The sequence below is a fragment of the Podarcis vaucheri genome (genome assembly GCF_965113315.1).
Source record: "Podarcis vaucheri genome assembly, chromosome: 14".
Taxonomy (NCBI): Eukaryota; Metazoa; Chordata; class Lepidosauria; order Squamata; family Lacertidae; genus Podarcis; species Podarcis vaucheri.
The window spans coordinates 8,487,394-8,630,919 of record NC_138752.1 but is presented as its reverse complement, the minus strand read 5'-3'; the positions used below and the strand labels follow the sequence as shown (position 1 = coordinate 8,630,919).

General features: G+C 44.3%; 4 protein-coding genes and 1 long non-coding RNA gene across 7 annotated transcripts in view; 3 read left to right on the top strand and 2 right to left on the bottom strand.

Moving 5' to 3' along the window:
- The window catches only part of LOC309518662, a 6,210-nt gene extending 733 nt beyond the window's left edge, over window positions 1-5,477 (top strand). The window contains exons 1-3 of the long non-coding RNA XR_014213580.1: window positions 1-643; window positions 2,410-2,473; window positions 2,505-5,477. The exon at window positions 1-643 is cut by the window's left edge and continues 733 nt beyond it. This is a non-coding gene — a long non-coding RNA (uncharacterized lncRNA). The remainder of the gene's footprint in view (window positions 644-2,409; window positions 2,474-2,504) is intronic.
- Window positions 1-16,348, top strand: part of ADPGK (ADP dependent glucokinase) — a 24,224-nt gene extending 7,876 nt beyond the window's left edge. The window contains exons 6-8 of one of the 2 annotated variants that reach the window (XM_082198623.1): window positions 9,273-9,469; window positions 9,843-9,941; window positions 11,356-16,348. In XM_082198623.1, the coding sequence (XP_082054749.1) occupies window positions 9,273-9,469; window positions 9,843-9,941; window positions 11,356-11,904 (845 nt within the window). In that variant the 3' untranslated portion in view covers window positions 11,905-16,348. Of the gene's footprint in view, window positions 1-9,272; window positions 9,470-9,842; window positions 9,942-11,352 lie in introns of both variants that reach the window. The other variant, XM_082198622.1, reaches the window with a different exon arrangement.
- A 986-nt stretch (window positions 16,349-17,334) lies between these two features.
- On the bottom strand, window positions 17,335-58,573 carry BBS4 (Bardet-Biedl syndrome 4). The gene is made up of 16 exons (XM_082198573.1): window positions 58,425-58,573; window positions 49,580-49,631; window positions 40,661-40,740; window positions 38,623-38,686; window positions 36,979-37,090; window positions 35,625-35,697; window positions 33,065-33,118; window positions 28,334-28,461; window positions 27,049-27,103; window positions 26,138-26,206; window positions 25,572-25,724; window positions 24,508-24,679; window positions 23,391-23,460; window positions 21,317-21,455; window positions 19,964-20,165; window positions 17,335-18,125 (listed from the first exon to the last, which is right to left on the bottom strand). Exons 1-16 carry the CDS (start codon window positions 58,446-58,448, stop codon window positions 18,013-18,015), a joined length of 1,560 nt encoding a protein of 519 aa, XP_082054699.1. The 5' UTR covers window positions 58,449-58,573; the 3' UTR covers window positions 17,335-18,012.
- A 4,992-nt stretch (window positions 58,574-63,565) lies between these two features.
- Window positions 63,566-112,071, bottom strand: ARIH1 (ariadne RBR E3 ubiquitin protein ligase 1). The gene is made up of 14 exons (XM_082198563.1): window positions 111,452-112,071; window positions 95,958-96,025; window positions 90,972-91,116; window positions 82,670-82,762; window positions 81,746-81,801; window positions 76,224-76,290; window positions 74,733-74,839; window positions 74,335-74,377; window positions 73,739-73,810; window positions 72,460-72,590; window positions 72,098-72,155; window positions 71,032-71,292; window positions 68,064-68,176; window positions 63,566-66,735 (listed from the first exon to the last, which is right to left on the bottom strand). Exons 1-14 carry the CDS (start codon window positions 111,833-111,835, stop codon window positions 66,651-66,653), a joined length of 1,683 nt encoding a protein of 560 aa, XP_082054689.1. The 5' UTR covers window positions 111,836-112,071; the 3' UTR covers window positions 63,566-66,650.
- A 7,161-nt stretch (window positions 112,072-119,232) lies between these two features.
- On the top strand, window positions 119,233-142,383 carry HEXA (hexosaminidase subunit alpha). 2 transcript variants are annotated; one of them, XM_082198572.1, is made up of 14 exons: window positions 119,233-119,479; window positions 122,262-122,357; window positions 123,453-123,518; window positions 123,802-123,848; window positions 124,480-124,590; window positions 127,673-127,774; window positions 130,254-130,386; window positions 131,170-131,350; window positions 132,445-132,531; window positions 133,915-133,987; window positions 137,321-137,501; window positions 138,332-138,422; window positions 139,471-139,575; window positions 142,121-142,383. In XM_082198572.1, the coding sequence occupies exons 1-14, from the start codon at window positions 119,248-119,250 to the stop codon at window positions 142,182-142,184; spliced, it is 1,569 nt and encodes a 522-aa protein (XP_082054698.1). In that variant the 5' UTR covers window positions 119,233-119,247; the 3' UTR covers window positions 142,185-142,383. The 2 variants fall into 2 exon arrangements, with proteins under 2 accessions (XP_082054698.1, XP_082054697.1); XM_082198571.1 differs by having other exon boundaries at window positions 131,170-131,354; window positions 132,449-132,531.
- The last annotated feature ends 1,143 nt before the right edge of the window (window positions 142,384-143,526 follow it).

The window sequence follows — 143,526 nt, the reverse complement described above, 5'->3', positions numbered from 1 at the left end:
CACAGTGCTTAAGAAGTGAGCTAGCTATCAGCTGGTAAGGCTGCTTCAGTTTTCAGCTGTGAACCCACTGGGTAACCAGGATCTCTCGGCCTCATCTTCCCATTTGTAATTTGAGTTTTATAATAGTGGCCTACCTTTTATATTGTGACCATAAGGATCACAGGTGTTTATGTATGTACATTGAGCACTGAAAGAAACTGCTATATTATATGATCAGTATTAGTTTGAAAATTGGTGCTAAATTAAAGAAGGCAATTGCTTAATGGTCTTCATGCAGTGTACGTTTATAGCTTTACATTTTTCTATGTTGAAGAATTGCTTGGAAAGCTGTTATCAAGTGTTGTGTGTTTGCTGTGAGCTGCTTTCCATATCAAAATTGTAATTAGCTTTGTAATATCATCTAGGAAATGCAATTCCTACTTCTCTTTTTAAATGTGCTTAGAAAAACGTGACAACCAAACCTTCTATGGAATCTAGAAATATAATTTGTATACTCCCAGTTGTGGTGTTCTTAGGAAGTGAGAGTATCTAATATAGAAGCCCTGATTACATTTTTGAAGACACTGCAAGTGCAGCATTGAGGTACTTTGATTCATTGATGAAGAATCCCTTGTTCTTCACAAAATACTTCCGCTTGTTAGTTGTAGCCCAATATAGAATGTGTTTTATAATCATATTTATTAAAATTTCCGATAATAACAGAATAGGAAAATAAGAAAGATAAAGAAAAGAAAGAAAAAGAGAAACTAATTTAGACCCTTCTTTTCATAATCTTCTTTCTGGGACTTCCTCCTTCCCCTCCCGATTGTATTCCCCTTTCTCTAAGTTGGTTCCACAAGTTCTCATCCCCCATTAAACCTAATATATTTTACTCATAAACCAATTTAAATTTACACAATCTTAACATCACTCCTCGTCTTGTAATAAAACAAAATTTTCCCCCCAAGATCCGCTCTCATTCCTTCCACGAGTTCCCCTTTTCTAAAAAAGGAAAAAACAAAAACATATAATATCAAAGTTATAAGGAATATAAGATAGAAAGTATAGAGAATTTCCAAAAGTTGGTTACAAAGCCTTTGGATTCTAAGGTTCCCCCTCCCTTCCCCGGTTTTGATTCCCCATGTCCATTTGTCTGTATGTTGTCGGCCTGGAGATCTTAAGTCCACAGCCAAATTTGTCTCAGTCCATCTTGCTGGTTTCTTCGGATTTGGTTGTTTTAATGATGTTTAACTTCAAAAATCCAATCTAATAGAGGCCTTTAATTTTCTTTTAATCTTTTGTTGCTCCTCCCATTGTTCTTTCCGTGTCGTATTCAGTCATTTGCTCTTTTATTTCTTGGTTTCTCAGGTTTCTGTCTTGTTCGGCTGTCAAAACATTCTTGTTCCAAAATTTAATGTCTCTACAGAGGTTTGTTATTCAGGGACAAAGACTTACGTCCAGTTCCTTTCTTGCTTCAATAGAAGATTCTATTGTATTATAGTCACCTCTGTAGACAAAATAATATTTCAGTTCTGCAGCTTTCCCAGGAGATAAGACCTTTGCACATCCCAGAGTAGTTTTCCACATACGACACTTGTAATGTCCCGAATCTCCTCTAGAGGGATTACAGTAACTTTGTATCCTCTAATCCAAAAGTCAATTTGTTGTTTCTTTTCCCCGACAGTTTATATCCATATTTATATCAAATTTGTAACAAAATTAACCAGCAAAGAACTTGTAGCACAGTCCTCTTTATATTTTCCAGTTTTGACAGCTCCTTTGACAGCTGTCAAAATCTCCATCTCTCTTCGCCAGGCTATCCGAATCGCCCCGGTTCCCAGGGGGGGGGTTGCTTTTTTTTCTCCTCACCCTCGACTCCTCTCCTCCAGCACAGTTCTTATAATTCACATCGTGGAGTTGGTAATTTTTGTCATCAATAAGCTTCTGAATCGATCTTGGTTTCTCAGTCCTTGTTTTAGCATGTTTACAATCAGGGAGGGGACTGACTTCCTTTTTTGGATCCCCTCCCGCTCGTACCAAATCCGGAAAAAAATTTCTTTTTTCCTCCTTTTATACCCGGTTGCCCAATTACTCACGGGTTGTTGATCAATTGTCCGAATTTCCTTTGGAAGAAGCCAGCGCTCTCCGCCGGATGGCATGCGGCTGCGCCCGGCAGGGGAAGCGGAGGACTCAAAGCACCACGCTACTCCCCGGCGCCCGATCCGTAGCCTTTAAAAAGGCTCCTTCACGAGCCGGGAGAGCGATAACGGTGCCAGCCGAGTCACCATGTCCACGGGATCCGTTCCCGTGGTTTCTAAGGGTCCCCGCGTCGCGGGCGCGGTAGGACCCAGCCCCTGCCGGGCCGACTCCCTCCGGAGCTCGGAGGGAGTCCGCCATTCGGCGATGGCGCTAACCCGGAAGTCCCTGTAGCCCAATATAGAATGTGGTTCAGTTATTTAAAGGTTTGGTTTGATTCATCTGAAATTGATCCAGGGTCTTTGCTGTCAGTTTTAAGCTTTTAGTAGCTTAAATTAAAATTGGACATGGGAGATTGCATTGTGAAGTAGGTGCATGAGTGAAGGGAGTTCTTGATAGAGTGATTCACTCTGGTAGAGAAAGTATGTGGCTACTGAGTAATTTGGTTCAACTGTCATGCTGTGGAGTGCGGGGTGTAGGGAGCAAGAGGTTTGGCTTTGTTTTGAGCAGTGAGGGTATCCATGTGACAGATAGGCAGTTTCCTACTGTGTGAGTCAGTGATGATCCTGGCACATGTTGGTGTCAAGCAGGAGGTTACACCCTGCCCCACATAGTTCCAGAGTCCAATGCCATATCAAAAAAACAACCAAGCAGCAAGAATGAGAGCTTGTTTCTAATACATTGGATTAATTAGATCAATCGTATTTCTTTTTCAGTTTCCTGAGAATTTACAAACACTATATCTTTTCTGCAAACAGTAGACTGAGTAAATGGAAAAGCCCCTGTGACATTTAACTAACTCATGGTGTCCCAGGAACACTCCACCCATGTTTACTTGTTATAAAATGTCACTCAGGTCCAAGATCAAACTGTGCAATAAGCCCTTTCAAATTCAGGATGAAACAGTAAGATGTGTTTTTCCTAAACGTGGGTACACAAAATATCCCCATTTTGGTCCAGCCTTCTTTCCAGGAGGTTTGGCCATCTTCTCAGGAAGTTGGGTTGCACCACTTTGGATCAGTCTCATTAATAGTTTCTTTTCCATTTGTGTTGTCTCAAATTATGAGCCTGAGGCTATGGATTTTCTGCTCATTTAGTATTTGTAAGCCTTCCTTAGAGAATTTTTTTGGCTGAAGGGCTGCATAAAAATGTCAACAACACCACATATTCACATAAATGTGGGTACTGGTACACTAGTGATCAACATATAGCTAAAAATGGCAAAATACAATTGTGAATATGACACATGCTTCTGAATGGCTGTTGACTTGCTGTTTGCGCAGAAGAAGCATTTTGGAAAGGATCCATGCTTATTAAAGGGGAGCATATGGGACCATTTAAACTTGAATTGTATCTGAGTTGAAATGTGAATTTCTAGAGATCTGAAAAAGTCTACTGAAGAAAGAAAAAACTGGCAGTGACAGCAATGCACCACACCCATTGTAATACAGCGCCAAGCAATCTGATGCAACCAGGATCTTTATTTCCTATAGTGAGTGTTGTGAATAGGTCTGCTTTTATAAATTGGTGGTTCTATTACAGGTTACTCAGTATGAAAGTAGAAAACAATAACTTCGTTTTCTTTCAGTGTGTGGGAATTGGCGAGGTGGTTTCTGAATTCATTTAGTTTCATTTAGTAGTTTGAGGAGAAGCCCAACATGAAAGTCGTGATGACTTATGGCAGTGAACATTGTGCTCCAGAAAAAGAATTCAGAGCATTAAGCAGTTACATATTTTTTTTACTTGAAATACAATGTGAAAATGACCCATTTCTGCAACAAGTTTTTGTAAAGCCCCTTGCAAGAAGACAATCTATATTAGATTGATATTTTATGATATTCTGTCTGAAAACTGTATCTTCCACTTTAAATGACAAAAATGCTGATTATCAGATATGGTAGCATGTAGGTGATGAGTCATTTTGCTGTTTCTAAACTTTGTAAGTGGGTGGAGGAGTAACCTAAAATTTATGTGTTACTGCTGCAAGTGTTTCTGTTGCAAGTGTTCTGGGTGGAGCTTTAGCTTCTTAGAAGTGACTCTTTTTTTAAGTGGTGTAGTTCCACGTGGTACTTCCCTTCTGAGTACCTTATTATCTTGGGAACAGTTCATTGAGTGTGCTGATTCTTCCTAGACGCTGTCAGGGTTAGAGAGTGAGGAAATCCTGTTCTTTGAGGTGTTTAGGTTAACTTACTGGGGAAGATGCATTTGTTTGGCAGAGTTCAATGATTTCAGATTTTTGTAAACGAGGTTTTTTTTAAAAGTTGCTTAGATGCCACAATGGTACTGATTATAACCCTAGTTTATTTTTGACTTTAATATTTACATCTCAAGTAAATTTCTTAGCAGTCAAGCATAATCTAAATTAGAGCTGCCAGTTTTGGAGTCTGGTACTCCTGCTGGATTTATGCAGCTTCCTAGGTTGCTGGGTGAAGAAGCAGCATAAACTGCAGCAAGCTGCTCTTTTCCATTTGAACTAGAGCTCCCAAAATGCTCTTCTTCCTCTATTCTCTACAGCATTGCTATACTCTTAGTTTTTAGTGTGCCTGCATGTTTCAAAGTGAAAAATCTAAATGATCTTTCTTTAAGTGGAGTTGGAATGAAACCTATAACCCAGAATTCACTTGATCTTATAAATTCCTGGCTTGGTTGGTGGTAATCGAGAACATTTCTTAGTTTCTTCCTATGGCATTGTGGATGAGTGATAACTGGCTTCTTCTTAGAGCAAATTGAATATATGCTTTGTGAGAATGAAATGCTGGGCATGATTGTGTCTCCAGTGCACATCTTATTTCAAGTCATCATTTCTATCATGCTTTTCTTTCTAAAAGATAATTCTAAAAGCATTCTTGTGCTCCCAATTTTGCTTGATACACAGAGAATAGGAGCATGACTGGTTCCCACATATTAAAAAATAAACTGACTCTGTGTTGAATTCCTAACTGCTAAAAATGTTAAGAGGAGCCTGCTGGACCAGGCCAGTGGCCCATTCACTCCAGCATCCTGTTCTCAACAATGACCAAAACGAAGCCTGTGGAAACTGTTATAAGAATTTTAAGGTTTTAGATTTATAATAAATGAACCAAGCAAACGTACATAAATATATAAACCACATGTCTGGAGCAGCACAGGAAGACAGTCCTGAAACCATGTTGACTTCCAAACTGACCAAATGTTTCTCTGCAAGGAGGGATGAGGTGAAAGAAACCTTCCCATTGTCTCAGGAAATAAGTAATTACCATCTCAAAGGAATGGCCAGACTACCAGGAAAGGCAATCAGATAAGGCATTATCAGATAACCTGGCTGTCAGAGCTGCCTCAGGTCCCAGCTCACAAAGGACCAACGCCAGTTTCTCTTTATATACAAAAGTCTTTATTGAAGTCCATTTGTGGTTTGACAGTACGGCGCGCAGCCCTACGTCTGTAACTCTTAGACCGTTGAAGCTCCCTCTGAGTCGGTCCCTCCCCGACACCAGTTTAAGATCGTTGCCTTGCTCCACCTCCTTCTTTGTTCCCTCTTCCGCTGGGTCCTCCTGCCTCCTGGGGTTTCGCCCTTTCTAGACTCTTCCGACGCTGATGATTCCCCGGATTGTTCCCCCTCCCTCCAGCGGGCTTTAGGACCTGGTTCCCAATCCGGGGGCTCTGCTGTCCCGCACGCCTGCACATTTGAACTTGGCGCGCGCGCCCAGCTCCCAACCTTCCTTCTGATCGTTACACTGCTCCTGTCACTGCTCTCCTCCTCTTCCGGGAGGATAGCCGGTTCCGACCTCCCCTCCATTCCTCCTTTCTCCGATGGAGGCGCGGCCAGCCCTGACTCATCTCCTCTCCCTGCTGGAGGAGACGCTGCCTCCGACACACAGGAACCTCCCCCCCCCTGCTATGCTCTGGTGGGGAAGCTGGTCCTGATCTCCAGCTGCCGCTTTGGGAACCCCCGCTGGCCCCTTGTTTCTGGTGCGTCCCCCCTGGGACCCCCCTAGTCCTGACCACCGGCGCCCCCTTCTGGGAATCCTCTGATTCGCTGGAGAGGCTCATGGAATCCCTCGGATCACTGTCATTCTCCTCCCCACTGTCCTCAGTTTCTTCCCATTCGCTCTCCATCTCCTGTCTCCGCTGTGCCTCTGTCCCTGAACCCCTGACACTGGCAGACAGGAAAAACAACAAAATTCAAATTTCTGTTGTAGACCGCCTTTTCTATAATGCAGGTATGATGTATCTGGGGGGTGGTCTTGGGCTACACCCCTTCTGTGATGTATGTATGATGTTTCTGGGGGTGGTCTTGGACTCCAGGGCAGGCAATTTAAAATGTCTATATCAGTGTTTCCCAACCGGTGTTCCGCGGCACACGAGTGTGCCGTGAGACATCGGCTGGTGTGCCGCGAGATACCTGGAGGGAGGCGGGCGAGTCGGGCGGCGAGAGGCGGGGCGGCGGCGGCGAGGAGAGGTCGCGCCTCCTGCTGCTGCCTGGCGCTCCTCCTCGCAGCCGGCAGCGCTGCCTGGGCGCCTCCGCGCGACTCTGCCTCGCTGGGTTTGGTCTCCCAGCAGAGACGGGTCACACGCGCCCCTCCCTCCCTCCCTCAGCCTGCGCGGAGGGAGAGCCAGAGAGAGGCATCGCTCCTGCGCTCCGAGGCGGATTGAGCGCAGCTGAGAGGAGCTGCCGAGGGAAAAAACTTTCACTTTTGTGCGTCCCTCCCGGCGTGACGCTGCGCGCTGACGTCACGGGGCGGGGCTTTAATGGTGGTGTGCCGCGAGATTTTTTTTCAGTAAACAGGTGTGCCGTTGCCCAAAAACGTTTGGGAAACACTGGTCTATATAACGGCAGGCACACCTTTGTTCTGGGTCCTTCTCTGCTCTCCTGTGTGTGAAGGGAGCACCCTGCTGCAACAGCATTAATAAAGATCAGGCTTACTAGCTGCTTTGCTTCTCAATATTCTTTGGTTGGCCTCTATTATTTTCTCCTACCGATGGAGAACCTACAAAGGACTCTATAAGGGCTCTTGTGTACCCCATAATGGAACAAGACCAGATTTTGTTTACAACAAAACCCACAAGCAGAACTCAAGCACAAGCGCACTTTCCCCTGTATATGGTGCCCAATCCTGTTAGTGGTGCACATTTATGCAAGTTGAGTATGAGCAGAGCTCTCATAGGTTTGGCACTTGGAATTTACAGGGGGAGCAGAGAGAGTTACAGAGATGAGCAGAAGGTGTGGGCGTCTTAACTACTGATTTTATAAAGCTATGGGTGGGGTATGATTTTGCTGTAATTTGTGGAATTCAGTAAGGGGCATCACCTCTTTCCCCAATATTCTAGCACTGGTCTGAAATGCCTGTAGATTGTCTGTTTGCTCCAGTATAGACAACTGTCTTAGTAGGCAGCCCTTGAAATTATGGCAACAACCAGATGATCACATTTCTTCCCTCTTGGCTAAAAACATTCATTGCAAGAGAATCAAAAGAGATATGTGTCCAGGGTTGCAGCTGCTACACAAACACAATTGCAAATCTGGGCTTTGGAAGAATCAAAGCTGCCAGTGTTTGGATTACTGTATCTGAGACAGAGAAAGGAGAGAGATTTCACTTCTTTAAAAAGGTCTCTTGAAAGAAAGAAAAATGTAGCCAATATTGCCATGTAATTATTAGGATAAACCCAGCTCCCAAACCCAGGATATTGTTCATTGATCCACATTAATTTATCTCACATTTTGTTGTTCAGCATAGAATTTTCCCTCATGCCCACTGAAGGCTGCAGCTGACTGTGGGATTCAAATCCGCTCAAGATTGTGAGGAATTCACGAGCTGTGGCTAAAGGGATAGCATTCTGCTTTCATGTTAAATTACTAATGCATGGCAGTTCAACTGGGCATGGCTTGCTTGCATATACTTAAGCAGCATCTCTTGGAAATGCCTTAGGCTTCAAACAATGTGGCTTCATTCAGCAAGGGTAGAGGTACTTAAGGATCAAATTGTTGAACTATTGAGACTTAGTGGGAGTCTCATGAAGGGGACAGAGCAACTCACCTATGAAGAAAGGTAGCAGCGTTTGGGAGTTATTAGTTTAGACAAAAGGCAAGTGAGAGGTGACATGATAGAAGTTTATATATGATGCATGGCATAAAGAAAGTGGATAGAGAAAGCCCCCTCATAACACTAGAACTTGTGTACATCCAAAGAAGCTGGATGTTGGATAATTCAGGACATATAAAAGAAAGTACTTCTCCATGCAGTGCATAGTTAAACATGAGAACTCACTCTCATACAAGTCAGTAATATTCTAACCTAGATGGTTTTAAAAGAGGATTAGACAAATTCCTGGAAAACTAGGCTATAGACAGCTACTAGCCATGATGGCTATGCTCTGCCTCCATAGTTGGAGGCAGCAGTGCTTCTGAATACCACTTCCTGGAAACCACAAGAGGGGAGAACGCTGTTGTACTCAAATCCTGTTTGTGGGTTTCTCAAAGGCATGTGGTTGGCCACTGTGAGAACAGAATGCTGGACTAAATAGTCCATTGGCCAGATCCATTAGGCTCTTTTTATGGTTAAACCACAGAGCCTAGGACTTGCCGATCAGAAGGTTAGCAGTTCGAATCCCCGTGACGGGGTGAGCTCCCGTTACTTGGTCCCTGCTCCTGCCAACCTAGCAGTTTGAAAGCACGCCAAAGTGCAAGTAGATAAATAGGTACCGCTCCGGTGGGAAGGTAAACGGCGTTTCCGTGCACTGCTCTGGTTCGCCAGAAGCAGCTTAGTCATGCTGGCCACATGACTCGGAAGCTATATGCCAGCTCCCTCGGCCATTAAAGCGAGATGAGTGCCGCAACCCCAGAGTCAGTCATGACTGGACCTAATGGTCAGGGGTCCCTTTACCTTTACCTTACTTCAGTTTGTAATAGTGCATTGAGTAATGTGTGGATATTTGTATCCTGCAGGAGGACGCAGGATAACACTGTGAAGCAGATGGGGAGAAATAAAACCCACCCTACTTGCTACTCTGATGAAAGATCAAAGTTCACTGCTAAAGAAAAGAAGCCATTAAAACTGTAATTCAGAGGCCTAGCTATATGGATCCCATATAATTGTGTGTCTTTTGGGGGTATTCCTTAGGTGAAGAGTGGGGGCAGCTGAAAGCCCCGAATGCCAACCGCTTTATCTTCTCTCATGATCTGTCTAATGGGGCCATGAACATGCTGGAGGTATTTGTGTCCAGTCTGGAGGAGTTCCAGCCTGACTTGGTGGTCCTCTCAGGTCTGCATATGATGGAGGGACAGACAAAGGAGATGCGTCAGAAGAGACTCCTAGAGGTAAGAGCACCTTGTTCCCTCAGACTCTAAAGCATTCTAAGATGCACTCTGTTGGTCCTTCTGTCACTGTGCAGGGCATTAGGTACAGTCATTACCCTACAAATGACTTGTTTTTAGTTTTGTAGCACTCTAAGATATGTGTGGGTCTCTGTCCACTAGCTCATTTACTGGGCAATCCTATACATGTCCACTGAGAAGTAAGCCCTCAGGGTTCAATTAGACTGTTGAATTCCATTAGACTACTTTTATGGGATTGCAGCTTTATAAATATGACAACATCTGCAGCATATATAATACTGTACTTTTTATCAAGGTCATTCTCTCTCCACTCCCTTTTTTCTTACTATTAAGTTTTTTCCTTTGTTTTCTGCAGGCTGTAGCTTCCATCTCTGACATTCCCATGGGTGTACCTGTACACCTGGAACTGGCCAGTATGACTGACCCAGAACTTATGAGCGCAATCATTCATCAGGTAACCTAAATGGCAGGGTATGACCCTGTACCTCAGACTTCTAGTCAATTAACTCCTTGTTCCCGCCCCCAAAAGTCTTGCCTCACTAATCTGTTAGTCATTTGAGTCAACAAGCAGACAGATAGAGGTGATCAATTGGAAACTGTGTATTTAGACTTTCAATAAGCTTTTGACAAACTTCCTTACTACTAAGCTTAGCAGTCAAAATACATAGTCCTTTGTGGATCAGTAGCTGGTTAAGAAACAAGAAATAGTAAGAATAAATGGACAGTTCTCCCAATGGAAGGGTATAACAAGTGGAGTATCCCAAGAATCCATATTGGGACCTATGCTTTTTAACTTTTGCATAAATGCTCTAGAGCTAGGGGTGGAAAAGAGGGAGCAAAGTTTGTTGTTGATAACAAATTGTTGGATTGTGGAGAACTTCAAAAAACACCTCCAAGCTGAGTGAATGGGTGGTAAAATGGCATATGCATTTCAAAATAAGCATGTATAAAATGATGTCCATTGCAGCAAAATTATATGAATAAATATCACATATGCATTCTTGAGATCTGAACTGGCCCTGACTGACCAGGAATGAGATCTTGGAGTTGTAGTGGATAGTTTGATGAAGGTAGCAGAACAGTGTATTGCACCTGCGAAAAAGGTGAATGCCATGTTAGGGATCATTAGCAAAGCAGTTGAAGATAACAGTATTATAATGCTGTTATAGAAATCTATGGTGTGGCCACATTTGGAATTCTGTGTAAAGTTCTGTTTGCCTCACCTCAAAAACATTGTAGAGCTAGAAAAGCTTCAGAGAAAGGCAACCTAAATGATCAAGGTGATGGAGCAACTCCACTATGAGGGAAGGTTACACTTGTAGCTTTTTATTAAGAGAAAAGGCAATAAGAGGGGACGTGATACAGGTATGTAAAATTATGCATGATGTGGAATATGGATATGAATATGAATATGGCCCAGTCAATGAAGTTGAATGTTGGAAGATCCAGGACAAAGTACATCCTCACACCTTATAATTAATTTATGCAATTTGTTGTATAAGAGGTAGCGATGGCCACTTACATGGGTGGCTTTAAAAGAGAATTAGACAAATTCATAGAAGATAAGGTTACGCTCTACCTCTTCTGCCAGAGGCTGTATGCCCCTGAATACCAGCTGTTGGGAATTGCAGATGGGGAGAGTACAGTAGCACACCAGTTCTACTTTTGGGTTTCCCATGGGCATCTGGTTGGTCACTGTGGGAACAGGATGCTGGATAGATGTGCCTTTGGTCTGATCCAGCAAGGTTCTTCCTACGTTCTTATGTTACGCTAGCTTTGCATGCACTGTTCCTATATGTTTGTCAAAGCCTAATCTAAAAATTGGACTCCCCTGAAGCCAATCTGTCACTTGCTCTGTTTGTTAGCAGGTCTTCCCTCTTGTGAACTCAGTTGGTTTGAATGAACAGGAGCTACTGTTCCTCACTCAAGCAGCCTCTGGACCACATGCCTCACTGGCTTCCTGGAATGGTGTCCCAGATGTGGGTGTTGTCAGTGACATTGTCTTCTGGATCTTGAAGGAACATGGAAGGACTCCTGGGAAGGCATCAGATCTTACTCGTATCCACTTTCACACTTTGGCCTATCACCTCCTAGTTACTGTGGATGGATATTGGGCCAACCAGGTGGCAGCTGTTGCTGCTGGTGCAAGAGTAGCAGGGACACAAGCTTGTGCCACCCAAACCATTGATGCCAGCAGAGTTTTCCTTAAAGCGCCACTGGAGTTTGCCACTTCTAAGATGGAGGAGGCCTCTACAGTCTCCTTAAATCCCCACGAGCCTGTGTCAGAATGGCACAGGGATGGGGTAACATTCCATTACACTCCTGTTCTGGTGTGCAAAGATCCCCTGCGGACCGTTGGCCTTGGTGATGCCATTTCTGCTGAAGGACTTCTTTATTCAGAAATCTACCCTCATTAACCTGTGGAATTAAGATACACTCCACACAAAAATTAAACCATGCAGGCATGGGCTGGAAGTTAGCATTTAGTAGAAAGCCAAAGAATAAAAGTTAGGCACAGCTCAGCTGCTGCGTGTTGCTACAGGGATGTCTACAATTAAATAGTGAGGTATGACTTGTTAAATATATGGGCTGCCTTTTGCCCAGAATGACAACTTAAACCAAAACAGCTTCCGCTTTAAGTAAGCCAGTCTTATTTGCAGTAACTTAAAAAGCTGGGAACTGAAAGAAATTTGATGTGACTAGCTATCACAGGAAGGCTATTTTGGTCTTTTACACCGTCATGTTTCTGGGAAGGCAAAGGTAAAAGATAATTGTGTTACCTCTTATCACATTCCGAACATGGCAAGAGCCATTGTTTTGTTTGGTAGTGGTGGAATGAAAAAGTATAGCACTTGGGCTGCACCATGCCAAAGGGAAGACTGTCCCAAGTGAATAGTACAAAAGCTTGTTCTGTAAGCTCTACAAATGGGAGGTAGGCAAGATGAAAGCATCATAAATTGTTCTGCGGCAAGGAAAGGATGCTGAATGGTACCTTTTTTCGACCTCATGAAGTGAACATCAAAATATTGAGAGTGTGGCATTTTGTCACGTGTTTCCTCAGCTAGTGTATGCTAATTTTGATCCTCTGTTTTGTTTTCTTGCTGTCAGGTTAATCTACTTTTAAGACAGTTGCATACCAAATGCTCATGCACACAATTATTTTACCTCTCAATAGCCTCTTAAGCAGTGACTTAGAGATCATTACTATGAGTGAGAGTATACAATACAATTGCTGGTCTGCTTAACAAGTGACAATTAGTCTGGGTCAAATTCCAAAGAAATGTAATGTACAAAACCTGAAATGACTCCTAACAAATGGCATAAACACATTTTTCAGTGGAGAAGAGGCTAGGGACCTGGCACATTCTACTATTCCACGGTTACTATATCATTCTGCAAGGTTATGTGGAGCTGTGATCACATGATCATTGTAAGTGTTGCTCATAGCACAGGAAATTCCATTGAGCTGGTTGTGTGTGTAAAATCCATATTCATTTCTGTGTACTTACACATAGCAATAGAACTATATAGAATCTGAGATACGAAATTTGACTTCTGGGTGAGGACAAAATCTGGCAGTGATGTACTACGTTAGCAGAGTGTTGGGTTTGGATGGGAGAATCCACGTGCAAATCTGTACCCAGACATGGCTCTCACAAGGCTTTTATCTTTGCCTAACCTACCTCATGGGCTTGTTGTGATGTTAAGAACTGTACTAAGCCTCAGAGTAAGGGTGGGCTACAGTAGTAACAAATGATGAAATTGAAAATTCCCAGAATGCCAGTAGATATGATTAAAACAGGTCAGGGTATGATTAATGCTGGTAGATCTGAACAGGGCTTAAGGTAGCTACCAATGCCTTTACAATTAAGGAACATAACAGGATCTGCAGGACTCCCATCTGATTAGCACAGATTTTCATTAGTTTTTTACAATGTGGTGCTAGCTGAGGTGAGCAGAAATTTTGCACTGTATACGTAATATCTTCCAGATTTTGTTGTCTCTTAAGGTCAAACTAGATGTTACTTCAAATGTTTTTAAACCTGTGCTAGGGGTTCTGTGTGTCTCTTCTACCAAAAGCAGTGGTGGGGCCTCTTGAGTGAGAATCAGGGAGGATGACTTCAATTCTTCAAACGCTCTGAGTGCCAGTCTTGCTGAAAGTTTCCCTTTGCTGCAGATAGTGGTCTGGAGACTGGGTGGGGGAGGTGGGGCATTCTATAGAAAAAACCATCAAAAGGACTTTATAATAAGGGCTGATAAGGTTTGGCTTCAGAATTAGAATTGACGTATAGGTCTTGAACCTGATCAAGGATGTGTTCTCACACTAAAAGTTTCAAAACAGTGGCTTAGGGCATGCTGACAAGTTTTACATCAAGGTATAATGCTTGTTGCTCAAATTGCTTTTTCTGTCAGCCCAGGGGTGGAGAACTGTGAAGGGTGGTCTCTTCTTTACTACTTCAGTGCTGCATTTAAAGGCAGTAGCAACAGATGATCCATGCAGTTAGCTGCTGAAGAGTTGTTAAAACAGAGGTGGGGTAGCAACTTCAGGTGGAGAAGTAGCAGTGTAATAACCATTCCTCTGCTTTCTGTTCTCTTCACTGCTTACCCCTGGCTATTTTCCTCTTAGCCAGGTTTATATCCAAATATTGAATCTTCATAAGAAAATAAGAGGAAGTGATGGAAAGCTGTGGGCAAAGGAAAAGTTCAGAACCTTTGCTCAGTGGTGGAGCACTCATTTTGCATGCAGAAGGTCCCGGGTTCAGGTCACTGGCATATTCAGATAAAAGGATTTAGTGGTAGATGACGAGAAATACTTTGATGCGTCTGAGACCCTGGAGAGCTACTGCCAGCCAGCATGGACAGTACTGGACTAGAGGGACCAACTAGTCAGACCTGGTTCAAGACAGCTTCCTATGTTCCATTTTCCTCTTCATCTGGAACTGACATCTCTTACCCTATTTATACCAGTATGGTAGGGAACTTTGATAATACAGATGTGCTACCATCTCAGCTAGTTTTGTCCTTAGTCAATTGGCTTCTCTTGGCTCTTTGCAGCAGAGTAGGCCTCACTTGAGTGAGCCCCACCTGCAGGCATTTTGTTACCCAGCTGCAGGCACTAAGATCCTAGCTGTGTCTATTTACAGGCATATGCTTGCTGGCATAAACCCAAGTACAGAACGTCAGTATAACACTCTTACCAAAACATCACCTTGCAAAAGTGTTGCTTCTGTGTGCATGAATAGCATTACCAAAAAGGACTCCAAAGGGTTGCAGTAGACCACGGGCTGTGCTTTGTTTAGATGAAGGTTTAAGAACAGGGAGCTTGACTGTACTACATAATCATGTTCTTGTTTCTGTGGGAAGGGCTTCTGACTTTAGACATCTCGAAACAGGTCACTAGGAAAGCATAATGTTAGCAATCCTGAGCTGTAAGACTGAAGTATTCTCTTTGCATTTGCTGCTTTTGTGAGACAAATCATAGTGGTTAAATATGCAGCTTTATTTTCCAGGTTTTGCTGTTGAGTTTAGGGTGTACTGTACAAAGCACTATTGTAGAATTTGTTTTCATTCCATAAACGAAGTAAATGAATGGCAGCTATACAGCAGTAGCGCTTCTTGGGTTTTTCTTAGTTCCTTTGCTCTTCGCAAAACTGTATCCTAATTAGATCCACATGTCGTTATTTATTATCACACATATTCCAGTGGTGACAGCCTCCATTTGTACATGTGTTTCTCTACTTGATATGCGAGGCCTTGGTAACTATCCCCGCCGCAACTCTTGTTAACACAGGTTTATTTTAGTTCAGTAATTCCTACCTGAATCAAGAGTGGCCCTGGGTAGAGGTGAGCCTACTTTTGTGCACTCTTGTATTTTAATCACCCTTTTCATTAGAAAGAGGGAAGGAACATGAACCCCAAAGTCCTCTCCTACCAGCTAGAAGCCGAAGCCTCAAGTTAATTGTGTCTAAGAGTACCTGTAAAAAAGATATTTGAATGCATTGGTTTTAGTACTTCTCCTGAACACCTGGACACTGCCTACCCCTTTCCTCTGCCTGTGGTGCTTTCCTGTATACAGAATCATAGAATTGTAGAGTTGGAAGGCACTCTGAGGGTCATCAGTTGCTATACTAATAAATTGTTTTATTCAGCCTACGGAATGAGCCTATCCACTTGGCCGCAAGCCAACCCAGCTTTAACGGCAATAACAATGTGAGTGTCCAGCGCCAGGGCCTCTTACCAATGGGTGATGTGAGACAAAGTCTTCCTTACAACTCTCCTTGCACTAGGAAAATATTCTGTGAAGCAGAATACTGAAGCAGGTTCATCCTCTCTATATTTGAAACCCTATGAATAGAAAGTAACGCTTTTGCTAAGAGTTCTAGCCTGTGCTTTACACCCAGTTGTTTCTTTAATGTGACAGCTAAAGTGAGCTTTTTGCTCTTCTGAATGGTATAGTTTCTTGCCCACATTGTCAAATTGGAACAGCTCTCTGTCCCACCAGAATTCTCAGGGAGTTGCTGAGCCCAGAATCTAACATGGGATCAGAGGCTTCAGAAACCAAGCGTCTGTCATCTTGGTCTCTGGCACTTGCTAATACAAAGGGTAGCGGAAGTCACCTGTGCTGTGCAAGCTACACTTCCTGTTTTCTTTTGTAAATAGGGATAGAATAGGTGTATTTTGCAAGAGCTAAAAAGCATCCTTGAAAGCAAGTTCTCAATAACTTCTGTTGCCAAATTGTTCTGCCTGTGCAATTCCTATGAAAAAAAGTATTTCTGGACATTGTGTTCTGTTTCAATGTATATGATTATTAAAACCTTAAGACTCTGGTGTTACCATAAAACATTCCTTTTGCATTTAGAATGTACTGTGTTCTCTCTTTTTTGGCAATTACTTGGTTTAAAGTTCCATGGCTTTGAGTGTGTGACTAATCTAGAAACATCAGAAGGTGCCTTATACAAAGATCATTGGTCCATAGAGCTCAGTATGTATGGCCTGCAATACTAGAATGCCTCTCCAGGGCTTTGTTCAGGTAACTTTCCCATTGTTATTCAGTTGTCTGAGATTGAACCTGTAGCTTTTGCAGTCAAGGTATGTTCTCTCCCACTGACCTATGGCCCTTTCAGCTTTTTTTATTGGAGGAAACTACTGCATAGTAAATCAGGGATTGTTAACCTTTCTACTGACATCATGTCAAAGGTACCATACAGCCTTGGCTTCAGGGCAGTGGTGCAATGCCTCTAATGCCTGAATGCTGCTTTCCAAAGTCCTACTGAGATGTGGCTCAGTGACAAAGCACTCTCTCAAACAAAACAGGAGACAATTCAAAATTGTCCACTGGCCACTACTGATCAGAAAACCACAATCAATATAAAATTTGAACAAAAGCTCTTTGAGAGGGTGGTATTCACAATAGGCTGTGAGTCCTTGAATGGTGTGGTCTGGCGAAGAATGAAGAAAAGTTGGTAGGGTGGAACTGTTGGCTAGTGAAGAGCCTATGATTGTTCTAGACATCCTACAAGAACAGTTTCACAACCGGGTCCCCCTTACTGAGTTTTGCTTCTAGATGCACAGCTAGTACTAGGGGCTGGGATTGCCTCTGTCAAACTGAAACAGAGAAGCTGGCTGAGCCCTTCCTTCATGACGTGCCCCTGCCCAGCTCTGATAACTTCATTTCTCAGGTATCTAATCCAGAACCTTAGGTAACATTGCTTTTATTTCATTTGCAACGGAGACTTGGCTTCTTGTATTTGTTTTCTAATACAAAGATATGTATGTGCCAGGTAAAAAGATAGCAAACATAATCCATCTTCAAAGTTAATAAGGAATCAAGTAACACATGGGGCAAGTTAAATAGAAGCGTTTCAATCCTTTTATTAAATATTTCTATTTACATCTTTTAAAAAGCTCCCCCTATATATAAAGTAATTCAGCCAAATTGGCTGTAGTGATAAATTCCACCTTTCAATGATAGGAGAAGAAAGATATCTGCTGACCATTGGTCTGCTTGATCTTTCTGGGATCCTAAAGCAATAGCTTAATCCATTCAAAATTTCACAACCTCAGAGAACTTAGTTTGAGAGTACAGTAGCAGATGCTTCAGGCTGCCCTTTAGCAGTTAACCACTGGCGACTATCAGTACAGATATGTTAGGAGAGGGCAAGACAAAAGCACAAGGAATGCTGCAGTCTCAATTTTTAGGGCACCTCTCTACAATTGTGTTCTTCTGTCAGTAACTTGAAGAATAACTGTAAAACCCAACTTCTCCTGCTGCAAAGAACTTAACTTTTTCCAGTACTACTACCAAATTTCGTTTGCTGCTATCTTGAGGGCATCTTTCATAATCCTTTTAATTTGGAATATTGAAGAAAGTAGATTTTAAACATTTCCCAAGCATCCTGCTGGCTCAAGTATGGAGAGAGAACCTCTTGCTGGAGCAAGGCTTGGGTGATACCAACTTTACACATCTTGCTCCTCTCGCTAGCAGGGCAGGTTCTGCAGCTCTACAAGCTGTCCTGGTAGTCTCTTCAAGTTTCCTTTTCTTGTTCCATAGGCGGCTCCTGCCCTTCAGCGGGTGCAGCTTTCTCTGGATCAGAGGCAGGCTTAGGCTCCACTGGCTTGGCCAGCTGAGTTCCAGTGCCTGAAAATGAAAGTGAGCGCAAATCAGAACTTGCTTTTCTCTTCTAACCGAGAGAGCGCTTTTGGTGGATGGTGAAATTCCTAGTGTTTCTATATTGCTTACCGTGCAGGTTAGCCCAATTCCATGAGCATCCTTGTGGCTCAGTTGGACCAAATCACATTGTAAGTAACCTGGAATTTTTTTGTCTGCCTAAAGTAACAAGCGTTTCTCTGGCCTTGATTGAGGAAGGAGACTTCTCCCATTCCAGTATCTTCTAGAACCGTGAATAAACTATTGCACATTGGGTTTTTTGGGGGGGCGGTGTGGGAAAATGGGTCAGCCTGAACAGCGAGCACACGTGCCCACAGAGGCTTTTTCTACTGCCCGCATGGTTTTATTACCCCTGCTAAAATTAGGCTTGACAGAAGAAGCATTATATCAAGAAATCTGCCGGGTGTCTGTGATGCCCACAGCAGTTTCTCTGGTTTGCAGATGTGCCCTCTGGCCCCAAAAGATGGGCAATATCTGTTAGTGGATAGAAACTGCTTAGAGGTTCTATTTGCAATCAAACAGTATACCGTATTTTTCGCCCTATAGGATGCATTTTTCCCCCTACAAAAATGAAGGGGAAATGTGTGTGCGTCCTATGGGGCGAATGCAGGCTTTCACTGAAACCTGGAGAGTGAGAGGGATCGGTGCGCACCGACCCCTCTTGCTCTCCAGGCTTCGCGCACCTCTCCGCAAGCAGCAGGAGCCAGCGCTGGGCTCCCGCTGCTTGCGGAGAGTTGCCTGCACGCTGAAGCCTGTGCGGCTGAGCTCAGCGCGTCCAGGCTTCGCGGACCTCTCCGCAAGCAGCGGGAGCCAGCACTGGGCTCCCGCTGCTTGCGGAGAGTTGCATGCACAGTGAAGCCTGTGCGCGCTGAGCTCAGCATGTCCAGGCTTCGCGGACCTCTCAGCAAGCAGCGGGAGCCAGCGCCGGGCTCCCACGGCTTGCAGAGAGCTTCCTGTTTGGGGGCTGGGGTCGGGGGAAGCTCGGGCTTCCCCCAGCCTGGGGGAAAAAAATTTTCCCCCTTTATTCCCCCCCCCACAAAAAAAACTAGGTGCGTCTTATGGGACGGTGCGTCCGATAGGGCAAAAAATATGGTGTACATTTTGTTAAATAAACAAATGCTCAATAATTGTGCTTAGATTTATCTGCAGCAGATAATGTCTTTTGAAAACTATCCTGAGGCCCCTGCCTTTTAAGAGCCAGAGTGATCAGTGGAGATCATGTACAAATTTGTGAGGATTCATTTTTCCCTCCTTTATTCCCTCTGCTCCTGCTCTACACTATCCTGCTACTATCACTTACTGAGTAAAAGGCAGAATATACATAAAACCAACACTCCTCACTGCTGAACCTAGACCTCCTGAGAACATTTTTGAGCACAGACTAAAACTAGGTATTATATGCATGGTCTCCAAGCTGCCTGGAGAAATCGCCTGCTATTTTTGCAAGTTATATGCTAGTAGTGGGCACAGAATCTGAATGAGGATCCACCCTTGCCGTTAAATTCAAACTTGTCCTTGCTGGAGCATAACTTGTGTCTGTATGAAAGTTGTTAACTCTTTCTTTTTGCAGAAGTATGCAGGAACTACTTCTAAAAGTTTTTCACAGTGAAGTCCACCTCTCCATTTAACCTGAGCACTTGCAACACTGGGTTTAACTGCTTGAAGGCTAATCTCCCTGTGAGGTTACAGATGACTAGTGAACACTTACAACTACTACTGTGTAGCTCCCGCTTGTCTATAGCATTCAGACAATGAAAAAGGGGAATTGATTCTGCCTATGCAAATAGACATGGTGCAGATAGGCATACCTGGAATCATGGTCTTGGCATACCCAGCTGCAGAAGACATAGCCTGTCCCAGGGCTTGGTTAGAGCCCAAAGGCTGTGCACTGGAGGATTTGCTAGATGCAGTTGCTCGCTGCTTTGATTTGGAGTCTTTAGCAGGTTTAGCCCAGACTGCAACCTCTCCCAGTTGCAAGGCAGCACCTAGTCTCTGAGCTACATCCACCATCTGCCCAAGTGTGAAGAGGGAAACGGGGGTGGGAAGAAATTGAAAATCTGGTCAGCCAATACCATTGCCATCAAATCTCATTCCAGTTCTGCTTCCATATAAAGCAGGGGCACTAACCTATAGCCCTTCAATGTTTCTGACAACTCCCATTAGCCCCAGCCAGCATGCCTAGTAGTCAGGGAAGATGGGAGTTGCAGCCCCGCAATATCGGGGGGGGGGGCAAAGGTTCTCCCTGATAAAAGGCAAAGGAGGAAGGAGAACTTGGGGAAAACGCACGTATAACCTCTTGCCACATGTTCCCCTGAAGTACATCATCCTACCCCGCCAAAGATCCTGAAGCAAAAGACAACTTGGACAGCCATGCTGGTATTTAGCAACCTGCCTTTCACAAAAAGCAGACCATTGGGTCCATCAAGCTCAGATTACACTGCCTGCCAGCAGCTTTCTGGGGCTTCCAAGAATCTTATATGGAGGGGCTGGGGATTAAACCTAGGACGTTTTGCATGGAGACCATGTGCTCCCCCCCCCCTTTTAAGGGCAAAATGTGAGGGGGAAGGGGTGCTCATCTTCCTGAACCTTAGCACCTCTTGCCCTTTTTCTGTGTGCCTGCCTCCCCATCCCCAGAGGTGCCCAAACTCCCTACCCCAAATTTCAGGGAATGCTATCTAGGTCCACTGACTGCTAAGAAGGCATCCCAACCATGTTAATATAGTTGGTACCTCAGTTTTTGAACATCTCATTTGACAAACATTTCAGTTTTTGAATGCCGTAAACCTGGAAGCAAATGCTTGTTTTCAAACATGCCTCGGAAGTCAAACATGCCACACGGCTTCCGAATTTGAGTTTTCTATTTTTAGGCTTCCATATTGAGTTTCGGTTTTTGAACATTTCAGAACTCCAACGGTCTTCCAGAACAGATTACATTCAAAAAACGAGGTACCACTGTATTGTTTCTGATTTTTTTTTAATGGATTTTGTTACATTCTCATTTTAAAGGGCTCTATTTGTGATGCATCTATCCTCTCTTCTCTCCCACCCCTACCCCTTAGTTGTCTCAGGAACCACACACACTGTTTGAAGTTCCGCTAACAAAACGACCCCTCGCTGCGTAGCTGTTTGGGAGCTGCAAGCAGTGGTTTAAACTAACATACCTCAGGGTCAAACTCTGGTGTGCTATCCACTAATGCTTGGACCTTTCTTTTCATCTCATGGTACTGAAGAACTGCCCCCTTCTTATCCCCCTGATTGTAGAGCAGGCTTGCATAGTTGAGATTTATCAGCGGGCTGAACCTGAAACCCAGGAGAGACAACATGGTGGTATAAATGGTACTGGTGCTAAAGGGAGGTAAACTGCACTGTTGTCAGCAAGTATTGCAGCCAGGACCAAGACCCATCTGTGAGATCTCTTAGGCCTTTTGCTTACTGAAATTATTAATTGGATGAATTAGCTTTCTTGCCCACCCTTTAGCATAAGGTCCCAGAGAGGGTTACAACAATAAAATACACAGTTATATATATAAAAAATTACAACCACAACACAAGGGAAGTGTCAGAACAGTTAAAAATAAGTTCATCTAGGAAAGCAAGTCCACATATAAAAACAAACAGTTGCAGTACAGATAAAATTAAGAGTTCTGTAACCTAGTAGGTCAAATTCTACTTTTTTCAGAAATGAGAAGAATAGATCATAAAAATGATGTAAGTGTCCAAAGGTAATTTTTATCTTACATATTAGATCTGATTAGCTGAACAAACAGAAAGAGAGTAATGAAAAACCGAGAGCCTGTACATGGACAAGGAGCTATACGAAAGTGTAGCCTCAGGCAAAGAGACCCTTGGGGCTTTTAACACATCCCTTTCAAGTGTTCTCTCCTAAACTATATGAATGAAGAAAAAAACCTGGGGGTTTTTAAAAATGGAAATGAAGGTTCCTAAGAGCATGTCTAATGATTGTGCTGAAAGCCAAATCTTGAAGTTTTTAAAGTGCATGGAAACATGCACTGAACTTGTGTCTTTGGAGTAATGGGCGTAGCCAGGATTTATTTTAGGGGGCAGCCTTTATGTGGGGGGGGACACCAAGTTATCTGCAATGCAATTGGTCAGTTAAGTATTTTTATTTACTAGATTTGGGGGGGGGGTAGCTGCCCCCTGCCCCCCTCTGGCTGTGCTCATGCTTGGAGTTCAGCAGCTTTTAAGTGTCAGGATTGGGCAGGATTTGGTGCAATGTGACCAAAATTAGCTCCATAGTTCTGAGGCAAGATAATAGTTGGTGCATAAACAATCCTAGATGCCACAGTTGTAATCCCCCAACTGCAAGAGATTTCCAACTGGCTTTGAAACTTGTTTCACTCATGTGAAGCACATGTTGAAACCTATCCCCAAAATACCTTGCAGTTATAGGGCAAAGCACCTTATCATAGTCCTGGAACTTGCAAGCTGGCAACTGTTTATTGATCCTATTCCAACAACATGGAGCAGATGGAGGTTAAATACTCTAATCCCAAGGGAAATAGTTTTTAAAAAACAGAAATGCCTCTCCCAGCTGGTCTCCAAAAGCCACCCCAAAAGCTGAGGCAGAAGATGGTTTTTATAATGTGGCTACCAAGAACACCTTCCCAGGTAGCACACACATTATCTTTGAGATCATGACAAGATACAGTGGAGGTGGTTTCTTACAAATGGTGAGCTGCGAGCACTAGAACTAATGTAGTCTTTGGCTCTGCTAAGGACCTCAGAAGTGATGCTGTTTGCTGCCCACTCTTGCAGATTTTCTAAGTTTTTGGGTCAGCAATGATGCAATTGCACTTGAAAGAAGCAAGTGAAGCTCAGCAAACACTGGAGGCCCAAGATTGTCTCCTTTACAGAGTACATTTCCAAATTAATCTGTGCAGGATAACACTTGCACACACCTATTGACTAGTGGAACTAGGTTCATATGGCAAGTTCCAGAGGGAGATTTAGTGTGGAAAACACTTTTCATGGACTAGAGCCCCCTTACAGAAACATGCATGCACAACCTCCTGATCCCACCACCACCTCCCATTAAAACAAAAGTTGAGTAAGTGTGGTCCTAAGAAACAAGAAAGCTCACAGATAGTGCCAGCCTTAAGGTACTGCTAGTGAGGAAATGGGAGAGGATATGTGCCCTATGGAGCCACTCTTGGGTAGGCGCAGAAAGAGCACTATTTAACAAGTAAACTGCCCCAAGTAAACTGAGAAACGTACGTGTCCAGTGCTGAAGCTTTTTGATAGGCGAGCTTGGCATTCTCTACATCTTCAAGATTTGTCAAAGCAACTGTATCAAGAAAGGGGAAATGGGGTAACTCTTGCTGGCAAAGTGAAGAAATTCTAAATTAATTCTGCACCTTTGGCCAGTGTCTTTATTCTCATATTGCAGCTGGGAAAGGGACTGAGAGAATGACTTGCCTTCCAGAAAGTTGATGGTGGAGTAGGGTTTGAATTTGATTCCCCGTCACCCTTGCAATGCTCTTAAGGATGGGTCACAACACATTAAGCTTACTGAGAGAACGCACAGCCTCTTCAAGAGAAGCGTTCAGGTTTGAGACAGGGAACAACAGTCTTCTTAGGAAAGCTGCAGGTAGAAAGGCCCTGCTCAGGTTTCCAGGTTCACTCCCTGCCAACTCCAGTTAAAGCAGAAATGGGGAACCTGTGGCCCTCTGGATGTTGTTGAACTGCGACTTCCATATGACCTACCCAGAATGGCAAAGGGCTGAGGGATAAGGGGAGTTGTAGTCCAACAATGTCTGATGGGTCAGAGGTTCTTCATCCCCAGCTAAAGATCTCAAGTATTGGGTGATGGGAAAGATCCATTGGCTGAGACACTGGAAAGCTACTACCAACGAGAAAAGGCAATACTGGGCTACATAGACCCATGGTCTAAGTATAAGCCTGCTTCATGCGTTCAGGATCAATGCTAACCAAGGATAGGAATCCTCCGTCTTCCTTACCCATGGATCTGGTACTTTTGCACCTGCATCGCAGCTGATTTTATTTCAAGCCAGAGTTTAGTTCACTGAACAGAAAGTTGGATGTGAACCTGGGAGATCTGGATTCGAACTGCCCATTTAGTCATGACTATAAGAGGTAGCCGTAGGCAAGTCAGTCTCTTGAACTAAGTTCCCAGTCTGTATAATAGGAATAATGTCTACTGGGATTATTAAGGGAAGAAATGATATCATCAGTATCAAATAAACCACGTGCTTAAAACACCACATAAATTTATACTAGTGATTTCAACCAGGGTAGCATCCCTTAACATCAATAAGAAACAGAATTTCCATTGTAGTAAGCAGGCAAGGGTGGCAGGTGTGTGTGGTGCTACCTGCTAACAACATGTAGAGTTCTGCCAGCTTTGGCTGGAGATGGATGGCAGCGCTGATGAAGTGGAACGCAGAGGCATACTGCTGCATTGTCAGATGGACGAGGCCAAGGTTGTACAGAATCTTCCAGTCAAAGGGAGCAAGGTAGTTTGCTCGTTTCAGGCAGCTAATGGCCTGCAGGGGGAAATGGCTCCGTTCAATAAGAGAGAAGGCAAAGGCATTATGAAATGGCTGCTTTAGGGATAGAGGCCAAGGGTGCAATTTTCTTGATCGTTCCAAATAATAACGTCTCTCGAAAAGAACTTCATTCATACATTTATTTTATTATTTATTAAATTTGTTTGCTGCCCTGTACCCGTAGATCTCAAAGAGGTCCAAAACACAAAAATATAAAATATACAAAGCACAGAATAGATAATAAAAACAAAAATAAAGACAACCCAATAATCCCCTCTTCCACAACACATTTAAAAGGGCATTAGATGCCAATCAGCCAAAGGCCTGATTAAAGAAGAATGTTTTCACCTGGTGCCTAAAGGTGTACAATGAAGGCACCAGGCGAACGTCCCTGGGGAGAGCATTCCACAGATGGGGAGCCACTGCAGAAAGGGGCCATTCTTGTGTACTTCTCGTGGAGACGCACGAAGAAGGGCCTCAGAAGATGATCTCAGGGTCTGGGTAGACTCATATGGAGAGAGACGGTCCTCGAGGTATTTGGGTCCTGAGCAGTTCAAGGCTTTATAGGTCAAAACCAGCATTGATGTTGCTCTCCAGTTGCCAACGCTAGCTAAGATGGAATTAACAAAACCCTGACTGCTTTTATCTTTTCCAAACATCAGTGCAAATAAGATAAAACCCTGCTTCTGTTTGTGCCAGAGGGCTCAAGGATTAGGTGGGCAATAGCCAGAGGAACACCAATGCTATTGAAAGAAATGCCTGCCTCCCCACTTCCAATTCTGCATGCCGGAGGATTGGGGAGAGGGGAAGGAGGGGGTAAAAGACAATCACAAATGGATGCAAATTCAGGAAGGTAATAGGGTAGGCAGATGACACAGAACACACCTACCGCCACATATTTCTTTTTGCCAAAGAAGCACATTCCAATGTTGTTCCAGAGTGGGGGGCTTTCAGGAACAGCACAAGCAACCACTCGGTACTTGGTGAGGGCTACGTCGAAGTCTCCATGTGTCTGCATCATGCTGCCAGCTGCCAAGATGGCCTTTTGAACAGAATAAAGTAAAAACCAAATCGTAGGGGGCTAACAAACTGGCTTTTCACCACTGTCGGTGAGTGAACGCGAAGGCATTATCAGAACAATGACTGGAGACAGGTTTTGCACATCAGGAATACACCCAAAGCCACACATACCTGGAACCTTGTGGGATAGGCAAGACCAAGGACTAAGAAAGATCAGCCTTCCTCAACATGGTTCCCAGCAGATGTTTTGGACTACAACTAGGGCTGACGAGAGTTGCAGTCCAAAACATGTGAAGAGCGCCAAGAAGGAAAAGGTGCTTCAGTGACTCTGACCAGCTCATCCAGCTGTTTACTTAGGTTACCATTTTGTGACATTCATATTGATTTTCTTCTGTTTCCGCCAACAATTCAATATATTCCCATCCCCTGAGTTACCTTATAGTTGCTGGGATCATACGTGAGTGCGTTCCCAAGATACTCAAAGGCTTTCTGATGAACCTCGAGCTAAGTAAAGGGGGAAAATATCAGTAGAATATTTAAACAACTGAATCACGATACATTGTTCATTGGTTTTTACTGCACGGTCGTAGTTACTTCCTACGCCACATGCAGGTTCTTTAGGAACTGCAACAAACAACCCTCTGAGGTTCATCAAATGCAACCAGGAAGCCACTGCGCTCTCTCTAAAGAGGACTTCTGTGCATCTTTGGCTGACATGCTCTAAATCTGGCTCTCCCATGAGAAAGGACTCAAAAGTCAACCAGCCCCAAATATCACACCCCAGAATTCAAAGCCCTATCATTTCCTCCTGGGAAATCAACACTAGAAACCTAATAATCTTGGGCCATTACTGAGGCTGCTAGGAAATGAAGAAAGCATTTAGATGAGGAAATCCTGCCCAGAGACAAAACGGAGGCCCAAGTTGCATAAACAAGAACCATTCTGGGAGTGAGCTAGGGATTTGGCAGAATTATGGTACAGAGAAAACTGTCGACTCACGAAACTGTGTGACATTGCTTATCCCCAGGAAACTTTAAAGCCATTTCTGAATTTGTATCCAATACACAGTCCTTTCCTATATAGAAAATGCACAAAGCTACTTTTTCCTTCTTCATATACTTGGACTAGCAGGTTATAGAAGCAAAGCCTATCTGCATTCTGCTTTGGCTCAACTGCGTAAGGTAGGTTCCTTCCTGTGAGGATCTAAAGCACATATTTAGAAGAGATAGTCTGGGGCTAACTTTTTGAGAAAAGTCTCAAAGCGGCAATGGGGTTGCCTCAACATGAATGCCATTAACAGCTGCTGGACCAAACCGAACAACTAACCAATTAGCAACCTCCCATACCTCCAGGTAGAGCAAGCCCAGAGTTGTAAGGAGCTCTGTGTTTTCCGGAGAGAACCTGAAACAAAGAAAAAGAGACCGTAGAGTTTTATGGCATCTGGTGCCCTCATTAATACATTGTTATGCAAGAGCATAAACGAGTTTCACGCAGAGATGGCCCATGACATTTCTGCACCAGAAGCAGAAGATACAAATGTTCCCCACTATGGTGATAAAAATAAACGGCAGTAAATATCGTACAAGTTGCTACCCTTTGATGGTGGTCCAAAATTTGCCACTTGACGTGATCTGCTTCCTGCGTAATAGGACTAGCCCCAATCTTGCATGTGAAGGAGACATTTTATCAGCTTTAAAGAAGGACTACCAAGCCCCCACTGTGTGGCTTGAGCAGAAGACTATGGCAAATGACATGCCGGGCAGAAATATTTTACTTGCTGAAAGCAAGGGGCTCACAGAAAGGCTTCAATACATTTGCCTCTGAAGTATTCCAGGGCTAACACACCCCTCCAGCTGCCATTGCTGCGTACTTTAATTGTCTGGGGCAGCAAATGCAAAGGAGGTTTCCCCACTCTACCAGAGGTGTTGTTTATATTTTGTTTTTGTTTTTCAATTTACATACTGCACCACAGCAAAGCGCTCTGATCAATTTACATTAAAAGGCCATACAGCTGTTCTTATCGTTCCTGTCGGCTTTGCAGTGCATGGCTGTTTTATGTGCTTTTATGCAATTTGTATTCTGCCCTGGGATCTATTGCGATGAAAGGCAGGTTCTAAATGCACTTATTAAATAATAAATAAATACAAACCGGGGAAGGAATAAAAGACAAATGATTCCTTTAAAAAAAACACACACCAAAAAATGAACAAACCTAATTCTATTAGAGGCTATTTGAACAGAACCCCTTTTGTTGGAAATGGGGCTGACATATGCTCCTTGGCTCATACTGTGAGAACGGCAGAAGCAGATTCGGTTTCCCCTCATGAGTGCTATGAAAATGCTCGTGTTAGCATCAGAACAGCCTTCAGAAATAGTTTGAAGAAGCTGATTTGCAGGCTGTCACACTGGCTTATAGCCTCGGGGTTGAAGACCTGTGTGAATTCATGCGCTTCAAAGGGACTTGAAAGGTGGGAGCAGTAATCCAAAACTGTGCCTAAGATGGCTGCCTGGGCCACGAGAGAAGACCTTTCTCAACGCTTTCTAGTTCTGTACAATGGGGTTAATTCCTGGTCACAAGACATCTTTCCTAACCTCCACCCCCCAACAGAACAAGAGAAGAAAGGCTCTTACTCCACTGCTTTCTTATAGACTTCAATGGCTTTGTCCGTCTGCCCCTCCAACAGGTGGATCTTGCCCAGCATCATGTAGGTCAGGTCATGTCGGTTGAGCTCCAGGGCATTATTCAGCTGATCTTTTGCCTGAGCAGAGCACAGAGTGTATTACTCAATTTCACATATTTATATGCCACTGTTCAGGTGGACTTCATGAAGTGGTTCACACTGAAATGGTAAACCTATATAATAAAACACCAAAGATGAGCGACAAAAAACCCCACCTTTTTGAAAGCTAGATCTCTCCTTAATGAAATTGGCAAAGAGCCAGCCTGAGCACTGGTTCATTTACACTAGGATAGCAAGAGAGAGAAGAGACAAGCGTCTTTCTGCAGCCAGTGGGCTAAAAAATACTTGTAGTCTTTGTGGCTGCAAAAGCCTGAAAGCAGAAAGGCAGTGATGGGTGGTCATGGTGGGTGACTCAATGACCCAGAAAAATAATGAGCAAATAAGTTTTGAGCTTATGCAATTGCATTGTATGAAGTCAGACCATCCATTGATCTAGCTCAATGGCAGTGGCTTTCCAGGGTTTCAGACAGGAGTTTCTACCACCCTCACCTGGAGATGCTGGAAACTGAAGCTGGGACATTCTACCACTGGGCTGCTGCCCTTCTCGGGCTGAGAAAGTCCAGCTATCTGTATCCCTTTGAACTGGAGATGTCAGGGATTGAACCTGGGACCTTTGGGATGCCAGGTATCTGGTCCCACCAATGACTAGTTACTCCCTTGCCACATATATGATGCAGCTGCACCCATAGGAGAAAGACAGAAAAGCAACCAAGCTAACACACTCGCCAATGATCTCCCCTTTGGACAACTGTGGATGCCTCACAATTTTAAAAACTCCCCTTGCTTGTTAATTCCTCACTCCCTTTTGCTGGTCCAACTTGAGCTCCTCTGGTGATACTTTTTCTTTCTTTCTTTCTTTCTTTCTTTCTTTCTTTCTTTCTTTCTTTCTTTCTTTCTTCTCTCTTATGGACGGAATATAATTTCTTGCATGAAGCTCTTGGGATAGGCCCTTTTTTCTAACTCTCTCCCTCCACTGCCAAAACAGGTCCTATATATAGTAGGCAAGCTAGGAGCAGAGTTCATCTCCTCCTTCCTTCCCTCTTGAATGCTCCAGCCAAGTGGGCAGTGGGCTCAGCCTCAAAGGTGGGGCTGCATTTGCTTTGCCCCTCCCCCTCCTGTCTTCCTGGGTGCTTTCCCAAGTTAAATAGGCCTAGAAGCACTAGGAAGCCAGAATCTGCGGACTGGCAGGATTGGATGTTACCGAGGCTTTTACAGCTCATCATTCCACAAAATGCTTATCCCAGCACTGAGCCAGGAGGGCTGCTGAACTGCACAAAGGAGTAGAACTGCTCCTCCTGGGCACATTGTTAATCCCCTCCAATGAGAGGCATCGATTGCAATGGCCTCTTTTCCTCCCCTGGGCCCAGCCGGTGGGACTGGAATGAAAGGTTGCAGGTTTTCTCCTCTCTTATTTTCCAGGCACATTAAAGGAGAGAGATGCTGACAAAGTAAAAAAGAATTATGCAGCCACGGGATATTCATTGCTAAAAAGCTAAAATGCCAGCACATTCTATAGGCTTCATTATATTTTATAGGCCCATGTGACTTGATGCAAGGAAGCAGCATGGTGTACGGTCGGGGCGCAGCAAAGGGGAAATGTGAGAAGGAGGAAATTTCTCATACTAATGGCCCATTAACACCTCAATGCAAACGTTTGTGTGCCCCAAACTGGAGAGAATGGACCATTTTCATGGCTTGCAAGAATCAAACTGGTACATCTTCCTAATTGGTGACAGTAAAGCAAGCTCTGACCTGAGGGCTACAGTATTCTCAGTAAAGACAGCATCGCTATCTTGGATACTTTCTGCAACTGGCTTCATCGCTCAAAAACCTTCCACCATCCCTGACCATTGTCCATGCAGACAAGGGCTGATGCAGACATCTGGAGGGCTACAGGTGCTAAAGATATGGTGGGAACCAATCAAACAACACATGGAGCCCAGGCATTTTCATGCGATCGTCCGAAAGTCTCCAGGCTACAGCTCAAGAAACAGGTGATGTGCTCGCCATGTCCGAGGCTCCCTTTTGTGGTACTTCTTACTTCGCCAAACCTTTATTAGGCATTACAAGTACAGGCCATCATAAAACATCCATATATAAAATTTTAAATATGTAAAAATAAACAGCCATGAAAAATATATAATGACGAGGATTCTTCTAAATCGCTGTCGTGCCGACGACACATGGAATATGGCCTTGCAGGTCATAGTCAGATATTGTCACTGGCTGATTGGATGTAGGAATGGTGAGAGGAACCAACTGGGAAAGCCCCAAGGGGAAAAGGCTCAGTGCCAGGGGACTGGTGGCGGGACGACAATGAGTGGTCAGAGGGAGAAGACTGGGGGGAGAAGGTGTCTGAAGCTGGAGAGGCAACAGGGCTCAATGAGTGGGGGTTGTCTGTGTCAGAGACAAGTCCAGAATCAGAGACAGAGGCTGAAGCAGGAAGAGGGAAGCCAAGAGAGAGAGGTGACTGAGGCTGCTTCTAGGGGGCAAGACCTGCCAGAGATGAGCTGCTGTACTCATTAGGCCTGAAGCTCCTGTGCAGATTCTGTTTTTGCTTTTAAACGGTTAACCCGTTTATAAGCAAAAACAGAATGCTCCTATACTCCTATTGATGCAGCATGATATAGCATCTAGATCAAGGGAAGTAATAGTGCCACTGTATTCTGCTCTGGTCAGACCTCACCTGGAGTACTGTGTCCAGTTCTGGGCACCACAGTTCAAGAAGGACACTGACAAACTGGAACGTGTCCAGAGGAGGGCAACCAAAATGGTCAAAGGCCTGGAAACGATGCCTTATGAGGAACGGCTAAGGGAGCTGGGCATGTTTAGCCTGGAGAAGAGGAGGTTAAGGGGTGATATGATAGCCATGTTCAAATATATAAAAGGATGTCACATAGAGGAGGGAGAAAGGTTGTTTTCTGCTGCTCCAGAGAAGCGGACTCGGAGCAATGGATCCAAACTACAAGAAAGAAGATTCCACCTAAACATTAGGAAGAACTTCCTGACAGTAAGAGCTGTTCGACAGTGGAATTTGCTGCCAAGGAGTGTGGTGGAGTCTCCTACTTTGGAGGTCTTTAAGCAGAGGCTTGACAACCATATGTCAGGAGTGCTCTGATGGTGTTTCCTGCTTGGCAGGGGGTTGGACTCGATGGCCCTTGTGGTCTCTTCCAACTCTATGATTCTATGATTCTAACTCCAACTTGCTTGGTGTGGTTTGCCGCTGGCTTGGTCCTGTCAGATATCAGGATTCTGGAACATTTCCAGCTAGATTCTTCTACTGTACAACTCCATGAGAGGCAGGTATCTCTGCTCTTCCAGCTTTCCACTCAAAACTCTGACGGCCAATAGGATTTGGTTTAACATGCAGAGGATTCTACATTTAGGGTCCCATTCAAACAGCAAGTTAATAGGCCTCACATTTTGCAGAGACTGAGGAGGTCTGGGCTGTTTCTGTCAAACACTCACTAACTATAGGAACATGGGCTAGGTACTCCAGGGGCCATACACGTACATGCTGCTCAGCCACATATAATTTCCTGTCTATTAACAGCAGTTCTGCGCACTTCAGTCCTACACCCAAGCCTTCTCCAGTCTAATGCCCTCCAGATGTTTTCGACTATAGTTCCCATCAGCCTCAAACAGCATGGTCAATGGTAAGGGATGATGGACGTTGTAGTGCAACGCATCTTGTGGGCACTAGTCTGGGCAAGGCTGTTATACCCCCATAGCTTCCCCCCAACCACTCCTCTATGTGTCAGTCCTTGATAGCCCACCCACCAAAAAGGCTGATTTCTGCAATTCAAACCCAAATCCTACCAGGTTGTACACAAAGTTGTACACAAAGTAATATTATGGGAAAGTTTCAGTTGTGCATAACTTATTTGATAATAATAACTTCTTATTTATACCCCACTCATCTGGCTGAGTTTTCCCAGCCACTCTGGGCGGCTCCCAACAGAATATTAAAAACACAATAAATCAAACATTAAAAACTTCCCTAAAGGGGGTTGCCTTCAACCCTTGTTGTGACCGTCGCAGCTGTTTTAGGAAAAAACAAATATTGTGGTTCTAACATGAAAATGAGAGGCATACTGGGGACCTGTCTGTCATGAAAAGAATCCTTTCCAATGAAAGAATCATTTCCTTAATAACAATTTCCTTAAAAACCAACTTAGACTGAGTTTCAGCATACATGAAAAACTTAAAACAAATCCTTATTTCCTGATTAATAGCCTTTGGACTATAATGTAACTTAAATAGAAAACTATCTTTAGAAAGATTTCTTCCTCCAAAAGCACTTTATTTTAAAAATCCAATTTAAATTTTTAAAAATCTGATTTAAATTTAAAAAATCCGACCACCCTGGTATAAAAATTCAAAAAAACAACAACATAATAACCAACAAAACAATACCCACCCCTACCCCCAGTTTAAAAGGCCATAGATTGTTTAATGAGCCAAAGGCCTGGGAGAAGAGAAATGTTTTCACCTGGTGCTTAAAGTTATGTAATGAAGGCACCAGGCAAGACTCCCTGGGGAAAGCATTCCACAAAAATGCCCATTCTCAGGCTGCCACCCTCCGGACCTTTCATGCTTGTCAGACAACTGCCCCCTTTACCTTGTTGAAATGCTTCAGGTGCATGTAGCAGACACCCAAGTTGTGGCAGATCTCCTAGATGTGAGGGGGAAAGGGACATGTGTAAATCCACATGTGATACATGAGGGGATAGAACCTCTTGTCATTATTGGTCTCAAGCTCACAAGTTGCAAAACCACAGGTTCAATGTGCTCAAAAAAACAGGAATGGCACAATCTATCGAAACATCTCATTTTCTCAGATTGGTAACAAATCATTTCCATTCAGTAGAATATTAACAGTACTAAATGCCCCAGATCAGAGCTTGACAAATCTCTTCATTTACAAATAGCCAAATTCTGGCCTTATTCACACATCACAGTAAACCATAGTTAATAGTTTACCATGAACATGCTGATCTGAGCAGCTTTGCTGATCCCCACTAGTTCATGGGAAGAACAAACCACAATCCCTACCACGGCATTATATCTGAACTGGGAATTATGATGGGTTTTACTTCAAACAAAGCATGATTTTTTGCTTTCTAGCTGACTGACTGGGTGGAACAAAACTACTATGATTTCCAATTTGGATGATGATGATGATGATGATGATGATGATGATGAAGAAGAAGAAGAGGCGGCGTTTGGATTTGATATCCTGCTTTATCACTACCCTACGGAGTCTCAAAGCGGCTGACATTCTCCTTTCCCTTCCTCCCCCACAACAAACACTCTGTGAGGTGAGTGAGGCTGAGAGACTTCAGAGAAGTGTGACTAGCCCAAGGTCACCCAGCAGCTGCATGTGGAGGAGCGAGGACGCAAACCTGGTTCACCAGATTATGAGACTACCGCTCTTATCCATTACACCACACTGGCTATAATGCTAAGCCAAGAAACATGGTTTGTTGCTGTGGTGTGTTAATGGGAAGCAGCAAAGTGGCCCAGATCTGCATGTTCATTGTTCACAGTAAACCATAAACTATGGTTTATCATGATGTGTGAACGGGGCCACTGTAACTTACTTGGTCTTCCAAAATCAGAAAGAAAAGTTCAATGGATCTGAGTTGTTAGCTTCAGCCCATTATGACCAAAGATGCTACAGAAATACAATTAAACTGAAAACCCAGCAAAGATATAGCCAGACACATTTGTTAATCTTTCTTTTAACAACTATCATTGGAATTCTGCATATAAACCTGATGGATGAGCTTATGCAAGCAGAAAATAAATACCGGGCCCAATATACATTTACATCATGTAATAAGGAAGATAAATTTAGTTATAAGGCTTGTCAGTGTGCCATTTCAACAACAGAGATGCTGTCAGGCTTCTGCAGAAGTACAAGCCATCTTGAGCACAATTTGGGTACAAAGATGTGATATACATTTAACAAATAAATGAACACTAGATTCACCTGGGCAGAGTTCAATGTCTTTTGTGTGCCTGGCAAGGGCATTTTTTTGTTTGCTCAAGCACTTTTCGAGTGTTTAGAGCCTCACATTTTAAGACCTCTGATTAAACATGCCTGGCACTGATATATTCTGGCTGCTTTATCCATGTTAATTGTACTTAGGCTTTTTGCTGCTTCTATATCTTTGTTAGCTACTCTGAGAGCTCTTGGCTGAAGAGCAGGGTAAGAAATGTGACAAATAAATGAATTGATATGCCTTGGCAGTGATCATTTTGGTGTCTGTTGTGGTAATCCAGCTTGGTACACAATGTTTTGCCTATGCTGATGCTCTGCTGTGGTGGACTCACCACCCAAGATGCAGCATTCGGTCCAAGAGTGAATATCAAGCCACGTTTTGTTTTCCTGCTGAATATTAAAGCAGGAAGCCATCTGTGTGCACATCTGGCAGAGACACTAACCAGCGCTTCCTCTGTTTTGATCAACTATGTGGGAAGGTTGTATATTCCTTCCTGTATCATGGAATTTATGAAACAGGCTTATGTCTTCAATGCAACTAGACTCCCAATGGGACTAAGAGCTGATCCACACAGTCACTTTCCCCTATAAAGGAACAGCCATAGCCATCCTTGGTCATGTGACTGCACATGATCACAATGGGAAACATATCCTACTGAGCAGTACAGTGGTACCTTGGGTTACATATGCTTCAGGTTACATATGCCTCAGGTTAGACTCCGCTAACCCAGAAATAGTACCTTGGGTTAAGAACTTTGCTTCAGGATGAGAACAGAAATCGTGCAGTGGCAGCACGGCAGCAGCAGGAGGCCCCATTAGCGCCCCAGTGGTGCTCCAGGTTAAGAACAGTTTCAGGTTAAGAACAGCCCTCCGGAACAAATTAAGTACTTAACCCGAGGTACCACTGTACATGCAATAGAGGCAGCAGCAATTCCTGCTGTTGCAGGAGCACCTTCTCCACTTGCCACAGGAATCATTAAGGCTGTGTCTGTGTAGACCCAGATTCATATTAACACCTCTCCTCATAAGCTGCATTCTGAGGACAGGCCGGTGCTGCTGTCCTCGCACAGAAGAAAGTGCTGAACAAAACTGACCCATAGGTCAGCCATCGATCCGCAAGTCTCAAATTCTACTCCATTATATTTACAAGTAGCAAAGAAAACCTTGGGCATACCCAGTCCTTCTCGTTGTATTGGGCCGCATCGTTGTACACTTCAATGGCTGCTTTGTGTTTTCCCAAAAGAAACCTGCAAGAAAATGTCAGATCTTATTTTTCTTACCCTTTCCTCCCAAGGTATCACTGGACCATCAATTGTGTGTCAGTCAGAGGATCAAAGGGAGCTCTAGGGAAGCCTATTGTGCTGTAGAGTCAAACAGAAGAATCCAATACTTGTCCACTATACTGGGGATTCATAACATGTCGCAACGCCTGTTAAAAGGACTTTATTAGAAGGCTGGATATTCCCTATTTCTTGCTTTCCTAATGCATGGACAGATAATGTCATGTCACATGATATGGATCGTATCTGCCCACTTGGTGCTACCATCTGAGTTTCACAGCTGTTCTTCTTTCTTTTTACAACTCTTTTTCATAGAATCATAGAGTTGGAAGAGACCAAAAGGGCCATCGAGTCCAACCCCCTGCCAAGCAGGAAACACCATCAGAGCACTCCTGACATATGGTTGTCAAGCCTCTGCTTAAAGACCTCCAAAGAAGAAGACTCCACCACACTCCTTGGCAGCAAATTCCACTGTCGAACAGCTCTTACTGTCAGGAAGTTCTTCCTAATGTTTAGGTGGAATCTTCTTTCTTGTAGTTTGGATCCATTGCTCCGTGTCCACTTCTCTGGAGCAGCAGAAAACAACCTTTCTCCCTCCTCTATGTGACATCCTTTTATATATTTGAACATGGCTATCATATCACCCCTTAACCTCCTCTTCTCCAGGCTAAAAATGCCCAGCTCCCTTAGCCGTTCCTCATAAGGCATCGTTTTGTTTTTAACTTTTAAAATGTTATCCACCCTAAGCTTGGGGGACTGGAGAGGTTTTTAAAAATAGTGACTCCTCTCTCTTTTAAGTGTGTGCTGTGCTAATAGTGCCGGATCAGATAGACATCATTTTTCCTCCGGTGGTGATGCCCACTAGGTTAGACAGCTTTAGCAGACAAATTCATGGGGGTTAATTAATTGACAGCTAGTAGTAGGAATGGTGGCTGCATGGAAACTCAGAGTTCAAAGGCAGTATGTCACTGAATACCAGTTTCCGGGAGACAAATAATGGAGGCAGGCTGCTGCTTTCATGTCCTAGAGGTGTCCAGTTGGCCACTTGGAAATAAGATGCTGAATTAGATGGTCTGAATTGGTCTGGTCCAGCAGGGCTTTTATGTTTGTAAGTGTGTGGACAAGGGAAGGTGTATGATTAAGTAGTTCCCCTATGCAAATATGAAGGCTAACGGGAGTAAAACAGCCTTTGGTAACCCCACTCCCTTTATGCAACACCCAAAATCTGAAGAATAAAATGGCACCTACAGCGATCGCGCCACCTGCTTGAGGTTGTCTGCACTCCGGGGCGTAAGAATAGCACAAGTTTGGAAAAGCTCAAGTGATTCGTGAATCTTCCCTTCCAAGCGAAATATCAAAGCTGGGAAACAACAATGCACAGCATGTTAATCGGGAGTCCTTTCGAGGAAGTAAGCTGCACCCTGGGCAATGCTGAAATGTATAGAAGTGCAGGAGGAGAACCGACCCCCACCAGCTTCCCAGCAGGCTTTTGAAGAAGGTAGGTCACAGCGGAGCAGAGCTAGCAGCTGGTGGGTTCTGTATCTGGAAACCATGGTGCCATCTGCACCACTGTTCCTTTGTGGTACGCGTAGCCCATGGGGTAGTTTAGCATTTCTCTGGCCCGCTTGTCCTAAAAGAGCCATAGGATCGCTTTTGTCTGTTATCACGGCACAAACTAGACACACCAGCAGTGGCATAATGTGTGCGGCCGCAGCAGACAAAGGCACTTTTGCAGTGGCAGCAAGGACCACAGTCGATGAAGAGTTCAAAGTTCCAATCCCCGATTCAACTTTCTGCCATGGATTTTAGCATCCGACACAGCAACTAGGAAACTATAGAAGCCGTCACATCTTTATCCTATAACGGTGAGTTCTGCCTTATGTCCCACACACGGACGGTTAAAAGGTAAAAAACAGCAAATGATGCATTTCTACTAGCTCCAGTAGGTATGACCCCATATAGCCTGGACAGAAGAACTGTACATAAGTTGCTCTAAGCTGCTCAGGGGAGAAGAATGGCCTATGGGTAAGATAATAATAAATTCATAATAAGAGTGCAATAAGTGTTGAATGTTTGTATTGCTGATTTATTGTAATTTTTTGTATCGTATGCCGTGTGCCATTTGGTAGAAAATGTAGCTAATGAACGACTAAAATAAATACCACCAGTTCTCAGAATCCTGCAGTAATCTTCAGCTAAATGTGTACTGAATATCAACTTTCTTGGTAGTTTGTAAGTACCTTAAATATTTTAGGGCACACTTTAGAGAGAGAGATGTACAACTGTCCTCTTTTTCAGACTTCTAGTAATCATGTCACAGTAAACTGTAGCTAGCAGTTTGCCATGAACGTGTCTCTCTGTGCTATTGTTCCCCTCCCTTTTTGCACCGGGAGGTAACAAAGCACGGTTCCTGGCCTAATATTACATCTGAACCAGAGGCCGTGGTTTGTTTTGTATGAAGTGAAAGGCTAAGTCAAGGATCATGGTTTGTCTCCTCCCAGTATAAGCAGATGAGCAAGGAAAAATGAAATAGGAGATATTTGCTTGTGCATGGTAAGCCACGCTTTTATGTTAATGTGACCTGTGTGTTTTGAGCTGTGTTTATCAGATTTATCTCTCTTGCTGGTGTGGAAATATTATAATATCATTCTGGGCTACATTTCATGTTCCCTCCCATCCCCCTAAGAGTGAGAGATTAGGCAAATGTCCCATTTTTTATAGTTTTCTAGTAACGAGGATTATGTGGACTATGGAAGCACCCTCGTATTTTTGGAACTCACTGAGGGAGTCAGTGAAAGAATTTTATTTTCAGCCCTAAAGAGAGGTTGCTCTTGGAAAATGTGTCAGACAAGGTAGAAGCATGTCAGCCATGGGAGGGTGCTTGTAGCTTACCTTGAACATAGACTGCATATTCACATATCCCACGGGTCTCTTGGAGTTGCTCTTTTATAAGAATCTGAACCACAAAGTAAAGAAGTTATGTTCCAATAAAAAGATTTTCCTTTTTTGGATAAGGGGCAGAATGTTGTCAACTCTACCCTTTAATAAGTTAGCCTCAACATTAAGCCAGTATTTATTAATAAAAGGTACCTAAAAGATCAGGGGTGAGGAACCTGTGGCCAGCCAACCTTGTCAAGGGTCAAGGAAGATGAAATTTGTAGCCTAGCAGTATCTGGAGGGCCACAAATTCCCAGTCTCTGTGCTAGAGGGGGGAAATGCCTAGAATTTTCTCCTTTTTTCAGAGCAAGGAAATGCCTGTTGAAACCACTACCTCTCGCGCTGGTAATTTGTCCTTCCTGGAAAAGAGCCTCCTGAAGTCAAATTATCCAAGAGCAGGAGCTTTTTGATGGCTTTGACATTGGCAAGGCTTTCAATTTCATTTAATGGCACTATAAAAAACCCTTTTGCATTAAAAAATGTTAACATTAAGGCAACGACCTCTGAATAGGTAACATTAGGACAAGTGAAACTCCTGCCACCCAAGTACTTGCGGAATAGATTGCTGTTATCCATCTATTGGAAAATTAAGTGCCTGCCTTGATGGTCCTTAGAAGTGCACACTCTCTTTGCACAGCACCAAGAGTAAATTATTTTTCAAAAATAGCCAGAGGTTCCCAAAGATTCCTGTATTCACTACAAAGAGAAAACTGCACCTCTAGGAGCCAGTGTGACATAATGGTTAGAGCAGGGCGGTCCAAATTTTCATACCAAGTGGGCCACAAGCAGTGGAGGGCAGGAGGGGCACAGATTTCTGAGAGTCCCCACAACAGGCTCCCTCATTGGGCTGAGCTCCTGCCACCTTCCAGAGCCTCAGGAAGGCAAGCCGTGCCCAGACTGGGCCTCCTTCTCCTTGTGGCCAGAGAAGGGACACCCATGGGTGCCCCACCCCTGGGCTGGCTGAGAGGCCGAGGTGCCAGCAAAAAGAGGAGTTGCAGCAGTATGCCCCCACCACAGCCACAACTGGGGGGGGGGTGGCATGGCCAGCAGGCAACAGCGGGTCATGCAAGAGCAGCCCTGAACTCTCCCAGCACAGGTGCCAGCCAGTGTGCTCCCCACTGCCCCCCAGCCTGGCCAGGAGAGGGACACCAAGCCATAAAGACAGTTGGCCACCAGCAGTGACAGCAACACCAGCCATGTGCCTCTCAGGCTCCATTCCTGGGGTCCCGCTGCAGCAGATGGGGCTCCCACTGCTCTGAACTCCAGAGTAAGCATGCATAGGATCACCAGCAGAGCCCCGATGACAGTGAGGAAGGACCGAGTGGGGAGATCTAGGAGGCTGAGATTTATTCAAAAGGAGAAAACGGCTAGCTGCATTCATGACTCTGACAAGTTTTGGTAAAGGGATAGCAGTTCCTAAGGATGGAACATGTTAACATGCTGCCATGCTCTCATTAGATTTTGAAGCAAGCAAGCAACCAACCAACAAAATGCAAAACAAAAATTCAGTTAATTCAGTTAACAGGAGGCTTTGGGGAACAGAAAGAATATTAACCCTTACTAGGATTATTCCAGACCTGGGGTATGCAAACCCACTTCAAATCATGGTTTGGAAGCAATCTTGATTAGTGTAAACCATAGTTATCTCTGATTCGGGTTTAATAAGAAACTCTGGCTATAATAAACCAGAGACGGGTGGAGGAACCTGTACAAGGAGCCCTTGGTATATTCCCTATCTTTAAATCTTGTTTTGGAAGTGTTCCAAGAAGAACCGAAGTCCTTCTCCAAAGCAAAAGCCTGGGTACTTCTCTGAAGTTATCCTTAAAAGGCACTGATGGCAAAGCTATAGCCCTACAGATGCCGGTTTGCAATTCTGATAATATCTGGTCATTGGCTGGGGCTGATGGAAAATGGTGCTCAGCAACTTCTAGAGATCCACAGGTTCCCCACCTCTGATTTAAAGTGCAAAATTCAGGGTATATCATATTCCTACCTTACACGAATCATAGTCTTTGCGAATGTAGTACAAGTGGATCAGCCAATTCCTACTCTCCAGACTGCGCAGTTCTGGCACTGTGCAAAAAGGCAGCAAAACAAACATTTAGAGATCTAGTAGATGATGCCTTTTGAGACCCAGTTTTTGTACTTCACCCAGAGAGAAGCTGAAGCTTGGACCAGACCTGCTACATGAGGTTCTTGGTTGTTCATGCTCCAATGAAGCAGAAAACAGCAGGAGGCAGCGACAAAGAAGTAAGCAGGGAAGGAAACATCATACTAAGCATTATTACTGCAGCAGAGCCATGAAAGGTGGACACAAGAATAAAGGATGGCTGATCATTACCCATTCACTAAATATTTATATCCTATGTTTCCATCTCATTTCCTAGTGGTACAAGACAGCTGACTATCACCTTGTGTTAAAAATAAAGGCAAGACCAGCAAGCAAGATCACCCTTAAATAAGCCACGAAACAACACTAAAAAACCCTGACAGGCCACCGGAAGAAAGACGTTTTCATTTGGTACTGGAAGTGAGCCTTGTGGATCTTCCAGGACAGGGATTTATGCAACCTGGATGCTGCCACAAAGCAGCAACTGCACCTCTGACAGTAGGTGATGGAGCAAGATTTCTCTGGTTGATCTGAGTGGATAAGCAAGATCATATGGAATTGTACTTTAAATATACATACTCGAAGTAAGAGCTTTAGAGGCAATAACCCAATGGAACCCAGAACTTGTTCTACTTGTGAGTAGACCTAGGGCAACTGCTTAGCTATTGCAAGATAGACTTTGGGACAGAGCTAGTATTGCAACTCTTATCCTCTCATTGCATAGTTACTGCAGAGAAATCAGTGTTTAAGCTCTAAAGAAGTACCGAGTCACAATGCAATCAATCGCAAGCATGGACACTGCTTTTCCTGATACTATTTAAAGTTTTCAGAACAAGCCGCTGTTCACATCAAATGGGCATGAGTTGCAGTTCATCAAATTCATTTCTGCATCTGAAATTATGGCAACCCAAAGGTAACCATAGCAACCAACAGGAAAATCCAATGTCTGCAAGCCAGTATCACGATGGAGAAGCATAGCAGGAAACAAAGACAAAAGACTGCCAGAGCAAGAGCGCCGAGTTGATGGTGAAGTAGGGAGTGAGAATTTGAGAGAAAGCACCTCAGAAGGGAATAGGTAAAGGTAAAGGGACCCCTGACCGTTAGGTCCAGTCGTGGATGACTCTGGGGTTGAGGCGCTCATCTCACTTTACTGGCCGAGGGAGCCGGCACACAGCTACCGGGTCATGTGGCCAGCATGACTAAGCCGCTTCTGGCAAACCAGAGCAGCGCACGGAAACGCCATTTATCTTCCCGCTGGAGTGATACCTATTTATCTACTTGCACTTCGTGCTTTCGAACTGCTAGGTTGGCAGGAGCAGGGACCAAGCAATGGGAGCTCACCCCGTCGCGGGGATTCGAACCGCCAACCCTCTGATCGGCAAGTCCTAGGCTCTGTGGTTTAACCCACAGCACCACCCACGTCCCCCCTTCTAATAATAAGGGCAAAGCCCTCTTTAAGTTTGCCCAACTCAGACTTAGGCTTATATCCTGTCTCTAGCATGCCCTCTCTTCAAGGTAAAGAGACTTTGGTTTGGGGAGATGGGAATCTTCATGGAAGACTGAATCAAGTTTTCTTTTCAGTGTTCCAACCAAACTGAAAAACACACCTTTCGTCAAGTGTTTGATTGAAACACATAAATAGCTCACTTTATTTTTAAAGCAGATAGGAGAGGCAAGTGCCCTTCTTTTGGTGAAGCGCTACAGGCAGCCTATGACATAGCATACTTACAGTCAGTCAGATATGTGGGCAGACATTTTTAATAACTTCACCACAGGGAGGGGACACCAGTGGAAGCCATGTGCAGTTACTGTGACATAAGCTACCTGAAGGGGAGTCAGTGCCAAAGCATCATCTCTCTGGACCCAAACTTGTTACCAGGCCCCGCTGATCCCTCTCCAGTTTTGAAATCCTGGAAGATAGATAGGCGTCCTTTAGATTATTCAAGTTCCTTTTGCTTAAGCTCACAGCATTTCTGGCTGTCTGATTTGGGTTTGCCAGTGTGACATGTATGTACATTCATTATATGAGTGCACAGGCTTTATAGACATTGTTCCGTATCCCTGAGATTCAGTGCCTGATCTTCTCTGCCCACTGGAAACTACGGGCCTCACTCGTTTGCTCACATCTGATCTAGGGCCTGTAAATCATATCAGCAGAGTTGGCTCCAGCTGTCCCGGAGAGCTCATTGTTCCTGGTTATGCTGGTGCTTGTCCTGTCCTCCTGTTGCCACACCCTGTTAGCTCTTCCTGCTTGTGCATGGAAAATACCTGCAGGAACTCCAGGACTTCTAATGATTGAGAGAGGATGTTGCACAGGCAGGTACACTTCTTTCCAGTTAAGAAATTACAAGTCCTACACTTTCCCATACAACAACACATTCTCTCTCTGAAGGTCCTAGCCACCAGATCATTGGTCAGAGTTTTGCTTTTTCTGTTCTAACGCTGTTTCCAGTTGGCTCCAGTAAACCGAACAGGATCTGGGCATGCTGTATGTAGTTCCTAGGAAATAAGTCTGTATAAACAGCCTCAAGAATGACAAAATAATCCCCCCTCCTATCATAATAGGCTTGCCGCTCTGCTGCCTCACATCCTGAACTTCAGTGACACATACCTGTTTCTGTCTCTCCCCCCCCCCCAATTCCTGGGCCGTGAGAAAATTCAAATTCACGCATGCATTGGATTATGTCAGGGATTGTTCTAAGCACAAAGTATTAACAACTAGCAGGGAGTGCCTGGCACTGCCCAAGAATTAAAAGAAACCAAAACATATTATGGTTTTTAAAGGTAGTGTAATTTTTGAGTTTCGACCTTTCATGCCAAGAATAAGTGAGGTCATGCCAAAGTCATGCTTTGGTCCACCACTTTGATTCAAAATAATGTCTGGTGTCCAAACAATGGCAAAGACTGCCAGTCTCCCATCTCGGGAACCTTTATGCCAAGTTTGGCAGCAATATCTCAGGAGGTGGCCAAACCTATACCAAAGAAGCAGGCAGGGTCATGCCAAAGTCACATTTTGGTCTGCCATCTTGATTCAAAATGGTGGCTGGTGTCCCAGCATCAAGAAGAACTGCTGCTCCCACCTTGGCCACCCTCCTGCTGAATTTGGCAATGATATCTCAAGAAGCATCCAAATCTATGGAGGACAGATAGACAAGCAGACAAACTACTTTCCAAAACAAATAGTAGATAACACTCAAAACCTCCATTTTTTAATAACAGTAATGTTTGCTTTCCCATTTCTGCTACTAGGAAAGTCAGTTCCAGATGTGGGGTTTGGTATTTGTGGGGCTTTATTTGTTTTGCCTCGTTTACTGCCAACCTGTGGGGAATAAATCTGTGACTGTTTCCATTTTTTGCAGCTTTAGAATTATCCAGGCCAGGGGATTTATAATTCCTCTTTAAAAGAAGCAAGGGAAACAGCGGTAACAAGGGCCTAAAGAAACAATGGCAACAGAAGAGCAAGGAGTAAGGATTCTGGCACAAAATGAAAGGCAGTATGCTAGCATGAATAAGTCTTACATCCAGTCGGCTGCCATCGCTTCCCTTTAGCAAGGATCAGAGAGGAGGATTAAAACGTATGCATGAGCCCTAGGAGACCTTCTAACATTTCTCTTTACAGGCCAGTGGTTTAAAATCCCTTAGCCACGAGGTGTAAGATGTCTTTTACAAGAGATTCTGTTTTCACCTAGGATTCCAGAGATGTGATCACACCCGCAACAGGAGAAGTGAAGGGTTTGCTTAAAGATGTTAAACAATAGAATAGTGGCCGGCATCTACAAATATACATGATCCCAAGGACTGAGAATAATCACAGATGAAGCATGACAAACTCATCTAACCACAAAGGTGTCTTACTACACTGCGCACACAGACTCAAAAGCACATGCAGGTGATAAGCCCATCTCCTGGCACACACACACAACAGAAAGCTTTGAAATCTCTCTACTCCCCAAGACACAGCTGTTGTCTCATTGCTTAGTACTTCTTTTCCCTTTGCTCACTTTTGCAAACAGCCACTGGAACCAACTTTAAATCAAACAATAAACCTGTATGGCTCACAGTTATTTACAGTCAACTGGGTTTAATAAAACCCATCATATACAATTCTGATGCTTGCAACAAAGCTATAATTCATCTCACTATTCTATATTAATAGTCCCCATACACACAAAAGGAAAAAATTGGATTGAAATTGAAAAAATAAGAACAGCGGTTTAAATATAGAACAGCCATTCCTGGCTCCAGATCTCCCCCTAGTGGAAAATGGACTATGTGACAAGTTTTTACCTCCCTTGTTTCTAGATTCCTTTAAAATAACCAAAAGGAAAAATGGGAAGCAAGATGCTATTATAATTAGCATGCCTAAAAACATGTTTGTCTGATGGCTGATCAGAACAGTGCAGGTTAACTGAGACTGAGCAAATCACAAGTCCTCACTGATGCCCAGTCTTGGCACGCTAGTCTGTAAGAATGATGAGGGTATTTGCTGGCAATATCAGGAAGCTTTTTTATAGTACTGCATTGTGGAGGCTGAGCTACACACCAGTTTACAGAGTTAGAGGTATCCTGTTTCCTTCAGAGACCCAGACAATGATCCATATATAAAAAAAAGTAGGCACAACAGGCAGTTTGTCTCATAGTGGCTTGGGAAAACCATGGAACTCTGTACAAAACCACCACCACCTTGATTTAGGAGAATGGGGCCAAGTGCTGGTCTTACTGGGTTTTCTGCTCCCTCCTCTATTTCTATGGGGAGATTGGGAGGGGGGCATCCTCCCATGCAGACAGAAGATTATCAGGACTGCAAGGGCTCCAACTAACAGTATTGAATGTGTAAGGAGAAGGGGGAGAGAGAGAGAGACCAGAGTCGATATGGAGTTGAGGAGGCCAAGCCCTAAACAGTGAACTTCTAATCCAGGTATCCCCAAACTCGGCCCTCTAGATGTTTTTGGACTACAACTCCCATCATCCCTAGCTAACAGGACCAGTGGTCAGGGATGATGGGAGCTGTAGTCCCAAAACATCTGGAGGGCCGAGTTTGGGGATGCCTGTATCTGTCTACTATTCTTTAACATTCATAAGTTGTTTCTTTTCAGTACTGTTGGAATCTTTTTAAACTTATTTTTTAAATTTAATATTGAACCAGCATGCCCCATCACTTCAAAAATATTTCCAGGTTCCCTGATAGTAGGGACAGGCCCTGTTTTCTGGTATTTGTCTCTGGCAAACCAGTATCCCTGTTATATCTTTGGGGAATGCTGTGTTAAAAAACAACTATAAGAGCCAGTTGCCAGTTGTCAGGATTCAGTTCACTTACCAGGGTTGCAAAAAGTTATGTGTCTGTGTGGATAAGGTACGGATCCAGCGTGCATAAACACATGAGGGTGGCCAGTTCACATACACCACAGCTGCCAAAGTATATTTCCAATGGCTGATAACTGACCATAGGGCAAGTGTGCTTTTCTAGGCTCTCTTTAATCAAAGAACAGTCACGTTCCAGCCTTCTGAATCCATGGGAGGCTATTTCGGACTAAATTGACAAAACATTCAACAGGTAGAATAGAATCATTGGCCATGTATAATTGCTTTAAAGCTCTAAATGGCCTCAGTCCAATATACCTGAAGAAGGTGGTGAAATGCGGTATTAATACTGCTGTATGGTGCCCAAATTATTTTATGTGACTGTGATATACACACATATATTTCATGTTATAGAAAGATGTTGGCTGTGGGAGCCACTGCTAAAAGCAACACTAGAAATGTATCTGTGCTCATAGCAAACAAAGTATTCCTCATGAAAAACATCTATCTGTTTCGTGCACATCCAGCAATAAATTCAATCTTTTCTTGGCCTTAGTCCATTTCCCACTATTTTGTGTCTATTTCACCACAAGAAAATCCAAATGACTTAATTCCATTTAGTGTCCTGCTCTCCACAATAAAATGCCTGTAATGAATCTGGCCCAAAACCTGGACTGAACACCAGAACAAATAATTCAGGAGATGTTTCTTCTATAAACTTAATGAACAGGGCCTAATGCAAAGAGCATTTCCTTACAAAGAAAGAAAATAAATTGGAGTCCTGCTCCACACGACCAGCAGTATACAAAGAGAGAAATGCCTTCCCCAGTATGATACTATCACTAACTACAAGATGATTTGATTGGAATGCTCAGGGAGAGGAAATGGGTATGACTGGAGCTAGACATTTTTAATTCAAAACCAGAAAAGCATTTTAGAAAATATCCAATTCATTTACAATGAAGTAGTAAGATTAATATCTTGACACAGCATGATTATTATTAACCCCATGCTGCTTCAAGAAGCAGAGCTCCTTTTATTCAAACACTGTTTGATTCTGGGTGGGGAGAAACTATTTTGAGTGTATTCTAGATTTTGAGGCACAAACAAAGGAAACTGGTTTTTCAGAGAAGGTCTACCCAGGAGGTAAAGTAAGTGTGTGGGGGTGCAGAGATGAAGGTTTCCCCTGTGAATGTGTTAGTCCCTGAATAATGCCTGGCATGCAGAAAAGCTCTGAAGGGTTTACTTCCTTCAAGGACTTTCACTCGGAAAGGACTTCAAGGTTCAAGATAATTTGTACAACATAAAATTATCTAATCATTTGTCAAGTGTTTTCTAGCTACACCATTAAGAGTATGTATTGTTGAAGAATCCTGTTGGAAATTAAATGGGAGCAGAAATTGCCCTAATCTGAATGTTCGTCTGCGATCCAGAATATGGGCAGTATTTGTTGTCAACCCTTTTAGTCCACAAATGGGGACATAAATAATTATACGATTTTCTGCATTGTTTTTGATCTTTCCCTTCCACTGAAATCAACTGCATATTTACGCAGATAGTGAGATGAATAACGTAGGTTTCACCAGAAGCCAAACTGTAGCGGATGGGATGGAACTTGCTATCTCCTTCTCATGACAAGCCTTATTCTCTCCATTCCGTTACCTTTTCCTCTTCTGCTTTTGGTGCCTTTGGCTATTATGTTTTTAATGGAAAGTAGTGTTTCACTGTTGTGTTCATCTACCATAGACACACTGCTAATTTCTTGGAAGGATGTCCAGGATGGCTCCCACACCAGAGCCCCTTAGCGCTATTGAGATATTACTTTTTCATATTTAGCTGGAAATGGAATTGAAATAGAGGCGCCAAACTTGAGCATGAGCTTTTCAACCTAGCTATGTCCTTTTCCAGAAGTGCCATATGGAATTTAATATACAGTAGTGCTATATTACCCAGCAGTGCCCTACCCCAAGGCATAGATCATTCTGTAATGTTTAGTCACAAAGGTCCTTTGCAACATTAATTAAAAGTTTCCTGTTTGCAGTTCTTCCTGTTTTATGCTTCTTATTGATTTCAGCTGTAATGATGAATTGCCTTTTGAATAGTCCCACTCTCAGTCCCAGTTTCTGTTCCTGCTGGCTAGTACATTTTTGTGACTTTATTTTGAAGGCTGCTGAACCGTATCAGTCACGCCATTTTCTGTTTCTGCAGCTATGCTGTACAGTTCTGCAAAAGCAGGGTCAGCCTTTCCACCCCATCTGGTTTAAATTATTTAAAAGTGAGGAAGTTTATTCTTAACTCTGACTTGCCTTTGCCTTTCCCTCAGAGGAAATTCCAGAAAGAGGGCTTAGCTTTGCTCCTCTTTGCCTGCTTAGGAATGAGAGGGAATAGTACACAAGTGAAATGCTATGCTTCAGAATAATGCTAAGGAAAAGGATGCAAGGACTTTAGTGGATATGGGGGGGGGGGTCAAGATGCACTCAAAAGTGGACTAGTAATATAAAGCTGATCCCAAGGACAAACATTAGGTACAAAATGCAGGATTCATATTCACGAGATAACTACAGTGGTGCCCCGCAAGACGAAATTAATTCGTTCCGCAATTTTTGCCGTCTAACGAATTTTTCTTCTTGCGAAGCACGGTTTAAACGGTTTAACAAAGTCGCAAGACGTTTTCGTCTTGCGAAGCAAGCGCATAGGGGAATTCGTCTTGCGAGGCAAATCGCGAATGAAAAAACCTTTCGTCTAGCGAGTTTTTTGTCTTGCGAGGCATTCGTCTTGCGGGGCACCACTGTAGTTGGATAGGACACTGCTTAGAAAAACAGACATTACAGTGAGTAACAAAAGAATTCTCCACTCCTCTACCCAGCTGAGATGCTAGGTACCATGCATAACACCACTGGCACATATCTGTAGTAATCCTCAGAGAGCCAATGCATACAGAACCTGGACACAGAGTAGTTACGTGAAAAATGTGGTTATGTGTCAGTTTCCTGTTATTTGTACTTATTGGTGCCCCACTGAGGAACAAATGGATGGGGGGAAGTGATGCAGGGGTGAGAATGTTCATCACCTCCCCACCCAGTTTTGCCTGCTTTAAGCCCCCCTCCCCCTGCTATACAGCGAGTGCAAGTGGCTGGGGAAACCCAGCCAGATGGGTGGGGTATAAATAATAATAATAATAATTATTATTATTAATGAGAAAGCAGACTGATTATGACACAAATCCGATGCTAGCATGATAGTTTGGCCCACAGGTATCCATTGGGCCTAAACTATTTGTCACTGCTAAGTGGTACCAATATCAAATGAAAGACTGATTATTTTCAAGATCACAATGATATATGGAAATGTCTCTCCACACCAACCTGTAAATCACAGGGTGTGTGTGTAGAATGGATCTGATTCACTAGGTTGGGTCAAAGCAATTCAGTAACTGCAAAAGGACAGCTCCGTTATTTCACAAAGCGTTTTACTCATAGAAATAGATAAGCTAGAACAAACCTCTTGCTGAGCGAGCTCTTGGAGGTTCTTTGGATGCTGGGAAGGATGCAGGCTGAAATAATACAAAAAAAGGCATTAAAACTGTGTCAAAATGAATAACACAGGACTATCCAGAGAGGATGCTAATAATTGTGGACTATGACAGGGATGGCTCTCCAGATCTTGTTGGATTCCAACTTCCATCAGCCCCAGTCCTTGTGGCCACTAGTACAGGTAAGATACATATACATTAATAAAGGAAATAGCACATTATCAAAGATCTTGTTCATACGGAGGTGATAAACTTGCAACATACAACTTCAGAATATACACATCACAACAAAAAAGCAAACCCTGTCACGGTTTCTACATGCAGGGGTTTTTATTTTTATTTTGCACTGGAGGAACTTTCAGTCATGTGAGCCCCCACTGCTCACAGCCTAGATACATATTCACCACCACAGTGAGAACAAGGCCTAAATCTATAAAGCATTACTTCTACATTTATTAGAACTGAGAAGCAAAATCTCCTCTCTAGAAAAGCCTAATTGCCAGGCTGACTGAAAAATTCAACCATGTGATCAATAAAACAGTTTTCTAGGGACAGAAGCAGATAGTCAAGCAAAGGGAAGGTTTCTTTGGGCTGCAGAAGTTAATGGGGAACTTTATTTAATAAAAGCTTTCAAATCTGTTTTTTTAAAGCCTGTAATATCATATCATAGTATCTTTTTAAAGAAGCATTTACTTAATGTAACTTTTCAAGAAGCTCATGCTTTGAAGAAATTTCTGCAGGGGTTGAACATCTTGTATATCAGGGTATGCCTTGTTTATGCTAGGTGTGTAGTAAAAGCTACAAAAATAATTTAGCCACAAGGGATGGAATGGCCAGAAATGGCCCCACTTTATCTTTTGCCACAGAAAATTAAGAGAAAACGCCAAATGTTTGAGACACAGCTGTCCCTTCTTCCCTCCCTCCCCCCCGATTTCCTTCCAAATCCTGTAATTTTCAATGTGAAAATACTGGGAGAGGGATCAAAAAAAATATAAGCCCCCAGTGACACAATGGGTCTGGTTGTTAACCAGAAGGTTGGTGGTTCAAGCCCACCCAGGGATGGCTGTGGGCAAGATTCCTGCACTGCAAAGGGTTGGACTAGATGACCCCCAAGGTCCCTTCCAACTTTACAATTCTATGATTTTGCTCCAGTCTTTCTGTAACACTCCACTTCTCATTTTCCCAATTTTATTTACAGTATCCTGCTTTTGGTACAATATTATTTAGTTCCAATAATAACCTAAATGGAAAAGAGCATGGGAGTGTTCTGGTAGGTCCATCCACTCCAACATCCTACAGTGGCCACACAGATGCTTCTGAAGAGCTTATCTATCTATCTATCTATCTATCTATCATTCATTCATTCATTCACTTACTTACTTACTTACTTACTACCTTACTTACTTACATAATCAATACAAACCAAAATGACCCTGCCCTCTGGCTTACAATCTAAAAAGACACAACACACAAAAAGAAAATACGATTCGGAGGGAGTAAGAAATTAAGAAACACAAGTACCGTATTTTTCGCTCGATAACACGCACCTGACCATAACACGCACATAGTTTTTAGAGGAGGAAAACAAGAAAAAAAAATTCTGAATGAAACAGTGGATGTATCATTTTTGTGCTTCATGCTGTGGCCACAGACATGTGATTTGACGGTGAGTTTGGGGTAGCCCGATGCAAAGATCCTGAGAATCCATGTGGATCTGTCCTTTGTAACCACGTTTTTGCACCATTGCAGCCCCAGGCAACAGTGGGTGCGTGATTTTTTTGGTGCAGGCTGTAGCCATGGGCATGCTATGTGATCTGATGGTGAATTTGGGCTAACCCAATGCAAAGATCCTGAGGATCCATGTGGATCTGTTCTTTGTAACCACGTTTTTGCACCATTGCAGCCCCAGGCAACAGTGGGTGCGTGATTTTTTTGGTGCAGGCTGTAGCCATGGATATGCTATGTGATCTGATGGTGAATTTGGGGTGACCCAATGCAAAGATCCTGAGGATCCATGTGGATCCGTGCTTTGTAACCACGTTTTAAGTGGGGAGGGAAGGAAAAACATAGAAGGGACAAGGAGCACCGAGAGGGGTGTGCGGAGAAGCAGCTGGCTAAGGATGCAGGAGAGGGGTTTTACCGGAGGGAGGAAAGGAAGGCAAAAGTTCCCCCCACGCACCCACCCAAGCCAGCCAGCTCTCTCTCTCTCCCCCACCTGCATGTTGCAGCACCGGAGCACGAGAGGAATTAGAAGGAAGGACGCTCTGCTTTCCCCTCTGCTTGCCTGGAGGGGAGGGGTTTTCTCTGCTCTTTGTTCCGTTTGAGCAAACACAGTAACAAACAGAAGCGGGTGGGTTCACGCCTGTCGGCTCCAGGGACCACACATTCGCTCAATAACACACACAGACATTTCCCCTTACTTTTTAGGAGAAAAAAATCTGCGTGTTATAGAGGGAAAAATACGGTACTTAATTCCAGAGCTAGCTCAAGACATTTTGGCAGCTGAGGCAAAAAACAAAATGATGCCCCCCTCTCTGCCAGGGAATAAGGGGTGAGCGCAGATCTATATCAGGAACAAGGGGGTGGAAATAAATATATACATTGAGATTTGCTGCCCCTGTGAATCTTTCTGCCCAAGGTGGACCCCTCACTTTGCTAAGTGGGCCAGTCCTGACTAGTTCTAAGATGCAGGTTGAGCAGCTGAGATGGAAACAGAAGAGCCAAACATTGCTGGTCTCTCAACTGCACCACCAATGGGGAGGGAGACTGCTTCCCTTTTCTTCCACTTCTGAGTCTGATGGAATGACTGCTGCCATGTTCGCACTTGATGGAGAGAGAAGTCTTGCTTCTCAGCAGAGCTGACAACAAAACAGCCACCCTCCTCACTCCAGCCTCCAATTTCCCCTAGCATCTAGTATTCTAATGTATACTGCTTCTGAACGTAAAGGTTCCATTTACCATCACAGTTAATAGCAGGTGGATTTGTCTACTCCCATTTTAAGCTATCTAAGCTGGCGCCCCCTCACCCCCATCTAATCTTGAAGCAGCAAGTTCCATACATTTATTATGCTCTGTATGCAATACTACCCCCTTATGACTGTTCTGAATTTTCACAGGTTGGTCCCCGAATAAAGGGGGGCATTCTCTCTATTCACATTAAGCACGTTTACTTTTCTCAATCTCTGACATGTCACCACTTTTTTTAAAAAAACTTTCTATAAAGCCCCAAATGGTTCAGTTTTTTCTTATAGACCTAACAGATGCAGCTTATGCTCTGTTATCAACAAAGGAGTCAGAAAGCCACCACAAAGCTGCTGACTGCATTATATCTATTATTAGTAACAGAATTGGATTAATTCCACTTACTTACACCTGCCATCCTGCTGCTGCTATTGATTATATAGATTCTGACAGTGTGCAGAACTTTTAAAGTTGTAACAGAGTTGCTGCCTATCTTGAGTGCTGAAATTTTGGCCTGAAGCTGGACTTGCACACAGAAAAAAACTGGATTTTTTTAAAAAAATCTATTGTCGAGAGCAGTGGCCATGCATGTTTGTGAGTATATATGTGAATCTCGTCACCACAACATGGTGATCCACTCCCTGCTTTGACAACTGTATCTGCTGCCTAGATTGGGTTTACTTTACACTAAAACCAGAAGAGGGGTAGCAGAGGAAGCTAACTATGGACTTATTTACATTTAGCTTTAAAACTAATCAGTTCCAGTTCCAGTAGGTGTCTGTGGCATTAGTACATGGTTACACCACAACTGGCATTTCATTTTTTAAAAAAATGATATTAAGAGCTTTAGAATTACAGAAAAAAACAAAAAAGAAAAGGAAAGAAAGAAAACAAAATAAAAACAAACCACAATCAAACAATACAAATTGATAAAAATCAAAATCAAAAAATAACACAACACAATCAAAGACAAAAATAAGCCACAAACATTTAAAAACAAATCCAATATTCTCAAATCCTTAACTGTCATCCTTCTTTCTTTGACCTCCTCACTCCTCCCTTTTTTTGTATCCTAGTTGTTAATTGTCACAGCAAATCCTTTCCATTTTTCATAATATTCTGTCATTACATTACCTTAGTCTATTTTAACCTTATCTTACTATAAAAGACCCTAAAACTTGAAACTTAAATCTTATTTATACCAATTTCTCATAACCATAATATTCTTACATAATTCTTTTTAACATTTTTGCTAAAGCCAAATGATTTCGTTCCAACATTTTTCTAACATTCATCAATTTTATAAAGCAATCCTAATTAAAAAAAAAAATTCTTCCAATCTTCAACCAGCGTCTCTTCCTCCTGGTCCTGGGTTTTGCCAGTCCTTTCTATCCCATCAATCTAGCGCATTAACCTGGTAATCTTATGTCCGAGGCCCTTAAGTCTCTTCCATGTCCCTTCCGCAGCTCTTCTTCATATTTATACCTGTACTTTACTTTATCTCCTGCTCCTTTCATTCGTGGGAACTCCAACTTGACAGTGTTTTTGACCCTTCTCGACAAATCAGTCCCTTTTCCATATTCCACACTAAACTCCATGTGGTATTTAAAAACATGTTTCAGAGTCCCTCCAGAATTAAGAGCCTCCACAAACCCAAACATCTCACGGCCCATTGCCAGACTTGAAAAGTCCAAACATCCCTGCATAGGGGGGTCTATCCAACCCCCCATTTCCAAACCAAACCAAACTTTATCTTTCCAAATCTGGCTTTTTCCAAGTTCATTTGTCAGATCCAAAAACTCATGTTCCTGCTGAGCCACAGCTCCCTCCATCTCTGGCGCCCGAGGTTCAGCAACATCCTCTTCCCTCATCTGATCTGTCAGAGCACACTCCTGATTTGGTTCCTGGGTGGGCTCTATATAGTTTCCCACTACCTGGCCAAAATTTCTAATCACAGCAGTCATCAAGTCCGTCTTCTCATGTAGCTGTTCCAGTAGGGCACTTGTTTTGCAGAAAGCACTCACCAGAGCTTCTGAATACATTGTTCTGCAAGGTCAGAAGTCTATTCCCACGGTCATAATCTGTTGCAGCTGCAGAGCTCCCCGATTCAGATTTAGTAACAGTTTCACAGGCTCCCTCTAGGGGAAGAACTTCTATTTGTTCTTTTCTTTTAAAGGCAGATCTAACAACAAAGTTTCCTTTTTCAGATATTTTGTCAATATTTGTTCCTTTAAAATGCGAAGGAGAACAATGGAATTACTATGTTTCTCTTCTTTTAACTATCTGTCAAAGACATTTGTCTCTGGTCAATGAGCTTCCCAAAGAACGTCAGTCCTGACACCCCGCTCCCATGATCAAGACGGTGGAAAATTACTTTGCTTTACACTCGCTTCTGCAGGTTTAAACAGTCCAGAAAAAATCCCCCCTCTTCTCCTGCTTCCGAAGGGGGTTCAACAGTTTTAAATGATGAAAGTTAATCCTTTACAGGCGATTTTCTGAACTCTAGTTTGCCATGTCTTTGCTTTAATCTATCTACAAGAAACGGAAGGCTGACTTCCTGTTTAGACCTTCCTGTTTCAGTGCCAAATTAAGATGAATTTCTTAGTCCAATTTTCCTTGCTGCTCGCAGGTCATTATTTAAAGTCCAATTGTCCAAAATTAAAGTAGTCACGGGTAGTTGTTTTAAATGCCAAATTGTCCCAGGAAAAAGGCAGCACTCTCCGGCAACGGCTGTGCGGCTTCGCTCCACGGAAGAAGCAGTTGACTCTCAGCACCGCGCCACTTCCCCCTCTTCGCTCCGGAGCCCGTAAATGGGTTCCTTTACGGGTTGGGGGGGCGCTAAAGGTGCCCGCCGAGTCCCATGGTCACAGGCTTCATCCGCCTGTGATTTTTTAAAGGGTCCCTGTTTCGCCGTAGCGGGAAAGACCCGTTTTCCGTGGAGCTGGTCCCTCTGGATCAAAGGGAATCCGCCATTACCGATGGCGCCACCCCGGAAGTCTCTGTCACAACTGGCATTTCAACTGCTATGCCTCTGCCAACTGAGGTTGGGGGAATTGAGTCATAGGAAAATGCAACTTCCTAGAAATTGAACCGTTGCTCATTTAGTACAAATGATCCATACATTTTCCTTCAGGGAAACAACTATACATTTGCTGTGCCATAAGCTACCCTTGGTTTGCACTTCCCAGAAAAACTACAGAAAGAACAAGCTGTAACCTGAGAACCTTCTCTCATGATTTTGGAGAACGAAGCTGGGGGTGGGGAACATTGTCAGAACAATTAGGTTCATAGGCTGGAATTCCTACTAGATCTATCTTTTATTTGGACATCCAAGTGGCTGGAGCAGCACAAACCATCTTACACTTGGAAGGTTGATGCATGGCCTCTCCTAGACAAAACAGGCGGCCACAGTTTTTTAATGTCCCAGCTGCATTAAAGTTTTATGCTGGGCTGCCTACATACAGTTTGGAAAAAATTACAGTTGGTAACCTAGCAGCTGTATTTTGTACTAACTGAGACAGATGTATGTTGCTAGTCTTAAAACAGTTTCACAGAGTAAACATCTGGGTTCTGTTCAAGATGCTAGCTGAACCTTTAAAACCATACATTGGTTAAGGCCAGGATACATTAAGGACCACCACCTGGACACATACATCTGCCTGATTTCTGGGATCTTCTTTGGACACCCTTCTTTGAGTCCCTCTGCTAGAGACCTGAGGCAAGTGGTGATCCACAAGAGGGTCATTTGAGCTGTGGCCCTCAGACCCCTGGAATGCACTGTCCAGGAAGACTCAGCTGGTGCCAATAATGATGTCTTTTTCGTGCCTAATGAAGAAAGATATTATTATTTCTCTATGCTTTTTAAGCTTTAATCTAGCCATCTGCTTTTAATTCCTCTGCTAATGTTTTATGACATTTTATATTGTTATTATGTACTTAAGTGTATTTTCTTAGCCACCCTGTGGATTTTACCTGAAGAGTAGCACAAAAATTCATTCAATAAAATTAATGTTGTAGCTTTCAGGCAAACTGCTGAGACACAGAGTACAGCTATGAAGACAAAGGAGGTTATTCATCATGATCCATGTACGTCTGCGCAGGAGGAAAGCTTTATGTCACATTATTTTATTCTTAGAATTGTTGCTTTTAAACACTACTGCCTGCAACAGTTAATGGAAAAACAAAAGTATTTACTTTAATAGCGACCTGGGGCTATGATGTAGCAGTGCTGGATAATGAAGGTACTTTGGTTAAAAAAAAAACCCCAATGTAAAAATCATTCTGCAACCAAGACATCAAAACTTTCTCACTGCACTACCAAATATAGTAAAATAGAGCAAGACAATCTTGCAGATCAAAATCCTTCTGTCTAACGTGAAATGCTGAGCTGAAACCACCATTAAAAGAGCAACTAAAATTCCTGGAATGTACCATAAAGAATCTTGGTTCTAACTATATTCTCCAGCTGTGACCACCAAAAAATTAACACCAGTGAATCATGTCCTTTGAAGTGATGTACTGGAGATTATTTTAACAAATCTAATGTTAGAGCACACTGCCATAAAAAGATACCTTTAAAATCATCGTTCTGTATTGTTTTTAGGGGTACAGTGGTACCTCGGGTTAAGAACTTAATTCGTTCCAGAGGTCCGTTCTTAACCTGAAACTGTTCTTAACCTGAGGTACCACTTTAGCTAATGGGGCCTCACACTGCCGCTGCTCAATTTCTGTTCTCATCCTGAAGCAAAGTTCTTAACCCAAGGTACTATTTCTGCGTTAGCGGAGTCTGTAACCTGAAGCGTCTATAACCTGAGGTACCATTGTATTTTATCTCTTTTAAAAATCTTCTTGTACCCTAGGATTTTGTTAAGAGGTGCATACTACACATACTTTAATAAATAAATTGCAGCTACTGCTGAGATTCCTCACCCCCTCAATTACTCTCTATACAAGGGGAAGGTAGCCTGGTGCATTCCAGATGTTCTGGACTACAACTCCCATAACCCCTGGCCATTGGCCATGCAGGCTGAAGCTGATGGGAACTGTATGTGATGAAAACGGAGACTGATGTAAGGATTAAAACATTCAGCATAAGCACGGAAGACTTGGTTGTTCAAATCCCTGCAAAGCTTAGAGGATTACCTTGGGCCACTCACTCTCTTTTTCCTCTTTCCCCCACCACCGACAATATGGAGATGATGCCGAGTTTGAAGGGCTATTATAAAGATATATTAGAAGCAGGCCAGATAATAAATAATAATTGAAGGTTTTATTTTGTTTTTTATCTTCTATTTTGGAAACGTACATCCATATTTTATTTCCTTTTAATTTTTTTGGGGTCCCCAAGACCGGAGGATCCTAAGCTAATGGCTTGTTGAGCTTATACGTAAATCCGGCACTGATTCTTGACGCTCGGAGCAAATCGCACAAGCTTGCAGCCTAGCCCTTATTATCCCTGCGCCAAAGCGCCACCGGCAGTGCTATATCAGTAAGGATTATAACATCCTGGAGCCGGAAGGGAACCCCCAAGGGTCATCTAGTCCAACCCCGTGCCATGAAGGAATTCCCGTGAAGGAATCTGGGGGTGCGAAGGCCGGGTAGGCAAGCAAGCAGGGAGCCCCCTCGGTGCTAAAGACCCCCCCTCACCGACCCCAATATCTACACGTGATGGGGAGGAAGAGGGGCAGCGGCGCCTGCTCAACCTGCGTGTTTCCAATCCAGGCTTTCTGGTAGCAACCAGGCCGCGCGGGCTCTGAGGGAAGGAGCCCGACCGCTTCCCAAGGGGAACGTGAGGGGAACGGGGAGTGGAGGCAAAGGTGGCAAGAGACGAGAATACAGGACCCCCTCGCTCACCGGTCGTGCGGCCACCTCCGCCATGGCGCCTCAGTTTCTCAACCAGGCCCGGCAAGCCGCTTGTTGCTATGGTTACCAGACGACGCGAAAGGTTCCCCCGCGCCGCGCGAGGAACCCGGATGCTGTTGCCGCGGTAACCATGGCTCTCCTCGATCCCGCCCCCCGACGAAACGGGATTTTACGTCAGCGGGAGAGGGGAAGTGAGGATGCGGCCGCCGCGAGGCCTGTCGGGAAGAGGGAGGGGAGGCGCGGCCGCGACATAAGATGCTCCTCCCACCCTCCCAGTTTTGGCAAATGGACCTTTCCCAGCGAAGCCTTGTAGAACGCGCAGCGGTAAAATGGACTGTACCACTTCGGAGTGGGTGGGAATCACATTTTGTATTTTTAATAAAATAATTAATACCCCACCACATCCCTGCAGCTAGAAAACTAGTGCACGTGGGGAAAGCGCTGGTAATTTTCTATTTACAGTGCTAACTATTGGAGGGTTTTTTAGGACTATTAAAAAAAAACAAAAAACCAACACTGGGATATTTTATAAAGGAAACAGTACGCAGCCTGTTTTAACTCATAAGGGGGAAAAGCAATGTCTTTATTGGCGCAACCATAATTTCAATATAGTGAGCTAGCTTTCGAGTTTCCCACCAGGCTGGATGGTAAACAGAGCAGGCGAGGAAGCGTGTGTAAAAGGCTCGATGAGCATTAAAACCATGAAAAAATATGCACTGATAACCAGTCTTGACAGGGAGTCGTAGGAAAGCTATTCCTTGCCTAAGCTATTCTACGATCTTATTCTGCTTCACTTTAGAGAACGGTATAAGGCTTTTGGGGCTTCACTTTGCTCTCCTCACCACCCACTGCCTCATCGCAGGCATCCGTCAGTGTGATTTCTAGCCTACAACAGCATATGCCGTGAACCGTACTATAGTCTTTGAGGCGTTTCTTACACTTTTTCAGCTAGAGCAGGGGTCTGCAACCCATGGCTCCGGAGCCGCATGTGGCTCTTTTACACCTTTGCCGTGGCTCCGGGGCGGATACTAGCAAGGGGAGGAGGCGCATTGTGCGCCCGACACTCCCCACTGTGGCGGGCGCTGTACTGGCTGTGATGTCACGTGGGGGCGGTGCGTGCATTAGTCACACACTGTCCTGACGTCACCTTCCCGCCCGCTGTCAGATCGCGGCTCCGGAGATATATTTGTTTTAAATGTCGCAATGGTTTTGCGGCTCCCAGGTTTTTTTTCCTTCGGAAACGGGTCCAAGTGGCTCTTTTTGTCTTAAAGGTTGCAGACCCCTGAGCTAGAGAGAACAAAGACAGAGCAGTCAGGTTGCTGGTTCCCTGAAATGAAGTGTAGTTGTGAGCTTGCAGGTTTGCGTATCAAGCTTTAACTGTACATGCAGGAAAAAAATTATGAAATGCTACATTTGTCCCATGAAAAACATGTGCATGCACACAGGCAAAGGGTGGGCATTCATGCATAATAATACACACAATATATTTCTGGTAGATTTAAGCAGTGTTTTTTTTCTGGGGGGGACGCAGGGGTACACTTACCCCTAAGCATTTTGTGAATCTAAGTTTGGCCTCCTTGAGGGGCAGTATTTCAATACGAGTAGGAAAATGAGAGTACCCCTAAACATTTTCTTTTAGGGAAAAAAGCGTTGAATTAAAGTACTGTATCTGGGTAAGATTTTTAACACAAAGAGATGCATGTTTCATTTAAGTCGGTATTGTTTTAGAGCAGGCAAGAGCCACCTGCAGCCCTTCAAATGTTAAGACTCCAGCTCCTATCACCCCAAAGCCATCATGGCCAAAAGTGAGAGATGATAGGTGCTCTAGCTCAACATCTGGAGGCTCACAGCTTCCCCACCCATTGGGTACTGAGTTGTACTGAGATCTGCTGGTACTGCTAAATTGAATTATTGGTGCTTGTCAGTATTTGTAATTGAGTATGTAGTTTTGAATGGAGCAAATGAACAGTTTAAAACACTTATGGAATAACCTAATAGAAAAGGGGCACACATTTTATATTGCAAATATAACATGGAAGAATCAGCAGTGAAGTAAAATTTTATTCCGTTTGGCTACACCCACTTTGTACTGCAGCAACTGTATGGGTTGGATCATGCCCATCATAACACTCACAGAACTGGAGCACTGGTAATTCTTGTGTTCATACATTAATGTAAGCTAGGAACTTTAAAAATGAGATTGATACCTAATTTTGCACATCTACAATTCTTCAGTTGTATTCTTCAGACTTAAAAGGGTGAAGTAATGATTTTAAATCTATATAAAATACTGCCTTTTAAAAACACTAAATTCCATAAATTAGTAAGCACATCTGGGATTCCACTAAGACTTAAAGCCTTTTGTGGAAATTGCTTTTAATGAAATGCTTTTCAGTGGCTGCATTGCAAATACTCTTAAACCACACTAATAAAAGTTAGATTTTGCTCTTGTTTAACAATAGTGGCAAGAGGCAGGATGCAACACCTTTGCACCTAAAGTCAGTTTCAGAACTGCGGGTGCAACAAGTGACTAAAAGCTCGTGATAAAAGGTGGATGAAAAACAGCTATGCTTCTACCCTTATGAGAAGCAAGATGGATTGCAGAAGGGTTCTGTTTCTATGGAAACAGTCCCCAACTGTGTTGAGCACACTGTCATAGTTAAATTGCTAGTTGCCTAGAAAAAGGCGGACACAGATGTCATTCTTCTAAGGCTTCATAGTTAGTATACAGCCTCTCCTCAAAATGCATTACAAAACACCATGGCAAGCATCTTTTCATTTGAGCAGTTTCTGTAATCGGTGGGAAAGGTTTCAGAGCGGGGGGGGGGGGGGCTCCAGATAAAGTTTTCAGAGGGAAGCTACTATGAAAACATATTTTATGTACGCCTGTTGCACAGACCTCACATTTCTGCCACATTTCTCCTCCTTCCCGGTTTCAATCCTAGTGTCCCCTCTTACCCACTTCCCTCCTCCTCCTCCTCCTCAAATTGCCACTCCCTCATGATCCTAGTGCTTTACTGTTATTGTCAAAGTATATGTAATTTAAATAACTGCATATTCTTCCCTTCCTCACCCATCTCTTCTTTCCTCGTTTCTTTCCCTGTATCTACTCCAAGTCTCTTTGGTAAGGATCTGTTATACCACTTGTATGTCATGTAGTTGGATATTGCTATATAAAATAGAAGGGGCAAAGGTACTACATTATAATAGCTGAATACTCAAATGTGCCTCACTGCCCAATGCTGGTTCTAGATGTTCAGCCATTTTACAACAGCTTCTGCTTGCAAGTTCATTGGACAACCTTGAGCAAGACACTGTCAGGGACGATGGAAGTTGTCGTCCAGCAACATCTAGAAGACCACAGGTTTTCCACCACTGAGCTACAGGGAAGGGATCCAGTGTGTTATCTGAGCTCTTTGGAAGAAGGGCTAGATAAAAATCATATGGGTTAAGCAGTAGAGTCATGCACAGACAAGGAAGTGGAGCTGCAGACATGTGGAGTGTTGGTACATCTATGTATGTGAGGGGATATGTTGAGATTTGCATATGGGCGACAAACCCACATCAACAGTGGCTTCATCCCACCAGGAACACACACAAATCCAAACTACCATGTGGCTCATTCTCTAGCTGTTCACTGAAACATATTCGAAGCTGGGACATTTTCCTAACTTGTTATCACACACTTGTGTCTGCCCCCGCCCCTTAAAATGGTCCATAGATGTCTCACTGTGGAGTCAGACAAATGTGTTAAGCGTCTAGAGGAGCTGGGAGCACTGTTATACAGCGGTTCCGCTCCTTCCTCCGGGGCCGTGTCCAGAAAGTGGTGGGGGGATGGGTGTTCAGACCCTTGGGCCCTCACTTGTGGGGTGCCTTGGGGTTCTGTCCTCTCCCCCATGCTTTTTAACATCTACATGCAGCCACTGGGAGAGATCATCAGGGGATTTGGGCTGGGTGTCCATTAATATGCGGATGATACCCAGCTCTATCTCTCTTTTAAATCGGAACAAGTGAAGGCAGTGAAGGTCCTGTGTGAGTGCCTGGAGGCGGTTGGAGGATGGATCGCGGCTAATGGATTGAGGTTGAATCCTGACAAGACACAAGTACTGTTCTTGGGGGACAGTGGGTGGGCTGGTGTGGAGGACTCCCTGGTCCTGAATAGGGTAACTGTGCCCCTGAAGGACCTGGTGCACAGCCTGGGAGTCATTTTGAATTCACAGCTGCCCATGGAGGAGCAGGTCAATTCTGTATCCAGGGCAGCTGTCTACCAGCTCCATCTGGTACGCAGGCTGAGACCCTATCTGCCTGCGGACTGCCTCGCCAGAGTGGTGCATGCTCTAGTTAACTCTCACTTGGACTACTGCAACGTGTTCTAAGTGGGGCTACCTTTGAAGGTGACCCGGAAACTACAACTAATCCAGAATGCAGCAGCTACACTGGTGTCTGAGAGTGGCCGCCGGGACCACATAACACCGGTCCTGAAAGATCTACGTTGGCTCCCAGTACGTTTCCGAGCACAATTCAAAGTGTTGGTGCTGACCTTTAAAACCATAAACGGCCGTGGCCCTGTATACACGAAGGAGCGTCTCCATCCCCATCGTTCTGCCCAGGCACTGAGGTCCAGCGCAGAGGGCCTTCTGGTGGTTCCCTCACTGCGAGAGGCAAAGCTACAGGGAACCAGGCAGACGGCTTTCTTGGTAGTGGCGCCCGCCCTGTGGAACGCCCTCCCAGCAGATGTCAAAGAGATAAACAACTACCTGACATTTAGAAGACATCTGAAGGCAGCCCTGTTCAGGGAAGTTTTAATGTGTGACATTTTAATGTATTTTTAACCTTTGTTGGAAGCCACCCAGGGTGGTTGGGGAACAAATTATTATTATTATTATTATTATTATTATTATTGCTATTATTATTATTATTATTATTGTTGTTGTTGTTGTTGTTGTTGTTGTTGTTATTATTATTATTATTATTATTATTATTATTATTATTATTATTATCTAGAGTTGTCAGCACCCAACCCAGCAAGCTCTTTAAAAAAACAACAACCAGGCAGTTACAGGAGATGCCTGCTCCAATTTAGAAGCAGAGGACAAAATTACTGCAAGCAAACACAAAAAAAACTAATGAAATAACAAAATAAAAGTTTATTAGAATTAGGAACACTTTCTCTCCCTCTGTTTAGCCTTAACACGGAACAGTCCAGCAGTTACAATGAAGTCTAATAACAGTTATTTCCACAGCATGAGGTGCTCTCTAGATGGAAAAATTAGAAGATTACAAGTCTTCAGTCCTTCACAGCCCAGTCCGATTGTCATACCAACCCCCAAGTGCTGAATAACAAAATCCTCCTGTCCGTGGAAAGGTTCTCCAAAGAGCACTGCTCTTGTCTCACGCAATAACTGATTTTTAACACAGCAGTTGTACTAAAACATTTCAGGGTTAAATGGTTTTGAAAATTAAGACTGTCTGATACATACACTACCAAAAAAAAAAAAACCCCAAACAGCTGCAGTGAATTAGGTGGAACAGAAAAGAGGGTGGGTGCTAAATACAGACCATGCTCTGCTCTCCTGTTGTGTGTGGCTAGAGGCCCTCATTCAATTAGCCCATGATAAAGTCAACACAAACCATTATTTAAGCATATTGCACCAACCAAAGCTTGAGTAGCATCTTCATTGCCAAGTATTTGCTTTTTAAGGAAAGAAGAGACTGCTTAAAGGAGAGGAGGAGGAGGAAAACTGTCTAGGGTTGATGAGCAAGCCTTTACAAGAGCTTCTGTTCAAGTGATCTCACTCCAAAGTCCACAGAGTTTTAGAAAGTTTTCCAAAATTAAGTGTACGATCCTCAGGAGCAGAAGATACAGCAGATTTATATACAGTTTTGGATTTTTTTTAAAAAAAAATGGACGGGGGGAGGGTATGGCAAGAGCAAGGTGTTTAGAAATGAGAAAAATCTGGGGGAAATGCTGAAAGTATGGAACACATTCATCCAATTTACACACCCACACAGCAGGGCCACCTGTTCCAATCAGCCCAGTTCTAGGCAAAGATGCTAAAAGAACATGGAAAAGAAATCTTAACTAGACTGGAAGTTCAGTCTGAGCAGCAGTGTGCAAAAGCATAGTAAAAGACATGACAGAAAGCCTTAGAAGGAGAAGTATCCAAGCAACAGTTGCACCACACTCAGTTTAATGGAGTGGAATTCTTTGAATAAATATTCACACCCCACTGAAGGTGAGAACTCATCTTCCACTGCAATGTTACCAAGTCAAAGCTGAGGTTCCTCTTCCCTCTATAGCTTCTGTCCGATTCAGCTTTTGGAACATTGCAGATGGGTAGCAAGCAACTAAATAAGCCCTGCCAGACAAGTTACGTGTGAACAGATGCAAAGCTCGGCTTCTTACTGCACCGCTCAACAAACAAGCTAGGCAGCATTAGATTAACCCAAGAGCTCAGCAAAATCTTATTACGCTTTTTCAAGAGCAGGCGCTCAGAAATATTTCACATGCTTGCTGCAGTTCCTTTTCTTTTCAGAAGTCTGCCAGCTGACATAGGAGGCTGCTGTTCTGGAAACACAAGCCAAACCATCACTGGGGACTCATGGAACTAGCTGAGCAGATCTTTGGATCCGGGCCACAATCTCTACTTGAACGAGCAGCAGAAACTGGCTTTAAATACCGCTTTAGCAGATCTACTTTTTCTCTCTTTCAACTTGAAAGTGTAAAACACTGCCATCGTGGAAAAGTACCCACACAACGCAGGAGCAGATTTTAAACAAATTGCTTCCAAGTGGTGCTTTATCATAGCTTTTATTACAAAAAAGGACTGTGTAGATGAAGCTCACTCACTCTTCCCTCTCACTGGGGTGGGGTGGGGTGGGGTGGGGAGAGAGGGGAAATACCCCAATGACTTCAGAGACTGCAGATCCTTGCAACTAGATGAGTGTTTGCTGTATCAGGCACTTTTTCCAACAACCAAGCCGCAAAAACGTGACCCAGAGGAGCTCCGTCTCCCTTTTCTCGGTGTTTCACAACTGACAAGACAAAGCAACAAGGAATGTTCCATTTGAGCACTTCAATCCACAGAGGAAAATTCCTAACACTTCCTATGTATGACGATGATCCAGGTGTAAGGTGAATGTTGGACATGCATGGAAATGGACAAGAGGGATGGCTATTCTGAGCAAAAAGACAAAGCAGCCAGAATCACTACACTTTCATTTCCAAACGTTAAAAACACACACCAAGGTAAACCAGTTTGCATCAGAAGCTGAAGTGCAAATGGGACGGTGTCCGTTGCCAGCAATGAACACACCCAAAGCATGGAATAGTTGCAAAGGAGCTGCAGGAGGAGGAAGAAGGAAATCAAAATCTCTCAAAGAGAGAGAGAGAAAGAGAGAGAGAGAGAGAGAGAGAGAGAGAGAGAGAGAAGGAAAGGGAAAGATTTGTTACAGCAGCACACACTGTCCTCCATCCCAATCTCAGGTAAAAAGCAAAATGAAAGAAAAATGCACAGCAAATAGACATCATCTTGAAGATTTTTAAAGAATAAATATTTTTGTAATTAAACATTATGCAAACACGTGCCACGCTTGCTCTTTGTCCATGCATATGCGCTATATACAATTTTGAAAAATACTGTGTTGTCCTCTTTGTTTTTTTAAAAGTCATATACAAAGTTTTTCCTTGCTGTGTGCCCCGCCTCCCCCCGCCCCAAATCCTCTTTACAATAAGCCAAACAACAGTCACCCATGAACTGGTGCATGTGGGGGGAGGAGGGGAGAGTAGAGAAGGGGAGAGGGAGGGGGAAATCTCATACCAAAGTACATCAAAATGGCTGGTTGGACATGAAAAGCAGTGTCAAGAAACTGTTTTAAGTTTTATCTGCAATACGCATAGGAGAAAGAAGGAGGGGGGGGAGTCAGCTTGGAGAATGAAGCTACATTAAAAGTTAAAGTTGGAGGGTTGTTTTGTTTTTCTTAGTGCGTCTGTCACACTTACTGGCCACCTAGAATACTGTTGTACAATGGTTTATCTACCTTTTTTATTACAATATAATTTACTTAAATTTTTTTCCATTAACAAAAACAGAATTCCGGTACTACAGACCAGCGGTGTAATAGGCGTAGTGCCCCTTTTTGTGTGTGTTTTGCTTTAATTGCATGAGCACTCTAGATGGTAAAAGGTTTTCAGAGTTCGTTTTATGCAGGCCAGTCTCAGTCCTCAATATACTCCCACAGATCCTTCTCGTAGCCTTCATGCACATGCTGCAACAAAACCCTTCGCCGGCTCTCGCAGTATCTGCAAGGGGAAGGGCGCACAGTTACAGTTAAGAAAACAAAGGCTGAATATTTCGCACACAATGCATTTCAAGGCAGCATGGAAATAGTTTAGTCAACAGCGGCTCACAGTGGGAATGTCTACCTTTACCTTGCTCAGAATGGAAACAAAGACAAAGGGCCTCCCATCTGGATAATTTCACAGGTGGGAGAGATTATGCGCTGAAGCAGAGAAGGCAGGACCTATTACCATATAATCACTATGCTTATTAATGCTAAGACAGTTGAACTCAAGCTGTATTTGCTAAGCATGGGTTTTGGCCCAATTTGTTAAAAGAGGAGCCTATTAACTGTGAGGGCGGCACAATATTTACAACCTGGAATTTTGTAGGCTGAGACAGTGCTCCTCCCATGTGACACAAACTAAACTAAACCCATCATCTGCAAAAATGTTATCCCAAGGAAATCCCAAGGAACCATGCCTTGTAGGTGTAAAAACTACCTTTTGTGACCCCTTTAAGGCGGGACGCAGGTGGCGCTGTGGGTTAAACCACAGAGCCTAGGACTTGCTGATCAGAAGGTCGCGGTTCAAACCCGCGACAGGGTGAGCTCCCGTTGCTCGGTCCCTGCTCCTGCCAACCTAGCAGTTCGAAAGCACGTCAAAGTGCAAGTAGATAAATAGTACTGCTCTGGTGGGAAGGTAAATGGCGTTTCCGTGCGCTGCTCTGGTTCGCCAGAAACGGCTTACTCATGCTGGCCACATGACCCGGAAGCTGTACGCTGGCTCCCTCGACCAATGAAGTAAGATGAGCACCGCAACCCCAGAGTCGTCCGCGATGGGACCTAATGGTCAGGGGTCCCTTTACCTTTAACGTTAAGGCACAGCTGTGTCACAAAACCAGTCCCATGTGTCAATTTCTCATTCACTCATAAAGGCAAGATCATGTCCTTTAAAGTAACAGAAAACCATATTGCATGCAACCTGAGGTCAGTGGCCTCCTTCAGCTCAAGAGCCAGCAAAAAAATAAAGGATTTGCTTGCTAGGTAACAATTCAAAATGTTAACAGCCAAGAAGCCCCTGTAAACAGGGCATGCTAACTTGATTTTCCCATGTGCTGCAACTTGCTGCTGTCTCCAGCTGCTTGATTCAAGAGCAGCAGTCGATGAGGAAACCTGGTTGAAGGCCAACACAGAAAGTTAGCTGGCTGGCCTCCCTCCACCACAGATTATATTGGGAGTAAGCAGCAGAATCTCTCTCAGCCATTTCCTGTAAGTCAAGCCCCTTTAATGCCTAAGAGACTGGCACATGAAATGAATTAACAATCCATCAGTTTTGAACAAGGAACATACCTGTACTTATCTTGCACTTTCTGCTTTATGTCTTGCAGTGAATCTTGAGATATATCTCGCTCCAGATACCCAGAAAGGACCTCGGTAGCATTTTCCAAATCTGCTTGATTATTCTAGGCAGGCAAAATACAAGGCACACTTTTAATAAACTTAAGCAGTTCCTTGAATTGAGAATCACCACATGAATGGAATTTATCCCTTTTGCTAGCAAATACTCATTGAAGCCTACTTTGAATATTTTTCTAGTCTTACTGCGGTTCTCTCATTTGGTTGTATGAATAGCAGGCAGGAAAACACACTAACGTACTGGAAAACTTACCATCACCTTCTATAGTACTACTGGCAGACAAAACCATCTTGTGGTTGCAAACCAAGTAGACGTTATTCTGGGCAATCATGACTTCTGACCAACAGCCATTACTCTTTCCCATTAAGAAATCACAATTCTTAAGGGCATTTATCTATGTGACCAATTCACTGCTCCTGTCTTGGAAGTCAGGTGGAAGCTATATTATAATTGGCTCCAGCAGTTAATTATTTTGCATTTTATAAGCTAAGAAAAAACCTATTTACCAACCAGGCCTTTCTATCTGGCTCTCAAAATTATCACCAGCTCATGCCTCTCACTGATCTTGCTTTACAGCATCACTGAGTGTTTTCATCTGACTCAAATGTGTCCTTGAGTTCTGATAATGCCTCTCGCTCATATGGATGGAGGCATAGTGGGTGGGTATGTAAAAACTAACACTGTAATAAGGTAAAATTTATATTAGTTACTCCACACACATTTGTCTCTGACTCCACTCACCATTTGTGGCATTTGTTAAGTTTCCTAGAAGTGGGCTCCACCCCTACACTTGTTAATTGGTGAGGTAGCAAGGACAACACTGTTGACATTTTTTGGGCTGCTCCTGTTCTGATATCCCACAGGAAATGAAATCTAATATTAAAGATTGCCTTTGTGGCAAGGCTGAAGGAATGAGAGGCAATTTTTACTTGTTAAATTGTGAATTTGCTTACACTTCCTTTTATAACTCCGAAACGTACCTATATTGCACTTTTGGTAATACAGCAAGTTGAAATTTATTTATTTGCATGTGTTTGGAAAGTTGTTTGTCTATTCACTATGTATTTGGACACCTCTTAAGATACCGTGAACAAATTTTGCACAATGGTTCCTAAGATCAAGAAGCAACTTTTTGTTTATGCTGGGATACAATGGGATCTCGGGTTGACTCAATATGGCAGACAATATAAACATAAGTTTATGTTGCTAGAGTGCCTAACAAAGTAATAAGGTATTAAAATACAATAAAAAAGAAAATAAGCTGTAGAGACACCAACTAAAACAGCAAGTTTATCGGAGTAGAAAGTAAAAATCAAAACTGCTACAAATTAACAAAAGAGCTAAATTTGGTAGTTGTTTTTCATTGCTGTCACTTTGCTTAGTTCCTAAATGATAGCAATGAGGGTACCAAGCAGGCCTACCTAGAGAAGGCATTCAAAAGGCAAGGAGACTCTACAGACAAGTTATGTATCTCTAAAACAAACTTTGATTCCCACCATTCTGAAGAAACTCCACAACTTCTGACTTTTGAATAGTTATGGGTATATTCCTGGCTAACTTTAAAAAAAAACAACACACAAACAAACACCCCTTTCCCATGTTTATTGGAATTCTTCAACAGGACACTTTGCAAGGTGGCTTACAACAATGTGAAATTAAAGTGCATAAAAACAAAGAACAAACTAGAAACAGCTGTCTTTTTGTGTTCCTCCCCTCTCTGAATTGCCTCCTGCAGTGACCCTCCACCTGGTCATTATATAATTTCATTACATGAGTTTTGTGAGAGCTGAATTTGCATTTACTTCTTACTTCTGTCTCTAGTCAGGGCAGGCCAGAAAGCAGACAAATCAGGTTCTATCAGTAGAATGCTGGTGATTTGCAGATTGTCAAGGAGTCCTGGAACACCTGCTCCCTGCCTTGGAGGCCTTTCTCACCTGGCCTGGGAGGGTGGGGCCCAGACTGACTCCAGCTAAAAAACGTTGAGGCTGCTGAAGGGACTCTTGGGCAGGAGAACTGTTCGTGGGGTTTTGCTGTGAATTTCCCCCCTGTTGTTGATGTGTGGCTTTTTTTGTTTGTTTTTGTATATTTATTTTAAATCTTATTGTTAATGTGAAAATTGTTCAGTTTGGTTGTGCATTTTTAATGTTTTATTTATTGTTTATGGCTACTTTTATATTTTAGTTAAGTATTTTTTCCTGTTGTCAGCAGCCTTGAGCAGGGTCTGATCCGTGGAAAGGCAGCGTACAAATAAAATTATGCCTGTATGTATGTATGTACGTTAACACCTGACCCACTGTTTTGCATCATGTATGCCCACCCCCATCTTAAGTTTGCAAAGAAGTGAGCCATTGTATTAAGTTGTAAATCACTGGCAGATGCTTTTGCTGAAAAGTGGGATGTGGTAAATAATCAACGAAGTTAATAAGCCTGTTGCCGATCACCCCAGGCACTTGCATGAAATTGTTTTTGTTTAACTAAGGAACACATACAGAGTTCGTGGCGAACAGGACTACACAACTCTGGAGCCATCACAGAAAAGGCCTTCAGAACAAAGCCGCTGGAAAAAAATCACATAGTTGTTACAGAAAGTCCAATTTAGGGGCTGCACAAGTCACTCATCCAATGGACCATAATTATACAGCTGAGCTACTCATCAACAGCTACTATAACTAGCTTCAGAATCTGAGGCAATAAGACTCTGGATTGCTGGTTACTAAGAAAAAGGATTGGAAGAGGACTATTGAGCTCATTTTCTATGTGTGGGATTCCCTTAGGCATCTGGTTGGCCACTGTGGGAACAGAATATTGGACTAAATAAGCCTTGATCTGATCCTACAGGACTCTTACGCTATGCTAGGACCAAACAGCTGGGTTAAAAAATGTCTGGTAAACTCTCCTTACCTCAAAGATAATGGACTGATTATTCTTTTTGAGGTAGAAGGCAAAGACGTATGTGTACATGAGTGTGGCACGACACTGGCAGAGGACATCGACTGCTTTCTTCAGGAACTGGACCTCGATCCATGACATGTTGTGCTGCTGCATCTCCTCCATTTTCTGCTTGACTTGGGCATAGAGTTTGTGCTCAAAGCGCAGGCTCTGCATATGGTTCATGTAACGGTTGCAGTAGAAGAGGTACCTCTGCAGGGCTGCTCTGGATCGCTGTGTTAATTCCCATTAGGGAAAAAGAAAATCAATAGTTAAAACAGAGTAATAGCAGATTGACTTGCCCTATAAATGAGGGGCCTCAAGGCAAATGTGGCCACAACAGGGCAATGTTCTTATCTCAAAGTCCCACAGTATTCCTTTTGCTTTGAGTCTGATCTTGTTGGCACTATGTGACACAGAAGAGAGTTTTAAGCAGGTAGAAAAGAAAACAAAGAGTCCCTTGCAATCCCCAAACAGTGCTACAGGATCATGAGCCCTGAACAGGGACTTAGGATATACTTCATTTTGTTGCAATTCTCTACTTGCCACATTTGTGGACCTGATAAGCTGCATATACCCGGTCATGAGATGAACGAACATTTTTATTTTTCCATATAAATACATAGCAGAAAGATCTGATTGGCAGAGGGTTTTGTGGCAAAACTGCCCAAGTACAACATGGTGAAATAAACTGCCTAGATAGAAATGATATCCATACATAAATTAATCTGGTAGAAAACCTCTTTCAGCAATAAGCAACTGCCAAGAAGGGTTTGGCTGGTAGGATATGGGGTTGGGCATATTCATACTGAGATTACTGCTTCCAGTGCTCAAGTTGGATAGTTTTACAAGTTGGCCAGGACAACATCAGGAACCAGTAACAAAATGGGTGGGCCTCTTGTGTCAAAGTCTAACAGTTTTGTGGAGTTCAGCTTGAAAGCTAGCAGTGCTCAATTGGAAAATGAAAGCACAGTGAAAAGCTAGGCCAAACCATCTTACTGAAGCTGATAATATTGGTCACCAAGAGTTATGGACTCACCTCTTGGGCATCTCTTGCCGCCTTTGCATCATCCTCATTATAGCGATTACAGTTGTACCTGAAAAAAGATTTTTATGAGCATAGTGGTTTCCAGAACTTCTTTTGTTTTTGCCGCTCTGAGGCTCCAAGTATTCTTTGGTCAGTACATAACTGTAAACATAATAAGCCTCTCTGATACCTTGAGCAGAGGCTCAACAAGAAACAGCCCAGACCTTTCTCACCCTAAGAAGTATAGACATATGCAGCAGCTACTGCTCTGTGTTTTTCTCCCACAGAAATTATTTTTGCAGGGTACAGAAACAAAACATGGCAGTACAATTAGACACATAAAGAAAGCTTGGGAGGAATTCATTTAAACTTACCAGGCGGACCCATGAGGTTCCCAGGGGCCAAGACACACCCAGCAGAACTCTGCTTTACAATTCTGGTTCCGACAGACCATGTGATTGCAGCCTCCATCCTTTTCTATGGTCACATGGCATTTAGGGCATTCCTGTGACGGGTATGAAGAGTGGTGGAAAGAAATAAAAGTGGGTGTCTTCCAACTTTAAAAAAATGGGGAGGGATGCAGACAGTGCTTTGTGATGTTACAAAGAATTTGCAATAGTGGCTCTTCTGGTTACACATTCAGCTGTCAGCTGGCTTCCCATTGCTGCCTTAGCAATGTAGTGAAAAGGTAGTCTTATAGCAATATAATAGCAGAAAATAACAGATCAATGCCAGGAAAAGTTGCACTTCTTCCAGTTCATGGGATAGCTTAGATAGGAAGCCATTTGCAAGTAGTGGGACATTTTCGTGTGTGTGTGTGTGAGAGAGAGAGAGAGAGACACTCAGCTTTGACACTTGATATTAAACACATTCTAGATCTACTGATTTAAGTCCAGTGAGACTGGGTTCCACATGCACTGAATGAACATACTAAAGGGATGGGTCGTTGTGAAGTGAAATAGCACATGTTTTGCAAACCAAAGGTAATAGGTCTAACCCTTCACATTGCCACATAAAGGCTGGGAATGGCCAAACTCTGAAATCCTGGACAGCCACAGTCAGTCTCCATAGGCAATACTGAGCTAGGTAGGACCAATGGTCTGATTTGGCCTAAAGCAATTTTCTGTATTCCTGTACTCAGCAAACCACATGTAAGTACTTCTCAATCTATAAAGTACTGAGATGTTTGCCAATTTGGCGCCTCCCTTCAATTTAGCTCTAAAAGCCTCATTTTAAGTAGAGCTAGACAGAAGCCTGTTGTACCTTTTGGTGGTAATGTTTGGCTTCACTGTGAATTTTGAAGTGGGGGGGGGGATAGGAAAACACAGCCCATTATTTACATGGAGTTACCCCTCACTACTCACAATGGAAGTTCAGGATTTGACAGTTATGTCTTTGTAAGGGAAAAGCAGCTCTGCAAGTGTGAAATTTTGAGCATCTAACATATTGGCCCAAATATAAGCCTTTTCCCCCCAAATTCCGATTGTGAAAAGTTAAAGTGCAGCTTATATTCGCTGGCAAAGGCCCCCCCCCCGGAGCACAGGGCAAAGGTGCGCAGCCCATCCGCAGCTCCCAAGCCTCCGAATTTTAAAGGTGCAGCTTATATTCGGGCCAATATGGCATGTTTTAAAGAGAAATGTGATGCTACCAAACCTTTGTGTTTGCTGCAATCCAGTTTGAAGTTTCACTGTCATCATCACACTTCTTAATCCATTTCTTTAACCACTGTCAGGAGAGAGAAAAAAGAATTGTAAAACAAGAGAAGAAGTGAAAAAGGCCACAGAGAAATGTGCATCTGCACCTCATGACTCACAGGCTCCTCTGAACTGGACACATCATATCCTGTTAAGCAAGGTTTGCCCATTCAGATCCAACACTCCAAGATAACACATCAGGATTCCAGCATAAACCTTTGAATAATTATGTATCGTGGATATGTCTTACAACTATGATTTTCTTCATGTTTGTGTCAAATACCCTCTAGGTGGAAATAAAAGATCTGAACTAAGGGGAGGAGTGCTTATTTTGTTGTTACAGTCAAGATGGACTATTCTTTCATACACATGTTACCCAGAGTCAAATAGTTCAGGGTGAATTACACACAACTTAAGGGAAACTAAACAGGTAACCATGGCAAAGATGTCTGAATAGCTTGCTAAGTATCATCAAAGTATTTTACAACACTACAACTGTGATATTTAAGCAGAAAGGCTAGTTTACTTTTCCAGCACTCTGCCATAGACACTCACCTTGCATTTAACAGGATCATGCCAGTTTTCACCACAGTTAAAGCTGTAAAAATAAAAAGATTTATACATATTACACAGTCTATGGTTATGCAACACTAAAATTTAGAGGTTTGCTCTAATTCAAGCAACTGTAACTGTTACCTACTAAGCCAAACATTATACCAGCAAGGTAATGTGGCTTGACGGGTACTTGAGAACCTCAATTTTTCAATCCCAGTCAGGAAGCAAAAACTCTCAAGTTTATCAGATCCCAAACGGTCAGTGTTTGGCTTGCTGGTAGTCAGCACGGATAGGCCTACCAAGGCAACTTGTCATTTCAAGAGAAACAGGAACCACCTTCCGCTTAGTGGTAAGTAATCCAAAATCATTACAACCCAACACAAGAAATGTTTGCTTACCAAAACTGACGGCCACATTTACAGCGAACAGGCTTAGCATCAGGATACTGAACTTTAACAACATGGTGGCAATCTGGAGCAGGACACCATTTTAACAGCCGATTGCACTGCAAAAATAAAAAGCTACCAGATCTTACTTGGAAATTGACCAGAATTAAAGATATCAAAGTGTGGTATTTCCCTTCCATTTCCCCAGAAGTCTCCTTTTAGCCAAAGCTCTGTTTCATCTTGGCAGGAAAATGCCACAATTCTCATTTTGGTATAGACCTTGTCCCTCCACACCAACAGCCAAGCAGAATACGCCAAGCCAATTTCACAGAATCAGTTATAAAATGAGATGGGGGCCCCCAATGTTGCCCAGGATGACCTTCTAAATAGAACCAACTCCAGATAATCAATTTAGTCCCCCACCAACCTTCCCAACTGTCACCAAGACTACAAATGCAACCTATAAGAAAATCCATTCTGATGACAAAAGCAAATTAAGATACTCTAAAGGTAATAATCTAAGCCTAAAAGACAGCCACCCATCCATCCTAAGGTACTTTGTTCCCTTTGGCAAAGCTTTAAGAATCTTACTTTCAGCTCAAAAATAAGCTAGGTAGCTTGACAAGGTAGTTTTAGAAATGGCTCATCTTTCATGTTAAGTGGTTTAATTTTTAGGGGGCCAAAGGTCCGTGATGTTCACATATGGACCGCTCCCATGTGTCGTCTGCTCAGGAGAACCTGGCAGTTTTGTGGCTTAGCGTCACACCAGTGCAGGCACATTAACAAAGATTGAATTGAGGGTCACATGTGGCTTATTGTGATTCTTCAGTCCTCTTCAGCTTAGGCTTCACCGGCATTCCACAAATTGAATTCAAAAATCCTTTTATTACAAAAGAGGGGACAACAAGCAAGGCTTTTTTGTGTTTCCTCAAAGGTTCACCAATTCTAAAGTTGTAACAGATCTGCTTAAGTAGCACCCTACAGTAATACTGGATTCAGTTCAGAAGTACCTGCTCTAGGTTCTGATGAAGACACAAAAAGTTTGTGCCTAGTTGTTCTCAAAGGACTATAAATCGAGTGCTTGAAATACCTGGCACATAATCAGCAATGTGCCTTTAACAACTATTACCTTCTCTAATCTCCTGAACAGCTGTCTATAGCCATTACATTAGGCACTGGGATTTCAAATTTCTGCTGCAGAATGCTGTGCTATAAAGCAACGTTCCAGCTTAAAGTGTTTTCGTATTTAAAGCAGCATTCTAGCTAAAATCATACCACCTATTAACAAAAAGCTTAACACTCTCTATCAGTATGAGCCTATGTAAGATCAACCCTGTTAATTGGGGCGGGGGAAGCAACCTCTGCCAACAAATGAACAAAATCTGACTGACACACACCCCAATGAAAACTACATATAAATGCCTGCTGTGTAAGACAAGAGATGGGCGAAAGCCCTCAAATCACAGCCTGTCTCTTCAGCATAGTTTGAAACATAACACTCACCTCTACAAAACTATTAGTTATTAAATGCTGGTACTTTAATTTAACCTTTGAATCTGTGATGAGGCGCCTAAGAAGAGAAGGGAGAAAAAACATTTCATTGAGAACATTCATTTTTTGGCAGTCCAGAAATTGTTTGCTACATCAGCTTTATTGCTTGGCAGAAGCCGTGAGCAAGGAGACTCATTTTCGCAGATTGCGTAATTCCCCACCCCCACAATTTTAAGGCATGCTATATTTTTACTTGGCAAACACACATTTTAAAATCAGAATTAATGCCCTGCTTTCAAAAAAAAACAACCCAAAACCACCACTGTTTTGTGACCAGATTTTATTCACTCTCTTGTTCCCCAGATAATATGTTTTGCTTATTTCTACTCAGTTGTTGGCATGCCTGCAACCATTTCCTTCACAGAGCCCAGAACACAAAGGCAATGTTTAATCTTGATTTCCATCCCAATGTAAATTAGTGAATGGACATACAACACTGTACTTGCAAAGTCATAAGCAAAATGAAAAACGGACGCTAACTAGAGCAACATGCACTAGTTGAAAAACGGACGCTAACTAGTGCAACATGCATACCATACAGAACCTATCATCAAAAGTAAAAACAGACACCTGTAGATTTCTGGTGACACCAATCAAATATTTAAGAGACTTTTTTTGTAAATAATCATATACTGCAAAACAATAATGTTTTAATGTAGGTTTCATGCATTATTGAAGGCAATAATCCAAAGTAGTACACCGTGTGATAAATGAAGAGCCATAACAAAGATCAAACTTTAATTTAGTATTTAGTAACAGTCTCCGTCAGTGATGTTTAACATATGCTTTGCAGCTTTATTTAGATAATTCTGCTCTAAAACAAGTATACTAGGCAAAAAAACTTCTGTCTGAAAGTAGAAGCCTGTGACAAAGGGGTTTCCTTCAAGGAATGTAATGGTTGTCCAACATTAATTTTTAGAATCCTGACTAATGGCTATATGCAACCTCTAGGTTCAGGAGGAATTTGCCACTAAATACCAGCAACTAGGAGCAACTTTGGGAGAAGACCATCAGCTTTATTTCCTCTTTCTGGGGTTCCAGCAAAATGCTAAACTATTTGGATTTTTGGTCTGATCAAGCAGAGCTCCCAATATCTGCGCTATTTATTCCATCAACTAGGTAAAATTTTTACTGTGGAGATTAACTCAAGCAGCTTTGCAAATGGGCATCTTGTGGCATATGGCCTGCGATACTTTTGTTGCTTTAAAGGACAAGTACATGGAAATATACATGCCATTTCTGCCTGCAGCAGGGCTTCCCTGCACATGCCATACTGAAGCCCTTGGTGGTTCTGAAAGATGTACACTTAGTGTTTTTTATGTTGTCCTGGGTTAGGTCCTAGGTATCAGCCAAATAAACATTTTTAGTTGTCAGGCTAAGCCTTCTTTATCTATCTATCTATCTATCTATCTATCTATCTATCTATCTATCTATCTATCTATCTGAATTCGCATACCACTTAATTGTAAATAAAACCTCTAAGGAGTTTACATGCATGACAATACCTAGCTAGTGGCACGAGAATAAAACCGCTAGCACATTTGCAAAGCTAAGCAGGGTCTCTTATGGTTTCAAATTGGATGGGAGACGGCGTGTTGAGATCTACATTGCAAAGGTTTGGACATGACCCTTGGGGTCCCTTCCAACTCTACAGTTCTATGAGTTATGGAAGGAATTACAAGGCAGGGATGCCATCACAAAAAGCTACACTTTGGTCCCGACTAACCTAACAGGCAGATATTGAAGGCAGTCTGGGCCTCCTGGGAAGACACTGAAAAAAGCAAGCTGGGGTTCATATGAGCACAGGCACTTAAGAAGATAGACTGGGGCCAAGCTGCACAATTGCTATATAAACAATAATAAACGTAGCCCAGAAGATAACAGGGTGCTTGTGCAAACCTTGGAACACTTGTGTCACATGCTGCCTCCTGCTAGCGTTCAACAAAAGGCAAAGCAGCTGAAAGACAATCCCTGCCTTAAAGTTAACCATTTGACACAACACAGAAGTGTGGGGGAAAGGTATAGTGAGGGAAGAACAAGAAAATTCAAACACCACTAGGTAAAGTTAAATATAGCTGAGTGAGAGGAGCAGCCAAACTGAGCTAGTCTTCCATCAGAGCTGACAAAGGGTATCAGCAATACTAAAAAAACAACAACCCCCAAACAATACATTTTTCAAAGCACAGGGAAGGCAATCCGCTTTTTAAAAATGTGTGTTAGAACACACTAGCAGGCATGCATTTAACAGAATTCCTTTTCCATTAACAGACAGCTATTCAAAGTTAAAATCATGTTCTGTGGTTGAGGAACTGCATTTCTGATACTGATAAGCCTCCTCACGCTTACAAGTGTCCACACACAAAAATAATCTGGTAGGTACAAAAGATGGTGGTGATTATTTTTTGCCTGCCTGACCCCTAATCTTCACTGCAGAAGTTAAGTCCAGAAACCCTCAATATAGCATTTCATTGCTTTGGTGTATTACTTTATGTTTATTCTGCTGTTCTGCCAAAAAAGGTCCCAGAGGATCTTACTAATGACTACAAACAGGAACTGTCCCTGCCCTCAGGCTTACAGTCTAAAAAGGCATAATATAAAAGTCAAATGGACTGGGAAGGAAGAATAAATAAGCAAATTCATGTACAGGTTCTTGATTACAAGTTCTTCTAATGATGAGCTGGAGTAGAAACAGATTAAGCAGAGGTGGCGCCAGATGTTGCCAGTCTCTCAGCTACACTAATGCGAGTGGCTCGGTATCCCTTCTCATCCCCTCCTCTGCTGCAGCCTGATATAATGGCTGGTGCCTGGTGATAAGAGGGAGGAGCCTTGCAGATATATCCGGAAAGATTTCATCTGAAGCATTACTTCTGCAACATTTAATGGGTTGCAGATGCCAGCTCTATTGAAACTCTTTAAAATGAGCACTGCTTCAGTGTGTTATTGTTATGTTACCTAGCCTCATATGGGCTGCTTAAAGAAACTAAAACTTCCATGGCCCACGAAGGAGCTTTATGTGTACAAACCAAGAGTACACTTTCATTCTTTTAATATTACACTGTTCGTTACTGAGTAAAGATTTGTCCCATTTCAAGCTTTCTACCTACAGGAAATACTTTCCATGTTGAGAAATCCAGCTTAACTGAAGAGGATTTGGGGGACATGTTCAGGGGTGCACAAAGTTTTTGGAGAGGTCTACTGGGCCTCAATCCTGTCCCATATGAACGGAGTGTAACAGAGAGAGGGGGAAAAACACACACATTGAGACACAAATCCCTTCCTGCAGCCACATTGCAGGGGAATTTTGGTAACTGTGCGCAAGCAGCCTTTCTGGGTAGTTTATCCTGCATTACTCATCTTCTCAATTAGATACACCCAATACATTTCTGAAGAAACATGGGTATCCCCATAAAATTCAAGTTTCAAAACCACTGCATTAAGGTGACCTTAGAGTTACTGTCTCCTTCCTCTCCCCTCCCTGTGCTCCTTGTCTGAAGAACAAGGAGGCAAGCCAGCTAAACCACACATGCTAAGGCATATTCCAGAGCACTGGCACACTAAAACCCACAATACTAATTTCCAACTTTTGTACACTAGACTAGATGCTCTTCCAAATTAAATTATATGTAACAAATTATATGTAACAATTGTCTAAAAAGACATAGGACAAGAAACATTTGAGAGACGACGTCCCTTCATACAGATGGCCATGAATAGAGAGATGTGCACCATAAACTAGGGATTTCCATTAGCATATTAAACACTCAATCAGTGAACTCTAAGGAAAACAAATGTATTAGCTGGTCACATACAATCTCTTTTTTTGGGGGGGGGGTCAAGGAAAGCTGCAGAAGGCCACTATGTACCTGGGGCATATGGTGTCCACTGTTTACCCTCTTGTTTATTCATTGGCTGGCAATGGATATAAATTGTTGGCTGCTAGGCAGCATAACAAATGATTCAACCTGTACTTGGGGAAGCACACATTTTTAAAGGGTACAGATCAGCCTTTGCTAACCTGGTGCCTTCCAGATGGTTTGGAATATGCATGGTATTCAATTAAGTTTCACCACTGAAATTAATGAATTCAACTTAGTCATATTATTAATTTCAATGAGTCTGTTCTGAGTAAAGCTGAACACCACCCTATAACTCCATTGTTCTCATCATGAGAAGCACACTGATTTGATGCCTTGAAGATTTTAAAGCAATCTCCCTCTGTCAAAGTGTGCCATACCTGAAGCATCATCCACCAGTTGCTTCTAATGTGTTTTGTAAAGATGAGTTTTTTTGTCTGAACCTATGAGATTGAACCCTATTAACTGAATTTCTGTTTTTATTGCTTCTATATTGTATTTCTGTATAACACTTAGGGCTTTTCTTTCCTTTTAAAAAAGCGATTTAGAAATGCTTTTAAATAAATAACAAACATAAAAACAAATTACAACTACAAGAGATTGGGGGTATAATTCTCTGTGAACCAAAACAAACCTAGGTCTGACAGGTACCTTACCTGGAGACCACCTGTGAGCCTCTGAGAGGATTGGACAATGAATGGAACACAACATTTAAAACTATGGGGATGTCAGACAGAGAAAAAGATTCAATACACAATGACCTAACAGATAATGACATTTACTGCTGACACAGTATTCCTCTCTGAACAGTTCTCATTAAAAATATGATACGTAATTGGTGTATGTGAAAGAAAAGGTAGGATACCTAAAAACATGTGCCTTTTTGTTTTATGCTTTTTGAGGACAGTCTCAAAAGTACTCCCTTGCAACTGATGTTGTATTACAAGATAAAACTAGTTTAATAATAAGATAAAAGGATATGTTTTAGTCAGATTATTTTAGACTCAATAAAAACAAACAGAACCTTTTACATGGGCTTCATATGATGAAATCAGTACAGTTATACCTACTTTCCATATTTATACAAGTCCCAACTTAAAATGGAAACAGTAGAAAAAGGACCACAACACTAATTTAACACTAAAAGCAATGAGGGGTGAATAAGGCCAAACTGGGGATTTTATTCCTGGAAAGGATTACACAAGGTTGACTAAACCATCTAATGTAAGGCTGTGAGATCATGAACTTAAATTTATTAGATGACCTAACTGCAGTTCAGAGGTCTCTTGCTTTAAGTCTGCGAAATCAGCCAATGGAAAACGTCAGCAACAGTCATTTTATGACTTTGTCAAAAAGCTCCTGCAAGCAAAACATACTGCAAGCAAAAAGGTGAAGTTGATGGCAAAGCAGAAGCATTCTTTGGTTTCCATTATGGAGACTACAGAGGAGGCTCACTTCTCCCAAGGCATCCAAAGATGTCCATGGATGATCATATAAGACTGACCCATTATATTTTGATAAAACACAGCTTTGGGCCTGTCAATCCTGAACCGATCTGTTTTAGCGCTCAACACAGGAAGGGAGGTATTACTGAAGTCATGTATCAACTATAATACTTACATAACTGTATTGTCATCAACCAAGATATCACAGCCATGAGCAGGGCATGAAATTGTCTGGTGAGGGGGGGAAACAGGAGTCAGAAAGAACATCTGATTTAGTTTGAATGGCAGTGAAGAATCTCTAAGAACTGTGTACACTCAGCAGCACTTCTAAAACACAACACAGGTTACAAGAGGTTGGGCCAACCAAGGGCTTAAGCTCTAAGTTTAACTGTTTCCCCTGAACGCTCATCAGCTGTAATATAAAATAAACCTCCCAAGTGATTGTTCTAAACACCCTCCCAAGGCAAAACCTAAAAAGTCCACAAATTCTGGTTGTCAAGCAGGTTTGTGGTTGCCAAGAGACTGGTTTTTGACTGGGGAGATTTGAAAAGGCAGGTGGGTGTCTTATCCATGAACTTGCACCGAATCTCCAAAATCCAGCACAGAGTGAGGGACAATTCCTTGCTCCAAGCTTAGAGCTGGGAAGGCAGGTGAAGGATCATTTTTGGATTTGCACTGCATGGAAGCATAGCTTGATAACAAGATCCAGTTTCCCTCTTCGGTTTACAGCTGGAGCCAGGGCTCCGAGGTGCTTCTGATGCAATAGAATGCCTTGAAAGAAGAAAGTCAAGCCAGCAAGCTCTCAGCCCTTCAGCACAGAGCTGGAGTGAGTGTTGGGAGTTTGTCATTTAAGCACTGCGCTTCTGAAGCACTACAATCCTCAGGCTTCCTCTCAACCTGTGAGCAGGGGAGGTGGGGCAGGAAGGAAACTGGCCAAGTGCAATATAACTAGAGGGGCAAGCCCACCTCCAGCTTCATGGTTGGGGCAAACCCTAAGGCTCTCCACACCTCCTAGACACTTGAAATGGTGAGCAAAGTTGCGGGCCCTGATCAAACAATTCTTTCTCTGACATCAAAACATAATGGAAAAAAGTTTTACCTGTCCCATGCCTTCCTCCATTATTTTGGTAGTTAAATATTCACTCCAGCACTGCATACAAAACTTATGTCCACACTCCAAACCGGTGAAGTACTGCAAAGAGAGAGAATGTTATGTGTACTGTGTACTCTTTTCCCACTGCTGCAAGATTAGCTGTACACAGTTTTTCCTGAAAGAATCACCACCTTGCAAAATGTCAACATCTTCCCCCTAGAGCAGCCCTTCCCAACCTGGTGTCCTCTAGATTGTGTTGGACTACAACTTTCATCAACCTAGAGACTGAGGCTGATAGGAGTTGTAGTCCTGAATAATCTGAGGGGCACTGGGTTGGGGAAGGCTGTTAGCTATCATTACTGCTATAGCAGTTACTTTAGAGCTTCTTTCAAGTATTAACTGACCTAACCGCACTCACTTGCTTTAACCAGAAAATCTTATGGTGCGCTTAGTCCCTTTGTTTCAGAGTTCAAATAGCACATAAAAAGTAAATATCCCCACTTTCATTCTCATAATGTAATAAATAAATAAATCACAAATCAGAAGCCCAAGAGAAAGAAAACCAGAATACATGATCATAAACATGTTACAGTAATTGTTTTTGATGTTATCCGTCTGTCTTGAGACAATGGAATGCTCCTCCTCTCTGAGGCACAAACTTAGGCAGTGTGCATCGAAATCCTGGGCTGCCCAGACGACAAGACCATGCTCTCAGCCTCACTGTGGTCCATAGGAAAGCAGAGCAATACATTTGGCACCAACTTAGCTGCAGAAGCTGTCAGAAGGAGGCGTACTAGGTGCTATCCAACTATCTTAGGGACTACATTCCAGATGTGTGTAGGGTTTACTCCATAGCCTTTTCTTCTGAAGATGTCCCGCAAGGCAGCAGGTATGGAGTTTTACTCAGGGCTTACTCCCAAAGCATTTCTTATAATAATTCCAGATATCAAAATAGTACTCTGTGCACTATGGAGTTCTCTGCCCAAGGCATCATCGGAATCAGCACTAGGTAACCGTTTTTAGGCAGTGGGTTCTATTTTTTTCTGAGCAACCGGGGGGGGGGGGAGGTGTCACATGACAGCAATGGATGTGGCCAGAGGCAAAACTGAGCAGAGCAATCAATCCTATTGTTACCTTTGCATAGAAATTAGCTTAGTGTTCACATTCACAAACCCGTCTATCCTCCATCAAGAGAAGCAAGGGGAATTCTCGGAGTTCAAGGACACAATCCAGGCAGGCAAAGTCTCTCAAGGAGGATGTGAAGCAGGGACAGTAAGGGGGTGTGGCCTGGGGAGAGTTCAGAGAGGCATGGAGGGCCATTTCTATGTGATATATCAAAGATAAAGGTGGACGCAGAAAGTTGTGACAATGAGATTTGTAACATGAGAAGAGCTAGAAGCAACATTGGCCTCCTGTGCATCATTTAATGCACTACTGAATGATTATTTTCATCACACTGGTTCTCAAAACCTCCAACTTGACTTAAATCTTCACAGATTAACCTCTACACATATAGTTTTTGTGCTGGGGTGGCTATGACTACTGCCCCCTTCCGTATCACATGCCCTGCCAAGCCCAACCATGGCAATTTCTGCATTCCATGCAGAGGTCCTGGATCATGCGGAACATGTACACTTCACACATTTTCCACTCAATGCATAGACACAGAGGAAATACATAATCAGAGGGGCATGGTCAAAAGCACAAGCCTGCTCCCATCCACATGCAGAGTTTATGAATGGCAGTTAACCTGTGAAAGTTATAATCACTGCCTTCTCTACTCTACTGCCCCCTCCCCTCTGCTGTTCCCATGTCTCAACTAATTTCTGCACATCCCAGTGCTTCCAGTCCCCACACCAACACACAGAGAGAGAGAGAGAGAGAGAGAGGAGAAGAGGAGGAGGAGGAGGAGGAGGAGGAGGAGGAGGAGGAGGAGAAGAAGAAGAAGAAGAAGAAGAAGAAGAAGAAGAAGAAGAATTCAGCCCAGTTTTCTAGGTATAGTAGCCCCAAGGGTTGAAAGCTGAAAGATGTGAATGCAGGCTTGTTGACAGCATTTCATTAATCATTTTCAATGAATTCTCTACACTTGCAAAAAGACATTCCTTACGTGTAATAAATGTAGTCTACCAGGGTAGGGAAACGCTATGAGCCTGAGTTGAATTAGAACTTACCTAACCTTTAGCGGGCATACACAAAAAGCTTCCCCCAAAAAGGAAAAAAAAAACATGTGCCTTTATTTCCCCACCCTTGGCACAAGCACACATCTCTCTCTCTCTCTCTCTCTCTCTCACACACACACACACACACACACACACATATACACACTCAGCCTCACAAATCAGGTAGGCACAAACACAGTCAGAATTTGTAACCTTCTCCACTCCAGCACTGAGGTATGGGTGGCTGGACAGATCCCCGCCCACTCCTTAAACAGCTGCATTTGTACCCATCTGCATCCCAGCACTGGAGTGGGGGTAGGGAAGATTTTCCCTTTTACTGTCCAGGACGAAGCAGGAAGCTAAAGTATACAATGCAGCTATTAAACATGCATACTATTTGTGACAAGAAGTGATGGTTCCCAGCACCACCAACAACCCCAGGGCTTTTTTCAAGTCTAGCTTCACATGAAATTTAGGCTACTTTACTGCAAAAGTTTCAAATCTGAGGACAACAACTGGCAATGCAAATATATCTCGTAAATTCCCTTTATCTAAATGTGCTAAGCCAAGGGATATTAAATGCATGGTGTTAAACCTCCACTGTTGCCTTCTCTTCAGGGCTTCCTCTTAACTTGTTGAACTTAAATCACGTTTATGGACTAGTCAACAGACTTAAAGGAAAGGAAACGGCAAGAAAGCCTGGTCTAGCAACTAGCTGCTGACAAAAGCAATGGCATGAGAAGCTCCCCCACTCAGAAATATTTGTTGCCAGCTATTTATATAGCATCTCTCCTATTTTGTTCACCCTCACCAGGAGATCTGAGAGGCGCGTGTTTAATGCAGTGCAGCAAGTGGGCAGTTAAGAGCGAAGGCTCAACCAAACCCAGTAAAATCTGCAAGAGCTCTGGTATCTCACCCCAGGCTTATTCGTCTGTGTTGTTTTTGAGTTCAAGTTTTGTGCTGCCTTCTGCTGTGGAATGAAGTTCATAAGTATTTCTATAGCCAAGTTTAAAGTTCTGCTTCCTGGACTCTGCACATTCAGACTCGGTATATGAGAGCACATGCTTGCCCTCCCTGGTAGCAACATAAAAGTTCCAATCAGAGCTGCCGCTGGGCTACTACCACCCAGTCCCAGCGACATGCAGCCCTGCAGTCAGTGTTCCTGCCCAGTGGAGCCAACTGTCACTCTGGGTCATACGTGTCAACTCTGGTTGTTGTAGTTGTTGGCACCCGTCTGTCTCAAGAGACAATGGAGTGCGCCTCCTCTCTGGGGCACAAGCCTATAAGGAGGTCCTGCGCTACCCAGACAACAAGATTATTCTCTCAAGCCTCAGGGGTTGCTGGAAGTACCTCCATATTAATTATACCAGTTCTGCCTCAATGTATGTATGTCAAGGGTGGGGATAACATAATTCACATGGTGGGGTTGAAAAATATCAGGACATGGCCCAGGGCCTGATCAATGCCACCACACACACAGGCCCTGTCAGCTGCTGCCATGAGAAGGCAGTCCCCGTAAAGACACACTATGCTATGTAAAAGGTAAAGGTAAAGGGACCCCTGACCGTTATGTCCAGTCGCAGACGACTCTGGGGTTGCAGCACTCATCTCGCTTTACTGGCCGAGGGAGCCGGCGCACAGCTTCCCGGTCACGACTAAGCCGCTTCTGGCATACCAGAGGAGTGCACGGAAACGCCGTTTACCTTCCCGCCAGAGCGGTACCTATTTATCTACTTGCACTGCATGCTTTCGAACTGCTAGGTTGGCAGGAGCAGGGATCGAGCAACGGGAGCTCACCTCATAGCAGGGATTCGAACTGCTGGCTTTCTGATCAGCAAGCCCTAGGCTCTGTGGTTTAACCCACAGCACCACACTACGCTATGTGCCTGCCTCTAAAGACCTAGCCTTTGTTTGAAACAGAACACTGAACTAGATGGGCTTTGGGCTGATTCAGGAAGGCCATTTTTTTATTGCTATAGTCACTAGTCATTCTCAATTACCTGTGGGAAACACCTGCTCTGCTTCTTTATAAGCCCCAAACTTTGACTCTAGCATCAGTATTCTTCCATCTATTTTTGCTGTTTCACAAGCAGAGATCTGCGCTCACAGCAATATTCATAAAGCTGCATCATCCTATGCAAACAGCTCCACTGAACTCTTTCTAACCCCTGCATATATAGCATTACTCAGAGGTCTCTGTGCACCAACGGCCTGGTCACAAGACACTGGGGAGTGAGCAAAGACAGACAAGGGAAAATTCAATTTGGAATTAATGAGAGGAAAAACAGAATCTCTAATGTTTAATTATACATTTTCATCTACTTCAAGAGAAGGATATGCATTTTGGTATTACCACTAGCAAAACCCCAACATCACCTCACATTTTCTTCAAGATTAATTCATTATTCTACACTTTTTAAAAACATTGCTAACGAAAGGTAGCTAATCAGTGATAAGGATTAAAATCCCACAAAGATTAGTTGGGCCTAAATCCATTTTTCATCCATCTGCCAACCTTAACTGTGCTTAACTCCTCTTGGGACATTAAGAATATCAGGTTATTTTTTAAAAAAAAAAGATGACAAACTATTATAAAAAACACGTGCTAGTGAAGGATAACGGATATTTGGAAGTGCTATACAACAGGATTATGCACCATGGACCAAAACAGATTGGAACAAAAAAATTTAAGGATCCCTTTGTACAATAGTTTACTAAATATACAAAGGGAAATAATTTTAGAAAGAAATTAATTTTGAGGCTACTTTGGTTTACAGGCAGCCCCCTACTTAATACGTGTTCATAAAAACATCACTGAACCATCACTAAAAAAGCAGAAAGGGGGTGGGGTGTTTTGCAGGGTTTTTCACTGGGTTTCAGTTATACACATAATTCCACAAATGGGGAACCACTGCAGAAAATGCCTGTTCTTGTGTTGCCACACTACAAACCTCTCATGGAGGAGGCACACAAAGAAAGGCCTCAGATGATGATCTCAGGGTCCAGGGTAGGCTCATATGGGGAGAGGTGGTCCTTGTGCAGTCCTAAGCCGTTTAAGGCTTTATAGGTCAAAATAAGCACTTTGAATTGTGCCTGGAAACTAATTGGCAGCCAGTGCAGTCGGACCAGGATCGGTGTAATATGCTCAAGCAGTCTTGTCCCAGTGAGCAACCTGGCTGCTGAATGCTTCACCAGCTGAAGTTTCTGAACCATCTTCAGAGGCAGCCCTATGTATAACACATTGCTGTAAAGATACTAGAACATAGAGAGGCTCTAGGCTGGCTCTGTCCAGATAGAGGTATATGGGGGCCACCACCCCAAGCTGATGGAAGGCACTCCATGCCACTGAGGCCACCTGAGCCTCAAGCGACAGCCAAGGATCCAAGCTGCATACCCAACTCCTTCATAGGAAGTGTAACCTCGTGTAGAACAGGCAGTCACCCGGTCTAAGGAACCATGCACTACCAATACCTCAATCTTATCTGGATTGAGCTCGTTTGTTGGCTCTCACCCACTCTACTACCGAAGCAAGACAACAGTCCAAAACAAGCACTGCCTCACCTGCAGATACAGAGAAGTAGAATTGTGTGCCATCAGCATATTGCCGACAACATACTCCAAACCTCTGGATAACCCCTTTCAGTGGTTTAATGTAGATGTTAAACAGCATAGGGCACTGGTTTTTAACCAGTGTGCTGAGGCACCCTGGGGTGGCTTGAGGAACATTCAGGGGAGCCTTGGGGGGCATCCTTTAATTAACTTGCAGCCCATATCTTCCTGCATATTCTCTCTCTCTTTTTCTCCCTGAGGAACATTCGGGGAACTGGCAACTTTAACCTGCAGCCCATTATCTTCCCGAAATAAAACAGTGGCAAAAAAGTGGGAAAACACTTTTGCATGACTTAAATCTCCCCCCCCAAAAAAAAAAAATTCTCCCCAGCTTCAGTAACTAACATTTCCTTAGTTTTACACTTGAGAAATGTAAGAAAACAGCAAAGTAGCTCAATGGTGTGTGGTGTGTGTGTGTCCTATAAGGAGGGATTTAAACATAACCCTGAAAGTGAGGAGTGTCTTCTGTGTTTCTCTCTCCTTCTACCCTCAACATTCCTCCTCATTCTTCTTCTCTACCTCTCCCTGCAGGCAACCCACTCCTCCTTAACAGTCACCAAGCTTTATGGGGACAGGGAGAATGTTGCAGGAAAGAGCCATGTATGCATGTACGTCCTGTGTTTCTCGGTTTCCTTCCCCACAATAAGTAAATACTTCTGATCTTAATATTGTTTTGCGCTCTCCCCAACCCAATGTACACTCTAATTTCAGGAAAGGCAAGCTAGGGTTGCCACGTGGAGTGGGTCAGCTTGGCCCTGCAAAGCAGCGGCATTGCTTGGGTTCCCGCCGACACGTGCTCCCACTTACAGACGTGCCAAAAATGGTGCCAAAAAGAGGGAGGGCAGAATGGAAGGAAATCCCACTTATGTGTATCCTGTAACAGAACCCCAGTGTAAGTGGCTGGTGGACTCAAAGGGAGCCATGGACTCAAAAAGGTTGAAAACCACTGACATAGGGGGTAAAATTGAACCTTGCAGAACCCTACATTGAAGGCTCCATGGGGAACACCCTTTAAGCAACACCCATCCAGGTAGGATCCAAATGCTTTGGAACATTGTGATGCACTGTATGCCAGCTGAAGGAGTAACTCAGTATCAACTGGCAAGTATAAAAGCATTTGAGAATTTGCCTTGAAGTTGGACAGCATTCATATATACAATTATGGTTTAACTTGTGCACAATGATCCAAACAAATGATATAAGAACCAAAAGGATACACAATAAAAAAATGAATGCAAGACAGCACATGAAGATATTGCATTTTACTTAGGAAACTCAATTTTTATTACTTGCTGACTGGCATTAGAACGTGTTATAAAATTAAATTACATGAAGTCAGAAGTACTTGGATAGAAATCCCATAAAACAGAAGCAAAGTTAAATGACTGCATGAAATTCTTAGAAGAACAATGTTATCAATACGTTATTGAGATGAAAAAAGAAGCAGATAATCTCACAAAACAGCATTTTCCAAATGTTTGAGAAACCCTGGGATTCCCTAGTAAGATCAAATAATATGTCCCTACAAAGGCAGGTTGCATGTCACTGTTAATCTTCAATATGGAGTATACTGGAAATGTTGGTCACATTGGAAGTCACAGAGAATGCAAATGGAGTAACACCGAGATTCAAAAAGGTTTGCAGGGGTCCAATGTGAATTGAGTATGTGTCCTACAACATTCCCCCAAATCTTCTGCGTAAGAGGGAGGCTGTGCCTTGGCAAGCAAGTCAATGAGAGTAACACTTGAAAGCTATACAATTTGAAGAACAATGTCAAAGATCCATATTCAATTAGAAATATGAGCCTTAATCAAGTTAAATTATTGGTTAATAGCTATACCTTTTGATTATTCTTGAATCATTAGAAATACACATTACTCACTAGTGTCATATTTATTACTTGCACCAAAACAAACAGCAAAACCTCTGGCAAACTTCAAATCTTTTAACCATGAAATAAGAGTTAAATAAAGTGTGCTACACAGCTCAAACAATGAAACAGTAATGCTTAAAGAAGAGACTGTATAAAAACTTCAAGGAAAATTTAGCAATCATTTATTGCATTCCAAAAATTACAATATTGATACAAGTGCATTATGATAAGCTTATTAGTTTTGAAATACATGTGTTATTTTCCTGTTCCCTATTTGTATAAAAGAATAAGTTTTATTATTAGCTTAATATATAGCTTTACTGAAATATTTATATTAAAAGAAAAAGAAGCCTAGTTCTCAAACAACAAATAAGGAAAACCTGTTTCCACCATGTACCACTTCAGCCTGTAGGAAGAGGTTACATTAAATGTTCCTCTAGTCTATACAAAAGAACTCCCTGTGCAGGGAAAACACATGTGTCAGAGAGAAGATAGCTAGATGAAGGCCAAGACAGATATAGGAAAGACTACTGGCTATTATCTTCCATAACAACCCATATACAAATTGGCTAAATTGCAGTCATCCAAAATAAAGAGTTTAGAAGTCAAATGAGACAATGTTTTAAAGATTTAAATGCTTTAAATGCCTTTTTTTAAAGTTACTCACAGAGTTAGGATAGTTCAAATAGCAGATCTGGCAAGGCATGTCCTGTGCAGATGACCTTGTGCTCATCTGACGTGTTCGAGACTTTTTACTAGGATTAATTACATGACATTCTGCAAAGAGCTTCTCCAGGTTGCCATCAAAGTACCTGCATGAACAGAAAAGGGAAGTGAAGCCAAATGTTTAAAAACAACAAAATAAAACTGTTCTTCACTTGAGAATAGTAGTTAGAGATTGAGTAAGTAAGGAGGAGCTTTTCAGTCCTTATTTAAAATGGGAAGGGTACCTATTCTTTCTCCACCACCTGTGCCTCACCTTGCCATTTGTACTGGCCCTGTAAAACTGTGAAGATAAGGCAACTCAAATAGCCCTGCAATGTTTGCAGCTAGGAAAACACCAACAGTCAAAGGCTACAAAGTTCAGGGCAGGCGCATCTAGGCTGCCTTGCTTCAAGAACTTCCTGCATCAAAGGAGTAGTTCAGGTCCATGCCCTTCCTAGTATATGTGCAGTGTTTTGGATCACCAACCTTAGATCTGTAGGTAGCCAAGACATTTTTAAAAACAACTATAAAACAGTTGTTGTTTGGATTGTCAAGATGGCAACTTATCAAAGCATCTTCAAATTTAGCCTTTTGGAGTGTAAATTAGGACTTGCGCAGACAGCAGGTCTGCTATGCAACAATTGCTCACAGGGGGGGGGATCTTTCTGGTTTCTTCCGAAGTTACCTGTGAAAACTTTGGACAAATTCTTCCGTTTAGCAACTCTAGTTTCCAAAATACATAACATTGCTGCACTCTGTTATGCTGCCTAGGGCATACTTCATAATAAATTCATCCCCACCCAATTCCCAGTGCTGTCTTAGTGCACTTTTTAAAAACCTCGATTAACACAACAACAACAAACAACAACAAGAAGAAGCAGCAAGCAAGTCCATCTACCTGTGCAGATTAATACCTCAAGAACCTTCTCTAACAATCCATGCTTTCAATTCCTACAGCAATGTCCTGCCACTTCCGAGTTTCTGCAACAGATCTTCCTGCCTCTATTATGTTTAAACAGGAGTTGCATTAAGATAGGAGAAACTATGCTGCTTCAGCTAATGGTTTTAGTTCAAGTAGCAGACGAGATGTTTACAAGCAGAAGCTGCCAGGTTCAGTTCTCATCCTCTCCAAATTGCATTCAGAAAGACCCCATCTAAAGCCCTAGAAAACTGTTGTCAGAACTAAATGTTGAGCTAAATGGACCAATGGTCTCATTTGTTGTAAAGCAGCTTCCTATGGTTCTAATCCTTGCAATTTCTGCAGCTGCTGCTCTCATTGCTTAGAATAACCAACTGCCTGATCTTGAGCCATCCCACTGGAAATTTCAAAAGCAGCAGCCATCTTTATTTATTGGGTGACATAATAAATGGGCAGTGTCTGAGTCAGGTCTGTGATAGCCTGGTATTTAAGGCCACTCAAAGAATGAATGGAAACCATTGAATACTCTGGAGGAGAGGTGGGGGAGGAAAGAGCTTACCCAGTTGGGGCAGCTGTTGGAAACTTGCCCTCTCACAGGTCTTGCTAAACTCCTTACAGGTTTAAAGAAATTTTAAATTATGCCAAGATGGGCATTTCCCATTATCTAACACAACTAACACAGTGTAACATAAAATATTAACAAGAGTGTTTCAGCACATTTTTGTACAGGCATCAGATTAATCTGTTGCTTAGAAGAGCGTGTCGATAGTAGAATGGCAGACATTTGCCACTTACCGTATTTTTCCATGTATAAGATGAGGTTTTCTGCTTTAAAAAAAATAGTAAAAAATTGGGGGTTGTCTTGTACACGGAACATGGGCATCTAGGGGAATTTTAAAATATTTAAGCATATGTCCGGGATTTTGGCTTCGCCAGGCCCTCCTGTTGCCATCCCCCCTTTCTCTCCCCCCCCCCGGGCTACATGCTAGCAATTGGCTCACCTCCTGAAGCCCCCGCTGGCTTGACCACCGGATCGAGCTGCCGCCTCTGAGAGCTGCCTCAGCTACCTCTCCTTGCCCTTCTTTCCTCTTTTTCCTCTTCCCCTCTCAAACTCCCACCTTGCCCCCAAGCCCACTCACCACCTTCCTCAGCCTAGTTTGCTTGACGGCATGGCCCGACGCAGAGCGGCCGCTGCCTTCCTCCGGCTCTTCCTTGGCATCCTGCTTAGGAGCCTGCTTCCCTGCAGCAGCAGCTGCCACCGAGGGGAAGTGTGTGGTGCTTCAGTGGCTGCCTTTGCTTCTGCACAACGGTGCACTGCATGCACCTCTTGCGGGACACTTTGAGGGTGATCACCCCAAAAAAGATCAACAACTTGCCACCGCCCATCACCCAGATTTTCACTTCTATTGTAGGGTTTTGTTTTCTTAATTTTGGGTTCAAAAAAATAGGGGTTGTCTTATACATGGGGGCGTCTTATACATTGAAAAATACGGTATTTATTTCAACGATCTGCATTCCACCTAACACCACTGCTTATGAGTACAGTGGGTTTACAAACAATACAAAACATAAATTCAGTTAACTAAGAAGTCAGAAAAGCTTAATCAAAATGCCTGAAGTTCAACAGGTCCAGGAGAAAGTTACACAGAATTGGGCTGATATGGAACACACGGTTTCTAGTGAAAGGATGCAAGCCATGTGGCTATACCTCCAGTATCAGAAACAACATGTCTTGTGATTCTCAGCAGCTGGTATTAACAGAGGAAGAGTTCTATTACACTCATTTTCTTCTTGTGGGCTTCATATATGCATCTGGCTGGACATGGTGAGATCAGAATGCTGCACTAGTGGGGTCTTGGGTCTAGTCAAATTTAACATGACTCGGAAGCTGTACGCCGGCTCCCTCGGCCAATAAAGTGAGATGAGCGCTGCAATCCCAGAGTCGTCCGCGACTGAACCTAATGGTCAGGGTCCAGTCAGGACCCTAATGGTCAGGGTCCTTTACCTTTAAGGACAAATATTGCTTTGCCATTGTATAACAAGCTTAAATTCAAGTTTAAATTCCTAATCAATGCTGAATCAAGCAACCTAGCTATAATAAGCGGAAACTGCTTCCTAGAATTACTATACAATATCATGTGTAATTGGAAATGAGACACGAGAAGAAGAAAAAAGTGGGAAATCCAAAGGATTTGGAATCAAAGATATTCTGGAAGCATACTTCTATCATTTCAGAACAAGGGATTTTCCTAATAGTTTGCCCAAGAGGATTTTAAAGCTAAATAGCAGATTACATCAGTTTACACATGGAAGAGCATCCTTTAATAGATTCACAAGCATTACTGGAATGAAAAGCTATACCACAAATGGAATCTGTTCCTAAATAAACGTAATCAAGTTACCAATAATATTCCTTGGGACACCTGGAATAAGTGCCAGACAACTAATGTATATTTTTCCTACTGGGTAGTGTTTGCTATGTCACCTGAAAGCTATGCTCTTTAAAACAAAATAACAAAGCACGCAAACAGCCAGTGTCATGCTTTATTCTTGGTGAAAACATGGACCACCAGTAGTTATGTGATTTTCTAGCATGAAAAAAAAAGCTTATTGAATCCATTTACAACTTTTCGACTTACTAGCAATTTTTCTGAAGTGTAAGACACCATTACTCAACCTCATTTCCCTACTCAGTTGTCTGCTGTTCCAAACAAGAGAAAAATAGGCAGTTCAGATATGACTTTACCATTCTCTTAACTAAGGTCCCCATCTTAAACAAGCTGTCAAACCAAATGTTAATATGCAAGAAATATAAACTAACCTTCTCTTTTACACCAACAGCTGGATCAAGCTTTTTCTAAATAGATTTAAACCACATTTCTCATTTACAATCTTTTCTTGGTGATTTAAATTCCTCTATCTTGAAAGCAGCTGGAGCACAATGAAGAAGGCCAGATTTTAACTTGGTTGAGGAATCAGCAAAGCACCAGATTCTTCAAATTTATCTTTGCAACTATGAAGGGTAGATTGTTAATCTCAGACACTATGGTTGGGGATGAAAGTACCTGCAGACTAGCAACTTCTGACAAGCCACAGACTCCCTACCTCCATCACTTTTTCCTCTTGTATCATATTTCTCATGCTACTCTTTGAGCTGGGACTTTAAAAAGATTTTTTAGACAGTCTGTTGGACATTTAGTGCAACAACAATGAATGCTGAAAGTGCCTCATGCCAAGGCGTACCATTTCCATGAGTCCAACTCTGTGAACTCATGGGAGTTAGAGAAGGAACTCTTTTGATTTGAGAATATTTGGCTTCCTTGCAGTTGCTTAACCTCCACATTTCCATGTTGGCATAGTTCAAATACAACTTGCAAAAAAGAAACAAGATCTGCATTTCCTGAAAATAGCATTTTATTATAGCAACACTCAAGCTACAAATTAAACGCAGCAAGACACAAGTCAGTTAGCTCTGCCCACATTATATGGTTGTTCAATATATGTCAACAGCAATGTAGCCTGAAATTAATACAATGAGTATTGTCAGGTACAAGCAAGGGCCAGGATAACTAAAATCACCCAGATTTGAAAACTCTTTCCAGTTACCACCCAGGACCATGTTTACGCTTGCACTGAGGGTTATGAAACCCTAGGGAGAACAAATTGTAAAAGACGGGCATATTCAATATAAAAAGGCAGTACCCTGCATATATCTCTTGGGAACAGGAGGCTTCTCCCTGACCCCACCCTTGTCCCCTCCACTCTGCCACCACAACCTTAAAACACAGCAAGTCTCGCATTCAGCCATCTGATTGCCTCTAACATAGGCAACTGGTGACTGTCTAGATAGAATGAAGCACTTACATACTCAGGGTGGCTTGAACACCATTTTCTTCACTAAGAACTTGCTCTCACAAAAATCTGAAAATCATTGTGAATGCTAATCTGCAGCCAAGTTTAGATAACTGAAATACTAAACCTACCAGGTTACGAGAACACTTTCCAGAAGGAGAAAAGCAGTTTGCTTACCTTTCCATCAGCTTTTCTTTATCCCAGTTGAAATGACTAAGGAGTATCCTGGTGATAGTTGCTGGATTCTAGAAAAAGGGGGGGAAATGTCATGGTAGAAGTTAATGAGCAGCAAAACAGAGGCATGCCCATGAAGAACTGGAAGTTTAACATGCGTAGGCATCAAAGCTCCAATACACATTTACATCCCCCTTCCTCCATCTGAAGACAACTACAGATCCTTCACTATCCCCAGACTTCTCTGCAGCTGAATTTCCTCTACCATATTTTGCTAGCTACACCTACCTGCTTCGTAAAAACAACACAACTTGCCAGTGTTCAAAAATCAGATATATAATCTAATTGCCAAATGGTACCTTAAACCTAGATGATAGTCTCCACAATGTAATGTCTAGGTGCCATCCCTGCCCTCCCGGTGGAATTTGTTATTGTTACCATCATCATAATTTCTACACTGCTTTATATTTTAAAGAACAAATCTCAAAGCAGTTTACAACGCATTAAAACATCAAATAAAACAACCCAGAACAAAACAAATTCAAGCTTCAAAGAAAATATTTCAGACCCTTCTCTAAATGACATTTTGCTTTCCCCAGTTGCCAATCTGGCATCCGAAGATCTCCATGTCATCACAACTGGACCCACACTAGTCGCAAAACGTGCCTGGTACCTTTCTAACACTACAACTTACACTCAGCAACAGGAATCTGTTAAGTGAGAGGACTTCATAAGGCCAGGAAGACTTACAAACGGGAAGTGCCTGAGAACTGTGGGTTGCCAGGCCCCAGCACTACTGCTGCTAGAAGGTAAGGTTTGGGGAGGGAGAATGACACAGGGCAGGGAGCCTTGAAAATGGCATTTGTTTATTTATGAGCCCAGCTGAAATACAAATAGTATTTTGACTCATGTAATAAAAGCTTATTTTATTTCTAAGCCCTACTCCATCCCAGTTGCAAAGCTAAGCAACATCACTGGTTCTAGCACCCATGGACAGGAATTCAGAAATGGCTCCAACAAGACATTACTTTACACAATGACCAATATTATAATTATCCAGCACTACTTCAGACTCATAGCACATGCTACCTCAAGTACCCCAAGTATCAAAGGCCAGACATGTGGGATTTTTTTAGTAAGCTGCTATCTGGAACAAGAGTTACACTACCCAATTCTGAGTGTTGCGATTTTGACAACAGTTTTTAAGATGACAATATAAAGCAATTCAATACCTCACCCGCCAAATTCATAACCTATTTCTAAAGTTTCTCAACGTTGCCAGAAGCCTACAGTAACAATTTGTTACTTCAGAAGACTAGTGCTAGTAAAATGAATGTGCAGCACTACATATAAACCAAATCACAAAATCTGCCACTGTAGGTGGGTAGAAAACCTGTGGCACACATACACACACAGCCTGATATTATTGGACTCCAACTCCAATCAGCTCCTCCCCCCCAAACAATCAATGATCAGGGACGAATTGATGGGAGTTTCAGGTTTCACAACATAGTATTTAAATATCAAGTTGCTTTGATCACTTCATTTCTATTATAGTACTATGCTACAGTTGTAAGAGATTATGGGTTTGCTACCTCAGAGGAAACTGTCAATCCTAGGACCCTGTAGAATTTGTATCCACACAAATAATCTACTAGAATGAAACAGTTTCACTGAAAAGCAACTTTGTTATGCTTGTTTATAATAGAAACACCTTCAACATTCTCTTAGACCCAGAAACCACCTTTAATCCCAACACGCAACACAGGATCCACACTGGGAGGGAGGGAGATGCAAAAAAAATCCTCAGATAATCCATTTATGAGTCCCACAGCACCAGTTGAAGACCAATATCTAACTGATCTCCAATTGCAAGAAAGTCAAGAGTATGCCCACAGCACAAAACACATTTGAAATTGCAACTCAACTAGCATGGATTCTTTTTTACAGCATCTAATGGGAGTTCCCACGTCACCTTCATTCATACCCTACTCTTCAGCTACTAACGTAATACTGGAGGCAGTGGGATGAGGGAGGGGGAGATGTGTCCCGCCAAACAGTGTTGGGTTCCAACTCCCATCCGTGTCTGCCAGTATGGCCAGTGCTCAGAGGGGAAGGTATCTGTGGTCCTACAAAGTGCTGACTGCCCTGGGCTTGTTACAAAACTCTTGCCCACAGTATCTGGAGTGGGGAGGGAGAAAATAACAGCATTAGGTCCAAGCTCTGTACAGTCATACCTCGGGTTACAGACACTTCAGGTTGCGTTTTTTCGGGTTGCGTACTGCCGAAACCCAGAAGTACCGGAACAGGTTACTTCCGGGTTTCGGCGGTCGCGCATGCACAGAAGCGCTAAATCGCGCTTTGCACAGAAGCTCCGAATTGCAACCCGCACGTGCGCAGACACGCCACTGCGGATTGCAAACGTGCATCCTGCACGGATCACGTTCCCAACCCGAGCATCCACTGTAATTACCTAGCCGCACTAATGCAAGCAAGATTTTGTCGGTTTTGGGTATGAATTCTAAACGTTAATTAAAAAGTACTTAATCATGAACTGTGTTCATGGCTACACACCCTAGGGTTGTTCAATACAAGGGAAATGGAAGACACTTGGAAGGCAAGGAGAGAGCAAGAGAGAAACTGACTAGATATTCAGCAATATTAACCTGCCTACAGGATAAGACTAGCAAAAATTCACTATTAATTTGGGGAAGGAGCCTCCTTGCATCCCAAGCAGTGGATAGGCACAGTGGTAGTTCAATGTGGAAAGAGTGCTGAACTCTTGGCTCTCCCTATGGCAGTCATAGTTCAAATGTAAAAAAGCACTGCCTAGTCAATTCATCCATTTGTTTTGAACGCATGTACACACACAACATTTTAGTTAATGAAGAAGCATTTCATTCAGCATTTCTAAAACACAACTCAAAATTACCAAAACATTCCGGCCTACCGTTCCATGTCAAACAGTTCCTGGCTAAATTTAAAAATCATTTCTACCTAATTAGACACACGCTTGACTCACAAAATTTCAGATGGCATCAGCTCTCTTACAGGCCAAGGCTTATGGTAGGGGTTCCACTTCTGTACATGTACCACTTCTACTGACTTCATTACATGCATAGCCAGCAAGTGTCTCCTACCCTTTCCCACTGAAATCCTCAGAAACCGTTCAACTGCACAAAACTAGTCACCTGAAAGTGCGTGGTATCAAGGAGCAAATGATGAAGCTTAAAATGGAAGCTAGTTTTGGTACTTAGAAGCCCGGACTCATCATTTCTCACATTACTGTTCCACTTTCCTCCAGGAAGCTCAGGGTGGCATACATCAATAGGCTTGTCACATTTTATGCACTGGCTGCCCCAATGTCACTCAGTGAGTTTTGTGGCTTGTGGGTATTCAAACTAGAGCTCCTTGAATCTAAGCTCAAAAAACTAACCAGGATTTCACATTAGCTCTCAATGAAGGGAAAGACACTAGCACCAGAAAACTAAGGAAAGGGAAAAGGTAGTTTTTTCAATCAGCTCCAGTGAAAAGCTTTACACTAGAAATTTGAGACAATGGGTTTACAATCTCCTACGCTTGGTTTTATTGTATAATGATGTACAACCCACTACAGTGGTGCCTCGCAAGACGAAATTAATTCGTTCCGCAAGTTTTTTCTTCTTGCGAGTTTTTCGTCTTGCGAAGCACGGTTTCCCATAGGAATGCACTGAAAATCAATTAATGCGTTCCTAGGGAAACCGCCTTCAGACCAGGTCTGGGGACAGTCTGTCCCCCGACCTCTTCTGAAGGCTGGGGGGGGGGACAAGGGCTTTTCTTCCCACTGCCAGCCTTCAGAAGGCTGTTCTGAAGGCTGGCGGTGGGAAGAAAAGCCCTTCTTCCCACCTCCCGCCCCGCAAGCTCCGGGGACAGGAGGGCTTTGCTGCCGACCGCCAGCATTTTAAAAGCCCCTGCTGTCCCGGGGAGATTTTAAAATGCTGGGGGTCGGCAGCGAACGCTTCACTCCCACCCGCCAGCATTTTAAGATCGCCCGGGACAGCAGAGAAGTCTCCGCTGTCCCGGGAAGGCAGGCGGGGGGGGGAGCAAAGACTTTTGCCCCCCGCCGGCCTTCAGCGAAAGTCTTTGCTCCCGACCGCCAGCAATTTAAAACAGGTCCCCGGAGATTTCCCTATGGGCTTTCGTCTTGCGAAGCAAGCCCATAGGGAAATTCGTCTTGCGAAGCGCCTCCAAAACAGAAAACCCTTTTGTCTTGTGGGTTTTCCGTCTTGCGAGGCATTCGTCTTGCGGGGTACCACTGTATATTACTACAAAATTACTTTACCTGTATCCACTTCAGGAACTGACAGTGCAAAGTGGGAAGCCCTAGAAATATTATTGCTTCAGAAAAGAGCAGCCCAGTTAATAAATTTCCATCTTTACTCATGAATGAACTATGGGTTTCCATATGGTTCCACCCAAAGCTTCATTCTACCAGAAAAGTTAAGTATTTTTTCAGGGTGGAGGTGAGTTTCGGCAATCTGTTTGGGAAGAAGGAAGAGAGTGGGATGATGAAATATTGCTTTTAACGAAAGTGTTACATTTCATTGCATGCTGACCTGACATGGTGTACAGTACTTGTCCACATATATAATTCCCTATTTTTGCATTTAAAATAAATGTGAGCAGTGAATGGGAAAAGGTCGGACCTCTGTTTGCATATATTTTAGTGACACGCTTTACATCTGTGTCATTTCATACAAAACAGAGTATACAGGCATATTAAAATTTGCCTAAGTGAAAGCTATCATGTAGGAAGGGTCTCTTAAGATATATGGCAAAAGAAAATGTGAGTGAAAAGGAAAAACATTTGAAAAAGTGGAAAAGATAAATCAAGGATATTAATGTCTTGTATTAGGCATCTGCCAGTATATTTTGAAGGAGACAGCAGAAACACTGTGATGACCAGATATTTGAGTTTCAAGCTAAAATTTCAGACATTTTCCAAAAAATAAGCTTCTAAACAGTTAGATGTCCTTAAGGGAAGGGCTGTAGTCCAATGGTAGAGAACATGTTTTGTATGCAGAGGTTCCCAGGTTCAATCTCTGGCATATTGAAAACTGAGAAAGACTGGCGTTAGTACAGGCAATAGTAACTACATGCTGGTCCAGGAGTCTGACTTGTATAAGGTGATTTTCCTATGTTAAATATTCAATATGGAACAATCCACAGCAGCACGATATGCATTTGATTAAACAGTACTGCTAAAAGGATTAATTAATACATTATTCTGGGAAAAACTAGCTTTTACCGGGGCTTGTTGTTTAAAAAAAAAACTTTTCGTATGCTAGTAAAGGCCATGTCAAGTCTCTTGGGCATTTTCTGCAAATGTCAAATTTACATAGTACCCATGTGTAAGTGCACCTACACTTACTGTGGTAGTGTAACATGTCCTCACAGAAATTATGATTTGACAGATGTTAAATGCCCATACAATACAACTGAACAATTTAGACAGCACTGTAATCAAGATTTTATAGGAATAGATTAGTATCAAGTGGTCACTAAGTGCAACATGCAACCCTTTTAAGAGGGAGTCTTCTCAATTGGGTTTATGTTATACAATTTTCACTGCAGAAGGTCTACTGAATTTCTACCAAATAAATCTAGAGGAAAGTCAGAATAAATATCACAGGTATTCTCAAAACACAGCAATATGATCTGTTGGCCCCCAAGAGTTATTCAGGTTACGCATGTTTTAAAAAATATTTGCAGCCTACAAAAAAACAACAACCACATAACTCAAGCCAGCTTATTCTAAACCCTCGGAGAGCAACATGTTACATAACACCCCCTTTCTACTTAGGTCTGGGCTAGGGTGATTACATGTGTGCTCTTGTTGCCCGAAGACTGCTAGTGGCAAAATAAACAGCTGTCCTATTCCAGTAGGCAACCCTCCTGAAGTTAAAAATATATCAAGGATCTGCAAGTCACTTAAGCATTGAAAGTGACAGCTTCAAGTAATGGTCTTCATTTCTGGAATGGCTGCCACAATTAGCACAGAGCTGAAATATCAGCAATATTTCAAACAAATCTATTTTACAGCCACAGAGACTCAGAAACATTTCAAAATACTCCAAGTATGAAATTACTTTGCCAGGTTTCAAACAGAGACTATAAAAGCCTCACATTTCTTCAGTACCAATGGTTTCAGTGTGCATCATTTTAAATGACAGACAGCCTAGGCCTTTTTTTTTTTGTACATCAGTGATAATATATGAAGTTTTGCAAACAAAATTAATGCTAGATGCAATTACAGAGCTGGAGATTGCTCCGCTATTATATTATAATCCTTCCCTTTCTCTGAAGAGCTCAGAGCATAATACACCCCCCTCTCTTTATCCTCAAAGCCATCCTGTGAGGTAGATTCAGCTGAGACCAGCTCAAGGCTCCTCAGGAGGCTTTGTGGCCAAGCAGGAATTTAAGGCAGGGTCTCTCCAACAAATCCAGCTACAGTACTACATTACACGAGCACAGTCCACCAAACCCAGAATCAAAAGGCTTGTTTTTCCTACCACTGTCACAAGTGGTAGCTATTCATCTGCTTTCGAAAAACAGAGAAGTAAAAGAGTCAAATTCTGGTTGGCCAATGAGGGCCTGCAGTGCTGCTATTTCCACAACTGCCTCCATTAGCCAGTGGCAAAAAGAATATAAACCAGGCTTCCTCAACCTCAGTCCTCCAGATGTTTTTTTGGCCTACAACTCCCATGATCCCTAGCTAGCTGGACCAGTGGTCAGGGATGATGGGGATTGTAGTCTCAAAGCATCTAGAGGGCAGAGGTTGAGGAAGCCTGATATAAACCTTTCTATTTATTGTTAATATTAAAGAGTTGCTTCTCTGTTAAAAGCACTTATTTTTGCTTTTTGATTTTGATGTATTGTGTGTTTTGTTTTTGACTTTGGTTTTTATTGATTTGTATTGTTTAATTGTTACTTTTATCTACTTTTTCTTTCCTTTTTTCCTCTTGGTTTTTCCTTCTTATTTCTTTGTAACCTTAAAATTCTCAATAAATATCATTTAAAAAAAACAAAAACAAAGCACCGCTACAATAAAATCAACAAATGCATGAAAATAGAATGTCAAAGCTTGCTTACAAGCCAATGGCAAGTGATCCCAAAACATCCCTGTTTTGGGGTCCCTGGGCATCTTTTCCATGCTATATTATTATCATCATCACTACTAGGGAGTCCTTTCAACCTAAATTTCTTTATTAAAATTTTGTGCTATTGCTTCTTACCTTAGAAACAAAAAGCATTACACCTGATCATGATCCTTCAATAAAACAGTTTCACATATATGAACACTTGCCAATCCACTCTTATTCTTCAAACTCATGTGCTTTCACGTTGGGTAAAGGCAATGCCCAACTTTTAAACCAATTCAATTTTCCTCCAATTCTTCAAACTCATGTGCTTTCACGTTGGGTAAAGGCAACGCCCAACTTTTAAACCAATTCAATTTTCCTCCAATTCTGCTTCCATCAACAACCACTAGGGCAGTGTGGACACATCCAACAAGCTTCATCTTCCAGTATGACACACCTGTAAGTATTTTTGGACCACTCCCTGGAAATCCAAATAAAGTCCAAGGAACAATGAAATTTGAGCTCAATTTCAGTCCAATCCATTTTCAAGAGCTTACCAAAGGTAAGAATTAGAACTAAAATAATTTATAACACATATCCAATTTGTGTTATCCCCCAGCTTGTACAGAAAAGGATATGGATTCAGAATTTTATAGACCTGTGGGGAAAGGGAGTTTTCACAATTGCTGGGGAGACACAAAGAACACCTCTACGTTCTGTTCCTTGGAATTGGAATCAAGAGTCATTTCCCATCAGATGTAAATCAACAAGATTAGCAGATGTCATCAATAGGACCACAGGCACACAGAAAGGTGAAAACAGGTTGAAGCAGGAAAATTAAGGGCTGTTGACAACAGGAATAGTAAAATAGTAAATTTGGCACTGATCATTTGTATTTTTCTTTTGTTTTGATCTTGAGGTGAGAAGTGGGATGATATAACTTTAGGCTTTTCTTTCATATCATGGGTGCATATGCGGATTTTGTATGGTGCAGCTTTTCGTTTGGTCCATTCTTGGCACTTTTCAGCCTTTGTTGATCTTAAAGTGAACAGTATTCCTCAAAGTATGCATATGAATCACATGGTGGTTTAAGCAACAAGACTAGTAAGCTTCCTGTCAAGGAAGCTGGATGACTTTGCTGCAGCTGAACTCTCTAGTAGTTTTTAAAGATGTTTTGGAAAAAGACTTACAAAGAAGCTTTTTAAATATGTTGAGAACCACCTGAGGAAATGTTACCAGCTAAAGAAATATTACACTGTTTGGGGCTTTTTAACTGGGGAAAAGGTGAATAATGAGACACAACAGAGTTGTATGAAATATTGGATGGTGCAAGAAAAGTGCACAGATAGGTTTGCCTCCCTCTCTCGTAACACTAGAACCTGAGTCACTTCATCCAATGAAGCTGCATGTTGGAAGATGCAGGACAGGGAAAAAAGGAAGTATTCATTCACACACAGCATAAATTATGGAATTTGTCCCCTCAAAAAGCAGTGATGGCCACCAGTTTGGACAGGCTTTAAAAGAGGAATAGACAAATTCAAGGAGCATGGGGCTGTCAGGGACTCCTAACCATGTGGTTATATGCTCTAACTCGACCGTTGGAGGCCATATGCTCCTGAATACCATCTGCTGGGCATTATAAGTGGGACCAGCACCGCTGCACTCCTCAAGTCCTGCGTTCAGTCTTGTTGTGAACCGCCCTGAGACCTCCGGGTATAGAGCGGTGTATAAATTGTAATAATAATAATGATGATGGTGATGTAAGACACATCAGGTTGTCAACTGTGAGAACAAGTTATAAATTGTAGTAATAATAATGATAATGATGATGATGTAAGACACATCAGGTTGTCAACTGTGAGAACAAATTGCTGGACATGACTGGTTTTTGGCTTGATCCAGCAGTACATGGGCTGAGTGCATGCTGGGGGTCACATCAATGAATGTTCCTCCATATCAAATAAAAATTCCTTCCCCATAGAAAAATAGAAGTCAGGGCCCTTTCTGATATAGCATGCTGTGTGTAGGATCACAAGAACATCATTTTGCACTCCGGTGTGGTACATCCAGATAGGCTAACTACTGGTTAAGCTGTATGTGAGAACTAGGCCTCCCATTTATCTTTTTTCTGAGCTAATTCCGATTTTACCTTCATGCTGACTTTCCTTGGGTCTTAAGAATCATATTTATCACATGATGTAATAACAGTTCCAAAGCATGCTAGCATGTCATAACCCAGAGGTTTTCAATCTTTTTGGGTCGACAACTCCCTTGACCAACTACAGTGGTACCTCTACTTACGAATGTGATCCGTTTCGGGGTGTCGCTTGCAGCCCGAAAAGTCCGTAAGTAGAGTGGCGCTACTGCGCGTGCGCTTCTGCACATGTGCAAAGTGCGCAGATCGCTTCTGCGCGTGCGTAAAAACCTGGAAGTATACATTTCCGGGTTTGCCGCGTTCGCAACCCGAAAATCCGCAACATGAAGCAAACGCAACCAGAGGGATGACTGTACATTCTTTCTGCAGCACTCCTGTGGGGATCAGGAGCCCAGTTATGTCACCCCCTGCCTGCAGAGCCGGTAACTCCTCATGCTCCCTTAAGGAGTGTTCCCTCAGCCTCCTCTCCTCTCTCCATGGGAGTCCTCTGGGCAGCCACTGTTGCTGCCCCTGGTCTCTGAGCTGCCCCCCTGCCCCAAAGAGAGGTGCCTCCTCACACTGTTCCACAGGAACCTGGAAAGTAACCACTGGCCAGCCCCAGAAGCACCATTCGCTTGGGGAGCTAGTAGCCAGGGCTGCTGCATCAAACAGTTGCACAAACCTTTGGGAGGTAGAGATGCAAGAGGGCATCAGGGGAGGAAGGGAAGGCGAGCGAGAAGGTCAGAGGCACCCATGACCGTAATTCAAGGCACCCCAGGGTGCCATGGCACACTGGTTGAAAACCACTGCCATAACCCATTGGTTCCAGATACAATATGAGAAGATAGCTAAACACATGGATTCTGTTACTTCAATTTGTGGCACAAGCCCACTGGACAAGAATGGAGTCTAAAGTGAGAGAAGAGGTGAAGGAAATTTGGGGAGAAGAGAAATCAGAAAAGAAACAAGCAGCAGTGTTGTTACAAAGGCCATGGGTAGCTGTGTCTTCCTAGCAGCTGACCTCAGGACAAAAGGAACAAAATATTCCTCAAGCCAGGGGCCACAAATACAGTTTCCTCACAAGTAAGGAGGCAGAGAACACAACAGAATCTGGACTCTGTTTGCAGGGCTGCCCATAAAAGGGAGAAAACAAGGAGATGTTGGTGAAGCAGCAGCTCCAGAACTGTTCTTGGACCAAGTCTGGGTGTTTGTCAATCCTCTTCCCTCCCTTCTGGAGTAAGCCAGAGCATGTGTCCAACAGGTATCTGTGTGAGTTCTCACTAATGCAAACACGTATCTATGTGCAAAAACTCCTATCCTACTACACATATTGAGGCATAACACTCAAAAGCTTAAGAAGTTTCAATAGTATTCTCTTCTTCCATGCAAAGTCCCATATGGAAAAAGTGAAGAAAAACAATCCAATGAGAATGAACAGAGAAACAGTACTGGCTACTTTATAGGGAAGTATTGCAAGCAAGTTGCAAGCCTGAATGTCAACATAACAATTTTATACAACATCACTAGTCCCAAAGTAAAAGCAAAATAGATCAAATCTTTCTATTAGAAGAGCTTGTGTGCATTTCTTATCACTAGGCAAGAAGCTATTCAGAAGCCTACTTGTATTCATTCATTTGAGTTGTCTCTAAAAAAATGAATTTATTTCTTCATGGTCATGGGGATATGCTTAGTTACTTTAGACTGTAGCAACTTGTAGTTCCATCTCTCGTATCAAAAATATACCTGATTATTGTCAGAATCAAAATGTGTTATTTTTATTATTTCACAATGTACCAAGTAGCATTTTATGTGGTAACTGGTAAGTCATTTAATGCATTTAATGTTCAGCTTCCCCTCTCTTCTCTAACCCTCTGCTCAAAGCCTAAGGGAAATAATGTTTAATGGCTTCAATTTTCAAGGAATGTTAGGTCTGTGCACTTAACCTTTAAAATACAAGCAATCAACAATTAGGAAAGGATTAGTTTTCACTTGCGTAAGAACAAATACCAACACATGCATTTACTTCTGTCTGACACTAGCTTGGTATTCTGTATTCTGGTATGTTTTCCAAAAACTAAAATATCTTGCATTAAGTGGACTCAGGCACTTCAGATTCAGAAACACAAGTAGTAATGCAATAGTGTTCTGATAATTTCCAAAGCCCATTTCAGGACTTTTCAATAAATAACTCACATTTGAGAACCATGGTGCCTGGATAAGAATTCAGCAAAATAACTAATGATAACTTAGCATTCTGCATGCTTGCAAAAGTAGTATGTAAACATGAACATGTGATGTTATATAAGTTAGCTGAACTGCTCCCTCCTGCTCATTATAGACTTTTGATGCAGATTTTAAGACTGAGTAAGTAACCCCACCTCATTCCATCATTACAGAGTGGTAAGTCATTCCTGTGTCTGTCACACACACAAAACCAACAACCCAGAAGGCATTCATTCTAAAGTTTCTGTTTGCTGGGTAATATATTGAAGACAACTTCAATATATCACAAGGTAGAAGTGGTTAAGCAAGTAAAAAGCATGTACTAGCTCAGCCTCACAAAAACTGAAGACCTGAGGAGCAAGAGCTGGGAAGCTGATCATATAACCCAACAGCAGCAGGCTGGGACTGGAGATCCAGTTGACCAAGCACATTTGCTCCCTGAATAAAACTCCAATCTTATGTTTGACCTTGAAGTGTCAGACACAAATATACCAAGATACACACTTCTTACATATCTCACACTACAGATTAAGAAGAGATAAGCTTAAGATCAGGGTCTACTTGAACAGAATTGAAGCAGAATTGCTCACTCTGCAATAACAACCACCCAACCCTTGCAATTTGAAATCAAACTGCAGCCATTTTTCATCTTGCCTAAAAAAAATTCACCAAAGGACTAAACCTTAAGGCTGAAGGTTCCCCAAAAGCAAGAGTTTCACTACTAATGTGAAGTAGCCAACATGACTTTGAATGACAAAAGTACACAAACTGTGCTACAAGTTACTTCACAAGTATTTTCCTACTTGCTGTGAAGTCAGAATCTATTGCAGCCCTCCCTGTTATGCAAAGCTTTGTTGTATTTAAAGTGCAAACTGTCAGGCTGCAAACAGGGTGGGTAAGAAGAACAGATGACACAGCAGCTGCAATCTACAGGGCAAAGTACACTACCTCTCACATTCTTCTCACCACATCAGTGAAGGCCCTTAAAAAAGTTTGGGTTCAGTTTGCTTTCAGTTTAACTCTATAGATTTAGGGCTGGAAGCTGAGAGTTTTACGCCCAATACAAAACTGACATGCAGGTCTTCTGTTGGAAATAGGAGAGCAATCTCTGGCCACAATGACCCCCTCTAGGACCCCAAATAGGTTCATGGTTACCCCTTCTCAATGCTTTTTTCCTTTAAAAAAAATGCTTAGGAGTACTCTCATTTTCCTACTCATACTGAAATACTGCCCTTCAATGAGGCCAAACTTAGATTAATAAAATGTTTAGGGGTATGCGTACCCCTGCATCCTCCCCAGGAAAAAAAGCACTGCCCCTTCTCTTTAGTCATGTTTAGGGCCAAATCACTGTGATACCTAAATGTAGAAGAATGGCAGTAAGAGCCTCTCTGCATCATCTGAATGCATTTTCCAATCCTAGCTTCTCTCCTGTCTCATCACAGTTAAAATAAATGTTAGAATGCTGCCTCCCTCTCCTACTGCTTTTTCCACCTGACAGATATACCAGTACTACATCTCTTTTCCGCTCAAAGGACAGGAGGGAGATTTTGATTTGGCAAAGTATTTGCTAGAAAATGGTTACAACACACACATGCAGTAAAACAAAGGTCCCATCTGCACTATACATGTAAGGTACTCTTTAAGGTATATCACGTTAAAGAGTAATGGATTCACACAAAGAATGCTGGGAAATGCCATTTGTTAAAGTGCTGAGAAGCTGTTGGGAGACCAACATTCACCTCACAGAGCTACCTGGGAAGAGGGACTGATGTTTGCTGGACGACAGCTCGCATCATCTATGACTATATCCAAGTTCGGCAACCATGTGAACACCATGCAAAGTAAGGATGCCTGTACTTTTATCATCAAAGTAACTTCCTCTCCTAGTTGATCCAAACAAAGGAGCTGCTTAAGGAAGAAGTTTTCAAAGAGTTTTATGTAAGCCACTGATTGCCTACCCCCTGCTATGGCAACTAACCTGTGAGACAAGGGAGGACAATTATTCCTACCAACCAGAAGTAACATGGTTGCCAAACAAGAAAAGCAACTTGAACCAAACAAAATTAGAATCAAAGCCTCCATAGCTTAACACCTTCTTTAGTACCTAAGACAGAGTGCTCCTGAATCATATGAATCTGTTATTAACTTTCCTGAATAAGTCAAATGATATTTTGCAGGAATCAATGACTTTTCAGCAAGATCAGTATGTGTAGGGGAGCACTTATGTTTTATTCTGGTGTATTATCTAAAGGCAAACCATTAAATATGGTTGTAAGTTCATGATGGTGAAGATGCTAACAGAATACTGCCTGCCTGCCTGCCTACCTTAATAGTTATTGTCTGTGTAAGGGGGGCGGGGTCACACACCCTAGGCAATTGTATGTCATCTTGAGGACTGAAAGGCACAGTAAAATACTCAGATAAAAGCATGAGATTTTCCTAGTTCTACCAGAAGAACCAGCAATCTTCAAGATAGTAACATGTAAGGATGCCTAATATGAATGATTGGTTAGAACTAAAAAGATTTAATCACCATCTAGCTTCATCACCATTATTAGGAATAAAATTGTTCACAAAAATCAATACACAATTTATTTTGCACGAAGTGGAATTTTAACACACACCACCCTAAAATATTATAACGGCATCTCCATGTCCCCAAACTCATATTTTACTGTAGCCAAAAAGCATTATGTCAGACAGATGAGACCCCTTGGCATTTGGAAGGCTCATCCCCCTTCTAGCAGACCTGGCAACTATTCAGCACAAACCCACTGAAATTAATGTACTGAAGCTAGTTGTGCCCATCAATTTCAATGGAACTACTTGAAGTATGATTACCCCTAGTTCTGATAAAGTTCTAGTATCTGTGGAACCTGCAAAAAGTGCAACATGAACGAGTGTTTCTAAACATGTGGGTGCAGACTAAAGAATATCGACACTATACAGCTCACAAGGCCACGACACTACCTAAAACTCCAGACCCACACCACTCCACACACACATTTTTGAGCCCTGCCTTTTATTGCTTTTATTTTGTTGCTTTTATTTTGCAATACTGAAAAGCTGCACAGCACAATCCAGAAGGCACACTCTATAAAGGATTGTTGGGGCTCAATTCTTGGGCCTGGGTGCAATCCCTAAGTTCACAGTCCAGAAGCTTTTTAAAAGATGGCTAGGGATCATAGGGGTACAACCTTCTGGACAATGGTTTCCTGGCTGACTACAGGCTACAGTTCTTTAAAAAGTCTAAGATAACTGTGTTAACATCGATTATTTCTGATGATAATAGGGATGGCATATACACATTTAACGTCCACAGAGAATTGTCACAGGCTATGCATACACATGCATTTCATGGCTATTAGTCACCCTCCACTGCTTACAAGTAAGAGTGTGTGTATATATCCGCCTCTCTTTCTTCCAACTGGGAACAATGCTTTATGCACCAGGGAACTCCAGCTCGTATAAGCGTAGGCTATTTTGTTTGTTGGTTTAAAGTTCCACAAAGCCGCTGTTTCTAACGCAGCAAGGCCCATTCGGCTGCCAGGCCGGGTTCACTGAAAACCCTGAGCGCACACACGCTAACACAGCCGGCAACACCCGCTTGAGCACATTCCCCCTTCCTCCCCCCCCCATCGCAACAAGACAACGGCACCCCGAGCCATTGCTCCTCATTCATCCTGCTCCCCCCTCCGCATCGCCCCTGCCAAGAGGCAGAAATAAGAGCTTAGAGAGGGAGGACGGGGGAGGAAAAGCAAGGGCCTCCCAAGCAGCTCGCTGGCTGGGCGAAGCGCTTGTGCGAAGGCGTGGCTGGAGCAGGCCGCGGCCGATCCTCCTGGCCCTCCACGGCCCGCATTCCTGCACGAGCAGCGCCCACCCCTTCCCTCGCCCCCGCCTCCTCCCCCCCCCCGAGCTTCCTCCAGCCGCGGCTGCTCCGCTCCTCTCCTCCTCCGCCACCCGCCGCGTGCAAGCCAAGCCGGGGGCCCCCTCGAGCCGGCCGGGCCCCGCGCGCGCACCTGGATGACCTCGTTGACCTCTCGGATGCACTCCACCATGTGCTGCAGGATCTGCTCGGCCGTCAGGACCTCGTAGCGGTAATCCTCCTCCTGCTCGTGGCCCAGCCCTCCGCCGGGGCCCGGCCCGCCCAGGCCGCTGCTGCCCAGGCCTCCGCCGCTCCCGCCGCCGGGGCCCAGGCCTCCCGTCTCGCCGCACAGCAGCCCGTCGCGCTCGCCGCCCACGCCCAGCCCGGGCTCCACCAGCTCCACCTCGCCCAGGTCCAGGTTGTCGTCGTCGGGCTCGTCCTCGTCGTCGGGCTCGTCCTCATCCTCCTCGGCGCCGCTGTCCTCGCTGCACTCCTCGTCCTCGTCGAACTCGTAGTTGTAGCCTTCGTCCGAGTCCATGGCGGCGGCTGAGGCGGCGGCGGCGGCTGGAGCGGCGGGGAGAGACGGCGCGGAGCGGGGCCGGCCCCAGCGGGCCGCCGGGGGGGGGACGGGCGGACTCGAAGTCTCCGGCCTGGCCGCCTCCCTTCGGCGGACCGATAACAAACACCCGCCGCTGCTGCTGCCTCTGCCCGCTGCTGCTTCTCCTCACAGGCGCCGCTGAGCCAACAAAGGGACGCGTCCGGCCCGCTCCGTCACCTCGACGCACGCACGCACGCAGCCAGCGGCGGGGCGCAACCCCGCGTCGCCTGACGTCGCCGGCGTCGCGGGCCGGGCCAGAAAGAGCGGGGTGGGGAAGAGCGGCGACAAGCCCCGCCCCTCTTTTCTCTCCCCCCCCCTTTTTTTAAAGGCCGGCGCGCTGACGCTTTTCTGAGGAGAGAAGAGGCTGGTGGTGACGGCCATATTGAGTGTGGCCGCGCGCGTGAACAATAAAAGGGAGTCTCCAGTGCGGCGGCCATTTTCTGAGCGGGAGAGGTTTCCTTCCTCGCTCTGCTCCCCTTCAGAAAGGGAGTGGTTGGGCGCCTCCATCTTGGGTGTGGCAAAAGGGGTTTGGGGGCAAGTGGCGCGCGGTTTGTGGCAAGAGTTTGCTAGAGAAGAATAACAATTAATTTCTCTTACCCCGCGCATCCGACTAGTTTGCCCCAGCTTCTTTGGGCGGCTTCCAACAAAATACGGCATCAAACAGTGCCAGCTTCCCCAAACAGGGCTGCCTTCAGACATTGGCGAAAAATTGTGTAGTTGTTTTAACTCTTGGGCATCTTGCAGGGAAGTCACAGTACAAGGTGTGGCCACCGAAAAAGGCCTTCTGCCTGGTTCACTGTAATTTCATTCTGGAAAATGTATGCCATACTATCTCCTCAGCATCTTGTTGATTTGTGTTAAATGCCACATGAGAATTGCTCCCCATAAAGCACCTGACATCCATTTCAGTAAAAGAAAACCACACCGACAATAAACATATATTGGATGTATTGCTCCACAATAACATTCACAGGCAGGCTGCTATGGGCACCTGCATCTTCTATGGATTTGTCTAAATCAGTGATGGCCAAACTTGGCCCTCCAGCTGCTTTGGGACTACAATTCCCATCATCCCTGACCACTGGTCCTGTTAGCTAGGAATGATGGGAGTTGTAGTCCCAAAACAGCTGGAGGACCAAGTTTGGCCATCAGTGGTCTAAATCTACAGAAGTGGGCAACCGTCACGCCACGCCACGGGGTGTGTTTTTTCGAGGGGAGGTTAGTCTGTATGAGTCCCTTCTAATCCCTGGGGTCCTGGATCTAGCAATGGTTGCTCTATGCTAGAAGGCAAATGGATGGGGCAAAGACAAAATCGAGAGATGTGTGTGAGAACTGGGCTGGAAGCAGGTAGAAGTCAGAGTGGGAGAGCCATGCTTGACTTCTGCTTGAATCCAGCATCCTGTCAGGGGCCTGACTCCACCTTCCCAAAGCCCAGGAAGCTTCTGCCTGGTTTAGGGAGGGAGGCACAATACTTACCTGTGGGATGTTGTGACACCCCACCCACAAACCACCGGACTGTTAAGTTGTGGGCGAACATAGCAGATGACACAGTGATTTCTCCAGAAGAGCTCTTTATTGTAAGCTGAACAGAACTGAACAGCAAACATCTCAGCCGGCCTGCTTTTATAGGCAGCCGGCTATCAACATTGTAGCAACAACAACCCAGGGTTTCCCGCCTAAAATAACTGACGTGGACCTGAGTGAAAACTATCTACACTATCCCCCTGCTGGCCCAGGGTGAGAACTTTAGTTACACCCCTCCCCACCGAGATAAGGCGTCAGTTACAATCGTAATGGTTTCCTTATATACAGCACTACACGTAATGGTTCAATTAGGCACAAAAGCATATCGGTTACATTTCCCATACTTAGACCAACAGTGATACATGTCCGACAACATAGTCCTTTAAATAAGTTGGGCGCTTGGAAACTCTGCCAGACCTCCGGGGACTGGTAGCCAAGTCCGGGGGGCCACACAATTCTTGCTGAGGCTGTGGTGCAACCCTAGGTGGCGTTGAAACCAAATCCCCTGGATCCGCTGCTGTGGGTGGAGCCTCCGCAAGTGGAGTGGTCTGAGTCTGTGGTAAGTCTGGCAGACCCTATGAAGTGGCTTGGTTCGGCTCCACGCTGGCAGTTTGCGAGGGAGGTGTAGGTGGAGCCTCGCCATCTGTAAGTGTCTCTTCTGGAGCCACAAGCGCAGTTGGGGGCACCACAATAGTGTCCAAGTCCCCAACCCTGCGCCTAAGCTGGTCTATGTGCCGGCGCCACAAGCGTCCGTCTTCGAGTGCCACCTGGTACGAGCGAGGTCCAGTGACTCCCACTACTGTGGCTGGCACCCAAGGAATGTCCCCCACATAGTTCCGGGCAAAGACCTGGTTTCCTGGAACAAATGACTGTGGCGCGTTGGCACAGCCTGGGGGTTCGGCCACGGCAAAGTCTGGGTGCAGCCGGTCGAGCGGTGACCTGAGGCGGCGGCCCAGAAGCAGTTCAGCAGGAATCCGCCCTGTGGCCGCATGAGGAGTGATGTGTTGCACGAACAAGTATTCAGCGACTCACTCATGCCAGTCTCCCCGGTCCAGGCATGCCAGTGCCTCTTTTGCCGAGCACACCATTCTCTCCGCTTGCCCGTTGCTGGATGGATGAAAGGGTGCCGTTAGGGCATGGCGGATGCCCAGTCCCAAAAGATACCGCTCAAAAGTGCCTGACGTGAACTGCGGTCCGTTGTCGGAGACAAGGACATCAGGACACCCATGTGTCGCAAACAGGCCGCGCAGCACCCGGATGACAGCCTCGGTAGTGGTGGAGGGCATCAGGGCCACCTCCATCCATTTGGAATAGGTGTCCACCACTGCCATAAAGATCTGGCCGTGAAAGGGACTGGCCAGATCGATGTGCACCCTCGACCAGGGTGTCTTTGGCGTCTCCCAGGTGTGTCCCTTAGCTGCCGGTGGTGCAGGCCTCGATTCTTGGCACGCTTGACAGGCGGACACCCAGGCAGTGATGGCATCGTCCATGTTAGGCCACCAGACGTAACACCGAGCCAACGCCTTCATTTTGACAATTCCCGGGTGGCCAACGTGCAGAGCCTCCAGGACGCATTGACGGAGTCTTTGGGGAATCACAACGCGGTCTCCCCACAGCAGACAGCCGCGATGAGCCGAGAGTTCATGTTGTCTGGTTGCAAAGGGCTGGAACTCCGATGTGAAAGGCCCTTGTGGCCACCCCCTCCACACCCAGTTGAGCACACGGCTGATGGTGCGATCCTGGGCAGATGCGGAGGCCACAGTGGCAGCCGATACAGGCGCTGCCGGAAGATCCTCAATCAGGAGGAGTGATGAAGCTGGAGCCGGGTCTTCCACAAACGCTGGAAGAGGGCAACGGCATGGCCCATCAATTTCCCCGGGTGATTGACGAGCCGGTCGACTGGTAGGCAGCCAGGAAAACAGTCCATTGCAGCATGAGCGGTGAGAGGACCGGTGGAGTTGGACGATCACCGGCGAGGAGGCCCAGGAGCGGCTTGTGGTCAGTGATGAGGTCAAAAGTCCTGCCATAGAGGTATTCATGGAACCTCTTCACTCCAGCCCCAAGTGCCAGTGCCTCCTTGTCGAGCTGGCTGTAATTCCGTTCCGTTGGAGATATCGTCCTGGAAAAGTAGGCGAGCGGTGCTTCTCTTCCGTCGGAAAACGGTGACTAAGGACAGCGCCGATGCCAAAAGGTGAGGCGTCACAGGCAAGGACCAGCGGCCTGGCTTCACTGTACCGTACCAGCACACTGTCCGATGAAAGGAGAGCCTTGACCGCGTGAAGGCCACCGTCTCCCGATGACCCCAGGACCAAGGCATCTTTGTGCTGAGGAGTCGGTGAAGAGGCTCAGCCACCGTGGCTTTGTGGGGCAGGAACATGTTATAAAAGTTCAGTAGCCCCAGGAACACCTGCAACTCCGTCTTGTTCTTTGGGATGGGGGCCTGCTGGATAGCGCGAATCTTGGATGTGGTCGGGTGAAGGCCGGAGGCGTCGATAAGATAGCCCAGGAACTCTACCTGTGGAACAGCGATCTGGCACTTCTCCCTCTTTACCTTGAGCCCGGCCTCTTGGAACCTGGTCAGCACGGCACAGAGGCGCTTGAACAGCTGCTGGTGTGAGTCTGCAGACACCAAGACGGCATCAAAATATGGTACCACGCCCGGAAGCCCTTGCAGGAGATGCTCCATAAGGCTTTGGAAGATACCAGGAGCCACACTCACCCCGAACTGCAACCGGCGGCAACGGAATGCCCCTCGGTGGGTGACAATCGTCTGGGTTTCAGCAGTGGCATCATCGACGGGCAGTTGTTGATAGGCTTGGGCAAGGTCCAGCTTAGCAAAGACCTTACCCTCACCCAGGGAATGCAGCAGGTGTTGGACAACAGGAACTGGATAAGCGTGCTGCTGAAGTGCCTTGTTGATCGTGCACTTGTAGTCAGCACAGATTCTCACCGACCCGTCTGGCTTGACAGGCGTGACGATGGGGGTTTCCCACTTGGCATGGTCAACCGGCTCCAAAACTCCTTGGGCGATCAGCTTGTCCAGTTGTTCATCCACCTTAGCCTTGAGAGCAAAGGGAACCTGGTGTGGCTTTAGCTTGATGGATCAAGGCTAAAGGAGATGGGCGTACCTGTATATTGCCCCAAAGTGCCATCAAAAACCTTGGCAAAGTCTTTGACCAGACCCTCAGTCTCTGCGTTAGAGATGCAGTTGATGCCGGTGACTTCCAGGCTGAGGGCATCAAACCAGTCTAGCCCTAGAAGGCTTGGCCGCTGACCTTCTACCACCACCAGTCGGAGCAGGCCCGAAAAATCCTTGAAGGCGATTCGGAACCGGCCAACGCCTACCACGGGAATGTCGTTTCCCTGGTAGTCTCTCAGGTGTACGCGGTGAGAGTCGAGTTGCCTTTTGGACACTCTGGGTACCAGTCTTTTGATGGTGCTCCAAGACACGATGGACAGGGCAGACCCAGTGTCGATCTCCATGTCACATGGAGCTCCTTCAATGAGCACCGTGACGTTCAGCTTGCGTCGCGTAGGCGAGTCTGTTTGGCAAATCATGGTTCCAGACGGGCAGCGGCAGTTGGTGAGAGCGAAACAGCTTTCCTTGGCAGACTGGAGTGAAGACTTGGACTTGCAAGTCGGTGAAGGGTGTGTGTCAGACGGAGCCGATCGGCAGACCTTAGCGATGTGGCTCCTTCTGGAACACTTCCTACAGGTGGCGTCTCTGAATTGACACTTGGCACGGGAATGGTTGCCTCTGCAGCCGGCACATTCTGGTTGGCTCTTGGACTTCTGTTGGAACTTCCTGCGCTCCCGCTTTGTCTGGTGCACGTCATCGTCTTCACTGGAGGATGCCTCACCACTGCTGGCCTCTTCATGATGCACTGGAACTGGCTTCCTAGCAAAACGCGAGCTGCTGGACTTGCAGATCTCCTGGGCGTCTTCTGAGGCCACAGCCTCCTCAATGGCTTTCTGTAGCGTGAGGTCTGGCTTGGCGAGGAGACGCCGTTGCAGATGAATGTCCCGGACCCCGCAGACGATTCGATCCATCAGGGCATCGTCTAAGTCTCGGAACTCGCAGTGCATTGCAGCCTGTCGCAGGGCGGTGGTGTAGTTGTTGATTGACTCCCCCTCTGCCTGGTTCCGGTGGTAGAATGCATGGCAGGCAGCAATCTTGGACAGCTTTGGTATGTAGTGGTTGCGGAGCTTCTCTTGGATCGTGTCCCACGGTGTTGCCTGGACTGCTGCAGGCGCAACCAATGCTCGGGCCGTCTCAAACACCTCAGGCCCACAGAGGCTGAGGAATAGGCCCCGCTTACGCTCCTGTGATACTTGTGTCAGCTCGTTGGCTTAGAGGTAGCAGTCGAACCGAGCGAGGTAGGAGTCCCATGATTCAGAGGCTGGCGCAAACGGCGGTAGAGGCACAAGTGAAGCCATGATTCCGATGCTGGAGAGAAGGGCGATGGATGGACACCATGCTCTAGCCAGAACAGTCAGCTCTGAATTGGTTCTGCTCAGTGATTCAGCTCAGTGATTCAGCTCTGCTCAGAGGGTGGCTGCATCTGGCTGTGCTCTGATGTCCATCAATCCCATCCTCGTCGCCAGTGCTAAGTTGTGGGCGAACATAGCAGATGACACAGTGATTTCTCCAGAGGAGCTCTTTATTGTAAGCTGGACAGAACTGACCAGCAAACAGCTCAGCCGGCCTGCTTTTATAGGCAGCCAGCTATCAACGTTGTAGCAACAACAACCCAGGGTTTCCTGCCTAAAATAACTGACGTGGACCTGAGTGAAAACTATCTACACTATCCCCCTGCTGGCTCAGGGTGAAACTTTAGTACATAACAGGACTATATTTTGAAAAGGAAAAAAAAATGAACAAATTCCTATGCCCCACAAATAACCCAGAGATACATTTTAAATAAAAGTACACATTCGATAGAAGAATGGCAGATGAAGATGATGGATTTTTTGGAGCTAGCCGACCTAACCGGAAGAGTCTGCGACCAGAAGGAGGAGATCAGGAAGATTGGATCAAATTTAATGATTACTTAGTTAAACATGTTAAGTTAAACTAACTGAAAACAGCTTGCAGATACTTAATTGGCTTAGGATTTTATTTAAGGTAAATGATGAATTAATATGTTTAATTTCATCATGTGAAGATCTAAGGATGTTAATGTTTAAGTTAAATTATTTTAAGAACTATGATTTGGAAAACCGTTAAAAGGACATGCAATGAAATTCAACCAAGGGGAAGTTTTATGTGTTTATTTGTTTATAATGTTGTGAAAACCAATAAAAGAAATGGGGGAAAAAATTAAACAAAAGCACACATTCTACTCATGTAAAAACACAGATTCCCGGACCTACCGCAGGCCGGATTTAGAAGGCGATGGGGCCGGATCCGGCCCTTAGTTTGCCTACCCCTGACTTACATCATAGGAGCCTACACAACACAAAACACTGTTGCTGTATGTAGGTTTTATTTTATTTGGTTCTTATAATTTGGAAATGTACATCCAGTTTGTTTTTTCCTTTAATTTTTGGGCAGGCTCTCATGAGAGTGGGGCCCTAAGCTATAGCTTGTTTAGTTTTATACGTAAATCCGGCGCTGGTGGCAGGCGGAGAGGGTTGCTGCAAACCCCTCGCCCTCTCCCCCCCCAGGCCCGTTTGCACGGGCGGCTCCCCGACTCCGCCTTATCCCCGGGGCACCACCCGCTTCCCCTCCGACCGGTTTTTTTGCACGGTCACATGACCCGCCCACCCCTCCCGCTGCGCCGCATCCTCCGCTCGGCGGCGTTTCTCCACGCGCTCGGCTGGCGACCATGGCGGGGCTCCGTTGCGCGCTGCTCTCCCTGCTCGCCGCCGCCGCCGCTGCCGTGTGGCCGCAGCCGCAGTCGCTGCTCCAGGCTGCCCAGGGCGGCTGCCGCCTCCGAGCCCGGAGCTTCCGCTTCGGCTATGCCGACTCGTCGGCCGTGGGGCCCGGCTGCTCGGTGCTGGACGAGGCGTTCCGACGTTACTGGGCGCTGCTTTTCCTTCCCGGACTCGAAGACGCAGGTCAGGCGGGGTTGAGGGGCTAAGGGTGATTTTCAAGGAGAAGCACCGCTCTTCTTTCATATCTGCACGCTTTGCCTTCCCGGACGGGGCTTGCGGGATTTGATTGCCGAGGGGAACTCTGTGCATGCCCAGAGACACGCCGCTTCCTCCCTTCCAAGCTGGGGAACTGAAAGCTCCGAGCGTGGCCGAGTCTGACCCCTGTTTGTAGAAAGCATTGCATCCAGCACAGTTTTATTTCAGTTTTAAAACTGTGAAAAATATGCAGAGGATTTCTTTTGTACTCATTCTGATAAACTAAATATTATGGTACGAGGTGCTGCTGCTGTTTGGGATGTGTGTATGTGTAGGGAGGAAAAGAGTATCAACACAGTCATATGCATTATTTTAAAATGTACCACTACACTAATAATGCTGTTGTCCAAAATAATGCAAGTCATGTTTATTTAGTTGCATTTCTAAGACTTTTTATCTGGCCCCCCAGGACCCTCTGTAGGCGACACCCCTTCACAGTCCCTGCTTTGCACCCTCCTTGCATTGCTGTTGCTGTTGTCTGACTCAAATGAGTCCTTGAACTCTGGTTGTACCTCTTGCAATAAATTGGGTGTATGTGTGTAGCAACTAGCCTGGTATACAAAGGTCAGTTTTATATTTCTTGCTCTTCCCGCATTAGCCTCTGGCCCAGCTAGAACGTGGTTCATTATTTGCCTTCTGAACAACAACTTCAGGGCAATGTACCCTAAAGATAATGCAAAACAGTTAAAAGCACAAAAACAGCAAAGGTGTTTCAAATAGAAGTAGACCCATACAAAGCAGACATTCAGGGTAAAGACCCATGTATGAATTTTAAAAAAAACTTTTTTATTGATTTTACAAATTTTTTATAAACATTACAAACAAATAAAAAGACAAAACAAACATGTATAGTTTCGTATCCTTTTTTCATAAACCTCACTTCTCTGACTCCCCCAAACCTCCCCTTTCTACATCCCAATTTCCAAAATTATTTCAGCAAGTCCTAAAATTAATTTTGTCAAATTTATTCCCTATTTGTTCTTTTCTTTTACTTAATCCTTTGTCGCTGTAATCTCCTTTTCTTACTAAGAACCTCAACATTTTAACATTCATTAATTTTATAGTATTTCTTAAGATACGTTTTAAATTTCTTCCAATCTTCATCCGCCGTCTCTTTCCCCTGTTCACGAATTCTGTCAGTCATTTCGGCCAGTGTCATATAGTCTATCACCTTCATCTGCCATTCTTCCAGAGTGGGTAGATCTTGAGTCTTCCAATGCTTTGCGATAAGGATCCTTGCTGCTGTAGTAGCGTACATAAAAAAATTCCTGTCTTTCTTCGACACCAATTGGTTAGCAATGCCCAAGAGAAAGGCCTCTGGTTTCTTAGGGAAAGTACATTTTAGTACCTTTTCCATTTCATTATATATCATTTCCCAGAAAGCCTTAATCTTCGGGCACGTCCACCAAAGGTGATAGAAAGTACCTTCAGTTTCTTTACACTTCCAACACTTATTGTCAGGCAAATGATAGATTTTTGCTAGCTTGACTGGGGTCATGTACCACCTATAGATCATTTTCATAATATTTTCCTTTAAGGCATTACATGCCGTAAATTTTATACCGGTGTTCCACAACCATTCCCAGTCAGCAGACATAATGTTATGACCAATGTCCTGTGCCCACTTAATCATAGCTGATTTAACTGTTTCGTCTTGTGTATTCCACTTCAGCAACAAGTTATACATTCTTGACAAATTCTTAACATTGGGTTCTAACAGTTCTGTTTCTAGTTTAGATTTTTCCACCTGGAAGCCAATTTTCCTGTCTTGTTTATATACCTCCATTATTTGAAAATAATGGAGCCAATCTCATACTTTTGTTTTTAATTTCTCATGACTCTGTAGTTTCAGTTTATCTCCATCCTGTTCCAGAATTTCCCAATACTTTGGCCATTTGGCCTCCATATTGAGTTTTTTCACCGCTTTAGCCTCCAAGGGTGACAACCATCTAGGGGTTTTGTTTTCCAGCAAATCCTTATATCTAATCCAAACATCATGTAATGCTTTTCTAACAATATGATTTTTAAAGGCCCTATGCACTTTAACTTTGTCATACTACAGATATGCATGCCATCCAAATGCATTATTAAAACCTTCTAAATCCAAGATATCTGTATTCTCGAGGAGCATCCACTCTTTCATCCAGCAGAACGCTGCTGCTTCGTAGTACAGTTTTAAGTCCGGCAGGGCAAATCCCCCTCTTGTCGGACTTAAAACTGTACTAAAGACCCATGTATGCAGTGGGGGAAACTTGTTGGAACAAAAATACCTCCAGTTGTTTCTGGAATGTATGTAGGTAGTAGTGGACACCTGTCATATCATTTGACAATGACACCTGCCAGAAGATCTCAGGATGTTTCAACAAGCAGCATCAAACACCACGGACAGGAGGTTTCTTTTATTTCAGATAATAAATTGCGTGGACAAGCAAAAGAAAAATGTGAATTAAAAACTCACAAATCTATGCCTAAGACACATACTCTTTACTATTGCAATTCAATTATATATTGTATCATCATCAATACAATTTTGATACAATGATCACCATATTCTCAGCCCTAACAATAATTTTCATAATATTATAGGGGGGGGGATAAGTGTAATCGTTGCCCAAATTCATTGACAGGTGTTTCCTGTGCTAGCAGAGACAATGATTTATCTGTGATCTTTCATTTGTTCTTTCTTGCTTGCTTCAATTGTGTTTCGCAGGGAACGCCCACTCTGAGGACCCCTGTAATGAGCTTCTTGTGAGTGTCACTGAGCCAGGGTGTGATGGCTACCCTTCGCTGGACTCCTCAGAGAGCTGTAAGAGAACCAAGGGTCTTAGCACCACCTCCAGAGCTGTGTGGGCTACTGTGCTTGAGCAACTGTGCTCGAGAGCTGCTTCAGTGCAGGTATTGGTGGCGCTGTGGTCTAAACCACTGAGCCTCTTGCGCTTGCCGATCAGAAGGTCAGCAGTTCAAATCCATGCGACAGGGTGTGCTCCCGTTCCTCTGTCCCAGCTCCTGCCAACCTAGCAGTTCGAAAGCATGCCAGTGCAAGTAGATAAATAGGTGTCGCTGTGGTGGGAAAGTAAATGGCGTTTCTGTACACTCTGGTTTCCGTCACGGCGTTCCGTTGCGCCAGAAGCAGTTCAGTCCTGCTGGCCGCGTGACTCGGAAAGCTGTTTGTGGACAAATGCCAGCGAGATCAGCCTGAAAGCGAGATCAGCAACCCCATAGTCACCACTGACTGGACTTCACCCCACCTTTACCTTTTGCAACAGACATCGCTCACTGAATGCTGAATTAGGGTACGTTTGTTTATTTCAGAGACTGCCCTATGTACTTTAGGAAGAATAAGAGCAGGGGAAGTCAAACGGAGACCCTCCAGATATGACTGAACTTTTCATCTCCTCATCGCTGACCTCTGGCCATGCGGGTTGGGGTGAATAGGAGCTGAAGTGCCAGACACTTCAAGGGCACCAGGTTGGGGAAGACTGGCCAAATTGATGGGAGTGAATTTTTGTTGCTGCTGCTGCTGAACATTTGGGAGTCAGGAACCCTTTCTAGGCTGCTGATAATCACAGTATAGATCCCTTATTTGCCTTCTGCTGACCCCTGCTATAAACCTAGAAGAACAGGTTACAGCTTCTTCAGGTTGCGTTTTTTCGGGTTGCGGACCACTGAAACCCGGAAGTACCGGAACGGGTTACTTCCGGGTTTTGGCGGTCGCACATGCGCAGAAGTGCCGGATTGCAACCCGCGTGTGCACAGACGTGGGCTGCGAATGCTGCGGGTTGCGAACATGCATCTCACACGGATCACGTTCGCAACCCGAGCGTCCACTGAACTGGCATAATTCTGAGAGAGGCTACATTTTAAGAAGTCCTAACAACTCTTTTGTTTGATGCTCTTTCAGATAAGCTGACCGTTTCGGATGCGCAGATGCTTCTGACAGCACAAACTGTATGGGGAGCTCTCAGAGGTAAGGCAACTGAGCTTTCCCACGGTCCCTCTTCCTGGGTCTGTGTAAGCAGACGGTCCATAGCTCAGTAGCTGAGCATCTGCTTTGCATGCTTCCGGGCACAGGTTCAATCCCTGGCCTCTGCAGGTAGAGAGAGACTCCCTGCTTGAAATCCTGGAGAGCCACTCCCAGCTGGCTGAGCTCAATGGGCAAATGGGTTGACGCAGTAGAAGACAACTTTCTACGCTCCCATATTTTGTTTTTAAACCATGTACATTTAAGTTGATCTTGCCTTGTTCCACAGGGCTGGAGACCTTCAGCCAACTCGCCTGGAGAGACGATGATGGGGCGGTGAGTGAATATGGATCTTCCGTGGTTGGTGATGTTGATGCATCCGATTGGCCACTGTGAAAACATGATGGGCCGTTGGCCTGATCCTGCAGGCTCTCCTTTCACTGCACTGGAATCACAGAACATCTGAATTACAGCCCATGGGATATCCTTCCCCACCTCTACCCACAATGAGGCTCAGCAGGGCCAGCTGAAAAAAACGGCTGCAGAGGCTAAGTTCAAGAATGCCCAGTTCCTGAGTCAAATGGGTTGCATTTCACTTCCACCATGCCCTCTGCCAGCTGTCATCCTTTCCCTCAGGCAAGGGATTTGAGATGACGGGGCAGAGAAAGTAGCTGCTAACTTCTGCTTTTGGGGTGTTTGATTGGAATAATCCAGCAAATACCATTTATTTTCAGGGCATGCCCGTCAGACTTGCAAACCTGGAGCAGCTGCCCCATACCAGGCAGAAGACCCATGCTCAGATGTGATGAGAGATGTGAACCCAACAACATTGGGTGGGGGTGGAAGGAAGCATCAGGTTTGGGGAAGGCTGCGGTAGTAAAAACTGCCCTGGGCCCTGGGGATGCTCTTTACCATCGAAGGGTTTTGGAGACTCTCCTGACTGTCGTTCATCTCCTCCCCTGCACAGTTCCACATAAACAAGACAGATGTAGTTGACTTTCCCCGCTTTCCTCACCGAGGTCTGCTGCTTGATACGTCACGCCATTACCTGCCTTTGAGAGCAATTCTGGAGACACTGGTATGTGAATTTGGCTTGGGGCAACAAGTGTTGCTAGTCTTTCTGGAAAACGCACGAGTCTGGTTCAGATGATCATCCGAATCAGAAGTGTAGAAACTCTGGTCCTCCAGATTTTTCTGCTCTATTGCTGACATTTATTAGTAATAATCAGAGAACCCCTTTTGGACTTTTTTTTTATGTAAAAAGGAAAATGAATTAACCTGTTTGAGTTGGAAGATTGGGAAAATTTTAGAGGGATGATGTGAATTGTAGTCCCAACACCCAAGCTAGAGAAACACTGCTATATAACCTAACAAAAGCTACCGTATTTTTCGCTCTATTGGACGCACCGGATCACAAGACGCACCTAGTTTTTAGAGGGTGAAATAAAGGGGCAAAATATTATTTCCGCCCCCAGCCCCAAAGAGCAACGGACAGGCTGCGTGCAGCCTGTCCACTTCTCCCAGAGCTTCTTGGGGCTGTGGGGGAAGCCCGGGTTTCCCCCCCAGCCCCAAAGAGCAAAGAAGCCAAGACAGCGAGCGGGATCCATCCCGCTGGGTGCATTGGCTTCTGCCATAGCTGCGCAACCTCTCCAGCGCGGCTAAAGAAGAAGCCAAGGCAGCGAGCACAATCCATCCCGCTCGCTGCTTTGGCTTCCTCTTTAGCCTTGCGCAGCCTCTTTAGCCTTGCGCAGCGGGATGGATCGTGCCCGCTGTCCACCGGGGCTGGACTAGATGACTCCTGGTGTTCCCTTCCAACCCTGCAATTCTATGACCTCGGAAGTTGTTGGGGGTCTCCACCACTGGAGGCTTTTAAGCAGCGGTTGGGGGACCATCTGCCTGGCGTTCTTTAGCTGTGATTCCTACATTGTGAGGGGGCTGGGCTAGATGACCCTCGGGTGGCCCTCCCCACTCTATACGGTCCTACAATTCTGCAGCAGGAGATCCACAGCCACTGTCGGAGAGACATGTGGCTTCAGTGTCTACGTAGGTACCCCCCTACCTGCCACTCTTCCCCCACCTCACTTAAGCCGAGGGAATTTTTGCCCAGAGAAGCTCCCAGGTGAGGCAAGGGTTAAGATCTACCTCTGGTAAATGACTTTGTATCTCCCCCCTCTTTCCCTTTTCTCTTCTTCTTCTGTGCTATTTCCTTCTTTTGTGTTTTGTTTAATCTGTTTTTATTGTATACTAAAATAAAAGCTGCAAAGTTTCCTTTTTTATAATATCCCTCCCCTCCAAACTAAAACGTTGATCTAGATAAAAACACTGATCCAGAGGAAAAGAAGGGGGTGGAGAAAGGATGAAAGAAGAAAAAGAGGTAGAGATAGAGAGATTTTTTAAAAGTTGGCTTCTTTAGCCTTGCGCAGCCTCCCGCGGCTGGAGAGGCTGCACAAGGCTAAAGAGGAAGCCAAGGAAGCCAGGGGGATGGATCGCGCTCGCTGCCTTGGCTTCCTCTTTAGCCTTGTGCAGCCTCCCCCGGCTGGAAAGGTTGCGCAAGGCTTTTCTACGAGGAGGGAGAAGGGACTGACTGGCCGTGTCAGTCCCTTCTCCCTCCTGGGGAAAAGCCCACAAGAGCTGCGCGAAACTTGTGTGCAGCTCTTGGGGGCTTTTGCTGCCTGCCTCCCCCCTGCATTCGTTCCATAGGACGCACAGACTTTCCCCCTTAGTTTTTAAGACGGAAAAAGAGCGTCCTATGGAGCGAAAAATACAGTACATCCTGAAATGCCATGATCTCTGCAGGCCTCATATAGTGCAACAGGGTCCTGCAATTCCGCAGTAATTCCAGTTTTAGCCTGAAGAATGAGAAGGGGTTAAAACTGGGAGGAAATGCACGTGGACTGGAATGACCCCATCAGGGCAGGAAGTGGATCTGCTTTAAAAAACAGTTCAGAACCCTGCTACCTCTCTTTAGAAATCTGCTTCTGACTGCTGTGCCTATTGACTCCTCCCTCGCCCACAGGCACTGCTGCCTTTATACATGTTGTGTCTGGCCTCAGATTGTCTTGTGACGTAGCGCTCAGCGCCAGAGGAAAGGTTCTAGGATGTTCCTTTTCTGCAATGTTTAGGTTTAATTGCATCCAGGGGGTTATATACGGCATAAAACGTAAAAAGGAAGGGAGGGAGGATTAACAAACGAAACAGAACCCCCGAGAAAGCCTGAGCAAAGTAAAACATTTTTGCTTGGTCCTGGAAAGAAAATGCAGGCTTCGCCAGGCAAACCTGCCTGCGAAGGGAATTCCAGTGGCAGGGGCCACAACTGAAAAGGCTCTGGCTTTAGCTGCCTGCTTTGCTTTGGAAGACTTGTGGGACTGGATAAAGCATAAGGTGGAGTCTCTGAAGCCCCCATGAATAATCTTAGTAATTGTAATAATTTATATGTGAATCTGGGATGCGGGTGGCGCTGTGGGTTAAACCACAGAGCCTAGGACTTGCCGATCAGAAGGTTGGCGGTTCGAATCCCCACGACGGGGTGAGCTCCCGTTGCTCGGTCCCTGCTCCTGCCAACCTAACAGTTCAAAAGCACGTCAAAGTGCAAGTAGATAAATAGGTACCGCTCCGGCGGGAAGGTAAGCGGCATTTATGTGTGCTGCTCTGGTTCGCCAGAAGTGGCTTAGTCATGCTGGCCACATGACCTGGAAGCTGTATGCCAGCTCCCTCGGCCAATAAAGCAAGATGAGCGCCGCGACCCCAGAGTTGGCCACGACTGGACCTAATGGTCAGGGGTCCCTTTACCTTTACCTTTTATATATGAATGTAGATCATGTTGGAGTAGAAAGGTGATTTCAGGCATGGTTTAGTGCAGGGATGGGGAACCTGTCACCTTCCAGATTTCACTGAACTCCCAGCTCCCATTGGTCCTTGCCAGCATGCCCTTTGGTCAGGGATGATGGGTACTTCGGTCCAACACCATCCAGAGGGCTCCAGGTTCTCCCCATCCCTAGATTTGTGGGTGGGGAAGACGTCCAGTGACAAACAGCATCCAGGTTACATCTCACTTTTGGGACCCCACATGAGCTCTGCAGGGCTGCTTCTTGAGAAAGCCAGCTAGCATCTGTTGCTAATCAATCTCTCAGGACTGTGTGTGCTGCTCTCCAATTCCCTAGGATGCCATGGCCTATAACAAATTCAACGTGTTCCACTGGCACATTGTGGACGACCCATCCTTTCCGTACGAGAGCGTGACATTCCCAGATCTCAGCCAAAAGGTAAGTCAGCACAAGGAGTTTACCAAAGAATCCCTTAAGGACTTGGCAAGGGAAAGCTTTGTACATGACCTCGCTCCTCACCCCTGCTGTTGTTTAGGTAATTCTTGGGAATACAGTGTTTGTGTTGAAACCTAATGCTTATGCCCTTCTGGAAAACTGCAGCGTTGCGTGCATCTGAAGTATACAGTGGTACCTCGGGTTACATACGCTTCAGGTTACAGACTCCAATAACCCAGAAATATTACCTCTGGTTAAGAACTTTGCTTCAGGGTGAGAACAGAAATCGTGCTCTGGTGGCGCGGTGGCAGCAGGAGGCCCCATTAGCTAAAGTGGTGCTTCAGGTTAAGAACAGTTTCAGGTTAAGAATGGACCTCCGGAGCGAATTAAGTACTTAACCCGAGGTACCACTGTGTTTCCTATCTTGTCCTGGTCTTGTTTGCTCATTGGGAAACTGCCTTTCTGGGGCTGGGGCCAAGGATCGGCTTGGTCAAGCATGTGTTGAGTGTCCATATCTTAGCAGGAGACCCATGGATGAGCTCCCTGGACCTCCTGCTCCTCTTATAGAAGCATGGGATCATAGTTGGAAGGAACCCTGAGGGTCATGTAGTTCCAACAATCTGCAGTGCAGGAATCACATCCAAAGCATCCATGATAGATGGCCATCGAAACTCTGCTTAAAAACCTCTAATGAAGGAGAGTCCACAACCTCCCGAGGGAGAGCGTTCCACTGTCAAACAGCTCTTACTGTCACCCCATTGAAACAGGCTTGTCCACCTGCCTTTTACCTGGACCTACTAAATCATGGTGGCAATCAGGAGGAGTGGTAGATGCCACTGCCTCCTTGCTTACTGGCTCTCTGCCTGACAAGTAAAGCAAGCGGTAGACAAAATCTAAAGGTGAAGGACCCCTGGACGGTTAAGTCCAGTCAAAGGCATCTATGGGGTGTGGCGCTCATCTCGCTTTGGGCCGAGAGAGCCGGCACTTGTCCACAGACAGCTTTCTGGGCCATGTGGCCAGCATGACTCAACCGCTTCTGGCACAACAGAACACCATGATGGAAACCAGAGCGCATGGAATGCCGTTTACTTTCCTACCAGAGCGGTACCTATTTATCTACTTGCACTGGCATGCTTTCGAACTGCTAGGTTGTCAGGAGCTGGAACAGAGCAACAGGAGCTCACCCTGTCCCGGGGATTTGAACCGCCAACTTTCCGATCAGCAAGCCCAAGAGGCTCAGTGGGTTAGACCACAGCACCACCGGCATCCCTTTTTTAAAAGTACCGTATTTTTCGCCCCATAGGGTGCACCGGCCCATAGGGCGCACCTAGTTTATTGGGGGGGGGAATAAAGGGGAAAAAAATATCCCCCCCCCCAGGCGCGGGGATGGGGCGGGGGAAGCCTAAGCTTCCCCAGCCCCCAGAACAGGCTGCTATCCGCAAGCGTAGGGAGCCCGGCGGGAAGTCGCGCCGGTCTCCCCAGGCTTGCGGATATCTACCCGAAGTTGCGCAGCTCTCCCACGGCTTGCCGGGAGCTGCGCGAAGCTCGAAGCCTGGGGCGCGCTGAGCTCAGCGCACCCCAGGCTTCAGGATGCAGGCAGCTCTCCGCAAGCCATGGGAGAGCTGCACAAAGCCCGAAGCCTGCAGGCAGCTCTCCGCAAGCTGTGGGAGAGCTGCGCGACTTCGCACCGGGCTCCCAGGGCTTGCGGATAGCTTCCTGAAGCCTGGAGAGCGAGAGGGGTTGGTGCGCACCGACCCCTCTCGCTCTCCTGGCTTCAGCGAAAGCCTGCATTCGCCCCATAGGACGCACACACATTTCCCCTTCATTTTTGGAGGGGGAAAAGTGTGTCCTATAGGGCGAAAAATACGGTAGGTGGTAGCAATGAGGAAGAGGAGCAGCCCGAACAGCTGGTGAAAATGGCAGTGAAGGTACAGACTCCTAGAAAGAGGGTGTCTTTCCCAAAGAATCTCCAAAGCCTGGAGTTGGCACTCTGCTTGTCTTTCTTTAAACTTTTGAGGGTGAGAAATATCTCTGCCAGGCTGAAGGCCCCATCTGCACTATACATTTATAGCGGTATCATACCACTTTAAACGGCACTGTGCCCGCCCCCAAATAATGGGAACTGTAGTTTTTCCAGTGTGCAGAGAATTGTTGGGAGACTCACATTATTTTCACAGAGCTACAGTTCCCAAAGTTATCTGGGAAAGAGGGATTGATTGCTAAACCACTCTAGAATTGTAGCTCCGAGAGGGGATTAGGGGGTCTCCTAGGAATTCTTAGCACACTTAACAAACTACGTTTCCCAGGATCCTTTGGGGGAAGCCATGACTGTTTAAAGTTGCATGATATTGCTTTAAATGTACAGTGCAGATGGACTAGGTGAGAATTTTGAATAATCCACTTCTCTTAAGGACTCCAGCCTAGACACAATTTTAATAAGACTTGTAGGGCAGTAAGATGTTGTGACTTTGTGCCTTTCCAGGGAGCCTTCCACCCTACCACCCATGTGTACACTGCCAGAGATGTGAAGACAGTGATTGAGTATGCCCGGCTGCGTGGGATCAGGGTGATTTCCGAATTTGACACTCCTGGCCATACTCTCTCGTGGGGTCCAGGTAAGAGCTGGGCTGCAGCGACCAGCTGAATGGCGTACTTAGTGGTTCCTGGAGCCAATGTATATTCTGAGTCTAGAGTTAGGATCTGAACACAAACGAAAACCACCTGGCTGAAAGGTGTGTACTAGATGTGTAGCTGTTTGAACCAGGTGCTTATATGACTCTTTCAGTGTGTAAATCTAATGTATTTAACATTATATGTAACATCTAATTCCTTAAAAACAGCACTGGCACACCATAGGGCTCTGTGCTAAGTCCCTACCTGTATGCATTGTATACATACGATTGTGTATCATCTGACCCGTCTACTGCAATTATTAAGTTTGCAGATGACACCACCATAATGAGTTTAATAACAGGTGGAGATGAATCAGTGTATAGAGGGGAGGTCCAAAAAATATCTACATAGGGAACAACTTGCACCTTAATATCAGCAAGACAAAGGAGATGGTGTTGGACTTTCAGAGGAAGAGAGGAGACCTTAAGAGACCAACTACATTTGTTCTGGGTACTGTATAAGCTTTCGTGTGCATGCACACTTCTTCTGATATATAGACACGGTTAGGATTGGGCTGTTAGTAAATTGTAACTTTCTGCATGCTATTCTTAGCTTTATAAGTCTTTCCATTGGGTCCCTTTTGGCAAAGGGGACCAGTGCCTCATCTTCTAGGGCCACCCATGCAGAGCTTGCTTTTTTCTTTTGCCCACTGCTCCATGTGTTTAAGCAGACTCCCCCACCCCAATCCCACCCCTGCTTTTGTTTTTGTTTTTTTCTCATCTTAGGCATCCCAGGCTTATTGACTCCCTGCTATGCGGGCCCAAATCCCTCCGGAAGCTACGGGCCAGTCAACCCCATCCGCAATACAACTTACGAGTTCATGGCCAAGTTTTTTGCCGAAGTCAGTTCTGTGTTTCCAGACTTCTACATTCACCTGGGAGGAGATGAGGTTGACTTCACATGCTGGCAAGTCTTGATTTCTTGGAGGGATCTGGAGTGGGAGTGACAGGGAGGTGGGGGAAGGAGAGAAGCTGGCTAGTTTCAGTGACCTGTGTCTTCTGGGATAATAGTTTTGTTGTACATGTACAGGTTTCTTGCTGTGAACCTTAAATGTTTCTTCTCTTCTCTCCTCTGCGCGCTCTCTCTCTCTCTCTCTCTCTCTCTCACACACACACACACACACACACAGAGTTTTCTTGGGAGATGTTGTGAAACTTTCAAAAACTCCTCCACCCATCATCAGAATTGCTGAAAATCTGTTTGGTCCTCCCTTTCTGACTTCCCTATCCCATAAAATTGACTGGATAAATGCATCCATGCAAGCAACAAATCAACGACTCATATTTTTAATATGTAATTGGCTGATTGCCAAAAGAACAACAAGTCATAAAACAAGCGCAATATATTTACATGTCCATCAGATACAGTCTCCCTTTCCATCTCTGTTACTTTCCATCAGACTACATATCCGGAGCATTTTAATTATAGATATCCACAAGAAAGGCAGATTTTCCTGACCAGTAGGCATGCTCTGCCCATTGCTTTCAGGTTTCTTCCTGTCATCTGGAGTGGCTAGAATCATAGAGATATATAGTTGGAAGGGACCCCAAGGGTCATCCAATCCAACCCCCTGCAATGCAGGGATCTCAGCTAAAGCATCCATGACAGACGGCCACCCAACCTCTGCTTAGAAATCTCCAAGAAAGAAGAGTCCACAACCTCCTAGGGGAGTCTGTTCCACTGTCAAACAGCTCATACTGTCAGAAAGTTCTTCCTGATGTTTCATCAGAAACTCCTTTCTTGTAACTTGAAGCTGTCCTACCCTCCGGAGCAAATCCTGCTTGCTTAAAAAAGAAATCAAAATCAAAAGGGATTCTGCTAAAAGAAAGGGAGGATTCCACTTTGTATACTGCAGTTCACTGTGATTACGTAGTAAATCACCCGATGTGTGCCCATTCTTGGTTTTTATTTTTGTTGACCCTCAGAGAAAGCCATTCAGAGCCTTTGGTGGGTGCTACCTGTTCTGTGGTTCTAATCTGGCTCATCTCCATCCCATGCAGGAAGTCCAATCCAGATGTCCAGGCGTTTATGCAGAAGATGGGGTTTGGTGAAGACTATACCAAGCTGGAATCATTCTACATCCAGAGGTAAGGACCGTTGCTCTCAGTTGCTCAGGGGCTTTCACAGAGCAAGAGCTGTAGGGACTGCTGCCAGATTTTGGAAGATCACCCCAGTCTTCCAGGTGATGCTTCTTGTACAGGTGCATTCCTCTGCTTTTGGCCTCCCCAGGGAAACGTAAATAAAAAGATACTTGCAGAGACTATCAAAACTCTGATCTCTCACCACTTCTCCAAATCTCAAGATATTTACCTAAAGTCCTTTTTGGTTTTGCCCCTTTCTTGAACTGTTTGGAGAACTGATCCAAGTTAGGTTGCAATTCTATACACTCTTATCTAGAAGTAAGCCCCACTGAAGTCAGTGGGACCTACTTCTGAGTAGCTGGGATTGGCTAGTATCACTTGAGCCTCTTCTTTTTCCCTCCCCCAGTTGCTTTGGCTTTCGGCACAGTCCCTGGAATGTAACCCCCACATAAGTTGTGGGCTTACTGTGTGGTTCTCCAATTTGTTCAAATAAGAAACTATGGTTACCACTTTTAGAACAAACCATGGTTTGAAGTTAATAGCCTGACATTTTCCAAAGCTGGTGATTACAGTTTTTCAGTTGGACCAGGTGGGCAACTTATTAATTAATTGCAGCTCGTGCAAAATAAGGAGCAAAGGTGCTTTGTTGACTCATTCATATCTTGGTTTATTAAGCTAAGATATGACTATCCAAGCCAGCTTTTTGAGTTGGGAGTGCAAATGAAGGAACACAGGAAGGTGCCTTATCCTGGGCCAGTGTTCCATTGACCGTCCGTCAAGGCTGCGAACAGCGGCACTGTTGTGGCGTCCAGTCCGCTTCCACTGCGCCAATCTGCTTCTCCCAGTTAGAGCAGAGTATCTTGAGCAGCGGTGTGCCTGTGCGGAAGGAATCTCAGCCATGCAGTGAAACTCTCGTACAACAGCTGCTTCTATTCTACAAAGCTTTATTGTACAACAGCAAAACAACAAATCAGCCAGGAGAGAGCAGAGACATGATACTTCTCCTATCACAGCCAAAAGAGAAAGTAAAAACGTTCACATCACAAAGTACAATACCCGTATGCAAACACCCCCCCCCCCAGTGACAGGACGTCATTCCCCTTGAGCTGTTAACTCTGTAAGCTCTGGGTATCCTCCCAGTCAGACCATTGGTCCATCTAGCTCAGTGCTGTCTTACACTGATTGGCAGCAGCTCTCCAGGTTTTCAGAGAAGAACCATTCATCGCCCTACCTGCAGAAGCTGAGGACCCTTTGCATGCAAAACAGATGCTCTAGCACTGAGCTATGGCCTGTCCAGGTACTTTGCCTGGAATATAGGCAAAGTAGGAATAAATGGGGGAAGGATGGGAAACACCTCCTTTTCTCAGTAGTTGTTTCTCTTTACTCCAGGCTGCTGGATATAGTCTCTTCCTACAACAAAGGCTACGCGGTATGGCAGGAAGTTTTTGATAACGGAGTGAAGGTGAGAAGGCCTCTAGGTGAATTTCCAGGTGCTGTGTCCTATTCACAACTTTTTCTCCCCTCCACCAACCAATATATGGATCTGCTTCTTGGCATGGTTCAGCAGAAATTCTTCTCTCCCCCTCGCCCCCCCCTTGCCTTCTCTTTTATGTGGACAGCTGGGCAAAAGTCATGGTAGTAATAATAATAATAATAATAATAATAATAATAATTATTATTATTATTATTATTATTATTTATTATTTATACCCTGCCCATCTGGCTGGGCTTCCCCAGCCACTCTGGGCGGCTTCCAAAAGAATATTAAAATACTATAATACATCAAACATTAAAAGCTTCCCGAAACAGGGCTGCCTTCAGATGTCTTCTAAAAGCCTGGTAGTTGTTGTTCTCTTTGACATCTGGTGGGAGGGTGTTCCACAGGGAAGGCGCCACTACCAAGAAGGCCCTCTGCCTGGTTCCCTGCCTGGTAGCGGAGCAATTACATGTAGGAAGAATGTTTGCATCCTGTGGATCCCTCTGCCCCTCTCCCCACCAAATGCAGCTGAGCAGGAGTGTCGTTGAATTTGCAACCTTCCCATATACAGTGGTGCCTCTGGTTGCGAGCGGGATCCATTCCAGAGCCCCTTTCGCAACATGAGCAGAACGCAACCCACGTCTGCGTGTTAGCGGGTCGCGATTTGCCGCTTCTGCGCATGAGCATGCAGCAAAACCCAGAAGTAACCCTTTCCGGTACTTCTGGGTTGCTGTGGGGCGTATCCTGAAAGAACGTAACATGAAGCGAATGTAACAAGAGGTATGGCTGTATTCCTTCTCTAGGCAAAGTACCTGAAAGGGCCGCAGCTCAATGGTAGAGCATCTGATTTGCATGCAGAAGGCCCCAAGTTCTATCCTCAGCATCTACAGGTGGGAATGGATGCACCATATTTTTCGCTCTATAGGACGCACCCGACCATAGGACACACCTTGTTTTAGAGGGGGAGAACAAGAAAAAGTCTCAATCATTTTATTCGACCGTCAGTCAGTAAAAAAAAATAAAAAATACATTTGTCAGTACACTGTTAAAAACTCCAGGAAGATTTTGGAACTTAGTCAACACTAAAATGGGCTAAACAGATAGCCCCATATCAATACAGTCAATTTTAGTCTTGCGACGCTTAAAAGCTAAAAAAAGAAACTTTGCCACCGCCTGCATAAGGGAAGCCCTTTTTATTTGGAGCTGATCAGACCAAGAGAACAAGAAAAAAAAATTCTCTCCCTCTCTGCCCAGCGCCCCTTCAGCTAAGCGGCAGGAGAACGGAGCCCCTTCCATTTCTCCTCCCGCTGTGGCTATCCGTGAAGCCAGGAGAGTCTTGCTCTCCTGGCTTCAGCAAAAGCAACGCGAAGCCATGGAGCCTGCATTCGCTCCATAAGAAGCACACACATTTCCCCTTAATTTTTGGAGGGGAAAAAGTGTGTCTTATAGAGTGAAAAATACAGTAGCTTGGAGGGGTGTGTGGCCTGGGGAGAGTCCCAAGGGCAAGGCAGAGGAGCCTGGAGGGCTGCATTTGACCCCTGGGTCAGAGGTTCCTTACCCCTGGACTGGGTCAAGGTCGCAATTACGTTTCTGAGAGGCCAGAATAAGAGCCATTTCCCCATTGGCACATCCCCACTGTGGTTGCACCAAGTCTGGGCTTCTTGCTGGACTGCTGTATCACAGCTCATCACTTAGGGATGAATGCATCTTTCATCACCTACAAGTCTCATCCTGGCCCTGCTGCCTGGGACTAATGGCACCTAGAGGGGCACCAATTCCTTAACTCAGGGCCTGCATGAATTGGCAGCCAGTAGAGCGCTGAGAATATCACAAAAAGTGTGCTTGATCTCATGCGCCGCTTGGCTCTTTCTACTCGTCTGCAATGCTGCTTCTCTGCCTCCCCTCTCCCAAAGCCGCTTTGCATTTCTGACCCACCTTTTGTTCTCTTTAAGCACTAAGCTGTTCTGCTCTTTCTCTAAAGAGGAATAGGTTGCCACTGTCTGTCCCGTTCAGGCTGTTCCTGTGTCACAGGAGTGCCTGGAACATTGAGCTTTGCATGTAGCCTGTGTGTGTTTGGTCCCTTTGGCTCACCTCCTTCTTGTTTTGTGTTCTCATTTTGTATTTTTCTGTGGTGAACTGCCCTGGGATCTCCGGATGAAGAACAGCATACAAATATTAATATTAGGAATACTAGTAATACAGTGGTACCTCTGGATGCAAACAGGATCCGTTCCGTAGCCCTGTCCGCATCCTGAAGCAAATGTAACATGCGACTGCACGGGTCGCATTTTGCCGCTTCCGCGCATGTGCATGACGTCATTTTGAGCATCTGCGCATGCGCGAGCAGCGAAACCCGGAAGTAACATGTTCCGAGCGCAACCCAAAAATGCTCAACCTGAAGCGTATTCATCCCGAGGTATGACTGTAATAATAATAATAATAATAATTCATACAACTGAGCAAATCACTGCAAGCATATCAATCACATGGTACGTCTGATTAAGCACATGCTACACATCTGATGAATGGTGATCCTGGGATGTCCTGGGGTGTGCGTGAGGGTTGGGGTGGGGATTTAGTCAGAATCATGGTGGTGGGGAAAGGGTTATCCCCTCTCTGGTTTCCTTATTTTTTTTCTAATTTATTACTATTATCATTTTAATTTATGCATTGCTTCCCATGGAACATGCCAAAGTGATTTACGATACAATAAAGACATATATAAAACACAATTTTTTTTAAAAAAAAATATCCAGTACCACCTATAGACTAAATTTGTTCTGGTACAAGCTTTTGTGTGCATGCACACTTCTTCAGATACTGAGGTTGATGGACTTCCATTTCATGCAGCTCAATGTGGTGCCTTCCATGATTCTAGATTCAGGTAGGTAGCCATGTTGGTCTGACGCAGTCGGAATAAAAATTAAAAATTGTCCAGTAGCACCTTATAGACCAACTAAATTTGTTCTGGTAATAAGCTTTCGTGTGCATGCACACTTCTTCAGATACCATATATATAAATATATCAGATACATAAAACAGTTGCAGATATAAAAAGTGGTCGAAACCATTGCATATAAAAAGCAACAAGAAAGAAAGCAACTCTGCAGGTTGGAACAACAACAGCACCTGCTTATAAATTCAGTTCAAGTCCAGTGCAGATACCAGCTGGGATAAAGCTCTCCATTTGGAATGGCTGTAATTCACGTGGCGCCACTGTTGCGGCTTCCCATGATTCCACAGCCGCCCTGCTGTCTTAACTGAACCCTGGGCCCTTCCCTGGTCTCTGATGTGCTTACTTGCTTCTCTTTTGGGCAGGTGAAGCCTGATACCCTAATACACGTGTGGAGAGAGAACGCGGGGACATACCAAGCAGAGATGGCTCGCGTCACCAAAGCCGGCTACCGGGCTCTTCTCTCTGCCCCCTGGTATCTTAACCACATCTCTTATGGACAGGATTGGGTGGCGGTTCACCAGGTGGAGCCATTGGCATTTGAAGGTACGTTCTTGGTGTTGGCTTTCCTGCCATCTTGGGTGCTGTGAGGCAGAGAGGCTGTGAGTCACCAGGCCTGCAAGGTGTCAGCCCTTGCGTGTGAAGCCCTAAATGGCTTGTGACCCAACCACCTAAGAGTGCTTCCCTGGGTTTTGACCCCCTCAGGCCCTATGATTGGCAGGGGAGGCCCTGCTAGTGGTAGCACCACTGGGTGTTGCCTTTATTGGCACAGAACTGGGGCGGGGCCTTCTTGGTGGTGGCTCCCCATTTGTGGAATGCCCTCCCTCATGTGTTGCGTCTCTCTCATCATCAGGAGGTAGTTAAAGGTATTCTGGTTCACCCAGGCAATTTCTTCTTATTATTATTATTTATTAAAGATTTTATTGATTTACAAAAGTGTGTGCAATGTCTCTCTCTCGTATTTTTCCCCCCATGTAACATTTTTACAAATCAGTTTCATTTGTTGAGACATTAGGAAGAAAAGGGGGAAAGAGGTGGAGGGGCGGGAGATGGGTGGGAGTGCGGTCAGGTGGCGATGTTTCTATTTTACTTACTATATGTAGGGTCTGGTGTCAGCTTTGCTTGTGCAGGTTCTCTGCTGTTCACTTGTGTTCCTTTGGTGGTGAGAGAGGTTGGGGTTGGCCTGGGGTATGGCTGTTCATTTGGGGTTGGCTGTGGTGGTCTTTGTTTTCATATCTGAGAAGGGTGGGTGGGAGTTTCACCCAGGCAATTGAAATTAATGGTTGTGAGGGTATGTGACTGTTTTTAGATGTTGTTAATGTTTTAGATGTTACTGTTTTAAATACATTTTTTTGAAGAATGCATCTTGTTGACAGGCAGCCCAGAACAGAAGAAGCTGGTGATTGGAGGAGAGGCCTGCATGTGGGGGGAATTTGTGGATGTGACAAACCTAACCCCAAGGCTCTGGTAAGATCAGCGGTCAGTAAACCAGGCCACACCTTGTCTTGTAGGGGCACGTTTTCTGATGGAGGTCCTCCTTGAGGTCATTTGCCTGGTTGGAATGTGTCCTTGACGCCTCTGGCTTCCCAGGAGGAGAGAGGATTGCTGACGATACTAAGTTGGTTCAGAGTTGTTAAAATACCAAAAAAAGAGATAGCGACGAGATGCAAAAGGACCTCTCCAAACGTGTTTGGGCATTAAAATGGCAAATGTAATTCAGTGTAAACAAGTGTAAGGTAAAGGGACCCCTGATTGTTAGGTCCAGCCACGGACGACTCTGGGGTTGTGGCGCTCATCTCGCTTTATTGGCTGAGGGAGCCGGCGTACAGCTTCCGGGTCATGTGGCCAGCATGACTAAGCCGCTTCTGGCGAACCAGAGCAGCACACGCAAACGCCATTTACTCTGGCCTATCCCCCCTAAAAAAAACTTTACAACTCTTGGCAATCTCCTCCCCCCCCCCATTTTCTTAATTTTGAGTCCCCCAAAACAGGGGGCATCTTATACATGGGGGGGGGGTGTCATACATGGAAAAATTTGTTAAGTCTCCTCCTGCCCTGCCCACATGACTAGGCCTTTGCAATTAAGCCCCTGCAGAGGATTTTTTTTCCATTTGCTCTTAATATGTGTAGAGGAGATTCTGCTCTTCCCATTATATCTTGTCTGCCTATTTCTATTTTTATTTTACTTCTGGATTGTGTTGGCCTTTAGCTTTAAGGCTTAAATGCCGTGATTGCAATGGAGGAGGCGGCCTCCTTCCCGCTACCAGATCCATCATTGTGTTTTCTCGATTTATTTCTGTCCTGGACACGGAATGAAGAAGCAAATAGTGACAATTTCCGCTCCTGCTTCCGTTTTGGTCAGAATTCTCACGTTCCAAGCAAGCGTGCCATTCCTTAAGCTTAACCCAGGAGCCTCTCTCGCCAGGTTTCAGTGCTTGCTCCTCAGCTGTGACTTATTTTCACCAGCCCTGTCATAGTTTCTGATGTGAGCGCTGTGCTGTTTTATTTCCTCAAGGCCTAGAGCTGGGGCTGTAGCCGAGAGACTCTGGAGCAACGCGACGGTCCGAGACCTGCAGGATGCATATAGGAGGCTGGGAGACTTCCGGTGCACCCTCCTCAGGTAAAACTCTCTGCTGAGCCCTCTGGGAAGCTTGGTTTGTACCTGTGGCTCTCAAGAACGAATGTGCAACGTGACCGTTGCATTAGCCATGGAGAGTGAAAAGGGCCAGACGAACTTGTGAGCTGTAGCTGGATATACAAAGGCCTTTGTGCTTGATGTCCTGAGATTTCCATGCACCTCAGGCAGCAATCCTGTACGCTGGGGTGGGGAAACTGGATCTGGCCATCTGTCAATCACCGGCTGTGACACCAGGCGACCTACTTTGGTCCCTGCACTGTTTGAAATCAAACCGTGTGGGTAAAAGCACAGTACATTGCAAACCTTAGCAACCAGCTGATTGTCAACGCTTGCAGAACATAGATCAGGGGTGCCAGCAAATCTGCTTTTGGCTAAGCCCCACCTGTAACTGCCTTGCTCCTCGTATTTTATGCCAGGTGCAGGGCAGGTGGGCATAGCTTGGCCGATAAGGTTGATGCAGTCTTGTGTGCCAGTTAGTGAGATCAGGCAGGCCTTGTTAAGCTGCTGTCCATGCTTGACTGGGAATGATAGAATTACAGAGTTGGAAGGGACCTGAGGATCCTCTAGTCCAGGGGTCGGCAACCTAAGGCCCGTGGGCCACAAGCAGCCCACAGGGGTCATTTAACCGGCCCCCAAGCTGCCCCCGAACCGAGCTACCTGCTGGGCGAGTCCCCGTGCACTGCGCTAAACTGGCACAGCGCAGCACGGGGACTCGCTTCCACGTCGCTGGAAGTTGCATCTGCGCATGCACAGACGCTGAAAATCACATCTGTGCAGACACACATGCTGGAAATCGCAAGCGTGTGCGCACAATCCAGCCCACAGAGGGATCTCCACTGGAGTGAACCGGCCCAGGCGAGGTAAACCTTGGCGACCCCTGCTCTAGTCCAGCCCCTGCAATGCAGGAATATGCAGCTGTCCCATACAGGGATTGAACCCACAACCTTGGCGTTATTAGCACCAACTGAGCTATCCAAACTTAAAAATGGGAAACGTAATGCAGGTGGTCAACAAAAGACTTTTAAAATGTAGTATAAACACCGACAACTGGGAAACACTGGCTTGCAAACGCTCCAGTTGGAGAACAGCCTTTACCAAAGGTGTCATGGGCTTTGAAGACGCTTGAACTCAGGACGCAAGGGAGAAGCATGCTAAGAGGAAGGCATGCTTGGCACATCCACACCATTATCAACTCCCACCCAGAAACCTATGTCCCCACTGTGGAAGGACGTGTGGATCCAGAATTGGCCTCCACAGTCACTTACAGACTCACCGTTAAGACCATGTTCATGGAAAGCAATCTTACTCAGGTACGAGGGATCGCCAAAGAAGAAGAAGCAGCTCTAACCAACTGAGCTACCCAGGGAGTAAGTCCCATTCATTTAAGTGGGACTTACTTCTGAGCAAGCAGGCATAGTGCAGTGTTACCATGGTTCCCGAACTCTCTTTGCACAGTGAAAGAAAACTAAGAGATTTGCTAGAACAGAGCAAAGGCTCACATAATCAGTTTCCAGCTAATTGCCTCCGGGAAGCCCACAATATTGTTCAATATTTGGACATGTAGGCTCAATTTATTTATCAGCCGCAACTAATAAGAACATAAGAGCAGATAAGAAATTGCAAGAGGGGAGAGTGGCTCCTTTGCTCGGGTCCTGCTCGCAGGTTTCCCACAGGTATCTGGGAATGTTGTGCTTTCTGACAGCGGCCAACGAGATGGTTTTCAGAGTAGGCTGCCTCTGAACTTTCCCCCTCTTAACGCAAGCAGCTGTCAGTTGCTAAAAGGAGATCTCCATGTACCAAGGAATGGCTGCTGTTAGTTTAGAGCACCTGTGGCTCTGCAGCTGTGGCTGGACTCCTGATCCCATCTTCCCTGGTCCTTGGCTATTCTGGCCAAGAGCTGATGGGACCAGGAGTCCAACAACATCGGAGGAGCCCCAGTCCTTCCCACCCTTGCTTATTAGAGACAGGAGCAATAAAAGATAGACAAAATTATAGCTCAGTTGGTTAGAGCCTGGTGCTGATAACATTAAGGTTGCAGGTTCCATCCCCATAAGGGACAACTGCATATTCCTTCTGCATTGCAGGGGGTTGGACTAGATGACCCTTGGGTCCCTTTCAGCTTTACAGTTCTGTGATTCAGTGACTCACCAGAATCCAAGTAAGTCATGTTTTCCAGCACATGTTCTCAGAATTCCCTGGTCTCTCTGTGGATTGACAGATGATTTAAAAAAGGCTTGAGGGATGTCTTCAGAACGCTGTTAGTATGCAGTATGCAGATGCGTGTTTTAATTTCTTTTTGCACACTGTTGATTGCATTTGTCTTTTGAATGTTCTTCGATCTCTTTGACGCTTATGGATCAGTTTCAATGTATTTGATTTTTTGGTAAACTGCTTAGAAGCGATGTGTAAATATTGTGAAATGAAAAGAAAAAAAAAGCACATCTTCATTGAGCATATTTATTTTTTGTTTTGTTTGTAAAGCAGTGTGATCTTCCATTGATATGCTTTTTCTTCTTCTTTGTTGCAGGCGAGGAATCCGGGCAGAGCCACTGTTTACAGGATACTGTGACTATGAATACAATGCCTTTTGACTTCTACACCCTCGTCCTGTTCTCTGCCATATCAGTATCACCACTGTAGGCATGGAGAGGGTAGCACTGATTTAGTACTATTTTCAATAAAAAGTTTCAGTTATTCGTCAAAGGGAAATCAACCACTATTGATCTTGGGTCTTAGCAAAAAAGCCACACCATTTAAAACAAGAATGATAATAAAAATCAGTTAAACAAACCTAGAGGTCTACCGGACTCTATGTATATTATGAGTGCATGTTGGGGGGGTCTGAACACCCTCCACCAACCCCCCCCCCCAAAAAACAATCCCCCTGCCCAAGAATGTTGGCAGAGGCAAGGATGGCCCGCAGGGGGTATCTGCCCAAGCCCCTGCCAAAAAATAATAATTCTAGAGCTGTCACATCACCAAGAGAGCATCTTTACCAGCCACTGAGTCCCCCTATAGTTCTTTCTACTTTTTCCAGGGCCTAAAAAACACTGTTATACTCTGGGTTTCCAGCTACATCACAAGTCAGTGGTGGTTGCTCCTCGCTGCCCTCTGCGGGTAGCGTGGAGGTTCAGGCAGGGGAAAGCCAGGATTTATGAGGTAAAAATCCTGACACTGTTCCCCAGTGGGGTCCGCAGAGCTCAGTGCACCCAGTGAAGCACGTGGAAGTTAGTGGTTCTTGCCAGGTGCAAAATAAGGATCAGACTCAGCAATGGAGAATAAGAAGGTGATGTTTATTACCAGGCAATAAGGACCCAGTTTGGAATCGCTTCCAAAAGGAACCGGGACCCCGATTGACAGAAATCCAGAGGTCTTTATACCTGAGCAAATCACAGCAAATCATAGATCATGAGACAACCATGAGAGACTCACAAGATTGTCAGCGAGAATCAGCCAATCAGCAAGCTGTTGTCACGCTACCAGCTCCTGGTCAAGCACTGGTCAAGCACAGGGTTCTAGTTCTGCTTTCCGATGCTCCCAGTGACGCTCAGCCTAACCTTTCCCCCAGTTATGACAGGACAGGGAGTTTTGGAGTTTTGTGGTTTTGCTCTTCCTGTTCTGGGGATTAATTTAGCCTGTATCTGAGGGGAATTTGTACCAGAATCTCTGATTCACGTCTTGCCCTTGTCCAGGGTACACGGATGTTTGTAGGGGAAAGGTCGGCTCCTAACTTTGCTGTTCCAAGCAGTTTGCAGTTAGCTAAGGCACATCTTCCCTTTGATTCAAAATGGATTATAAAGTACTGTAATCCTTGATTTTGTGTAAGCATATATGAATATATATTGAATATATTGATTACTGATAACTGATGATATGGATAGCATAGGGGTAGCCCTTTCTTCCTTGCCTCATTCCCCCCTTTTCAAGCTCAGA

Excerpts from the sequence above, each read along its gene's own strand:
- BBS4 (XM_082198573.1), bottom strand. The coding sequence starts at position 58,448 with ATGGCGGAGGTGGCCGCACGACCG. Across the intron at positions 35,698-36,978 it reads AAGCAGGTGGCGCGATCGCT|GTTTCTTTTGGGAAAACACA; the intron begins GTAGGTGCCATT and ends ATTTTCTTGCAG. Across the intron at positions 24,680-25,571 it reads GCAAAAAGAAATATGTGGCG|GCCATTAGCTGCCTGAAACG; the intron begins GTAGGTGTGTTC and ends TTCCCCCTGCAG.
- ARIH1 (XM_082198563.1), bottom strand. The coding sequence starts at position 111,835 with ATGGACTCGGACGAAGGCTACAACTACGAGTTCGACGAGGACGAGGAG. Across the intron at positions 81,802-82,669 it reads TGGAGGAAGGCATGGGACAG|ACAATTTCATGCCCTGCTCA; the intron begins GTAAAACTTTTT and ends CCCCCTCACCAG. Across the intron at positions 74,378-74,732 it reads AAATGTGGCCGTCAGTTTTG|CTTTAACTGTGGTGAAAACT; the intron begins GTAAGCAAACAT and ends TTATTTTTACAG.
- HEXA (XM_082198572.1), top strand. The coding sequence starts at position 119,248 with ATGGCGGGGCTCCGTTGCGCGCTGCTCTCCCTGCTCGCCGCCGCCGCC. Across the intron at positions 124,591-127,672 it reads GAGCAATTCTGGAGACACTG|GATGCCATGGCCTATAACAA; the intron begins GTATGTGAATTT and ends CCAATTCCCTAG. Across the intron at positions 138,423-139,470 it reads AACCTAACCCCAAGGCTCTG|GCCTAGAGCTGGGGCTGTAG; the intron begins GTAAGATCAGCG and ends TATTTCCTCAAG.